The sequence below is a fragment of the Tyto alba genome, unplaced genomic scaffold, assembly GCF_018691265.1.
Source record: "Tyto alba isolate M040663 unplaced genomic scaffold, T.alba_DEE_v4.0 Super-Scaffold_21, whole genome shotgun sequence".
NCBI classification, from domain to species: domain Eukaryota; kingdom Metazoa; phylum Chordata; class Aves; order Strigiformes; family Tytonidae; genus Tyto; species Tyto alba.
This window is the reverse complement of record NW_024881295.1, coordinates 8,700,215-8,812,070: the sequence shown is the minus strand read 5'-3', so window position 1 is coordinate 8,812,070 and position 111,856 is coordinate 8,700,215. Positions and strand designations below refer to the sequence as shown.

General features: G+C 38.8%; 2 protein-coding genes and 1 long non-coding RNA gene across 11 annotated transcripts; 1 reads left to right on the top strand and 2 right to left on the bottom strand.

Annotated features, from left to right (window-relative positions):
• Nucleotides 1-5,101: 5,101 nt before the first annotated feature.
• PACSIN2 (protein kinase C and casein kinase substrate in neurons 2) lies at nt 5,102-67,380 on the bottom strand. Of its 7 annotated transcripts, none has more exons than XM_032986312.2 (12): nt 67,251-67,380; nt 33,960-34,070; nt 20,865-21,021; nt 19,874-20,109; nt 19,037-19,192; nt 17,864-18,039; nt 14,959-15,079; nt 14,022-14,027; nt 12,794-12,918; nt 12,007-12,123; nt 10,862-11,058; nt 5,102-6,931 (listed from the first exon to the last, which is right to left on the bottom strand). In XM_032986312.2, the coding sequence occupies exons 2-12, from the start codon at nt 34,017-34,019 to the stop codon at nt 6,819-6,821; spliced, it is 1,464 nt and encodes a 487-aa protein (XP_032842203.1). In that variant the 5' UTR covers nt 34,020-34,070; nt 67,251-67,380; the 3' UTR covers nt 5,102-6,818. The 7 variants fall into 7 exon arrangements, with proteins under 7 accessions (XP_032842203.1, XP_032842206.1, XP_032842204.1 ...); XM_032986315.2 differs by having other exon boundaries at nt 12,007-12,120; XM_032986313.2 differs by lacking the exon at nt 67,251-67,380 and adding an exon at nt 66,631-66,723.
• Nucleotides 67,381-67,680: 300 nt separating this feature from the next.
• LOC116960006 lies at nt 67,681-76,132 on the top strand. The gene is made up of 2 exons (XR_004406129.2): nt 67,681-68,462; nt 75,660-76,132. It is a non-coding gene; the product is annotated as an uncharacterized LOC116960006 (long non-coding RNA).
• Nucleotides 76,133-76,218: 86 nt separating this feature from the next.
• On the bottom strand, nt 76,219-95,665 carry TTLL1 (tubulin tyrosine ligase like 1). Of its 3 annotated transcripts, none has more exons than XM_042795331.1 (10): nt 95,608-95,665; nt 90,857-90,989; nt 89,009-89,217; nt 87,008-87,188; nt 85,806-85,940; nt 85,532-85,640; nt 82,102-82,245; nt 80,260-80,346; nt 78,916-79,079; nt 76,219-77,395 (listed from the first exon to the last, which is right to left on the bottom strand). In XM_042795331.1, the coding sequence occupies exons 2-10, from the start codon at nt 90,967-90,969 to the stop codon at nt 77,266-77,268; spliced, it is 1,272 nt and encodes a 423-aa protein (XP_042651265.1). In that variant the 5' UTR covers nt 90,970-90,989; nt 95,608-95,665; the 3' UTR covers nt 76,219-77,265. The 3 variants fall into 3 exon arrangements, with proteins under 3 accessions (XP_042651265.1, XP_042651266.1, XP_009974603.2); XM_042795332.1 differs by lacking the exon at nt 95,608-95,665 and adding an exon at nt 91,529-91,586; XM_009976301.3 differs by lacking the exon at nt 95,608-95,665 and adding an exon at nt 91,374-91,498.
• Between the last annotated feature and the right edge of the window lie 16,191 nt (nt 95,666-111,856).

The window sequence follows — 111,856 nt, the reverse complement described above, 5'->3', positions numbered from 1 at the left end:
CTCACGACAGTTGTAGCTCAAGAAGTTTAGGCCAGTCTCCCTCTGCAGAAGATATCCTTAAAGATACAACATAATCCCAGACATGTATGGTTCCAGTACAAATAGTCCACACAGGAAGTCGCTTCTCTCGAACAGAGAGATAAAGCATCCAAATGCCTACTCCCACCATATGGAAATGTAGTTTAGTAACTACATTAAAAACCAGTCGCAACCAGTTCAACACATCAATAATACATTTTATTTAGTACTAATGCATCATTTGTAGTGATACTATCAAGAAGCATAACCACTTCAAACAGGTGAGGTTTCCTGGAGCTTTGCACTCTTGAAAGAGATCTACAGCTCAACAAGATGGCCCAGTACAAAGCCAGAAAGTTACTATACTGTAATTTATAGACAGCCCCTCTGCACATTCAATACTCAGTTGTGCTTAGATAAGCTGTTTGTACTAGCAAGGCAAGGGACTTGCAAAGCTACAGCTAGAAGTAGAATCATATTGCAAAACCCACCTACATTTGCCACACGATAGCATTTCATTTATGCCAGGGCAATCAAGTTTCAGTGTTTTCCGCATAGGTGTTCTAGAAATATCTATCATCATAGTATTTCACAACTGATATGGTCATTTACCTCACAAGGTTGGAGATTTCATGGGTCATGCAGAAAGGTGAAGTAGCTGAGGCAACAGGTGACTTGGATTTTCAAAAAGTTCTTGCTAATGTCCCATGAACACCAAAGTAAAGTGCCATGAAATAAAGGAAATGATCATTTAATAAATCAGTTATTAACTACAGCAATAAAAAGTGGGAGGTTACCAGTGCCTGCCTCTGCCTCCCCGCTCCCCCAGGATTCATGCTTGGACTTGTAGATTTGAGTATCTACAAAAAGGGTGAGTAGAAAGGTGGAAGTTTATTGATATTAAATTACTTATGATCACAGACGTGGAAAACAGCTGCAAAAGGATCTTGTAGAGTACTGACTGATTAAATAAAGCAACAAAGGAATTTCAAATGCAAAATAAAAATACAGTCTGAACCTCTCTATTGGGGTCAGAACTAGCTAACACTAAGAATGAACATTACTGGTTCTCTTTCTGGACTTGATCACAGGTTCTCATTTTTTAACTACTTCATTTAAATCTGTATGAACAACAGTCTGGTGTTCCATTGTTGCCAAAGCAGTGAACTGAATTTTCAAAATTATGAGGAAAGAATTAAGTTTTTCTTATTTCACAGGACCGAAGACACAGATTGTTGAAACCTAAAAATAATATGGTTGAAGTATCACTATATGTTGTCCTGTTCCTACATTCTTCCCAAGGCACCCACTACATACTGCTGGCACAGACCCTCATCTGACCTACTGTGGTCATTCTTACAGATTACACCTTTTGAAATGCGGACAAGTGGGCAGTAAATCTTTCCAATGGATATAGGTATTCTCCCCTGAATGGAAGGTTCAAGAAGCACCTAAAGTGTTTTCGAAATTTTCTTCTAAGGAATTACAGTATCACACACAAATCTGAATTTCTAACAGGAGAAAGCAAGTAAAGCAAGCTGATCATGATACATACTGAGCATTAGCAGGTAAACTGCCAGGTGTCAAACACACTGAAGGTATTGTCTGCTACAGTAGTTAACACACAACCCTTCTTAGGTTCTGAAATTGGTGTTCATGTTTTAGGCTCAAAAAAGCCCCGAGTCAGTATTCCAGTAAAACTGGGATTAATTTGTATTCTCATATTTCAAGAGCAGAATCTGCAGCTCTTTGAATTGACCACTAGATATGCTTTTAGCCACAATTAGCAAGATCTCCGTTGTTTTGAAGTGAATGAACAACCACCAGAAAGGTTGGAGAAAGATGTGTAATCTTAAAGTTATTTTTTAAAATGGATGCAACTCCAGAACAGGAGGTATTGCTGCTTAATATCCAACCTTCAGTATACCATTCTCTATTCTATCTCTTTTCTTCTTTGTTTTACAATAATATACAGCCAACAAACATTATTTTAGAAAATACCTTAATCATATTGGATTAGTACAAAACCATCTCATTTACGGTCTACTCTGATCTCCTACTAGAAGCCTCAGTATTTCTAGTTACCTCCAATTGTGAAGTCTGCCTTAATTTTTGCTTTGCAAGTATTAGGAATAAAGACATAATTGGAAGAAAAAAGATGTTAGAACCACAAAAATCAGCTCAGCCACGGTAAGAATAGTCTTACTACATCAGACGAATTTCACATACATCTCAACAAGAGATAATAGTGATGGTTTATTACACTGAAGGTATAGCTTTATTTTTGGCATCTTGTATGTGTAGAGTAAATATTATATATATGTTCATATTCTAGTTTACAAGTAAATTAAGAGGCAGTTTGGGGAAAGTGTATTCAAAATTCAGTGTCAAGCTTTCAGCCCCAGAAGCAACAACTTAAGAGGAATTTTAATATTACTTTGTATTGTGCATCAGGAACTGCTTACCTCTGCACCTTCTCTATGAAAATAGCCTGTTATTTTCCTGAAAAGATTCTCCTGATATTCTGTCTTAACTAGATGAATTCATCAGTGTTATCAATTACTGGAAATAAATGCCAATTTTACACTAAAAAAGACAAAGCACCTAATTTGTTACGTGATCACTGCAAATATCCAGATTAAAAAGTCAACAGCTTTTGTGAAACAACAAGCTACGTGTTTTCAAAGGATTCAGGAAATGCTTTGCAAATGACAACTATTTTCATGAGGTAAGGTTAAAACATGCTCAAGGTTACAGCAGTGTTCAGGTAGCCCAATCAGTATGAGCAGATACACACCAGTAAGTTTTGAAACATACTATTTCCCTTCAGAATTTTAAAGGAAACAGAAGGGAGAGGATGGGGAAAAATTACATTCTGAGCATCATATTCTCCTTTTCTTGTAAACTTAATCCTGTGGAAGTGAAGTATAGCAGCTTAAACCGAGGATAAATTTACAAGGAAAATTTCCCTACTGTTGCTCAACAGGCTTCATTACTTTTACTAACTGTAGCAAGGCTCTCGTAGTATCCCTACAGCCAAACTGGAGACTAAATAGACTGAATAGAAAATTGGCTGGGCTGTCAGGCTCAAAGGGTTGTGCTCGTGCATACAAAACCCAAATGACACCCTGAGGGATGGATACGAGGGCCAGTATTACTTAATGCCTTTATAACCCGGATAATGGGACAGAAGACACTCTCAACAAGCCTGCAGATGATACCAAATTAGAGAGATTAGAGGGCCATTACTCAGAGGGAGCTCAACTCTTGAGAAACATGCTGACACGAACCTCATGAACACCAAAGGCAAATGCAATGTCTTGTACTTGCACAGAGTTACTCCATCTCAACAGGACAGGTTGGATGCTGACAGGATAAAAAGAAGCTTGACAGAAAAAGGATTGGGGATCCGAGTGAACAGCATGCATCAGCAGCATGTCCTCGCAGCAAAGGCAGCCCACAGCACACCAGGCTATATTGGCAAGATCACGGGCAGCAGGCTAAAGCTACCTAGTGGAAAAAGTGTAGAGAAGATGGTGTCAGACTCTTAAAGCTGCACAAGCAAAGTGCAAGAGGAAGCATGAGAAATTCTGATCCATACGAGGAAAAAAATTCCTCATGGTAAAAGTGGTGAACACTCCAACAGGTTGGTCAGAGAGGTAGTGGACTCTTCATCCTTGGAGATGTTCAACTCAGTTGGACAAGCCCTAAACAACCTGCTCTAACTGGTCTTGCTTTAAGGTCCCCTGGCTGGGCTAGGTAGCCTACAGAAGTCCCTTGCATTCTCATTCTAAATTTGGCTATGATGAGTATATTCAAACTCCGTATACCAGATAATAAGGTCCATGTTCTTAAGGTAATGTGCAAGGTAAACAGTTGTCCATTCAAAGTGAGGATGAAACTAGTCATTTTCATTTGACCAAATCCAAGTTTGCTTCCCAAAGTTCTCATTAAAATGAAATATAATAAGTTTCAAGCACTTCAGATTGCCTATTGTTTACATTTGTTAGCAGTCAAACAACTTCTTAAAAATACTTTATTATTGTTTAAATGTTTGATAAGTTTACCATTAGTTTCTGCTACCCAGTATTACCGAAGACTTTGTCCAGTTTTAGATGCACACACCTCCCTCCCTGCACTCAGTACAAGATCCTGAAACTTGAGCAAGTGCAGTGGAGGGACATCAGAGGGATGGAGCACTTCCTCTGTGAGGAGAGGCTGAGGGAATGGGGCTTGGTTGGCCTGGAGAAGAGATTACTCTGGGGGTTCCAACAGCAGCCTTCCAGCACCTACAAGGAGGCCACCAAAACTACAGAGTCAAGCTCCATCCAAGCACAGCAGAACACACAGTGGTCATAAATTGAAATAGGGCATGTTCTAACTGCAAATAAAAAGGGGAAAAAAATATTATAATTAAGCATTGTAACAGTCTGAACAGGAAGGTTATGAAATCAGTCCTTGGACATTTTCCAGACTAGCTCAAAGGCCTGAGCAACCTGTTCTGAATGCGGAGTTGACTGTGCTTTAAAAATAGGCCACTGGACTAGACACCACCTTTGGTTCCTTCCACTTGGATTCTGTGCTGCCTTCACCAAATTGTAAATCCAGCATAAAGAACTCGTACTTTACTTAGATTAAAAGATGCAGCATTGGTGGGGAAGGCAAGACAAAACTTTCAGCTAGCCGTGACAAATGCTACTACATTAATCATTGCCAGTCAACAAGAAAACTCTCACAAAAGCCAGAAAAGATTCAGATATTAAATACCTTAGCTACTCACCCCATCTGTATCAGACTTGACTACACCACAGAAAGCAGCACAGTAGATTCTGCATACCTGTAAAAGACACTATTTCTGCCTCTTCCAGAGACATTTTGCCAGAACATCTTGCCAAGAACCCCCGTGCACTGCACCTCCCCCATATTTGTTAACAGCACAGTGCTACTGGTGTCTGACACCTCTTTATGGCTCTTCTAGACAATGCAGATTTTGTCACCTTCAACTGCAATGAAACGCACAGATTATTTGCTTCATAAAACTACTTTCTCATACATTGAAATAGTAAGAAGTACATGCCGTGTATTTAAGAGATTAACAGATTTTATTGTTTTCTAAAATATTTTACAATACAGAGACCCAACCAGTAATTCCTGACAATTTTAATAACCATCTTGTGGATAAATAATTATGTTGATAAGTTTTTGTTGACATATAGAACATCCACCTTTTAAGCTTGCACATTTTGGTTCATTGAAAATGATGACTAAATATATCTATAAGCTCAAAAAGCAAACAATTAAGTCCAAGGCTATCAACAGTGTTTTAGAGTTACCTCAAAATAGATTTGTTAGCTTCATTACAGTGTAGCTTCCTAAAATAGCATATCTACTTACCTGAAACTTAGGGGTTTTTTTAAACACAAATCTGCTGTAATTTTACAACCCAGTTTTAAATGTCACAAATTCATACTATTCGACATGGTTACAAATGACCGAGTTGTAACTGCAAACAAATGTAGATTTTACAGTGTTCTGCTACAATAATCGATGTAAGGACTAATGCTAGTTTATATTTTGACCTACAAATTAATCCACAAATACTGATTTTGAGTATGTGAGTGTATTTACTGTACTTCAGAAAATTTAATCACAGAATACTTTGTCTGTGGTACAGTAATGAATATGGCAGGAAAGCAGATTTAAATATACCTATAATTTAAACTCTTAAAACAGTCTAAATCTTACTGACATCAAAAGGCTTGATAACTATAATAGCCATGCTCTTTATATTTTGGAATATCAAATTATATGTACATATACACAACATAGATAGGCTCTCAATAAAAAGCATTTAGTCTATTTTACAGTCTTCTCTGTTCAAAAAATTAGTCTTCACAGATTTAACATTTCAAATTACCCAAAAATCATTAGCAGTTTCAAGATTTTATTTTTTCCCCCTGCAAATGTGTGCTGGAAATAGCTACTATTCTGGGGTTTATGCATAATTTATCTTTCTTTTGAGTGTCATTTAAGATCTAGATGGAAAACTCAGATTAAGTATCAAACCACTAAAACAACATTCATAATGGAATCCCAACACATGACACCTGCAGGTATCTCTGCTACAAATAACCTTCTGTGACAGATATTTATTAAATACAGTATTTGTTTTACAACGTCAAGCCATGCTGACAATATAGGAAGATTACTACAACATGGAAAGAGTTTTCATTCAGTCAACTGGTGACTAAATCTATATCATAATTTAAGTATTAATTGATAAATCCAAGCATACAAAAAGGTGCTTAACTACATAGCATTTAAATAAAAAAATACTGCATCTTTCAGACATTGCTAAGAACCAATAGAAAATTAACTATAATAATCTTTAAAATTCAAGTTGCAAGTTACTGAAGGTCACTTAAAGTAACTGATTAAACAAAAGTGAGCATAAGCCACATACCTAGGGTAGGATGAGGCACAAGCATAGAGAATGCAAAAATATTTAAGAGTCACAATAACAGACCATGGGGGAAGAAAAAGCTTAAAAAGTTTTTTTCTTATCATACTATTTTTTCAACCTAGCCCCTTTCCTTTGCATTGTGCCCAAGTTGTGAAAACAATGACAAATTATTAGTTCTAACTTTTGTCTTTAAATCACCATGATCTCAGTATCAAGCTCTCGCCTTTTCATTAAAATATATACACTCTATACATCATTCAGCTTCCTCTCACTTTAAATATATACTGTACAGGCCTACAGAGCTTTTGTAACACTTCTGTATTAACTTTGTCCTTTGTCACTGGATTGGTTCTACATAGTTTGCTGGGTATAAACCAACTTGTCCGTTGTCCAGACGTCCTTTGCACCATCCCTGCTCGTCTTCATTCTCCATTTTTGTTAACTCATCCCCTGAAAAAAGAAGGAACGTTGTTAACAAACTAACGTTTTAAGTAACACCAGGAAGATAATATGAGAGTTACCCAGGTGACCACTTTTCTCCTCCTGCCCACCCCAGGCCCCAGCAGAAACTGTCCTATCTTTGCTCTTCATGTTTTTGATACTAAGAATACCACTTACAGCTTTATATGTGGGATGAAAGACCCCCAATTTCAAAAAATAGGAATTTTGTTTTTGAAAACAAAATATTACATTGGTTGCACTGCAAAAAGGTCATAGCATTTTTTAAAACAAAAGAATGCAAACTTTTGGAGATATATGTTATTTCACTGCAAGATCAAAGACTCCCTTATATTTACAGGGTGTGAACAGTCAAAGATAGTCGTGGATAGTATCACTACCTCTAAACAAGCGGAATAATCCTAGATTTATGACCTTCAACAAAATGTCACTGCAAGTGAAATAAGTATTTCATTAAGCTTACTGTCAATATATACTCTTCTAATAGTTTGTGGAACGTAAGGAGGAAAATGCTACAAAAAAATTAAGGCATGGCAGCAAAAGTCTCTTGAACTATACTTGCAGCTTTTCAGTATACCACTACTAGGTTGTAATGCAGAAAGACTTAAAAGGAATCCTCTACCTTACACTTTGTTACATATCCCTCTCTCCTTTCCTCACCTTTTTAAGAAAGTATTGGGATTTAACTTCCCCTTTCACTACTCTAGCTTTATACTGTTGGAAGCTGATGTACAGTTGTAGCTCCAGAAAAAGTAATTCCAAATTTGCTTCCTAACTTACCAGCAAAAGCTGACACTAATTATTCATTCAGACACTTATGAACTATAATATAACCTCATTTTGACTCCCATGCGCATCTAGTCTTCTACAGCATCAGGAAATACTTTGTCATTAGAGAATCTGCAGATGCTGTATAGGAGCAAATGAATGTCCACTTCAGCCAGGCAAAAAAGGACACACTGATTAACAAGTATTTCCTCACGTACAACTTATTTGTGTCCAATTATTTCCCTAGATAAAATGATTTGTGTTTCATCTTAGTTAGCAATAGGAAATACATGCTGAAGATATTAGCCACTTAAAACAGTCCCAAATGACTATAAATATACAGTCTTGGTATCATTTAGGAGATGAACTAGCTTAGGGAATATAAATTGTTTGGTAGAAACAGACAAGCTTCATAATAAATCTTCACAAGGTATCTATCTTCTATAGCTCCCCTGTTAGATAAAGCCTTATCTCCTCTAGTTTGTAAGTTTGTAATTTGTTTTCAGCCATGGCAGACACACAGAAGGGTGAGATATACATATGGTAGATGGTTATGTCCCATCCTGTTACATGATTATAAAACCTTTCATAAGGTACGAATAAACAGTTATTTTTCCTCTTTGGAAGCCTCCCACAGTTGTTTGCCAAGAAAAAAAAGAAACACACCAGATGTATAAAGTATTCCACTAATAAAAAGGAGTTTCATGTATTAAAGTACATTTAATGGACACCATGCAGAACATTTATTCTACAGCATATACCTAGAAGTGATCACAAAAGCTTTGTAGGCAAATTCTTTGAATACCCAAGGAAATCCCAGCTGAGAATATCCATGTACATTTAAACTGATCCCTGAATGCATTAATCCTCTCTTGACAGCTGCTTAGGAGTCTAGGTATAGTCTACATAGGAGCACAGGCTTGAGTACATTTTAAATTGGCTCCTGCATGACCTCGTGAATTTTTTCCTTAGTCTTTTATATGTTCAGTGTAAACCTAGTCACACTAATACTTCTGCCTAAAAACTAAGTTTGACGGTAGTCATTCTAGTAAGGGCTTCTGTAAGGGGATTCATAGTCTAGAATATCAACCCCTTCCTATGACTGATACAATCATGTAATTTGGTGTTATATTTTTATGCTCTCCCTTCAAAGGTTTTAAGCTATCTTTAAGTTAAGCCTATGTACATCTCCATTCATACTTCCTGTACTTTATTTCTACAGACCTCACATTGAGAACCATTTGGTTCAAATAGTTTAATGCAGGTTACACAGCTGGTACTACAGTACAGAATACCTAACTTTGCATTTCACCATTACAACTGTGTATATAAACATTGCATAGCTTTGCCACTGAAAGGCTTGTTACTGTAAACCCTTGGAATGCCATCCTGTTGCTTCACAGGCACAATACAGAGATATTTCAAGAGGATTAGCATACTACCATCCCCTGTTGAGAAAAAAGGAGGAGTTAATGTCTAGAAAATGAAGAATAATTTTAACCGCTGTGGATTCCAGAGAAAGTGTCAGATGTTTTGTTACTACTGTCCTCCTGTCAGGGCACAATTCAGCAAGGTTAATGGAAAAAACAACCATTCCTCCTCTCTGGAAGCCTACAATAGTTGTCTACAAAGAAAAGTCAGATGCATACAGTTTCACTACTGAAAAAGCTGGGAGGCAAGTGTAAGGCAGGAACACCACCACCTGAGTTGTGGGGCTTTTTGGTTCAAAAAACACAAAATGCATTTAGAATGTGACCTGGAAATACACTGATCTGAGCACCACCTTTCTCTGTAAGCAGAAGGGAAGTCTAGCAGTTCACTGATTAGCTACATTGATTTGTTTACTATACTAACTTTCAGCCTTAATGTCATCTAAGACCCTTAGTAGACAGTATAGAAGTAGCACACTTAGAAACCCCAGCTGAAAGGGAAGTAGAACCAAAAGTTTTCTTAATCTGCCTTTCAACTCTTGAATCCCATTTTTCCTCCACAACTAAGTCAGTCATTACAGAAGAAGGGAGTAAATGACAAGCAAATGGGAAAAGGGACAAGATCAATGGGATTGCCCATCTCATTTGCACAGTCTGAAGTTGTTTGCTTTTGCTAAACTACTCATGAAATCTTGTTGAATTTTTGGTTAGTAAACCTTATGTGCAATTCTGAGCAAGACAGTAGAAAAATTGGCTGAAATTAGAGCTCGAAAAGCACTGACAGGGTGTGGATTTCACCTTTCATCACTAGAGGGTGCTGCCTCCGGGCTGGTCAGACTGAAAATCTCGAAGTCTATTTCGGGGCTGGGTCTGATGCCCAGGCCGTCAGCACACAGTCAGCACACAACGGCTGGTAGAACTAGCCCAGACAAACTGGAGGCAGCAGCATCCATCGTGTGCAGCTTTCATACCCTTGTGACAACTTCATAGGTGTGGAAACATACTGTGGCATGGGAATCTCCTGTCAGTTGACTCTACTTTGTTCTCTTGACTCCTATAGCAGTGAGTTAAAATGTGAAAACAAGGAAAAAACAGCTCAAGGGAAATACAACATCCTAAGAAGGGAGATGTATAGTCAGTGTACGGTAATATAATGCAAGATGAAAAACTGGGTAAAGACAGTAACTGTGCTTAAACTGAAGGGGGATGGAAAGAGAGAAAGAAATTATCTGTCCATGACTAGGCTTTCAACCTTAACAAGTTAGCACTGTAGGAAAATGAAGGCCAAAAAAGGGATGCTTCCAGTTTAAACAGAAAAAGTATCAATTGATTAGATATAGTTTTAAGATTAGCTGTTGTAGTCTCTTCCTTACCAACTTTGCAGAGTTGGTGTTTCTAGACAGCTAAAAGCTGCAACTGTTACCATCACCATGGAGGAGATGGGATTATCAATTCTGCAGTTCATTTTGTTTAACATAAAACAGTAAGAAAGGAATATCCCAAACAGATGCATCCCTACACATTCCCAACAGATTAGAAGACAGTGCTTCCAAACAGGGGATACTAAGGAATGCTATCAGGAGGGATGAGGGTTAGATTGAATCCTGTAAGTGGAGTTGTACATTCAGAGAAAAAGATGACAAGAAAATAAAAGCTGAAGAGAAAAACTTCTCCCCCCCATTCTCCTTTTGATAAATATTTTAAGGGAATGGTATTAACTTACCAGCTTTAAAGCTGAGCTCATCTTGCTCTTGGCCTTCATAGTCATAGAGTGCACGTACTCTCACCTCCATTGCAGGAGAGGTATCTTCATCAAATGGATTGGTGTCTCCATTTGCATCAGTGGAAGAAAAGGGATTGTTGGACTCTTCATCAGACCAATCTGTAGGGTAGCTTTGGTTTTTTTCATAGCTGCTAACACTGAAAACAGTTTTTAAATTATTCTTTTCTGCATTTAAAATCAGAGACTAGAAATACCATTAAGATCAGTTTCCCAAGCTTAAACTCCACTCTAAGGCCCAATTTTGAAGCTATTTCTAGTATCTTCTCACCTATCTTTAGCTGACAACGCCTCAAAAAAAAAAAAAGCATTCTTGCAATACATTTACAAAGTTTGGAAAAGGCAAGAGGAAAAAAAGATGTCAAATACAAGCTCCCCACAAACTCCAAACACTTCTCTATCAAGTAATCTATATAATCTATGAGATTACTTACTCTAGAAAGGTAAAAGGTATGCAGGTAGTAGATGAGAGGAATTATCTGGTTTAGGATAAGGTAATTAAATTGCTTTGCAGAACCTTCCTCCCAAATCTCTATGCACCTCTACAATAGCTTTCAACATTTTGTATGTTGCAATCCACCAATAAAGAAACTTCATCATACTGCAACAACTTGATCATTTAAAGAAAAGTTCACTGTTGAGCATGCACATGCCATTTAAGAGAGTGGTATGACATCCCTAGATGTGCATACTGAAGCAACAGGCAGCTGTTTGAGAAGGTCCTAAATAAAAAGAAAGCAATCATAAAAGCAGATGTATTTAGCAAGAACACAGAGCATAAAGCTCCAGAAGCAGTTGAACTAGAAAAACTTATCAGTTATAACATTTTATAGGACTGGAAAAGGAAGGGAAAAAGCAACAGCAGTTCTGTCAGCAACTGACAATAACCCCAGTAGTTTAAAACCAAAGATCAAGGCAACAGATATGGCATCTGTTAGGAAAGACAAGTTAGGTGAGAGTGTTGCTTATATAACCGCTCAGAAGGACTTCATGCACTGACCGGCATAGTGGTACAGAAACCAAAAATAGAAATCCCTGGATAGAGAAAGTGCAAGTGTGAAAACAATTAAAAACAACATTTCACCAACTTTTTGATCTTATTGTCCTCCTTTTCACTGACAGTACTCCCAGTATCTTCTTCATCTTCAAAGGGATTGTAACTTGATTGTACTGACTGCACTGTGTTACTCTGGACACTAAGACTGCTAATTTGGAAAAGAAAGAGCATTATGGCGACCCTATCTGTTTAAGAGTAAAACACTGCCATTGGTGTCCCACTAAGTTTCTCAGCAGACCCCTTCTCCAGCCAAAAAAATCCCAAAACAAATCGAACAAAAACCCAAACATCTATCGAGTGCATTGTAAGACCCAAGAAAGTTCGAAGTCTCACATACAATACATTCCTTCAGAAATAGAATATCTTTCGTGACCACAATTTCTGTTTCTTACTGCCTGCAATAAAAGGCAGTGCAATTTTTCTAGCCAGCTTCATTCCTTTCTAAAGCAGCTGATGTTAACAGTTTTGTATTAATCACATCCAGAATTCTGAAGTGACTAAACGTTTTGCAAGCTAAGATTTCAAAGTACAATTGTAATTTCTAGAGATGGGAAGATAGCAACAGACTAACTGCCAAATTAGCTACAGAAAGGTCAGTTTCTCATGATGTTTGGTTTCTTTTCATTCCCAAAGGAAAAAGAACTGTAAAATGGAGAATAATTCCCAAAATATTTTACGAGTTGCAGAAACACATCACTAAAAATGCTCACAGATAATTAACATCTGGTTTGACAGTGACTGTTTGATCCTGTAGAGCTTAGTGTACTTGAAAATAACAATTCTTTCCAATTAGTCTTTTTAGGCATAAAAGAAAATACCTGCTGTGTTTGTTAGGCTGTGAAACTTGATCTCCCGTCTGATTAATACCAGTCAGAGTTACTCCATCAGAAGCCTTCTTCTTTTCTCTTCTACTGAGCGTGCGATTCAGATCTGCAGACCACTCCTATCAATGAATGCAAGATGTGATTAAGAAATTTAATTGAACAAGTAATTATCACATTTGATTTTCAGACTGAGTTATGGAACACACATTTGCACATACAACAGCACAAATAATAATTAAGAAAATAAGTTACTCTAAATGTTTCAGTTATAGTTCTCATCTAGTTCCTACCCTAGCAATGCTACTAGCAAAACCCCAAGATTACCTGTACTTCCCTGATCAGTATTCTGAACACCCTGAAAAGACTTAAAATACCAGATATCCAGCAGACAACTGGAAAAATCAAATGAGTTGGCAAATGCAACTCTAAAAGTTGTACTGAGAGGGCTCACTCTTTCAAATAATGCCAATACACTTAGATTTGAAAGGTAAACCTTTCATTTAGATGAGAATACATTTTTAAACTAAGACAAGGCTTACTTCAAGAAGTGCTCCATGAATGACCTGTGAAGCAGCTCATTTTTAAACTCACCGTATAACATCTCTCCTGTCCCTAAGATTTGAGCCCTTAGGGTAATTCACTCTAGATTTAGTGAAATTCATTGCCCTGAAAAACCATCCATAACAGTTAAGGCTCAGATCAACACAAGACTCATGATGCCATTCGTAACATATCCCCCCTCCTTGATGTTTTGAACCATTCAGATGTTTCAGAATGACAAATGGAAAGGCATGATGAGACCTAAATACAACTTCTACCTATCAAGTCAAACTAAGCTGCATATTGATATAAAGCAGGAAGCAACAGAGAACAAACGGGATGCAAATAAATATTCTATGCTGAGATATGGTTAAACTCAGAAGCCTTAAAAGTTAAAAAAAGTCAGGAGATAGTTTGCTATATAAAAGACAGCATTTGAGATAAGTATTTTTAACAGGAACAGAAGATCTTGTGAGTTCCAATTACTACTGTTTTATACATGTAACACAGTCTTAAGTGATTTCTGGCCAACTTTTCAGAGATACCTCATTATTTTAAATTTGTACAAATACGTATGAATTTCTGAGTTACCATAGTTTAAAGACCACTGACCTAAGCATATTTGCAGTTTATAAAGTTAATTTCATATTCATTTGATCATGACTTTTTTTTTTTTACTTACATCATCCTTGTAGCATGTAAATGAGAAAAAACTTGATTAGAAAAATAGTAACAATTGTATTTAATCTGTTAATTATAATGCTTATGAAAAAAGGTAGTAATTTCCCCACACAGAAGTAACTGTAGTTCAGCATTTCAGGCAAAGAAATTCTGAAGTACTGGTATGAGTTTTCTTCCTCAAACCTTCTAGAGTTACTCAGTATTTTAAAAACAAGTTCCATTTTCCATTGTGATTAATAAGGGAACAGTGAACACTCCACTGTTGACGCTTCCACTCCATTAATTTAATGTTTAGAAATTATTTCAACTAAATCCATTATTCTGGTCAAACTAATCCCAGTTCCAGCTATTTGATACTCCGATAGTATGATCTGCACTGACACATTTTGGTACTTGTTTCTTGTAAGCTAAGTTAGCAGAACACTCCTTAAAAAACTCCTTTCTTTTGAAGATGTCATTCAGCAATAAAATTACCAACTGGTTAAAGATGAGGCTTTTTCGTTAATACTTATAAATACTAAATTTGAGGACTAATTGAAGTATTTAGTTCAAACTTCTTCAAAGTTTTTGCTGCCAAATAAACAGGAAAACATATATAGGTGTCAGAGGTATATCAACTAAACTATGGCTTATTAATGACTTCAGTGATGACTTTAGCTTAAAAATTTAAAAAAATCACTACAGAGTTTTTTGGTTTACTCAAAACCCTTTTCTCTCTTTGAATAGGTGCCTGATACAATCACCTTCAAAAGTTTGGGGGATGTGGAAAGCCCAAAGGAAATCAAGAAAAAAAAAAATTACTATGACTTGTAAAAACAAACAAACAAAATCACTGCTAGAAGCTTGAATTTAAGAGCTATACCAAAAAGAAATATGACAAAAAGCAAGGAGGAAAAAATAGACAAAACAAGTCTGGGCTTTAAGTACTCTGACCTTACCTCAAACTGAGGCCAATTCATTGACATCCCTGGACCCTGATTAGCTCTAAACCACCGCAAGTCTTCAACAGCATCTGCTGTTTTGATATTCTGTTCCAGTTCACGGTAGATATTCTTGTAACTGCAAAACAAATTTATCTTCAAATTTAGTATACCATTTAGAAACATGGCAAGTCCTCTAGTCAGATTTTTTAAAACTTACTATTTCATAGCTCACAATAGTGTTGAGAAAAAACTTACAGCAAGGCAGACTTTTTAAAACTATGACAGACCTATTAACTGCCTGTAAAAAAGGAAGAGTCATCCAACAAGTAAGCTTGCTGAAATTCACAAAAACATAAAAGCTGTATTTGTCAGATTTTATGACTCTTGTGTAAAGTAACTTAATTGGTTGTCATTAAATGTAGGATTTACATAGGAATGTGTTTAAATTACTGAATGACAATCTTGAAGTTTCTTGAATTTAAAAGCTTGTGTACAAGACAGTACAAACTGGTTTTACGATAAATCCATAGCATTCTGTGAAAAATCATGTCTTAATCCAATGAGAACAATAAGTCATTACAAAAATTAAAAAAAAAAAAACTTAAACCTGAAGTGGAGTTAAATGGGTTAAACATTTTCCAATGCAGGTATATCTGCTAACTGCTTTTATTAAGTACTCTAGGATTTTGCTAACTGTGCTATTTATACAAAATACCAAATATTATAAAGAACCACCTTACTACTTTTACTTATCTCTTAGTCTATACTTATGAGAACTCAGCTTTAACGAAAACCAGTTAAAGTATTTTACAGAACTGAAGTCACATTGCAGATACAACTTTGATACCCTGATCCTAGACCATGCACACGGTGTATTTGCTCTACAGACTGTGGCTACAAATACAATCGTTTTATAACAAAAACCAATATGGAGCTTCAGAGTGCAAAGAGGTCTTAATACAACAGCCGCAAGGCTTAAAATAAGAGACATGGACCTACTAAGTCTTTATTCAAGATAGAGACAGTTTGGGGAAATCCTTCCAGATGAAGCCACAAAACCTAAATTAGATTGTCAAGGAGTCAAATTTTCTCAAAATATACTTCTAAATTTCTCAATTTCTATATATTACTTGTCTGCTTTAACATACACGCAGTGTGGGTTTTTTCTACATCAATGATTCTTTGAATGAATTTATGCAATAGAAAGGCATGTATTTTAAGAAAGTGAATAAATTCTGAATAATTTACTAGCCATCAGTTAAATCAGTGATAAACTGGAGGTCTACATCTGTAGAAAACAGGGCAGGGCTGTTTTCTGGACTGTGCGTTTCAGCTTTATTAGTCTTAAGTTAAAAATCAGACTTCCTTTTGAGGGTTTATTCTACTCTTTTTATCTCTGTGTATTCATAGAGGCAGAGATAAGGCAATAGATAAACAGTTACAGTCGCTTTAGCCCTAGTTTTATCCTAGTAGTTCTTTTCTTTGTTTGCACCTTATTAACATACCATAAGATACCAATGCTGAACCCCCTAAGTATCTTAAGAAATTATTGCCTCTCCACTTGGTTTTCTTCTGTAGTCTTTCCCCAACCTTGCCCTTTAAGTCAACTCTTTCTCATTTATTTGTTCTGTTTCTTTCAACCTGATTAAACTGAATTCAAATGGGCAGCAATCCTAACTAGCTATCTATTCAGATTAAAAAGAACCTGTCTTCCACAGCAGTTCCATAAGAACTTTGAAGCAACCCAAAATTATAATGATGCTAAAATAACTGATCTTGCCCTTACCTATTGCTTGCTCTGTATTTGTTCTTGCCCTTATGTCACCCTTCACTTATGCCAGCACTAATGTTCATGTGACTGCACAGCAAGTCAATTTGGAACACTGGTCAGGGTTAAAACAAAACTAGATTCTTCTCGCCCTAGGTCACCTTGATCAGCTCCGTAATTCCACTGGTTTGACTATCATAAGAGTTTTGTCACTAGCAGAAGAGGGAACAGAAACGAGCAGCCAGCCAGGAGCACACTTTTCTCCTTTTAATTGAAGTGCCCACCAGACTGCACGTGAAACTCTGCTGTTACAAGCGGGATGTAAAATTCCACTAGTGTTATAGCATGTGCTGCAAGTGTTCCAGTGTCTGTCTTCTCAAATGCAAGAGAAAACAAAAACACTGATATGTCAGCAAGGCAGTGGTTATAAAGTAGCTTAGTATCAAAATGCCCTGGAGTAGTTGATGACATGCCACACAGTCTGACAAAACAAGCTGTATGAGCTCTGGTTTGAGCTCCCTAGCAGAAGTTTAGGTTTATTGGAATGTAGTCAGCAAGGTTGAGGCAGAAAGAACAAATTACAAAACATGCTTTATACAAACTACAGTATAAAAAGCAGACCTTAAAATTAAGATGGACAAGAGTTCACCAAAAGTCAACCAATGGATCTTTAACATTCATCCCCTAGTTAAGGTAATTCCTTTAGACTGAGCTCTCCTATTTTAACAACAGATGTGTTTATGCTACAAAGTGAATGTTGTCTCACACTAATAAATTCTAGCTTGTTCTCCAATAAACATGCAAGACACGTAATACAGCAAAACCCTCCTTTCCCAGTCTGACCCAGCATTTTTTAATTCTAAGCTCTGAATCCTTCCTAATTGGCACACATTTGATTATAAAAGTACACCAAAAATGAGGGTTTCTTGGTTCATTTAATACTCTGTTAAATAAAAATAGCAAATGTTAGGGATAGATGCTGATCTGATCTTAGACAAAAACAAAGAATTAAGATCTTTTATTTACACTTACAACAAATTGAAACAACACATTAGAAACAAATCAGATTCCAAACTCTGATCTACTTGAAGTATGGATTGCTTTTCACTGAAAAGTGTTCAGCATTCAATTTGAAGTCTTACACAGTTTTACCTTGCAACATTAGACAAGTCAAGGTGTTTTTGAACTTCCAGTAACACTTCTCGAAAGAAACGTAAGCGTTTTTCCTCAAACTGCTGACACTGTTCAAATACCTGCTCCATGTTTTCCATATATTGAGGAGTGGCATTATCTAATTCTTTCAGGGATTTTTCATACTTTTCTTTTGTCTGGGGATGGAAAAACAAACAATCAGCAATATATTTTATTACTACTCTACATAATGCAATAATGGTCAAGATTTATACCAGAAGTTCCCAAACCGCATTCTCTTTCCATGATCACAATACTTATGTTAGGTCATGATGGAAGTTATCTAACAAAGCGAAAGCAGTTACAATCAAGTTCTAAGCCTCTTCTCTGGCTTTTTAACATAAACCATGACAAATTTTGATGTAATACTAAGGATAAAAAACAAAACGAGCCACACTAAATCTGAGCAGGCAGTCTTTCAAGTTACAGGTCTTATTTAAAGATCTCCATATAATTTCAAAGTGTTGTCTTTTCCCCTTCAGTAATTTACACAGTCCACTGTGAATAATGACCAAAAAACCCCAAGCGTTGTATATATCCCTGTGAATGTAAATGGCAGACACTGTGAGCTCAGTTAACAGATAGAACCTCAGACTCCACACTAATTTACAGTAGTCGTCTACAGACAGGAATGGAAGGAAGTCACACAAGCAAAGTCTTTTCATATCAGTCCACTAAAGAGAGAAACCAAACTGGGCAATGGAACGACATTTCCACAATTGTATTTACTTTCACTTAAATGGATTATATAAGTTAATATATTCTGCAGTCAAGAATGACTACAAGTTTAGATGTAGTCAGCAAGCTTTAAGCCCCTATCTCACAGCTTCAAGTGAAATAACACAATCCTCACTACTATATGAGTAGAACTCTGTCCTGTAAGTTTGCTGTCTTATTCTACTCTTTCTGTGCTAAAAGCACTTACATGAAATAGAGGCAATACGTTATCCATTCTTCACAGAACCACCTGGCAATGAAGTATGCTTTGGAGAAAACTAAGTTCTGGTATAGGACCATAACTGAAAGTGAGCTGCACTGCAGTCCACAGCACATTAAGAAAAAAAAAATCTTAAATATGAACAAGCTATAGGTTAAAAATACTGCATATTTACAGTATGCTAGCATACAGTGTACCTTTAGTACATCTTGTTTGCTTCTCTCCACTTTGTCTTGTAATTTCTTAAGTTGTTCAGGATTTAGTGCTGGATCAGCTTTGCTATTTGTTTCTCTGGATATAGCCAGTTTCTCCTCTTTGCAGGCCGCATGGTATGCTTTCTTTGCAGCTTCCACCTACAAAGTAGATTTAAATCTTTGCATCTGGGACAGTTTATACAACCACCATCAACTGAATTGTTTAGCCTTATAATCATGTTGCAATGAAGAAAGTGTCTGGTTTTGTTTCAGGATATTCTTTTTTTGGATTTTTTTTTTTTCTTTTTTATTTAGGCCAAGGAACGGACAATACGCAAGAATCAAAGTAAGGAAATTATTGTAGTACTTATGAATCACCGTTCTCTCACCATTCAAGAATTGTCACTCATACAGCTTAGAGAAGTGTGGGAAAAAAAAGCTTTACAGAAAGTGCCCAATGGAACATTTTTTCCTCATGCCCATGTTCTCCTGCTCCCCTTCTACAAGCCTGTTACTTAAGAATAATGTTGCATGACAAGGAAAAAACCCACACTTTTCCCCCACTCATTTCTTTGAGCAATTCATAACTTTCAAATGCGTGAAATCAGATACTGTTAAAATGATACATTAAATTCCACTTTTTCCAGATTTTCACTTAAGTCATCAAGATTAGTAGAGACTAAGAGAAAAATACTTATTTTCAGAAGAGGACAGAAAGCAAGAGATCTTTTTGAGAAAGGAGGGTCCAGCAGAGAGAATAGGGAGTTTACTCCCATATAGAGCTTTGAGACATTAATATATTGTAACACAGGATATCTAATACATAATCTACTGCTGTACCTCTTTCAGCTTTTTTGCCCAGGGTTTCTGAGCTTTCCTAAATCCATCTTCTGCTTCTTTGGTTTCCTTAAATCCTCCCATCATTTGCTTATGAAAGGCTTCCTTCTGCCAGTTCTTGATTTTTTCAAAGTCTTCATTCATCAGTGAACCTTTTACTTCTAGATGTAGTTCACTCACTTTTTCAGCTTCTGACATAAAAGCACACCAAGCCCTTTCTACTGTTCCATACTGTGGGCCTAAACACAACAGAAAGTGTCATTCTCAGTAACCATCACCCACATGGAACTTATATTCCCAAGAAGCTACCTGAAGCTATTGACTTATATTCACTTGTAAACAGCAATATTGATGCAAACCTAGAAAAGGGAATAGTTTATTTTCAGATAAATTTAGACTATTACAAATTTTTACACCAGAAGAAACAGTACTCATTTAGTCTGGCCTCCTTCTCTCTGTACCATGATTCTCAGTATTCCACCTATTAGCTCCTCTTTGGACTGCCGCCTTCAATTTCTCAGCATATTTTCTGAGACATGGATAACCAGGAAAGGACAGACTATTTCAGAATATATTAAAATGGCATCAGATTAGCCTTCCATTACAGCAACGCCTAGGTCTTCTGTTACTAGTCTTTCCCCCACAACCACTGCCCCTTTAGTATTCAGATACTTACACTTTTCAAACTGTGTTCTATGCCATTAGTTACCTACAGACTGCCAGTTCTAGAAATGAATCGATTTGGATACCTCAACACTGAAGGCAAGATTCATCTGTTTCAGTAAGAAGCAAGCAAACTAGCAAAGGAGCAGGGGTTTGGTTTTAATCACAAAAAGCTTGATCATTTGTTACATTACTGAGCCTTTTGGAAAGACTCCACTACAGACTAAAAAAAGTACAAAATTTCTACTTTGTACTTACCAAAACAAAGATATACAGAAACATTTATTTCCATTTGAGAAAGTTTTCAGAGTTCAAATTCAGAATGCATTACCTTTTTCCACAAGCTGCTTCCACCTTTTTGCCCATTCTGTAAGCTGCTGAGCATAGACCTTCTCTATTCGTGCCCGTTCATGAATACAGTTCATAAGATCATTGCAAAGTCTGTGACCATCGTCGATTCGTTTTACTGTCCTCTTGTAATTTCCAACCTATAGAGAGACAAATACTTAACAATTGCTGTGTGAAAGCTCTGAAAACAAGATAAATCTCTGATTAACACAAATACTGTTACTTAGGAGCAAGATAATCTACTAGCAGGAATTAATTATAGCATGAGGTATTTCTCAATCTTAAAACCTAACTGCAACACTACCACAAAGGCCACAAGTTCTCCTGTAAAAAAATTATTCATTTTAAAAGTGAAAGCTTTATTATATTTTATTAGTCCTGCAATGTAATTATGGGCAGTCATCATAATTGTTCTGCATTATTATTGCTTAATAATGTTTTAGATAATCAAGACATTTAACACAATTACAGTATTTCCCTCTTCTATGCTTATTAAGTACCTAATGCCTTCATTTTATGCTGTGTTTAATCTTTCAGGATTAATAAAATTGCAAAGACGTGCAAAGGAGTATTGCAACATCTCTATCAAGCATAATAATAGTTTTGTTTAAGAATACGGTATGGAAAAAGCACAACCACCCTATATACAGCAGAGGTTGGATGTGCCCTTCGTTACAGCTGTGCTTCACTGCTGACAAACTAGACAGCACCTACTTCAAAAGTACACTGTAGAGTTCCATGTGGGAAGATACTGACAGAAACGACATGGAGTTACCATACCTAGAATTAACTTGGGAATTCTAAAGAAAAAACCCATAGTTGCTCAGTGTACTAGCTACAAAAAGATGAGGATATGAAGAAATAATGCACACTATTAATGAAAATCCATTATATAATTAACACTTCCCTTTCACTTTTGTGTACACACCAACATAGAATCACCAATCTTCATGACCAAAGGGAAAAAAAAAAGCCTGATACCGTTCCCAGAGTAATATTTCCATTTATTTCAAGGTCACTCAGGTTGGCTTTTGTAAACATTAAGACGTATGAACTTGGTTAACAGAATTTGCACAGCCTATTAAATATCACAGTCAGTTTCTTATCTGCCCTAACCACCTGACTGAAAAATAAAGATTAGCAGTAAGGCAGTAGATTAAACATTCACATACTTAAAGCGTGTTTGTAATTTTTACATCTGAATCTTATCCAATTCACATCTTAAATATAGGAAACCATCCAACTTCAAGGTTCACATTTATTCAGAATTTTGTCAGCAGAAGTACATGCAAGCCATCTGCATGAGAAAAATACTCCACAATATATATAGGGAAATACTCTTAAAAGGTGAAAAACCTGTATTAAATGCTGGAAAAATAAGTCACTATGCTGATAAATACAAACATATGTTAGGACTCCTCATCAAAGCTGGGGAAAAAAATTGAAACCAGTGCCGTTCCTCAGGGGTCAGTACTGGGCCCAGCGCTGTTTAACCCCTTTGTCGGTGACACGGACAGGGGGATCGAGCGCACCCTCAGCAAGTTTGCCGACGACACCGAGCTGTGTGGTGCGGTCGACACGCTGGGGGGCAGGGATGGCATCCAGAGGGACCTGGGCAGGCTGGAGAGGGGGGCCCGTGTGAACTGCACGAAGTTCAACAGGGCCAAGTGCAAGGTCCTGCCCACGGGTCGGGGCAATCCCCAGCACAAATCCAGGCTGGGCCATGAGAGGATTGAGAGCAGCCCTGCGGAGAAGGACCTGGGGGTGTTGGTGGGTGGAAAACTGACCGTGAGCCAGCAATGTGCACTCGCAGCTCAGAAAGCCAACTGTGTCCTGGGCTGCATCGAGAGAAGTGTGGCCGGCAGGGCGAGGGAGGGGATTCTCCCCCTCTGCTCTGCTCTCGTGAGACCCCACCTGGAGTACTGTGTCCAACTCTGAGGCCCCCAACATAAGAAGGACATAGACCTGCTCAAGTGGGCCCAGAGGAGGCCACGAAGATGCTCAGGGGGCTGGAGCAGCTCCCGTGTGAGGCCAGGCTGAGAGAGTTGGGGTTGTGCAGCCTGGAGAAGAGCTGAACCATCTCCAGGGAGACCTTACAGAGGCCTTCCAGTGCTTAAAGGGGGCCTGCAGGAAAGATGGAGGGAGACTCTCGTAACAGTTTTAAACTGAAAGAGGGTAGATTCGGATTAGGTATAAGGAAGAAATTATTTATTGTGAGGGCGGTGAGGTGCTGGCCCAGGGTGCCCAGAGCAGCTGTGGCTGCCCCCTCCCTGGCAGGGTTCAAGGCCAGGTTGGACGGGGCTGGGAGCACCCTGGGCTGGGGGAAGGGGGCCCTGCCCAGGGCAGGGGGGTTGGATATAGATGGTCTTTAAGGTCCCTTCCAACCCAAACCATTCTGTGATTCTATGAATAACTGGACAAAACCAATTCCTCTAGGGAGTACCCTCAAAGCATTCATTTGGGCATGTTTTTGGTTTTGGACCAGATCCATTTCAACAGACCAAATAAATTTAGGTAGCAACTAAGAAAAGCATTAGTTAGCAGTCACTGACTCATCTAAATAATGCAAAAGAAAGAAGTACACGAACACTCCCCCTTCCTTTAAACATATGGCACAAAATAACTGAAGATAAGAAGCTACCAACACCACAAAGAAGCTGACTATCAAGATGGTCAATGAATCCATGTCAAAACAGATTTCATCTATTAGCAAGAAAGTATGAAAAAGAACCTCTCACTTTCAAGAGAAATATAAGTCGAGAAGTAGGCACTTTCAAACTAACACTGTACATTAACAAATACAATATACATATGTAACCAAAGCATTAAGAAAAGTACCTTAAAGAATACTTTCTAAAGCCTTTGTAATGGAAGGGCAAACCATTCATCTGCTCAAAATTACTCCAGATGTAGGTTCACAGCCAAGCAGACTGTTAAAACAGGTTATGCTAGCTTGGCACAACTACTGAAGCCTTATATTAGCATCAATTTGTGTCTCCAGTTATGTGCCCAGGGATTTATGTCTCTAGCACGAACATTTCCTTTCATAAATTTTCACTATTAAATTAGCATTTTAAATACTAATATTGAATGGGAGCTGGCTGCCTCATGGTATTTTTAATGCTTTCAATTTTGCGTTGTCTGAGCAAATTCTAACCTCATGGTAATATCTAGCAGTTGCCAAATTTCAGACAAGTATTAAGAGAACTGAATTTAGCTTACCTATTATGGTCCACTCACTATTATCACAGACAGCCACCTTTAAAGAGCCTAATGCTGACCACAGGTGATTCACCCACACTACTTCCTTCTCCACAGGAGGACTGAAGGAACTAGCATCATTGTTTAGAACCAGTTCAAAGAAAAACCAGGCCTACAGTACTAGAAAATAACAACCTTGTATTCTAAATAAAGCCTTTTATACTAATATTATCAAGCAAAAAAGAAGTTGACGTGATTCATGAAACAGCAGTTTAAACAATATTGGACATCACATTCAAATTTCATGCCCTAGGTATGCTAGAATTTTGGAAATACAGCATTGTTCTGTGTTTCATGACACAGAACATAAGTTATATACTTGGCATTTAACATTTTAAAAATCTAGTGGTTTATTTAAAAAAATTGCATTTTAAGTTATGGACACTGCAATGACAAATTTTTCTTGAGACATGGAATGTGCAGCCTGCCACTGTAGGAGGCAGGCTCAGAGGTACGAGAGCACACAAGATATTGAGATCACAAAACCAAATGAAGGGAAAAGAACTCAAGTATTTATGCAGCCAAGGAACTACTAGGTTAACGGTAGATGAAGTTAAAACAATTAAATTAAAAACCTGTAAATACACTAAGACACCCTGAATTCTGGAGAATAAAAACATGACTTAATACATTGTTTTATTCTGGACTATTTTCTCCAATTCCTGAGGTAGACTGCAAACATTCTACTTGACTTCCCCCTTCCACTTCACAAGAAGTATTTGAGCTAAAACACAAATGACAAATTCTTTTATTTGTAGCAACTGACCAGGAAAAAAAAAAAATGTGTTTGTTTCAGTCAGAGCCACATTTACATAATGCCTTGCAATTTTTAGATTTCTCGATTAGCACTGTGCAGTACATGAACATACAATTTTGCTAGTTAGAAAAACTTTCTGATATTTCTGAGCATTGGGCTATTTCCTGTTACACAGACAGCAGACAATGAAGACATGAAGTTATTTGTTTCCTTGTCCGACAAATGAAACATTTGTTTCAGGAAGGTAAATTGTATTATTATAAACTTTCTTACAGTTTCAAGGAGAATAAGGGATATTTAAAAATTATATCCTGCTTTCATTTTAGCATCAACACTTCACCCATCTGAAGGACATTTTAGTACATGATACCAAATTCAGTTGCTGTTTACCCTTAGTTGCCATAAAGACTTCAAAAGGAGATAACTCCAAGAGTTTATTTCTTCAAAATACCACTATAATGGTCACTTTCTTGATGCAATCGGTGAATTCTGTGAAACCTGCAATTCACAGCTTTGTGTCACACCCCTCCCCACCTCTTCCTAAATTGAGTTAGCCACCAGTTTCCCCTCTTCCACTGCAAAAGACTAATAATCCTCAGTTGATCCCATTTGGTCCCATTTATCTCTTACAGACATTATAGACGCCTTCAGCTCTCCACTTTGCTTACTCAAGAAAACACTCCTCCTCATTTTGTTATTTCCTCTCATGCGTGAACACAGCAATGCCACCTCAAACCCTTTGTCAAATCTAAGAGTTAGGGAATCCGTAACAAGCAGAGACAAACCACACAAGCATACTGTGATGAGGCCAATAGTACTGTACAGAGAGCAGCCCAGTCATCTCTCCTTTGTGACCACCAGTGTATTAACACAGCCAAGCACTGCCACTGGTATGATCTTTAGTGGGAATATTTAAAAGCTTACAACCTCGTTATTTTACAATTTCACAGCACTAAACACAAAGGGAGAGTCTTAAATTATCTAAGCTCCTTACCTCAACTAACTGGCTTTTTTTTTAAGCATATTCATACAGCATGATAAAAGTCTATAAAGAGTTAAACATACTTAGCAGGTTTTTCTGGTACACTGAATGAAAAATAAGGGTATTTTAATTTGTTAGCAGCCCAGAAGGTGGCAAATGTTCAGCTATTGCTAAACTCCAGTCAGTTAATTCTAGTGTATCATGATAATTGTTATAACCACAAATATTTCAGAAGTTTCAAAGGCCTGAAGTAGGACTTGACATCAACTCTTTTTCCAAGCTTGCCTTGCTTATTCATAACTAGTCAGCCTTTATGAACTAGAACTATTTGAAAATAAGTCATAGCATACAAGGGGTGTTTTATGGGCAAATATTCATAGCCAGGAAACACAACAATGAGCTCTGAAGGCTCAAAGTCAAACCCACACGTACTGATAGCCAATATGGGGACACGCTATTTCCATCATTCCATTTAACCATGAGTACTATTTCTCTCCAGCTAGGTCAAACAGGAAGTTTCCAAACATTTTAACCAGCATTAACTTCTGTAATACTGTGGATTTTTTGTAAATAAATATCTTGGTGCATAATTAGCACATATACTGTCTAAGTACCTATGAGCACTATCTCTGTGTAAGCTTTTAAGTTTACCCATATAAATTCACCACTGGTAGCAGGAAAAAATTCTGAGGAAGCTCTTATACCCACAAAATCTAAAGCCAAACATACCAGTAAGCAAACACCTGGCAATATAAATGGAGAACATCATGTTGCTCAATGTTAAAAGCAGGAAAAAAAAATGCATATAGGAGATATGACAGGAATCTACTATTGCAGAGTCCAAATATTTTTAAAATGAAAAAGCAAAACAGAACAGTCTGATTCATCAGCAAAAACCATTAATTGACAAGTAACTGAAATCCCTCAACACAGGAACACCTTTTCAATATTCCAGAGTGAGTTTTGGGAGCTTCCCCCTCTTAAATTCCCTGACTCCACCACACATCCTCTCAGCAGTTGCCTCATGTAGATACTGGCTCACAGTAGCAGGCATGAAGCACAAGTATCAGGAGTACCAAATGGGCAGGACCGTGGCCATCTGAGCAGACAGCTTACAATGCAGTTTGTGGGAGGCGTGTCCCACATCAGCTGCCTCTATCCAGAGTGTTGGGTTAGGGCTTTGCTTTGGGGTTTTTTGGTGGTTTTTTTTTTTTTTTGGAAGAATGGGAATGCATATGGTGGCCAAATTTGATTCACCTACCCTACATAGGTGACCAACTTTCCCTTTCTGAATAAGTTGAAAATCTTCTCTTGCTAGTGGATATCTCAGCAGATAGCTCAGAATGCAATGACAGCAATGAGCTCAGCACCTCAAAATGCACACAAGGCTCTGTCCTCCAAGGGAATCAGTCACAGGTCCAAGTTCACAGAGCTAATGCCAGTTACAGGTTTAGCAGCTGTTCAGAATGACTGTTTTTGTTATGATAAGTAGGTGTTTTCACAAGGCAGTTAAACACCTCTGGCATAAATGGAGAGAGTTTCATAATGCTGACGCCAGCAGAAAATAGGGGAGAATAGGGACACACACCTAGGGTATAAGTGCCACACTGCCTGTGAGGGACTTATGGCTCATTAAAAGTAAGTGCTTCCACAGGCAGGGTAGCTATTCATTTTGATGTCTTACCTTACAAGATATGCATACACTTCTACTTTGATCTCTAGGAATGCTTACTCATCGCCTTTCCCTCACAGGTATCTAAGTGAACAATAGCATTGGTCTCAGTTTGCTTAAGGCATTTTTCTTTTAAGATGACCTTAATAGTGATTAGCAAGCATAAGGCCAGAGCTTAATTAGCAAAATGTATCATAAAATAGGCCTTCCATTTATTATTAATATATCAAATTCTTTCATGTGTATTTCGAAACTACTTCACTAGAACAAGGCCAATAGGGACATCCATTTCTTGCGTTTTACTAAAGCAGTACAATGTTAGAACAAATCAATTTTGCCACAGTCTATTTTTGAATGCAAGAAAGTGGCATGAATGATGACAAATTGAGATGTATGTACATCAGTCATGGAAATGCCAAAGAGACAATATGACAGATAAGGAATAAATACAAAGGGTGTCAAATTGCATATCAGGTTCCAAATTTTCCACTTTCCCTTGGAAAAGTTACTGTCATCCTGCTCCAGTCCATCAGCAATAACCTTTGATTACACAATGCATGTCACCCTTGTGAGCTAAGTAACACAGATGAAGGAATTCCTTCTTTGACCATAACAACAGGATTCCTTGGTCTTAAAAAAAAAAAATCTGCACCCAGAAAGAACCGTGAGCTTAACCAGATAATTCAAGGTACACTGGGGCTTGTTAGAAAGATGAGAAATGAAAAAGAAGAAGTTTCCATTTCTTAAGTAAATTAAGGTATTACTAAAACTGCAACTTTGATGAAATCCTCCACCGTTATTGTGGCAATTATCTTTCAGAAAGTCTTTTATTATTTTGCAATTCCTTGCTCTCTAAGCAAGCTTACATGAAAACACATACAAAATTCTTTGTCTCCTGAAGTACTTCTGTTTGATAAACGTCCGGACAGATTAGAGGAAAATAAAAGATTTGTTCTTCTGAAAAGGATTTATCCTCCTAGAAGACAAAACCTTTCAACAGTAGCTTGGGTTAACTAAATACTGAAAAAATCCTCAATATAATTATGAAAGCTGCTATTTCTATTTAATGCTAAAGAAAGATGCATATCTCTGAAAGCCTATTTTTTTTCAGTTGTATCAGCTGTTCTGATACAAGATACTACTTGTGCCTAAACCTTGTTCTACCCACATTTTTTTGACTCATGTATCTACAGTAAGTCAACAGCAAGAACACAAATCCAAACAGCAACTTCTCCAGTTCCCTTTCAACAAGGCAACTATTTCCCAACCACAAATCCGAACCTGATAATATCTATGTAGTAATAAAAAATACGAATCTTTAAAGGAAACAAATTACTATTCATATTGTACTTCAAGCACTGAGCGTGACTCTCAGTGCCAGAACTGGAAGTTTCCATGAACAGTACTGAAATAACAACATCATAAAAAAAGTTTCATAGATTAAGTCGCCTGCATGGAATTGCTCCACAAACAGTCTGAGCATATGCAACCAGATGAGGTTACAGCAATAAACTCAGTACCATGCAACCCTATTCTACAGATTCACATTTTTGAATGTGATGAAACTGCAATTAATTAGCTTTGTAATAAGGAATCCTAGCAAAGGCAGTAACAACTCCAAAAGAAAGCAAATGCTTCTAGAGCCAGAAAACTGATTAAAAGCCAAGTGGTTTATTTCCTAAAGACAACCCTGCATGAAATTTCTGTCAACAGCAATGGCAAAAACTTTGAAGTTGGTTTATCGACATCTTAAGTACAGTTCTTATCAGTTCAACAGAACATCAACATTCAAGAAATAAGTGGTATAGCTTCAAAGATATGCAGTGACCAAAAAACAATTCTCACAAGAAGTTCTTCAGATAGGTCCCACACCCAGACACCTCATTCTTTCCTAGATGTCTTTCAAGAAAGAGATGGGCTTTGCAGCAGTCTCCAAAAGTAAATAAATTGGAAGTATTTTGGAGTATGAGGGAACAAACTCAAAACCTCGCCCTGCCAGACTGTCTCTTCTGTGCCATGGTGAAGTTTAAATAGTTTCACTGCTTTCAGCTGTGTCAGTAAAACATAGCAAGGTGGCTTTTAACAAACTGCAGGCTGTCTTTAAAAACAAAGAAAAAAAAACTATCATGTAAAATATCTTAAAAACCTCTAATGAAAAGGTGCAAATGATAAAGTCTGTGCAAACAATACAACTTCCAAATTATTAAGAGTTCTTTACTTCTTGTTACCTGAGGCATGAAGTACTGAGGCTGGCATTCCAGAGACACCCCATCTTTTCTACTCAAGTCACACAAAACACATTGCTCAGAGCAGCTTAGTTATCCGTTTTGAGAAAGATTAAGACTAGAATTCAAAGTTGCAATCTTCAGTAACAAAATAACCAATTCAGAACATATGGAAAATGGGCAAGATTTAGACTAAAATTGTCAAACTTAGTTTGGAAAGACTGCTCCAAATCGCGAGTACTTAAGAGTTTTGTAAGGAAGTTTGACAGGCTTGCTGTTAGTTTCTGCATTTCACTGAATGCTGAAGAGTTATTCTGAGGTTAAATTTATTAAGACTTACACAGGACTTCCTTTACTTTCCATTCGTGTTCTACCAACAGCAGAAGCCTGGCAAATCTCCCTCTTAACTCTCGATCTGAAGGACAATTCCTGTCTTATTGTTTTGCCAGGCTTTTCTGTAGAAAGGCAAGGTTTAAAGTCAAATGGTACATTCTGCCAAGGCATTACTTGGCCTAAGCAAACTGCTGGATAACTTAATTATTCACTCAAACAAATAATCAGAAGTATATATAAACCAAAATACATTTCAGGCTAGTATCTGCTATGCATGTCAAAATACAGTTACCCTCACAGAAAGGCACAGAAGTAGAGTGCGGAGGTCACAAGAAAACTGTTCCTAGATGAAAGCAATCACTCAGAATATCCTACATAAAGGCTACGCTGCAGTGGGCAGCACAGCTTGAGGTATTTTACCACTTCCCCTCATGGTATGCTTTAGTCAAAGCGTTTTGTTCTGTGTCAGGATAAAACAAAACACCTTCCCTGTCACATAATGATACATGCCAACCAAAACACAAGTTCCACATTCACATTTCTCATTATAATAGGGTATTGCCAAGACTACCAGTCTTTTGAATACTTTAATACACAGTAATAAGGAGTCATCCTATGATAAGTAACAGAGTGCAAAGAAATAGCAATTTCTTTGCTTAATATATTCTCTCAGTTATTTCCACTGAGAGAAAAGTTTATATATGTGTTTTTAAGACAGTTTTGTAAACATGTTTATTCTTTCAAACTACACGGACTCTGTAAATGCACAGCATGCGTGAAGGTCAAAATCTGCTACCATATCAATCCTTCCTGTTAATAGTTCAGTATTACTATAAAATCATTTATCATTTGTGTCCTAGTACTCTTTTTCATGTTTAGTTCAAAGTGTCTTAGTGTATCCATAAAAGCTCTGTCTCTGCAGAATGCCAGGGATGCCATACCACACATTTTTCAACTCTCCATACAGTTACATAAACATTTAGGCATACCTACTACAAACTTTCAGCTATACATACAGCACTTTATGATAACCTGCTATGTCTTTTGAACTCTAGCCTATTCTTTGTTGGTTTTTGTCTTTTCCTTACCCACAACACAAATGTCAGTGGTGACATTAAGCACTGACCAACTATAAAACTTTTACAGCCTCCCCACTGTTTCAATCAAATACCACTTAGTTTCTACATTCTGAAAAATTTCAAGCCTTTAGTCACTCTGCTAATAATGAAGCAGCCTTTATATCTGTAGTAAGAACAAAACCATCTCTAGTAATGTTTTTTTAAAGAATCAGCATTTGTAGCCACAATCCCCCAACTTGCCCATTTGTCTTAAGAATCAAACAGCACATAGCAGAGGAATAGCAAAACAAGTAGCATTTCCTAAATAATTCAATAGTCAAAACTCCAAAATTCAGTGAAATATTCCCTTTTATATTGCTAAACTGCCAAAAGCTTAGTACAAGAAACTACAGATTTCTTCTTTTTAGTATGGTCATCAATTGCATGGAAAGTCCAATTTTGCTTTCAGAAAAACTGTTAATTTAAAGTCACTGCAGTAAAAAAAGCCACTGACTTATCACTGAGATTCATTTTTTACTGCAGCCAAACCTTTGTTTCACTCCCCAAAAAGTGAGTGTGAAGATGGTATCTAGAATTTTTAAACGAACTGAACCCATTTCATGAGAACATAATTCCATCTTCAATTTTGGAGACTACTTTTAACTGATCTAACATACTATTACTTAATATGATCTAAACAATGCTAGTTTTCCCCTCTGAACAACTATTCTAGTCAGTATTTATCAACTCACAGAGCATATTATTTTTCCAGCCTGATATATTAAAAGTTTCAGAAAAAAAATAATTAATCTGAATTTTTTCCTCCTGACCATTTTAACATAACAACCTTTGTGGTTATACATCAAAAAAGAGGAATAGAAGAGAAAATAATTAATCCTATATGGAAAGAACTTGATTGTAACACTGAAGTCTAAGTCTAACTTTTTTATCCAAGGATGAATAAAGATATACTCATGCATTAAATTAGCCCACTGACATTGCTTATGAAACCAACTGCAGTTCTGGCCTTTTAGAAGGAATACATAGAATAGTCCAAAGAAACTGATTAAGAAGTAGTGTTTACAAAATGATATAAAATAAGTCACCAACAGCACAGACACAAAGAACACCTTTAACTCACCTATAATAAGCATCAAATACATATAAGCTATGCTTCATAAGGTCCCAACTTAGGTTAATTGCCATTTCTTATAATTTATCATTCTTAATATTAAATATTTGATTTCACACTTCTCCGAACAATCATATTAGTTTACAAAATTCTCATTCTTATTCATTCATCTTTTATGCTTCCGAACACATTTACTGGATGGAAGACAACAGCTTGGTACAGAATAGCCCCCAGAAGTCACATTCTCCTGCCAAGTATAGGACGCCCAACAAACATCAAAAAAGAGCCACCTTTGGTCCAGGATTCTTTTTTCCTGACTGTCTCCTCATTTTATTTTGAAGCACTTCTACCAAGGAAGCCTGTCCAGAAAATTGCCTCAGCATAAAACGAAAACCAAGGAATAATTGAGGTTGGAAGGAACCTCTAGAGATCATCTAGTCCAAACTGCTACTCAAAGAAGGTCCGATAGATCAAACTGCTCAGGACCACATACAGTTCAGTCTCAGACACCTCAGGTCTCACATCCTCTCTGTGGTCTTACTATGGAGTACCCCTATAACAGAAGAGGTTAAGATTTATAATCCAGTAATTTTAAAACCACCTCTTTATGAATAGGATAGACATATTTAATATAATTGTAAACATGTCCCCTCAAAAATGATAGCTGTCTACTAAACAAGAACCTCACTGGTATTAGGTCTTTTAGATAATGTACTGAAAGATATTGGAGATCTGCATCAAAACGTAGTATGTCCTCATCACCACCACCAATGCAGGTTAGTGGTCTAGAAAAGCTTTCATGTAAAAGGAAGCACAATGTTGGGCCACCAAAACCAGGCTGTCTTACATAGTCTCCGGTAACAGAAATATTCAGACATATTCCCCCTAGCCATTTTCATGTTTGCTACAGTTCAAACTCAAATTATCTCCCAGTCACACTGTAGAAATTTGCCCCACTGAATACAGCTGATCTGGACAGCATACTTACCTCCAACTGGGTCAGTATTACCACTGTCAAACCTTTCTGTTTCTTGCAAGAAACTTTTTTTGTAACATGCTTTCTGCTTTATGAAGTTTGCTCTCTTTAAAGCTTAATCACATTATCATAACATCTGAAAGCCTTCTTCAGATTTGGGCAGCACAAATTACTGATATTACAATGTGCTTTGTATTATCTTTCTGCATGCATGCTCTTACATTGAGATAAGCATAAGATAACTTCTCAAAAAAGTTTGTCAGTATATCTAGACAGAGAGGAAACATGCAATGTGTTCATACATTATCTTATATATGTAATTTATGTACACTTACAGTAGCCTTCAACCAGTTACTTTAGATTTAACATTGATCACTCAATTCCCTCGGTAATTTTAAAAGCTACCCACCCACACACCTCTGACAATAAAAACTGACAAAGGTTCGATTCTGAATTTATTTTCCTATCCAAATGGATGATCCTCAAGTTTGTGTCAGTTGACAGAATTAGGCCAAAAATCTAAAACGTCATTTCTACCCTGAAGGCTATTTCTGCAGATCACAATAACCAAAGGTAACTCTTATTGATGTTCTCTCCACAGTTTACGATGTATAAAAATTAGATTTTCTATAGTAAGAGTAAAAAATAAAATCAAAATATTGTGGTAAAACATTTGAGTTACCTCCCAGAAGCTATCACTAGAAACTTCGACTCCAACGGAATCATCATATGAGCCAGACATTTCTCTGTTTGAAGAGCTTCTAAATATTCAGAGCTTAAATGCCTTCACAATCTGTAAAAAGATAAAAAAAAAAAATATTTATGAGCATTGTTAATGAAAAACCGTTATGAAAAGAGAAATTAAGTTAGGTAGCATCGTTCAATTCTTTGATATCTAGGGATGCCAATTTAAAACAAGAGGTAACCACACATGGCATGTAAATAAGCACATTTCACAACAGAACACTACCACACAAAGTTCTTAGCTCTTATCACTACATTTGTTGACCAGAAAGTGTACAGTCCATCTGCTTATATCAAATTTCACTGAACTCTTGAATTTATTATATCATAAAATTTGCTATTACAACCAAAAGACAAGACTGAGCAGCTTGATGCTTACTCAGTAAGCATTCCACTTCAAAGCATTCCATAAGAGACAATCAACTGACCTTTGTTACTGACACTAACTGTATTGCTTCCTATTCCCTTTTCACTATAAATCTATATTATATAATGAAACCCACTGGAAATATTTAAGGCCAAAAATCACTTGCTGATTTAAAGAAAAATAAATCTTCTCTTCAGAAGGAAAAAGTTTTATTTCTGTAAGAATTTCAGATTTAAATCATCTACTTGAAAGGTAAAAGCACCCACAAATGCAAAACAGAGCTTCCTCAGCAACCATGTAAAGCGAAAGCAACATGAAGAGCATTGCAGCTATGTAAGTCAAAAGCAGGAGACAAGACCAGCCTCCTTCCCAAACATCTTAAAACAGTTTATGGTATTAGGGAAGCTCCAGTTACCTCGCTCAGCCACCTGTGACTAGATCTCTTACAGGGCTAGTAACCACCTGAGCTACTTGCTATTTGCTTGCCACCACTCTTGTGCATTTTAAAGCAGATAATAGATTTTAAATGACGATACGATGCATGTAGCTACTATTCCACATGTACCAAGTAAGAGGTTATAAGCTCCATGACAGAAGGTCTCTTTGAGGCTGACAGTTACTTTCCCTAGAAGTTGAAACTCCCACACCTCGTTTTACCGCACTTTATTTGTAATATGTTACCATACTATTTCATTGTTTTATTTTAGCAAAACAAACAGGAGAGGAAAAAAAAAAAAATCAACTCCAAATTCTGATCTTTATTAGAAGTCAGTCATTACTTTAACAGTTCATGTATTTTCACTTATATAGACACAGCTGCATGGACAAAAAACATGACCTACCCTCATTGAAGGACATGACTGTTTATAAAGCACTGTGTATTAAAAAAAAAAAAAAACAAAAAACAAAAAACAAAACCATCTAGGGTTACCCTAACCTTACATTTAAGATAAGTATCAAAACCAGTACTGAGGCAAAAATTCAGTCACTTACATCCACAAATGCGGTTTTTGGGGTGGAGACCCAGAGGTAGGAGAGGAAGGAAACAACTCCCTCCCACAACACACACATGCAAATGCCCTGCCTAATCTCCACAGATACTTCATCAAGTTCTCCTGTTTAAATTTTTCCTATCAAGTTTGCCTACAACTACTGCCAGGGCTACATACAGATAAACAGATTTTACCACCTCTTCTGGGCTGAATGCCTTTATCAGTAGACTATAAGGTAAAGCTCCCCTTCTCTCTTGCCCGATGAATCTTGCTTCCCTTAATGCAACAGGGCCACTTCCAAAGGCAGAGTAGAAAATGCCTACAAACCTGGCCTACCTTGCAACTTAGTGGTTATGACATGCTGCTGAGAGAAAAGGAATTAAGCCGCCAAGGAGAAGTCAATGCTAAATTCTAATTTCTTGGATACTCTGAAAATAACTGTGCCATAAGGGTAGGCATGCACCACTTGTTTGTAACAAAAACTAGCTGCTGAAACAAAACAGATTTTTTGACAGTTACAGCACAAACAAAACAAAACTGCTCTGGCTCAGAAGACAAGCTGTTTCTCCTGAACAGTTTTTTATCCAATTCATTTCCATAATCCAATTCACAGAAAGCTCAAATAACCTTAACACTGAATAAAGAACTGAAAACTGAAACAGAAGCATCAATTGTTAGATTTTTATTTTAAAAAGATAGCCAAAAATACATGAAGGGTTCTGCAAAATGGCAACAATTACAAAGGAAGATGCTATATTGAGACAAAGTATTTTTACCTGTTAGTGTAAAATTTTCAACTTGCTATGTTATTAGAAATAACCAAAAAACCTGTTTTTCCACCTGTGGTTTTATTAAATCAAGAGGGAAAAAAATTTCACTTTCTTAGCAGAACACCTTTAAAATGGATGTTTTCTTCCCAGATACATTTTGGCCCTTGCAATTCTTACAATACATCAATATAAACAAAGATCAATTTGTAAGGTTTCATATTTTCTGATAGACTTTCTTAGGTAGCCATAAGCAGCACAAGGCAGAAACAAAAGGGCAATAAACTTGCAACTAGTTGGACAAACTCAAAAGAATAGTTTGATATTAAACAGCTTTAAGTGTTTGTTTTAAAGTTTTCACAAAAATATCAGGTTATGCAGTGGTATCTTTAACCGTAATTTCTGGTATTATTTCATCTGATCAAAGGGAGACCTAGAGTTTAAAGACAACTTGTTAGATCAATAAACATTGCTAACTAGATTCTGTTAAACGTTTGTGTCCTCCTCCCTCTTTCCCACTAAGCCAGCACTAACTCCCATCGCTCTGAAACCAAGTAAGCAACTGAAGTAAGCACGTGATCCAGGCATGCCATGCAGAACAAGGGAAGGAGCAAGATTCCAAAGGTTCTCAGGAAGAGTTTAGAGTTGTTTTTCTGTAGTACACCAAGATCTTTCAACCAAAGTGTTTACTGCCATTTGGAAAAGATCACAGACAACTGTAGGGTTCAGCATCTTGGAAAAAGATGCCCTTATGCAAAAGTATAAACCTAAAGAAAAGTTTCAACAAGTCAGCCATCCTACCCCCCCAAACCACACAAGAAGTATTTTTTCCCCTCCAATTACAAAAAGAAGAGACAGTGAAAGTGTTCTGAAGTAATAATACACTGTTTACTTACCTTTAACAAAATAGCCTAAACTATACCAGTGCTGGAAATTCAATCTGAAAAGCTACATGGAAAAACTGGAAAAACTGAAACAGAGGAACATTTTCTTAAATGAGGAAAGAGCTTGTGGGGACTTTTTTTTTTTTTAAATTTTATTCCTCCTCAACTAAAACTACATAATACACAGAGCTGTCCTTTTCCATAAAAGCATGAAAAATGATCAGCACTCAGGAAATTCTGATGGATTTAAGGTTTTTATATGCCAAATACTACGCTGTGAGAAAGTATGAGCAAGCGTATTTAGGGAAATATTATGAAGTCATAGCAACAACTGGCACAGAAAAACACTATTTGTACAGCACTACTTAAAAATAAACTGAATAAAGAGATAGGAACATTAAGTGGTATGAGTCATGCTACCCTCATGAAATAGAATTTTTAGAGCAACCAGTCCTTTAGCACATTTTTTATTGGGGTTTGGTTCTCCTATCCTTCAAGTGAATTTGCAGAGGTTTCACAATGAAAGTTCACTGCACTTCGATTTGCAGGGTCTTCCATTTCACTATAAAAAGTAAACTTACGAACAACTAAGGCTGTCTGTATAAAATCTGAAAAGTTTAGATTAAGACGATGAAAGAGATGAGTTCTTCATAGATTCTCCACAAATGATCACCAGCGACTCACAAAGGCCGGGGTTCTTTGGTCAGCTAGATTGCAGCAGAACCAGTAACTCCCTAGGAAAGCACAGTGTGCACACCCAGTTCCTATATTCCCACAACGGTTTGGCTTCATCCACTCTGGCCTTTATCTTCTCATTCCACAGCTCCAGGCCCAACTCTTTAGGAGCACCTATACTGGCTGCTTCTTGTTTCTCAACTACTTGCTGAGCAAGCAGGGCAGCACAGTGCTCCAGCAGTTTCCACCCACCTTCACACTGGTAAACCAGCTCATCTAGCAGGACAGTTTATTACCAAGCTCACATGAAGATTTTCTTGAGCAGGTACATCAGTTTAGGTTTCCCACATCCAGCTGCCATTTTTCATGAAACTTATAAAAAGATGTGTTTCTTTATTTCTGCTGCTCTTTAACATTTGTCTGAATATGGCCAATTGATTCAAAAGTTATGGAAGAAGGAAGTTAGAGAAGGCAAAGGTGTAAGCCTCATTTTCCTCAGAAGATAGATTAAAGATATTCACCAAATAGAAAGCACCTCTGGGTCACACTGTGTTTTCCTCAACGTGCTCTGGGCCAACACAAATGAAGTCTCATAACTTTCATACTTCCCAGGATATTTTCTTCTCCTGTGTCAAATAACTATGGAATTTCCATTAAAAAACAGTATCTCAGTATTTTATTAATCAAGTCCAAAGGTCTTAAAACAAGTTTTTACCTGTGTCATCACAGGCACGGAAACCACCAAACATGAAGCCTTACCAGTTCAGAGCCCTCTGTCATAAGAAGTCCCAGCACACATTAGCTAAGAGAACTTACATAGGCTAAAAATAAACCACAAAGTCCAACTGAAGAAAGTAACTATATACTAAATAGTGCATACTGTAATAGATACAGAAATACTACAAACAATCAAGGCTCAAGTTTCTTGACTTAGTGATTTTTAAGCAATTCTTGTAAATTAGGATACATTGATCTTAGACATAAGGAAACTGACCAACAAATAAATGAGACTTTTTTTTTAAAGCTTCCTCTTTGGGAACATTCTAGCAATGCCATATGCTAAAGACCTTGAATTTCTTTTCTACTGGTAGTGCCCTACAACATGAAAAGAATTGCTATATATATCCTGAAAGCTTAACACACGAGGATTTTAGAAGATATTAACTAATAATGAGCAGACCTTCAGATACTGCACACAAGAACATCTGAATAGAATATGATGCCTCAGCTCTCAAGAAGTTGGTTTTGATGCTGTTACCTTGAAAGCAATTTACAAAAATTCTTGCTTCATTCATGTTAAAATACTAGATATTTTACTTCCTTTTTCATGTGTCAGGTGGTAGAGATTAGCACAACACGACTTGCAAAAATCGGTACAACAAATGCAGACTGTCAAGATGCTAAAATACTCCAGTGAATTCCAAAGCTTCTTTTAAGGTGTTTTCCAACAGTAAGAGGGGAAAAAAATGTTTAAAGAAACCCTTCAGTTTATTCCCCCAACCCACCAATAACAGATTAATTTGTTTGAATTCTTACTGTGAAACAGGTAGTACTGTTTGTTGAAAGGTAAGATTTTAATGTCCTGAAACCCCTTGGAAGATTGTTTATTTTCATTAGCTACTTCACTATAATTCAAAAAGATGGTATTAAAAAATAATTTTTAAAAATCTAATCAAGGTCTCAGTGCTGCTTACTGAATCCTATAATGAGAAAGAACAGATTCTGAGTCCAATATTCCAACACAAACATTGCCTGGAGACAAAACGCTATTTCATATACTTGAAATCTGAGGGCAATACCACACAGCCTTGGTCCTGCAGACCTTATCAACATTTCCCAAAATGTACAATCCAGATGACAAACAGGAGATATGACTCCTCCTGCCTTACTTCCAGAACTTCACAGTTTCTAGAACAGAAAGAACTGACAGAAGTTCTCAGACACATTTGTCTCTTCCAATTATTCTCTCATGTATGATAGGCTGCTTTGAAGCAAGGAGCAAGGCAATTGCTAATAGTATGGCTCTAGGTGACAAACTGGTCCACAACAGAGAAAACTTCAGAATCACAGAGTGACAGAATCATTCAGCAGGGTCGGCCCAGATTGCTCAGGGCTTTATATAGTCAGTCAGGTCTTTAAAACTTCCAGGGATGGAGACTGCACAACCTATTTCAGTGTATTTTAACTGTCCTCAAGATGAGAAACAGAAGAAATTAATCCATATTTAGAAAACCAAATGGTCTCTTCAGCCATTAATATTCATAGAATCATAGGCCTGGGTTGGAAAGAACCTTAAAGATCATCTAGTTCCAAGCCCCCTGCCATGGGCAGGGACATCTTCCACTAGAGCAGGTTGCTCAAAGCCCCATCCAACCTGGTCTTGAACACTTCCAGGGAGGGGGCATCAACATTATCCTTGTGTTTTTTCTAAGGACTCAACAGAAGACAAAAATAGTCTACCAGCCTCTAAAAGAAAAAAGCACCTGGTCACATTATCTTTCAAACTTATTTTTATAACAACAGGACTTGTCACTACAGACCTGACTTAGCAGGATTCCAAGTTTCATGACTAGGGAATGAAACACTTAAGGACACCACTCAACTTGGATGAGCTGCTCATAAAAACTTTCAGCTATAGTATTTTTCTTCCTTATTACTCACTGAAGTATGAGGTTTTGTTCCACACAGACTAGCAAGAAAATGGGACTGCATTGTACAGAAACAAACATATCCTATGCTTTAAGTGCAAACCATTGTGGCTTGCTACCAAATGTAGCTACCATGAATATGCCGTATCTCATATTTCCTAGTTAAATAAGCAATTTAGCACCTAGACATTCTTCAGTTACCATATAACATGACATTAAATAGTACAGAAGCTACTATTTCATACTTGTCATTCATAGTTTTAAAAGAACAAGAGATTCCTTGCACTTGTGTGGCCCGCAGGTGGCAGGAAAAGGAGCGAGAAGCAGCCAGAAGCTGGTAGGAACTGGGAGGGAGGGCTGCGAGCCACCCAGGGCAAGAGGGACAGCAGCGGGAGTTGCTTGGCTTGAAGACAGAGAGAAGGGGCTTTCGCAGGTGTGCAATTGCTTCTGGGTCATGCCCCCTCCCCACACTCCAGTCAGCAATCAGATCCTGGTGTTAAATGCCAATTAAGTAAAACCCCTGAGCTGAGGCTGCTTGGTTTCCAACAACTTCCTCACTACTGGATTATATTCACCCATACCCATGTTTGTTAAATGCTATATGTGTAACATACAATAGAAACCACTGTAAGTAGCATTAATTCACTGCCTAAATATGCAAGAAATGAATACACATTCAAGCCATAGTTCTAGCACACATCAGATCATCACAAAAGCAGTTAAAATTTCCTTGATATTTACCACATGTAAAAAAAAAAAAAAAAGACACAACTATAGTGAGAACACAGCATCTCAAATTAAACTCTTCAGGCACATCAACACTGTGTGACTGAAATTTTACAACATATAAATTTCACAGTGCATAATATAAGGAATAAAACCAGCTATTTTAATCATTACATTTTATTAAGCACTGTTTATATATTTTATTTAATAAATGAAACTTAAAATTACCGATTAAGTTTGATCATCTTTGAATAATACATAGCACCAAAATGCATCTCTGAAATGCAAGACAATGACTCCAAGATTGTCTAACAGACTCTTCACCTGCACACTGTTTCATACATGTGTACACATAAACTCCAGTGAAGCCTCTGTTTGTGTCTGGTTTTATATTCAAAGGCAATATAACTGAACCCTTCAAGCCTCTTGAGGAATTCTCTCTTGGAATTGTGTGCCTTTATTGCAGGCATGAGCAGCAATGGCAGAGCAATGTAGTTGTCAGAACTAGCTCATCTCTTATCCTTCTTCCCCTTAATTTGCTATTAGACATGATGGTCTTTTGCAGGTTCAAGACCTAGCCATCCTTACAAGCTCCTGCATGCTGCCAGCATAACCTCCCTCTGCATTTTTCCAACTAACCAGGAGGTGCCCTAAATAGCAAAATACTGACTTTGGGGGGAAAATCTTTTGTTCTCTGCCTGACAAGCCACTCTGTGTAGATGTATTATTTTAATTGACCATTTTTTTGTTTTAACCATTGAAGTTATTAATCACCTCCAGAGGCTTTGGAGAGGCTTCTGATTTTAAGTTAAATGGACACTGACCACAGGTAATTATTAACATTGCAAACTACAATCTTTAAATGGCATAGCTATACTAGCTAAGGACACAGAGTTGATACACAGCTGCGTGGAGAGCTTTAAAATATTTTGATAAACTTAAAATAAATCTTAACATACTCAGATTATACTTTTTGCTTAGCTGGAGGAATGAGGGATGATGCAGTAACCAGAGTAAATCATGCAAGGAAAAGAAAATACCCAGTTCTGCAGATACAAACTGGCCTTGCATTTACAACACTGCTCAAAGCTGGATAGCATTGTTAAAATGCTTCTGCTGTATGCCAACCAAATATATGACCTAGGGCATGCCAACACTGAAAGTTTTCCGTTTAATTCGCTAGTACCAAGCTGCATGGAAATTACCTCATCACTAGGTTTTAGTTTTAAAATATCCAAAGCCGATAGGAGATTTAATTGTTTAACATGCTTCTTTTGCATTTAATCAAGAAAGCTTGATTTATTTTTTTTTAATTTACCACCACTACACTACGTTAAGTGGTTACATTTGAAGTTGATTCTCGTGAAAGTGTTATGATACAATTTTCCCTGTGCCTTGAAAGTCAAAGGAAAAAAATCAATTAGAGAAGTTGGAGCAATTATGATTCATATCAAAAAAATGCAAATGGCTGTCTTCAGCTTTATTCAGGAAGATTAGTGAAGATAAAGTTCAGAGCTCTTAAAGGTATTATTTCAGTGATGAAAACAGTATGCACTAGTTTCTATTTTTCGTTAAAACCAGTTTTCAACTCCAGCAGCCTACCACTGAGCAAAACCTCCAGCTTTGCAAATTTAGTTCCACAAGTGGCTAGGTACTGCAGGAGAGATTTCAAACTACAGATTCAACAATATGAGCATTTAATAGAGACTCAAATTTCCCTAAGCCAAAATTTTACCATGCCAGAATTTCTGAAGTAGTGTTTTGGGGTTTTTTTCTTGCATCCCCTCTTCTCTGTAATAACTAATGAACTTTAAATTATGGAGTATTAAGCATCATACAAATTAAAGAAAAGTGCCTGTGAAGATTACATAGAGTGCTAAACAGAGGCAAGGAGTCATCTTTTGTCTTTCCAATCTGGTATTGAAGTATCATTAAAAGGAAATTACGTTGCTACTGAAAGTGATTCAACAAGGACACACTTCCATATGTATTCTTAATTAAAAATTGTGCATTTTCTTTTACTTTTTGGAAGACAGAACTCTTAATTTCAAATAAAAGATACTGTCTGAATACAAAGTGATAGCTACTGTGTCCTTAAGTAGGAAATACATCTCATACTACTTAATACACTGCAAGGTACTTCCTCCTACATGACTTTGTTAAACCTATGCTGAAGGCCAAACAGGGCTGTCAAAATAAATTTTAAATGATGGAAAGGTTAAATATAGTAAGTTTCATCCATGCTATTTCATACACTTCAAAAATGGAGCCTGTAACGTTTTTGAACACCATCCTGTATTAAGAAAGAAATGTAAACAAGGAGTTAATCTCTACTACTTCATGAAGATAAAGGGCATGATAATCTGAGGATTATCATTTGAGGATATCCAATCTCCTCAAATATGCTTCCAAATAAAGATCTCCAGATTGGGGGCTGTCAAAGCAAGAAATATAATTAGAAAAGAAGCTAAATGGACTGACAATAAAATCTGGAAGTCTCTATCAAACACCTCTGATAACTTCCTGTCCTTCAGAATCTACTGTAAAATTTATTTCTCACATTTTGAGCTCTTTTAAAACAAGCAGTGTCAGAGAGCATTCTAACTTTTACAGACTTGAAAATCAGTGTAAACTCAAATGTGTACGCAGTGTTAGCAAAGTGTGACAAATATAACAAAATGATTGTGTGCATAACAGTTGCCACAAATTCTGTCAAAAGTATGAGAAGAATATGTAATACAAAATGAAGGTTCTATGACATGTAGTGTACTCCCAGTACTTCCAAAAACTTCAGATATTCGAGATCAATTTTTTATGTTTTAATTTTTAAATGGTAATGCTTAAGTGTTTCTTCACACACAAAGCAACTCCAGTTTCAACATTTTAAAACATAACATTAGTACTTACATCCAGAGAGACCAAAAGACCACCATAGTTGAGAATTCAAAAACATGTCTGCTAAAAAGCTACTGAAATGTACCTTTTTAAAAAAACATACGCTCAAGTTCTCAAAGGATAGAGATATGATTTTAGAAGTGTTTTTCTGTTGTAGAGGTCAGCTTTAATTTTGTAATAAAAAAAACAAACACCAATGCCAATCTATGACATGCATTTAAATTAACCTGCAAGACAGCCATTATGGGTTCTGAGCAAATTTAACTAGAGCATCTAGCAGCCAAAAAGCTTCATTTTCTTCTATAACTTCCCTCAATAGTGTATGTGATGCATATATGGCATAAAAGGAACTATGCAATTAATACGTATTAGACAGATATTATAATTTGTTTGATAAAGGACCTGATTTAACCCTTATTTGGCACTTGTTTTTTAGACTGAAGTATTCAATGTAGACTTCTAAACTCTTGCATTACCATTACAATTTTAAAAAATTAAGATTAGGAGAAATCTGAACTCACTACAGGAATCAGCTGAAGCCAAAGGCTCAACTATTTCATTCCATCCCACTGGAGGATAAAAACACCTCATCTGTTTGTACGCTACACTCTAAAAATTAGTATATTCAATTTAGAGTAGTTTAATACACTACAGGGTTGTATCTCGTTTCCTGGATCAACAGCACTTCTTGGCAAATTATTTCTCCCTATTGAAATCATTATTAGCAACATTTCCTTCAGGACTCTTCTGGAAAAGAAACAGGCAAAATTAGTAACATATCTGATGCTGAAATCAAAGTGACCTTGATACAAGAAAAAAAAAAAGTAGCTGCTAAATCACATAAGAAGCCCTGAACCATAAGCATTACGTCTTTACTTCTATAAGTTATAATACGTATTTCATCACAAACTCATATATTAATACATAACCATTGGAGACAACTGGTATGCAAATTCTCTCTCCAAATTTTCAGAGTGATTTCTATATTGACTGTTCTTATGAACATAAAAGGAGACATCTAAGGTAAAGGAATTTAATTTAAAGTACTGTAATTAGTCTAAAACCCAATTCTATAAAAAGCACTTCAAGATTGTTTTATAATGAATAAGATGACGACTGTATTACATTGTTTTGCACACAAACTAACTGGCTTTAATCAATATTTTATTTTTGAACCAAACTTTTGAGGTGTGCTATCCTGTTCAGTATTGAGTACTGCCTGCAGATTCCTCAGGTGACAAGGGAAAATACAGGACAAAGTACACTTGAATAGTATCCTTCACTGACATCAGGAACAGAACCCAATCATAAAACATTAAAACAAGTAAAACTTCTCCCCATTTCTGTTGAGATGCACAGAAGAGAAGCAACATAAGAGAACAATTTTGCAGTAGACTTTTTAATCACAGAACACTTGTGGTTTCGATTTTAAACCCTGCAACCCTGTTTTTTATTACAGAAGAAATTTCCCATTCTAAAGACATACTACTTGAGTTTTAGATCCAGGAAAGGACTGTAAGGTACCAACAGCCATAAGACTTAGGTATTATGCTATCTAGTATAATATTAAGTAGTCATTCTTTAAATAAAGAATCTTTAAAACTTGTTTCTTTAAGAGCCTCAGGTCTTTCTGATCAAGGAAAAATCTACATTAACATTTTCTTCAGAAAAAAAAGCCCATCAAAATTGGTTTGAGTAAATTTCGGCAAAACACCACCTGAAGAATTCGGGACCATTTGGCAATTAAAATAACTTGAAAGATTCAAGAGTATTTTCTTTAATCAGAGGTTTCCATTATTTAGGTTTGAGTGATTAAAATGTTAAAGTGCAGGAAAAAACTTCAATTTAATTAGAAGCATTCACCCTTTCCTAATGTTCACTTCTGGAGTGCCTGTCACATCACTCACTAATCTACATGTCCTTTCAAAGTCTCCTAAAATTAAGGTAAATATTTTGGCATCATCCCCAGATAAATAAAATTGAGATAAATATGCCTGTAGGTTCGTTTCAAAGAAGGAAGAAGGGGGCACAAGACTACATGCCTTCAACTTGAAAATTACACTTGGTAAGCATTTAGTTAACAAGAAATCTTTAAAGTGCCCACAGAGACTTTAAAAATAAATAAATAATGATTTAGTTAGTAGAATTAAATGGCTAGTTATACACACTCATACTGAAAACTTATTTTAGCAAAATCTTAAGGTAAAAACCTAAAGCATACATGTTCAATATTTAGTTTAAGTAGAATTTTACAATGGTGCAAAAAGGATAGTGCAGAGGAATGGTACTGATGGCTTCTCCAGCAAAGAAAACATGCAATAGCATTTACAGCTACACTGACAAAGTAGCTGCAGAGAAGTGACATGTATACAACTGTTCCAAAATGCCGTATGATTAAGAAGCAAAACAGAACATTACAAGAAGCATTGCCTCAGACATGAATACTTTCTGAAGATAAAAGGTGCCATGGCACTTACCTGGCCACATAAGTGCCACAGAACATGAGCACTTCAAAATAGCAAACCCCACAGAAGTATATGAATAATAAGTAATGCAATAAGCATTCTAGAAAGAGATGTGTGTTTTAGACAGTGGGCTGTCTGAGCCTAGAACCATCATTACAAACGTGAACAAACACACTCTCTCACGTTCAAACACTGCAAAATACCACATTCATTTGGCCAGAAATACTTTCATAGCAACTATGACACAGTATAGTAAATTTTGGTGGGGAAAAAAAGCAACTATGAGAGTTGTTTGGCAAGTCATTCAATATACTGTTTGCAAAATGCTTACCTTAAAAGACATGCCTCAATTCATTGCATTTTTTCCAAATATGGAGTTCAGCAACATAAGTGCAGTTAGCTGCAGTACCTGCACAGCTTTGCCTGACCTCCATTTCCACAAACAGAATTCTCTCATCAGAGAGTACTTCATAATTTCCTGTGGGCTGACTGAAGTCTTGTGGCTCAAGCTAAGGTAATTTCCCACCCCCCCCCGCCACTGCAGCACTCAAACCAACATAGGGGTTTCAGTCACACACATTTCTAATGTTTCTGTATAGCCATAAAGTTGAATAATCAGGTTTACTATAATCTTTAGTAAGACCACAGGTAGCCCATATTAAAGGAAGGTATTTTTAATCATACAACTGGCTTTGGTGGACAACAGTGTTTTTAAATACCTCAGTAAAACATGTAGGCACATTTTGTCACTTAGGAAGCAGCTGTGTTGTTTTGGTGTTTCACAGTCAAAAATCTGTATTTTTCCATTTCAGGAAATATGGGGCTGTAATAGTAATTAGTGAAATACTGACATGCATTGAATAGAAACATATCTAAACCCTTAAATTAAGGGGAAACAAGCTAGTCTTCCTGAATCTGAAAGTTACATTAAAGAGCTACTGTTCTTTACTTCAGGAGAGAACCAGTTCAGAGCCCTCATTTGAATGAAATCTAGCTCTGAGACTCTAACAGGTATTTGTTTCCAAAGTCCAAAGCACTGTTAGAAACTGTATGTGCACTAACAACGTGCCAGCATACCCTACCTCTGTTATTCTTAGAGAGATATAGATGATTATGCTTGGCAGAAATTAGTAAAACTGACTGGGGCAAGGGAAGATAAGGCATGGATGAACCCAGATGAACCCAGAACACTCTTCAAGTATTAGTTAATTCTTCTGTCACTTTTTTGAAATGTAAATAAAATCAAGAAAAAAAAAATTAAAATGGAAAGTGATGGTTTTCTTACCATGGAGAAAGTAAGATAAAGCACAAACAAAAACAGGCCTTCCTATGTAGTATCTCAGAAGGACATTACAGAAGATGATAGAGGAAGAGACTACAAGACCTAGTAAAATAACTCAGTTTCTCTGACCACAATGCGCTCGTATTATACTTATTTTAAAATAGTGCAGAGGCATCTTATTTCCATGTAGAACAGATTATTCTGTACTAGACAAAAACACCAGCTTTCTAGAATTGCTATTCAACACACAGACAGTAACAGAAACATCTTATCAGAAATGTTTTGCTAGTATAGCTTTTGTTCAAAGGACTGGTGTAAACTACTACAGAACTGTACCCTAGGATCCTTGCTAAAGCAGAAATTAAATAACCACCCCATACTTGTTGGCTTAGTTCAGAGCTGTGAAACAGCTCTAAACGGTTTCAATTATTACCAATTATTTCTGCAGCCATTATCCCCTCACTGTCACAGCCCTGCTGACAAAAATTGAGTCAAACCATCATGCAACGTTCTTCAATTCTCAAAATACATACAAGGGTAGTTCAGTATTTGGGGAAAACATTATCAATGCAAAAACTGGTAATGAAGATAGCCTTACAACCTAAAGGCAGCATTTTCAGCTGTGATCACTGTCAGATAAACTTCAGCAGTATCACTTCTGGAACTGGTACAGAATTTATATACCTCTGCAGAATGCAATTCATAAGTGTAGAAAGAAAACAACAACAGGCACACTTAGCTTCAACTACCCTTCTTTCCAGTAAGCTAAATAACCAATTATTCTTTTAGGAACAATAAAAGATCTGTTCAAGTGTTTCAAAATCATTGCTACACTAACAGTACAAAAGACCATGTAACGGTATTTCATATTTCAGAATAAATAAGATTAAATTCTCCTAACTGTTCTTTAGAAGTTTGATTCAGTTTGATTTAAAATATGAATTAAATTGCTTGCTTGTGTTAGGGTGGGGGAGAAGGTTGCTCAATACTTAGTTTCATTAACATGGCCACTGAAAAAAGAAAGTCTTGAATTCTGTTGAAACAGATTTTCAGCTCAGTGATTCTGAGGTAAACTTTAGCCAGGAGTCCTCATCTTCCCAGGCAATTAATTTTCTGGCCCTTAAATGGAATTTACTGCAACAAGGACAGCAGACCTTTACTTACCACTTCGTAATCTACACAACATGGGCTGCTGACCTAGAATTAAGTATTCCCTAAAAACATTTAATTTTCTTTAAAAATAAATAATGAACTGGCTCTTTACTATGTACTAAATTCATTAGTCTAAGCCAGCTGGAAGTATCACTCTTAAGTATTAAGGTCACAGATCTCATTATGGCCTTCCTTGTAGACATTAATTTAACACGCTATGCTAGCAGTTCATTTTTCATGTGCGGTGGGGTTTTTTTGCTTTTTTAAAAATCACATACAGTACACTTAAACATACTTTAACCCTATCGCAACTGAAAAATCTAAAGTTTTCAGTGTGCAAAACAAGGTGCTGCTTTAAAACAGGCATACGAGATCAAGGTTAGGTAAAAAAAGAAAGTTTTTATTTGGTTCTCAAGATTTCACTAATCTTAAGGGTTTAGGAAAAAAAAAAAAACAGAGTAGCCAGTCTTTCTTACAATTTTCAGAGATCTGGATGTACATTACTTGACCTTATACAGCCTTCAAACACAAAAATCACTCAAATGTAGAATCCCTAAAAGCAATAATGTGAAATGAATGCTTAATTTGGTCAACTAATCTCAGAAAGACTAGCCTTTTCCACCCTTCTCCCTCTTTTCAGGAAAAGGAAAGCTTTTTATGGCATTGTCAGTTAATGCTTGACTGAAGTACAAGTAGGTCAGCCATCTACTCTACAATCTAAATTGGACTAAAGTTCAAGGAAACTGGGACAAGAGGCCCCATTAGCTACCAGTTCTTGCACTTGCAATTACCATTGTGTTTTTTTAATTTAATAAGGCTGTGCCATCACTGACTATAGAGCATTTAAATGGCAGCCTTTAACCTGCATCTCAACAGCTATTAAAAGACAAAAATAAGAGAGGTAAATAATACAAAGTTCAACTTCGTGCTCTCTCAGGATTGGAGTCTAAGAAACCCTAGTGTTGAAAATTCAAGTATGCAAGACTACTTTTTGAAATATGTATGGTCCAGATCCAAAGTAGATCAAAGCATTGAAGCATGGTCTTAGTAAAAGCGCATAATACACAACTCCCTTGTCACACATGCTGCTGAGTAGCTTCAGCATTTTAAACTGTTCCACAATGATTCTCAAAACCAGAATCAATTGCTACCAGAAGTAGAATTATACACCTTTTTTCCTTTATGAACTCAATCTAAATTCATATGTCAGTAACCTCTACGCTCACAAATGAGTGGTACAGTAGTCCTAACATCTGAGAAAAGCAGACACAAATAGCTTCAGAATTAAGTGATCAAATTTCATAAGCTATTTAGTATACTGCAAATCACTCTACACATTGTAATCAAATTGAAAAACTGCATAACATTAGACTCCAGACTTACTGGAGTCACTACATTCAAATGCAACATTCCATTTTAAACTATAATAGCATTCAGTTGGTATTTTTGCATGATAAATAACAACATGAAATAACAGAACAGAAAATGTTAGTATCATGGAATAAAATTATTCTGGAATTAAAGTATCAAACCTGCACACACTCAAAAGGAATGGCTTAAGCCAGATTTCTAAAATGTACTTTGTGCGTGAAGCATATATGTATGGCTTATATGCACACACACATATAACAACAGCCAGGAATGGAAAATAATTCTCCTCAGTACTACAGAGGTTTTGTGCCATTAGCCTAAAGCTATGTTTAACACATTGTAAATTTTCAGCAATCTTATAAGAAGTGCTACCACAGTCCACCTTCAGCTCAAGATTTTACTAACCAATTAGTGATCTTGTGCTTATGAATTCAGCTTGAACATCTGAATAGATTAAACACCGTATTTCCCTGTGAAGTGCTGAATTTGTCCTCTGTTATTTAAATGCACTGTATCCCAGCTGACAGCTAGAATGGTATCACCATGCTTATTTTCAAGTAGATGGGCGGGGGAACAGCGACATGTAGACAGAACTGCACCATAAAGGCAGGGCTATGTCACTGGTCACACTAATATCTCGGCCGATGTTCTAGAATAGTTCGTGGTTAGTGAAATGAGTCACCTGTCTACATATGACTATGGTTACAAAGCCATATCTCCATATGGTTCATTAGTTAAGAGCCTGAGCAGCAAAGGAATAAAAAAAGAAAGACTGAATGGTTCAACAGCTGAAACAGCTGCAAGTTGAAAGCTTCAATTATGCAGAAATGCCTTAAAGGTGTCACTGAAAATAAGATCTCTATTTGACCAAATATTCCCCAAGAATAAGAAAACCAAGCTATGTGCTTACTCAATGAATAACAAACTTCACATTTAACTATCTTTACCATATGGTAGTGGGATGAATAAAAGATATATAAAGCTGCAGAAAAAAATCTTAGACAAATAAAGACAATGAAGAAAGTTGACAAAAATTTATGTACAAAATATATTTTTTATAATATTTACATATATTTTTCATAATCATACTCTTTAATGTCACAGGTCAAGTCAAGAACATTTCAGCTGAGAACACCTGTGAAACTTAAGCACAGGTATTTTCCACTTCTGGTTCTATGGGCTTACAGCCTTAATTTAATCATCTGATATAAACAGCACTAGAAAGAGTATACATGCATCTAGAAAATCTAAAACCTTTCCTGTTTCTCCACACCATTTTTCAAATTTTCATGACTTCAAAATACAGTGGCTTTAGTTCCTAGCATAAGTCAGAGGCAAACTGTGATCTGCCCAAAAAGCAAAACATACCAAATCCAGGAGGCTTTAGACTGACAAAAGCTCAACTAGACTCACAAAGCTAATGTCAGCTCTAGTAATAAACAGTACACATGGTAACTCCTCAGTCATTCATCATAAGGTTTCTTGGGAAGACCACAAGTTTCTCTAACCCACTGGGACAATCCCTCCAGTAACTACAGCTGTGATCTCGGTAACATCTGTTTGCTTTTTAACAAGGGCAGCTCAATAGCTGAAGAGTCATCATCACCAGTAACCTTCACACAGTCAAGCCAGGTCTCAGACACTGTTGTTTTAAAGAGCAATCAACTGCCCTTACTCTTAGCTTGACGGTACAAAGCACTCAAAAGAACGAAGTAATTAAAAATATTTTTTTAGAAATCTATTTTGGGGGGGGTGTACACTTTGATTTACTAAGGTTATTTCAGAACATGCGAAGAAATGTTTCAGACCTATTCATAATTAAAAAAGAATACTAAAAGCATGAAACAGATGGTGATTATAGCTGTAAGGTTCCTCTTGCCATTGAGTATTATTAACCTCTGGTACAACTGTCTGAAGGGTCCACACACATTCTCCTGTAGCAAAGTTCCTTTCTTTCCTTTTGTAACATGTAGGATCTCCTCACAGTACAAGGAGGAATACTAGTATTTTGGTATAAACTGAATTTCAAGTTAAGCAGAAAGAACTTGTGCAACTGTCTATACCTGAAAGATAAAATAACTGCTTCACTGAGGCAAAAGATCTGTATATTTGATGCATCAGAGCCACCCAAAAGAGAAAAAACAGGCATTATACTTAAAACATAATTGTATTTTACCACATCTAAAAAAACAGCATTAGTAAAGAATGTGCTATATAGAGTATTCAAGAGCTTAATAACCTTAAATTGATTCCTTAGACAATATGTATTTGTTCTGCAATTTATTAAACTGAAAATTAAATTACGTCCAACAAATTGCCTACCTTTCCCCCTCATAATTGCTACAAAGAGTTTTAATATTCAGTGCGTTTCATAGGAAGAGAAACAGTCTTATTATCTAGTTCAAATTTGCCACGCTATCTTAATAAGCCTGTAGCCATAATTCCAACCCCAAATGCCCATTCAAAAACAATGCAAGCTAATGTTTATTGATCCTCTCACAAACTGGTAACACTTTAACACTGAATACACTTTGCTCCATTTGACTCCAACAATGAATGAGATAGTTAACTGTGAGAGAGGACAGTCTACCAGAATTTGTCTTGAACAAGAAAGAAATCCCCTTCCTTTATTTTCTAGGAAGCTGAAAGAAAAGATCAATTCACATTTTTAATACTAGATTTTATGGGAAGTCAATGCAATAACTGATTAGATTGACAAAAGACGAGGATAATAGTGAGGGTCACAGGGATCCTGAAAATCACATCAAGTCCTTGGAGTTGATGAGGCTGGGTTACTCAATGTCAAGTAGGTCTTCAAAGAGTGTTCAATAGCCACACTTTGCTACAGTAATCAGAACCTGTAAGAAATACCTCAGCTGAGTATTTGTCAATTTATAACAATCACAGAATCACAGAATAGCCCAGGCTGGAGGGGACCTCAAAAGATCGTCTAGTCCAACATTTTGTGGGAAAGGGAACCTAGGTGTGACCATCTACCACCCTGTCCAGCTGCATCTTGAAAACGTCCAGTGATGGGGACTCTACAATTAGTACCTATAAATTCACAAGACATCTTCAATCATTCAACTTCTGAAAGACAAGAACTAGATCACAATCACAAGATTACCACTCTCAAACAGTTACATTTTATTTGCTTGTTTACCTCCTGCACATACACAATTGTACTCTATTTTTCCTCTTTTCTCATGCTAAAGCAGGCTACACAGTTGAATCTTGCATCCAAAGCCATTAATTAATCCTTTAACTACGCATGCTAATACCTGAAGAAAAACGTCATGGTAAAATAACATTTTTCTGGTACAACATAGGTTTTCCATTATAGTCCATTTTGCATAATGTAAATTGAAAATACACAAGTAACTAACAGCTTGAAAGAACACTCATTTGGTAAACACATACTCAAAATAATCTTTGTCCTGGGCTTGTTACTACCTATTTGTTATCAAATTAATACACTTTCATTGTAACATCCATTGGCATGAGGTTTGTTCTCTTTATTACACTCCCCACCCCAATTTGCATTGTTATCTCATATTACCCTCACACAACTGTTATATATTCAATTATCTGATCTTGTGCTTAATGCTGTTGAGAGCATTCTCAATGCAACTGACCAATGTCACTGACACACAGTAACCAGAATACTACTCTACGGAAAGGGTTCTTCCAGCTATGTGAAAAACTTCTGGCTCAGGATCCAAGATACACAAGTCCAGAACTTTTGCCTATAAGATAAAGGCACTGAAAGCTTATCCAAATTCTGAAAATCTCTAAACTCATATTTTACAGTCCTCTAGTTAGGGTATTTCAATAGTAGTATTAATTCAACAATTTCAGGATCTGAATGCAAGCTACCATCTAAATTCATTCAGCTTAACACAGATAACTAGTAATTCTATATAAGGTTTTAAGTTCTAGACAAAATCAGAAGAAATCCAGTAACAAAATAAATGGATTTTCAAGTAGGTAACTTCTCCCTTGCTTTACTATTTAAGTTTCAGACGGCTAGCTTTAGACAAAATTTTAAGTTGTTCCATTTTCATTTTATGCATTTGACATATATATGCCAAATCCCTACTTGTACTTGTCTTCCACTCAGAATAATGATTTTTTTCCCCCCCTCATAAAACATTCATAAAGAGAGTTAGCCAACTGGGAAACAAGATTTTTAAATGTCTTTTTAAGCTTATGTACTTAGATTTGCAGCATCCCTTTTAGTATGCACAGCTACAAAAAGCAGTTATCCACTTGAAATTGGGTGATGGTGAAATACATGGAAGACATGACTTGAATTTCTTCCTCTTTTGGGGCAGATACTATAGCCAGATTGATATTTTTCACAGTACTCCAAATTTAAACATGCACGCTGATGTAAATGCCTAGGTGCATTATGCTACTCTTTGCACATTCCAATAATTCTCATGAGCCACCACAGCTGCATAACTAGAGAAAGTATCTCAAATTAATTCTGGAAGACAGACCCATGCTCTGAAGAGCAATACAGAGATTCCGGGAGGATGATAACTATTTTAAGATACATGCATCCTCTTATTTATTATATAAATTAATAGGACAGGCAGCAACTAAACCTCGATAGGTATAGTTCTCCCTGTTCAGAAATCTTAGGCTACTGGTAAATCCTGGATACTTAATACTGCTTATATTGGAGTGGGGGCACACCACACACACAAGGGAAGAGTCAACCACAACCTCATTCACAAGCACACACACACACCCCCAAAACCATCAGGAGCCCCACATGAATTGTCTAATATTTAAAAAAAAAAAAAAAAAACAAAAAACAAAAAACAAAAAAAAAAAACAAACCCCAGAACTGGGAGGGCCATAACAACAGTGACAAAGCAATTTAACAATAGCTGTAAGTTTTACATTGCTTATTTCCCCCCATTTGCAGAGCTAAACACTGCCCAAGTCAATTGCTGTTACATTATAAAGAATGTTTCAGAAGATTTTTTAAAAGCTTTTTTTCCTGAAATGAGATTATATAACTTTGTTCTCTAACTGTTCACTGCAATAAAAATTGGAAGATTCATGTGATACTTATTTCTTTGACAAATTCAAAGCACATTTCTAGAGAAGCATGTTTATAAAACCTTCAGTTTTAAAGAGCCAATTTGTACAACAGCTTTTCATGTTATTTTTCTGACCTAATAAATTCTGTTCCAGTGAGTATACTAGCCAAATTAGATACTTTACACGGCCTTGAAAATTATGTCTCATATAAACTTTAGAAACTTCACAGTTGAACTACTAACATCATTCACAACAATGTATTTTAGCCATACGTATGAAATGTGAAAAACTGCAAATGCAAAAAAATACATAAAATGTGCACAATGAAAATATCTTTAGATGTACTTGAAAACATGAAAACGTGCTCAACTTCTTCCATGTTTCCTTGCTATTTAGTAAGATTTCTTGGAAACTGTATAAAACCTGATAAAATTCTTACTGTAAAATTAGTAATTTTCACCAATACCTTGGTAGGTATTACATTCTAAATTTAGCAATTTGTCCTTAACTACACATAAGAAAGTGTTTCTGCAATACCTAATAAACATGCAGGAGCAAAGGTGCCTCTGATCTACCCTCTTTTACAAGAAAGGGGAAGAGGGGAAAAACGCAGAAATATCAGAGATCTCCAATTGTAGTTTTAGCTTCTCTACAGGGCTAGTGAAAAACCCCTAGCTAACTGGATGGAGGAAGTGAGACCACATCATATTTTATCAGACTAATCAAAAATCTACAGCAAGTAAGCTATAGGTTGTCTTGCATAACCTAAAATAAATCCAGAATTAATGAAATTTGGTTTATCTATTTGCACGTATCAGTCACTGAACTGCTTGCTACTGACTTGACAATAATTAAAATTGCACAGCATGATTTTACTCATGATACCCATACAACTCCCAGGATTTACATTCTACCTTCTACCAGAAACTACATAATAGCCTGATCTAAACCAAGCGCTAAAAATACAGTAATTAGATACAGACTAGACCCACACATTGTTCTCTAATACAGGGATACTACAAACCAAAGCAAAAGCAGCTGCTTATGTGCTACTTTGGACAGATGATTTCTTAGCCAAATTCAAACAAATTTTAAGATCAAATCTCATTTTAAATCAAATTTAAGGTTCATCTACAGATCCTTTAAAACTATATGGATTGTCCTTTAATCTCCTCAAATTTGTATTTAGGAACATAAATAATGGGTTTGGTCCTGTCTCAATGAACAGACAAGACATTCATGATATCCAGTGAATGAACTTTCACATTTCCCAGTGCAGAGAACAATTAAACAAAGAAAAGCACTAAGTGTTCTGCAATACAGTCCACTTTCTTGGAAAGATGCTCTCTGCTAGTCGATCTGTACCGCTGCTTCAAAAAAAACACCAGGTGGAACCACACTTTGCTGAGAATAGCCAAGAAAGCAGACCAGACAGTATCACAGAACAAAAAAGGAGGATTCAACTAATTATATTAAATTACTTTTGTGGGCGGAAAAAAAAAAAAAAAAAATCACAAACAGGTTACAATAAGGTAGGGAAGCAGTTTTTCCAATCTAGGAAATAAGAGAGCTGGCATGGTTTTTGTGTATACCTAGATTTTTCCCTCTTAAGAAAAAAACAACCTGACATTCTAAAATACCACCTGATTCTTTCCACAAGACTGACTCAATTTTGGAAATTAAATATTGAGTTGGAATTCAAAGCTAGTTCTTCAAAACCTGGTATATCAATTAAATGTTAACAGATTAATTTAAATCTTCTGTTAGAAGTTTCAAAAAATTATTTAGCATTCACTTTAAAAAAAAAAAAAAAAACAAACAACACAACAGTATTTCATTACATGAGAATATATATCAGCATTACACATCAGAAACATTTAAGTTACCAGTGAGTATTCTAGAAGTTAAAAAGGTAAAGACTTTTAGCTCATTTCTATTTGGAACTTGTTCAACTTTTAAAAGTATTTTAATTCCATCTTCTGGTCCTTCCACACTAAAATATTTTAAGCAAAAAATTAAAAAAAAAAATCCCAGCAAGTTCACCTTTAAATTTATGAATTCAAGATCATTCAATACTTGTTACCTATTCAGCCATGCATTTAAAATTGGTAAAAATCAAGAAACATAAGTTTTAAGCACATCTTCAATTCCCTTAACTATAAATAGCTTAAGCATACAGCCTCTAGGCAATAAGTGTTAAATCTCTCAGTTGTATTTCAGCAGCTCACATAACAGTTTCAGCTGCTAGGATGAGCAACACCACTGCATTTATATACACTCCATTCTCCTTACTTTACTGCATCCTGACCATCTTTGGCATACGTGCGGTTATAAAAGCACTTATACAAAGACCTGTTTATATCCAATATTCACTTTACAGCTCAACTTTATAGAAATTATTCATTGTACTGCTTATCTCAATACTCAGCCTGATCACTTTATTACGGTATAAATTTGTTCCTCTGACAGCTTGATCTGGTGTTCTCCCACGTCCCCAGTTGCTCCTCCTGACCCATCCCTACGCCATCGATTCTATTTGGGAAGCCAGGTGCTTCACGCACCTGAAAATTACTCTGCCAAAAATAAGAAGTTTCTTGCTGGACCAGGGAACCAATGCTGGGCACAGCACAGCTACATAAACAGAGCCAACATAGAGCACGTAGCAAGAACAAATTGCTGGGCACTGAGGAAAGAACCTCATTTCTCATTTTAGTAGCAACACAGACTGTCACTGGTTTTGAAGTTATTTGCCTTATCACTGTAAGTAGAAGCAGCAACAAGCTTCTGAGCTAGTTTAACAAGTCACAAGATGTTATGCCAACAAAACAAACAAGCAAGTACACATACAACATAAAAGATACTCTTCAGAAAGTCTGAGACATGAAAAACAGGCAAAAAGATATTTTCATTGTTTATGTGGAAGTGGTAGGCACAGAAGTAACAGATTAGATTTTTGCATTTGGAAACATAAATGAAGACCATTAATATCACTGAAACCTCACTGTACAAGTCACATGACTGAACAGTTTGTAAGTGGTTCTAATTAGGTAGAAAGAATTAAGTGGTCAAGAAAGGAGAGGTGACACTTCTGCAATAATATTCATTAATCATTTGAATTATTAACTACTTTAAAGAACACTAACGCTTCACAAACATTCTGGAACATCTTCCAATTACAGTGCCCATGTGGTGCATGAGCTAACTGCTATCTACCAGAGACCACTAAAGCACACGAAACTCAGCAGAGCCAGCTCCTGCAGCAAGCTGCTGTGTGAAGGAGAACACTGCATTACTGCGAAGCCCTACGGTCCCACTGACATATGCTCCATGTTTCACTTTCCCAATTCTAAAGTTGGCATGGAATTTAACATACATTATAGGTGACAATGCCCTAACCCAAAGAGTATGATGCATTCAATACAAAGGAACCCCACATATAACATACCTCAAAAGAGAATGGATGACAGAACTAGAAGTGACTACCTGCATAACTGTCCTGAGTAGACTCAGATCATTTCCAGCTTCCACTGAGAAGACTCAGATTTGTCAATCTGATAAAATAACACTACTTTATACCACAAGAATCACACAAGATTTTTTTAATAGCTGTCCCCAAAGACACATTAGAAGAAGAAAACAAAGTAGCTACAGAAATAGATACACATGAAGTAGAAAACAGGGGAAGTACACGGTAACAAATGTAACAAAAGCTAGGAATGATGAAAGCAGAAAGAACACAGAAGTAGTTGTAATGGTAGACCTCAAATATACTTAAAGCTCCTTTACTGTTTAACAACCTGAGCAACAATGCTATCATTCATAAGGTATCCACATTTTAATGTGGTAACAGAGGCAGAGGATCTATGAATGCTGACAAATAATCATCTGAGAGATATGAATATTAGCCTTCAAATTAGAAATCAAAAAGGCTTAGGACTCCAAACAAGCATGTGCAAATTAGCTTTTGTTCAAGAATTTTAAAATGTCATTTGGGAGGCTCTAAGTACTGAACTTTTAACAAGTTCTGAATAGTGGGGAAGTTCCAGAAGACTAGAGAAAAGCTGACGTCACATAAGTGTTTTAAAAGGGACATGGTTAGTCTACTAAAAACACATCAGTCAAAATGGAACAAGTAATATTCCATTTGAACATAACAAGTTGATAAATATTATTACATAGGTAAAAAGAAAAATCAATACAACCAGCTTCTTAACATCCTCTTTTTATGAGGTCACCATCCTGAATGATAATGACTATGCCGAGGACATTAAGTTTCAACACAGCATTCAACTTGCTATCACAAGGTATTCAGATTAAGATTCAGAACAATACAGGCTCAGTCTGATATTACATTTACTAATTTTAAGAGCAGCAGCAATTAAAATGCTTATATGAAATATCATCTTTTAAAATGTTTACAGAATATCAGTGTATGATCCACAGATTAAAACGTGTCTATTCACATTAAAACCATCTCCAAAACATGCTCCTGAGGATATATCCAAAATTGCAATAAAAGAAGATCGGGAAGAAACAGAAGTATAGGAAGTTAATTCTGTGAGAAGCTGCTAGAAGCTTCCCCTCTGCCGGACAGAGCCAATGCAGCCGGCTCCAAGATGGACCCACCACTGGACAAGGCTGAGCTCATCAGCAACATTGGTAGTGCCTCTGGGATAGCATATTTAAGAAGCATGGGGGGTGGGGGTGTGTGTAAAACCTGCACAACTGCAGCCAGAGAGAAGAGTGAGAATACATGAGAGAAACAGCCCTGCAGACCCCAAGGTCAGTGCAGAAGGAGAGGAGGTGCTGCAGGTGCCGGAGCAGAGATTCCCCGGCAGCCCCTGGTGCAGCCCCTGGTGAGGCAGGCTGTGCCCTGCAGCCCAGGGAGGGCCATGGTGGGGCAGATCTCCACCTGCACCTCGTGGAGGACCCCACGCTGGAGCAGGTGGGTGCCCAAAGGAGGCTGTGACCCTGTGGGAAGCCCACGCTGCAGCAGGTTTGCTGCCAGAACTTGTGACCGTGTGGGGGGGCCCACGCTGGAACAGTCTGCTCCTGAAAAGCTGCACCCCATGGGAGGGACTCACACTGCAGCAGTTTGTGAAGAGCTACAGCCCACGGGCAGGACTGTCTCCTGTGGGAGGGACCCCACACTGGAGCAGGGGAAGAGTGTGATGAGTCCTCCCCCTGAGGAGGAAGGAGCAACAGAAACAACAAGTGATGAACTGACCACAGCCCCCATCCCCTGCCCTCTGCACTGCTCAGGGCAAAGAGGTAGAGAAAAATCGGGAGTGAAGTTGAGCCCGGGAAGAAGGGAGGGGCAGGGGGAAGGTGGTTTAAGATTTGGTTTTATTTCTCATTACTCCCATGGCTCTGATTTGATTGGCAATAAATTAATTTCCCTGAGTCAAATCTGTTTTGTCAGTGACTGTAATTGGTGAGTGATCTCCATGTCCTCATCTTGATCCATGAGCCTTTTGCTGTATTTTCTCTCCTCTGTCCAGCTGAGGAGGGGGAGTGACACAGCAGCTTTGGTGGGCACCTGGCATCCAACCACCACAGTGATACAGGAACAGTATACAACTTGTTTCACTTATCTTTCCATTTAGGACTCTGTTCACTTAAGACAGCATGCAAGTTTGCTTTGGGAAGTGGCACTACGAAAAAGCATGATCAACCAATAACCCATTTATCAATATGTGCCAGTTGTTTCTACTTTCCATTGAACTAGCTTTCAAAAAAATATAAAAACCTCAACTCAAAGCAAGAATGACTCACAACCCTAAAAGTTCCCTGGGCCAAAAAACCCCTACTAGTAGAAAGCAGAATGGCAGTAAAACACACTCAACTTGGTGTAAACCAATGGAAACACTAGTGGCCTACCATAATAGCAGACCAATACAAATAATCAATGAGATGGCAATACTCTCAGCTGTGGTCATAACAGTTTCTAGGAAATGTAATTGCCCAAAAAAAAAAAAAACAGCTAACCATCCCATTAACTTCTCACTGTATTTGAATGACACAAGACTGACAGCATGCTTTATATGAAGTTCTCTCCTAAAATTAAAGAAAAGTTGTTGAAAGGAAATGGTTAGCAGTTTCAGTTCTCATACGTAAAACAGAGTGCTCACATTGTGGAATGGAACCATTACTTCAACCCATCAAGAACTTGGGAACAGTTCCCATCAATTAAGTTCACCCTAGAGTTTAACCAAACTGTTCAATGGCTCCTTCAAGTTAAGCACAATTGTATGTTGATCAGATATTAGATTGGTTAGATTATTTCAGTTAAATGACAAAGCAGTAAAAGTTTTGAAGCTTTTATCTGTAACTACTAAGGGACAGAGAAAAGCTGGAGACTTCTGGAAAAAAAAAAAAAAAAAAGCTTTAAAAAATGTTATTCAAGAACTGTGGAAGTAAGCATGCCTACAAGTTGATGTTGTATTCATGTGGTTCCATTAAATACAAAAGCTTGCTTTAACATACCTAGACCTGTTTGTTATAAATTTATCATTTGTCCTGACAAGAAAGCAGCATTGTTCCATGCAGCAGTGATCCAGGTATCTGTCAATTTGCCAAGAAAGCCTCTATTAAGGGAGAGGATTAGAGGCATAAATCAAACTAAAGATGTCCCGTTTGTCCTATGACTCATATCAGATTATTTATTGAAATCTGTACTTTGCATTACCCCTTTTAAGAAGGGTATATTAAGCATATTCACCCCACACCCTTTATTTGACCTATTAAGTCAGAAATTAAAAAAAAAACAAAAAAACAAAAAAACAAAAACCACCCCAACACACACAAACTTAAAAGAACAGTAAAGTATGGCTGTGCATCTGCTATTAAGAAAAAAATAAAAATACTAAGAATATTTCAATATTCCCCTACCATTACTATGCTAAGTAAAAAGTTCTATGCAAGTTGGTTTTGGAACCTGGAATCCTTGGCCATGCTCAGAAAGAGTTTGAGATGTCAGGTACAAGAACTCTGATAGCCCTGTCAGAGGTCAGTCAACATACACCTTTTGTTGTTACAGTCACCAGCTGGCAACACGTCAGCCTAATATGTATAAGTTAATCTCTTCCACATAAATCAGATTTACCAGTCCTATTTATGCTACTCATGTACAAAGACACAATAATAAGACAAAGAATACTACACTTTTGCAAAAAGACATTTCATAATAAAGATTACAGGAACACCAGTCATCCAGTTTTAATATTAGTAAACAACCCACTACTTTATAATCAAAAGCTAGGAGTTTGCAAGTATATCATGATTCTATGATACATAAATCACAACAGGCATGAGAAGATACTTAAAATGCATACTTGTGAACTCTGAGTTCACAGTGTCACTTAAAACCTGCGTGGCAACCATTCTCAGGGCATCTACTATGTTGCATCTATGAGTTTATCTCAAATGATTACATAAAATCCAGCCTTTTTGGTGTCAGTAAAACTGTTTGAAACAAATATTTAATAATATGATTTGACAGACTGTTCTTATCGCCGTTTTTGCTGTTATATCGTAGTCTGGTTTGTTATTCACTGGCCTAGAGTACATGATATAAGGCAAATAAGCTTGTTTAAAATTTTTGGTCTGTAGATGCATTGGAATTAATTCTTAACATAAAGCAGAGTCCTACACAAGCAAAAAGGGTTAATAACATGCATTGGCCCAAAAACAAACAATGCAAGATACAGGTCTTCAACACTGTCAAAATATTTACAACATGTTGTGTAAGCCAGAACCATTTTTAAATATTTGCATATTCTAAAAAGTTGAACCAAACCACATCACTTAAAGCCTTTGAGACATTTTCTTTTTGCTTCAGAGCTCATTACTGTGCAGTTTTAAAATATCCATGCTAGTTCTATCCCTATTTACTAATTAGGGCTGGGTACCTTCTCAAATATTGACACATCCTGTCCACCAAGGTTCACAGGACTCTACCAATGCACACCAGTCCACAGTGGCTCAAGCAGAATCACTCATGCTCCAAGGAACACACATCAAGGCAGATTCTAGATCAACACCATTAGAGAAATTTTGACTGTTCCCTTCCGCCAAGCAAGGTACCTTGCAGGATAGCACATAAAGGAATGACATTCAAGTCTTGTTACAAATTTGATTATGACTGTAGACTGGGAACCAACCCCAGGATACAACAGCCTTCTTACTATCAACTTCAGGTTATCCTTCCCAACCCCAGAGCACCAACTACGCAGGTAACATTCACATTAAGTACACCATTTTATTCAACCACAGACTCAGAATACTTAGCTCAATTTAGCTCAGTACAGTTACATCACTTATTTCCTGCTTTCTTCCTTTCCATGTCCTTGAGAACAATTCATCATTACATTAAGTCAAGCCAAAAATCACTAGGTTTAGTTGAAAGGAACAACACCACTTCTTGAAGTTTTATGGATTAAGACAGAATTTGAATTAAATAATCTGTTACAAAAAAGTTGTCTCACAGACCAGTCTTCAATTCAAGCATTAGAGACTTCATTCTAGGTCTCAGGCACCAAGTCATTAAATCTTACAATTTATTTTAAAGAGCAGAGGTTCCAAGAACCAACAAAACACAACTCCGATGTATTGGTTTACATGCATGTTTAAACAAATCTATTAAAAACCCCTTCGATCTGCATCTGCTGTTTTCCCTGGCTTGTTGTATGAGAAAATGAAACTTTTTTCAGGACCTGTAACTCCCACATTGAGAAAACCACGCACCATCTCAGAAGCAGAAAGCTACCTTTTAACTAATTTGTGTTACTCCCACAGATTCATACAAGCACAGGTAGTTATTGACTAGCAGAACCACTAAGCATTTTATCCTTTGCCATTCCTGTGACAAGCACAGAAATGTCTTGTCCTGCATTCACAGGCTACCAATTTGTGTCTCAGCAACCTTTACGTTCATTTTAACCACAGTCAGGGAAGCACAGAATTGATATAAGGACATCTTTAACCAAGTAGCTCACTCAGCTCTAGAGAAGGAAAAGGTACCCACACGCTGTATAAACAGACCATGAGAACAAAACTCCTCATGCTTAACACTATATCATCCAAACATGTCGCCTGGTAAAACTAACAGGTTCACAGTACTGGTTTTCAAACCAACATTCAAATGCCCCGATACAAGAAAAGCAAGCAGACATCTACCCATTAGAAAAATATATCATCTAGGTATTTTCTGAAAGTATTACTTATACATATTCATAGATCAAAATGTTGCCTCATAATATCACTGCAGTCAGAAAACCATGTTACTATAATAGTATTTCAAATACTAAAGGAATAGAAAAGAAAAATTAGAAAAATACAATTAAATACACACTACAAAGTAAAAATGAAGTTTTAGTAACAGAGATGACTTGTGGAATATAGGCTTATGACAGTTTCTATGAAAGTTAAAAAAAAAAGTTGAAGAACACTTAAGACCATCCACAAAGACTCATAGAGCTAACACCAAGCCCAGCAATCATAAATGCCACCTGTCAGTCTGATATTAACTACCGCATCCACTTGCAGCACACCCTCCCCAAAATGAGGGGAAAAAACGTTGAGTAAAAAAAAAAAACCCAAACAGTTTTGCCTGACAACTATTAATAAACTGTTTAATTGCTAACTACAATTATGCTATGTAGCTTCCTTTTAACACTGATATTGTTGCTTGATGTGTGGTATGCAGTTTAGCCCCCAGAGCAGTTTTAAATGTTTATTCTAGTATGGCACTGTACAACACATAGACCCCAAGCCAAAGAAACAGACTCTAGAACTGTAAACTATGCACCAAGGGGAGTTTGGAGCACCTGAACACTGAACAGCCATGCCAAGGTTAACACTAAAGAGGATGAGGTAGCACCTGAACTGCTCTCCTACTTACCATGCCTAAGTTGTGGTATAGTGTGATCAGAGATCTCTAAAATGATGCTGCATTGTACTAATTAGACACACCCCATGCTCTAAACACATGCTACTGTTTAAGCTGATTCAGTCATAATTGTCAGAATATAACTCTACAATCTTTGAAGGCAAATTGCAAGTTTAACAAAATATAATTTCAGGTAGATACAGGTATGAAAGAGCAAGCACATTAGCTCTCGGTGCTAATAAACTTAATAGTTAAAAATACAATTAAGAAGTTTTTCCCCCATCTGAAATACAGCTGGCAAACTGTTTTAGTTACCTCTCACCTTTAAGCAGCAATACAAGTCTTCTCCTCCCCCCCCACCCAAGAAAGCAATGAAGCAATGTTTTCCTATTAGTCTCATCACAGACATACGAGAATGATCTTTTTGTTGCACTAAAACCAGAACGAAAACTCAGTTGCTTACATAATGCACTCTTCATTATGACTGACAACAACACACTGTTAATGTTTTTACATTTTCAAAGTATTGGAAAGATTTTCTTTAGAGAAGGGCTGAACAAACTCTGGAATTAAATCCAAATTAGCAGAAAATCCCCCTTGTAGCAAGAGAAAACAGTCTTATGGCAACCTTTCAAGCAGTCTGTTATGAGATGAGGGAGTGCGACAAAAAAACAAGTGTCTAGCATATCCAAAGACTCATTTTTTATCCCAGTCTGAGTCATGTACAAATGATCAAACTTACTGAAACAGGTAGAGGATATGTGAGCAGTGGTGTACATGTTTTAAATTATTTTAACCAATCTACAGTTTTAATCAAGAATGGCTACCAAGAAAACTGAACATTTAAAACCACAAGATTACATTTAGTTTTCAAACAGCGTACAAAGGACAGGATATGTCACTCGCACCTTTCTGGCTTCCCTTACTGTTAGGGCAAAAGGATGAAGGCTTAGAAGGCTGAGTCTATCAGCTTCTGAGTCACTCCAAGCAGAGACAGCCAGGCAGCTGGGAAAGATGAATACAGCAAGCCAAGCAGACACTGTAGATACCCAATCTTTCTCTAACCAGGTAGCCTCGATGCACATAAAGAGACTCTGGTCTCTCACACAGATGTTTCGGTTTTGGGAGATGCAGAGATTCTTTCCGCTAGCCAAAAAAGGGAAAGTCAAGAGAGAAGAAGGCAAAGGCAAGACCGAGAAGCCTGACTTAGCTGGGTCAACACCGGTACTCAGCAGGCTGCAAGCCGTTTAAAACCTCACTCTCTCCCGTAGAAACACCTCCTCCCACCAAATCGGCATCGTTACCTGCCACAATCCAGGACGCCGGGATTTCAAATCCGACAGGACAAAAACAAAAAAAAAACAACTGAACAAACGCCAATCGCTCACACCCAGGTCTCCTACCTCGTCCTCCTCCCCTCCCCAACCCAAAGCCCCGTCACCTCCACGGAGCGGGTCACCAAACTTCCCCGAGCAGCGAGTTCTTCCCTCCTCCAGGAACCGAGCCTCCCCACCGCCGGTGTCGTCATCCCCCGCAAGCCCCAGCCCTGCCCTTCCCCGCCAGCCGCCCTGCAAGGAGAGCTTCACCTTCCCCGCGCCCGCGGGAGAAGCGGCGCCGGCACCCCGCCACTCCCACGCCACCCACCCCCCCACACCCCACCGCCGCCCCCTCCCCACGGCGCGCGCTCCTCTCCTCTCCGCGCCGCCCCCGCGCCCCGGCACCCTCACACCCCCCCACACCCCCCCCCTCCCCTCCCGCCTCACCGCCGCGACCCCGCCGGCACCCAGCGGGGCCTTCCCGGCACGCCGCCCGCCCCGCGCGGCCTGACCCCCCGCCACGGGCGGCGCCGGCCCAGGCACGGCGGCTGAAACAGCCGCTCTCCCGCTAGTGGGACCCCGCCGCCCGCCATTCCGCACACACACACACCCATACACACACCCCCCCAAAAAAAAAAAAAAAAAAAAAAAAAAAAAAGGCTCCGACGAGGATCTAAATCCCGGCCTCCGCTCCCAAACCTCTCCCTGAGGGTAGGGCCCGAGACAACGACGGCGCCGCCCTCACCTGAAGGGCCGGGAACTGTCCGTCTCCCGTGCCCGCCGGCAGCGAAGGAGGGAAGGGGCTGGCGAGAGAGCGCGGAGGAAGGCGAGAGAAGCCCCAGCGCCCCGCGCCCCGCCACACCGACTGCCCTCCGCCCGCCTCCCCCGCCCCTCCGATTGGCGGACGCCCAGCCGCCTCCCGATTGGGCGAGGGCGAAGGAGATGCTCCCGCCCCGCCACCGCCCATTTGCGCTCCGCGACTGCCAGTTAACCTCCCCTTCCTAGGGGAGGGGCTGCGAAGTTTGGGCGGGGGGAGGGGGAGAGAGGCAAAGGTAGCTGGCGGGGCGCGCGGGCAGGCGGCGCGGGCTCGCCAACGGCCGCCGGGGGGCCGTTAGCGCCGCGCGGGGGGCGCCTCCTGAGGGGGCTCCGGCCGCGGCTGCCGGGCAGCCTTGCCCGCCCCCGCCGGCTCGCCGGGAGGGCAGCTGCGGCGTTACGGGTAGGTAGGTAGGGAGGTACGTGGTCGGAAACCGCCGACGGGAACGCTGCGGAACGCGGCAGGGCGCGACGCGATTAAAAACATTGCGTCTGTGTGCCGTTCCCGCGGCGGGGGGGGATCGCGAACGAGCAGGTTTTGTTTCCCGAATCGGTATTTGACCGAGCCGATAGATTCCCGAAAAGTGACAGGGACTTCTTAACGCCCGAAAGCGGTGAAGCCTTTCCTTTCCCTCCCGATCCCGCGGCGATCCCGCCGTGTAACGCAGTGCCCTCTAACACCACAATGCGGCAATGACGGTGCTGCATTTACCGCGCTTCTCTGGCTCCTGCCCGTCAGCTGGAGCCGCGTCTCGCTGGGGGGGACCGGGCAGGGCTCGGCGGGCTTGTCTATCAGCGGCAAGGGAGACAGGGGTGGCTCAAGGGCAGAGTTGCCTTTGAAATAACATTGGCGATGTGGTTAAACCTCTGTGCGCGGAGGTGCGCGGTAGTTGAGTGATATCACAGGCAGAACTGTTATTCCAGCCCTTGCCTATCTTTCAGACTTATTTGTTTTAGACAGAGGGTTATTTAAGTTCCAAGCAGCAGCCATCACGGTAACCTTATGTCGTCCCATCAGCCTTTGCCTGCTCCTCCACTAATTTCAGCATTTCCCTCCCATCTGCCCTTCTCATCACTGATCTGCCTCCAGCCTTCTCCCAGAGGACAGCCTGGTTTGAGGACATCGAGAGCTCTGGATCATTGGGTAGGACTGCAAAACAGTCCTAAGAGTACTTTCCTCTTGGCCATGTTTTCTTATGCAAGTCTGCATATAATCAGCATAGACGCCAAGTCTTCCTGTACTCTTTCACTGAGTGACTCATTAACTTAAGGAGTTTTAAAATCACTGGGAATTTGGATTAGCTCAGTAGGACTGTGAGACCATTGCACTGGGGTAGATTTTACCTTCTGAAGAAACGTCCTTTAAAAAATGATTGGAATTAATTGCAATTACCATTACTGTAAAATTTTGTCAGGTTGGTAAACTTTCTAAGATTTAATATGATTTGTCCCTTCCCTAATCTACTTCTCTTCTCTCCTGTTTTGAAAGTTATAAGTTCATATTTGAGAGGAGGAATCTTGAAATTTATCATTTCTTCTCTCGCTTATCATCACAATTTTACATGCAGTCTGTCTCATTTGATAGGAGATGAAGCTTTGCATAAACCAGCTTTCTTTACAGGAGATTACATGTGATATATATAATTGTAAATACAGCTCTTTCTGTATGGACACAAATCAAACTTCCGTTTTGCCTAGAGCATTGTCAAAGCTGGAAATCCTCCTTGCCAGAACACTTAGACTTTTTTCAACCTCAACATCAAAACAGTCATTCATCTCTTTGTATGGTCAAATAATGCTCAAATTTGTTCAAAGATTGAAGAAACAGAACAGGAATTCAGCGTAAACTGTAGCACTCCCTGGTAGAACTAAGTTCATACTGTGATGAAAGGGAATGCCATTTCAGTGGTGTACAGAAGTTCAACCTGCAGCTGGCGGTGGACTGACACAAAAAAACCCCAACTATTCCACACAGAGTTGATTTAATATCCCCTTGTGCCCCCCAAATCACTTCACTGAGCACAAACCCAGTGCCAATCACATATATGCTACCAACTGTGAAAGCCAGGGCTCACATTCTTATATTAAGCCAGCACAGGGGTATTGACTGTAAATAGAGCAAGAGATGTATATTCAGGCCCCCGGTCTGGTTGTGAAAACTAAGAGTCTTTTAACAAGAAGGAAAACAGTGCCTTATTTTTCAAATCAGCTATTCCCATGCATGGCCTTTGCTAGGCTACTGTACCGTTTATACATTTTATCTATATATTCACTATTATTATTATATATGTTATAGACATTATAATGTGTGTATAGTGTATATATTAGTTTATATGTTCTATGCATTATAATATGTGCATATTTATATTATATTTATTTTGTTACTATATTTACATATTTACTGTATTCACATATATATTTTCGATATTATATTTTTTTAAAAATATATATATACACATATAGGTACAGTAAATTTAGCCCTCATGTCATAGTGCAAAGGCATTGTTTTGGGAGTCCTCCTCAAACGGAACTTGAACTGCTTCTGCCTTCTGAGGGAATGAAGGGTGATCAGTAATTAGTATTTTACACAGTATCTTTGTACTAACAAGTAGATTCAGATTTTAATACAACTTGAGACATAAGAATCATGTTTTCCAACTTTTCACTTACAAAGATGTTTAAATCTGTTAGCATCATTATAAATGCTACAAAATTATAATTTTAAAGATGAAAAAGTAGAGGCAGGAGTATTAAATAGAAAAGTTAATGAAAAGACAATTTATGTGAACATTTTAATTTAATATATGGAAGTTTCTTGAGGCACCACTTTAGGGAATAGTTTTTTCAAGCTGCTGTATATTCTCTTCTGGTTGCAAGATGTTTCCTATGCTTTTAGATACATTTAGATCAAAAATGGTTAGCTACCTTTGAACGCCAATAAGACAACAACAGCTATCAGAATTTTTAAAATACGTTTTTAATTGTAAAGTTTTTGTCCCCTTTCCAAATGCATAATTTGAAACAATTCAGAAGCAACATTATTAGAGTTGTCTTAGTCTACTTCTTGGATCAACACTATTGATCTTCTTGTGATTTACCTCTATATACAAAAGCAGAACTTGTCTGCATTGGGGTTAATACACATTCTGGTGCAGTAATTTGACTTCATTACTTACAGTAACAGTTTAATGTATGTATAAATATATAGAGGCTTGAGGCCACATGCACTGAATAAATACATGCACTTGAAAAACTGCTTGGGGAAATACACCTTAGTGGTTAATAAAGTACTATTTTTTTAAATTTATAAAATGTAAATTATCTTTATGCATATTTAAACACTAAGTTTTTCTTGTAGTGAATTAAGAGAGATTAGTGGTCTAATTATACCTATTATCAGTCATACAACCTCCCAGAGTGATGACACTATTATGATGCCATAAATAATTTACTGATATGGTAAAACATACTTTGACATATTCGTCTTTTTTTTTTTTTTTTTTCCCTAAATAATAAAATTCCGTTGTTCTCTGAACATTTCCAGTTATATTCAGAATGTGTCATTCTGGGAATGATTATCTTAATATTTTTTCTTAAAAGAAAGGCTAACAGTCTATGCAGCCCTGCTGCTGAACATTTGATTTAGACTGTTAGGAACAGGACAGGAAGTTTCTGAAAAAAAAAAAAAAATTCCTCTCTCATTTTAGATAAGTATCCCACGGTTATTTTTACTTTTAATAAAATCTATTTTTAAATATGCTTCTTGTGTCTTCTGCTGTCCTCAGAAATTCCATGTGTCCTTTTAAGCGCTAATACTTTCTCTGTAAAAAAATTCTGTCTCTTGGCTTCACTCTGCAAATTTTATTGGTGTTTCTTGACTCCTGCAATAACATTTCAGCATACTTTTCAGATCATGTCTCTCTAGCTAAGAAAGCCCAGGTGTTATATATACTTATTTATTTATACTTTAAATCTAAATTTAAATCATGAACCATATTTTGATTGCAAATGTAGTGCCATTAGTGATTATATATGCCAACCAATGACAGAATTTCAGAAGATTAAATTTAATTAAATTCAAATCAATCAATTTCACCATTTCACTGCCCAACTTTCACTGGGAAAGAACTCTTTGCATATAAGACATGCTCTTGTCTGAAATATTATCTCCTTGTTTTCACATTAACGTGTTTAATGTTTTATACTGTCTAAACTTTTCTATTTCACAACTGTCTATGATTATCTCAGACGTCAGTGATATGCTTTTAATGGGTACAAAACTTGAGAATAATTATGGTATAGAAGACTGTCAATGGAAAAGATATCTCTATGTCATCATAACAATTGCAAAAGTTCTGGTTATGGACTGTTTCAAGTATGGAGGGTTTCTTTAAGCTTGCCTAAGCCTTGATGGCAACTTAAAAGAAGTGGAAAAAAATACAGTCTAACACAAACAACTTCCTACTATTCAGTAAAAACAATCAGCCTTTCCAAGATACTCATTTATGTTCCTATTTCCTTTGAATAATTAAAGTTTTAACAAAACTGTGGTTAAAGTCAGCCTTTCCCAGCTATACACACTTATTTTCTGCAGAGAATATAGGAATAAAGTTTTTGTTTGTTTTTGTTACAGAACCCTACAGGTTAGCACAACTAGCTATGGACACCAGTGTTATATTTTGATACCTACGCACCAGATGGCACGGAATCCTTCCCACTGACTTGAAGGCTTGAGTGAGCTATTTTAATAAAGCAGGCACGAAATTAAGTTGACTTCTGTTTTTTCCACCTAAGTAAACTGAACAGTGACTAGTTCAGAAACAGCACTAGTTTATAATGAGTGTAAAGCCCTTCCTTTACTACAGATAAATGAGCTCTGCCTGACATGTTCTGCTGCTGAAATGCAGGGCTATATATCTTCTGTGAAATGTCTATTGTTTTGCCAAGTTTATAGCAGGAAGTGAATCAGGAGACAGGGACATTTTAGGCAGAAGTTCTATTGTAAAGCCAACGGCAACAAAGTAGCTTTAGGGATAATACTGTTTCTTTTATTCTAATTAAGTTCCTAAAGACATATAAAGAAGCTATTCTGTGTGAATCTTATTAATTCCTTCCATGTCAAAGAATTAACAGGGAGAAAGGTTAGTGCCCAGGAAGCAAGCCCAACTATTCAACTCTAGCAATAAGCTCCCTCCACACTGATGTCATTATAACAATTCCCATAGCTGTTTAGAGCTTGTCTATTTAATTCTTCATACAATACTGTCGTTATGCCAGTGGTCACTTGAGCATATGAAGAACAGTATTTTAGGACTGAGACACACATTTATTTAGCTCTGCCTGGCAAGTTATTACACTAGTTGAAGTCAGAACTTTTGAGAACTGTTATTTCTGATTTATATTGCTCCACTGAAAGCCGAAATAGTTTCTTTATCCTACAGTTAGATACGTTTGGAGGATGATTGGCCTAGGGCCATGGTTAGTTACTCAGACCTGAGAGCTTGTCTGCTTGCAGTCACTCACATTTAAACCTACTTAAACCCTCTCAGTCAGAGGTAAAACAGTCTTTAATCTTTTGGAGAATGAGGCTCCCACAAAAAGAGCTACTACCTTACCTTTGAATGAGAGCATCCACACAGGGTTTAACATCTTTTATTACACGTTAGGTTTGGTCAATTGATGTGTTTGGTCGATTCCCCTTAAGGTCTATAGTTGATGCATGCCCCATGTGGCGTGCACATCTCCCTAATCCCTTCAGTTCCAGCTGATAGCAGAGCATGCCCCAGGCTGTTATCAGTTTGCACACCACTTTGTACCAGTAGTTCTGTCCTATGGCAGCAATAGATTTAGTTAAGAACAAAGGAGTGAAAAGTTTAAGATTTTACCCCTGAGTAGGCAATTAAAGTTTTAATTTACAGTTTGTCTTCCTCCTTACCAGATTTTCACCTTTACCTTTCAAGGCCATGTACAAACAAGCTTCTCACAGGGTGATATCCACATACCACCCTCCTCCTTCTCATCCAGAACTATTAGCTATGACTACTTTTGTCTTCTTGTCATCCTCCTGTTTCTGAGTCTGCAAACAAGCACAGAGCAAACTATCATTCCAGCTGACACGGAACATGACCCTTTCATTATTCAAATTCTTTCAGAGAACCATCATATTTCTCAACAGCTCTTATGCAGAAAAAATAGATATTACGTAGCAATGGAGGTTTGTAATTTTGAGCTTCTTAACATTTCACTTATGTGAATGAGGCCTTAAATTTTTCATAGAAAAGGAAGACCTCTTGCTTGCTTGCAGGGTTTTTTGGGTTTGTTTGTTACTGATAATCAGAAAGCCAATCTTAGGCATCTAAAATGTCATGTTAGTTCAGTTTTGTTCCTTAAAACTCCCTTTACATACATAGGTAGGTTTTTCATGTATTAGAAGTGAAAATATAGTTAGGCCTTCAAACTTCAGCCTTTGCAAAAAGTCTGTTGGAAAAGGAAATGAGGAGAAAGCAGTCTGATGTATCTAATCACGAGTCTATTGTTTTTAAAAGAAAGTAGAATGAGATCAGGAAGAGAGGGTCACTGTATCTGCAGTCTCTTTGACTTCTTGCTCTTTAAAGAACATTGCATTACTGATTTCGTGTTTGGGTCAGCAGGATAAATTACTAGCAGTACATTGGTTGGAGATATAACTGTGAAATTTGTGACATCAACATTTGAAATCTAAATTCTAGTTTTGAGATTAGGTACTACATAGTTAAAGATGCCTATGAGAGCTTTTTTTTTTTCTCCCGCCAATTAGTAATGCTTTAACATTTTGATTCTGAGGTAGTAATGATAATTTACTAAATATTTTGCAGAGACATTTCATCCTCAAGTGTTTGAAATATGCTTTCCCAATACTACAGTGGCCAGACAGAAGGATTTGCTGTTCCAAATTGATAGCTCTGCTACAAAAATATTTTCCATATAAAATACTGCTCTGTAAATACTACATGTGAATGAAATATATCTGCTACACACTGGGAGAGAAATCCTTATTCTTTGAAAGCGATAGTAAGACTTCCACTGATTTAATGATGACAATTTTTCTGAAGTCAGGAATGGAAGAGATGCATTATTATATTGAGTAAGAAGAGTACAAGCTCAAATGAGTTGACCTTTTCCAAGCCACTAGAAAACCCCTCAACAGTTAAATAAGGATATTTAATATTAGTAATATTACAGGTGGTGCCATTCCTATTCTGTCTGGTCCATGTCTGTGTTCTGGAGGCCCTGATTCAACTCGCTGCCTAGCCATAAAGACACCATTGCTAACACAGAGTGCTACCCACAAACAAGTTTGAAATAACAAGTTTATTTAGATGCTACCATCAGTTTTTATTCATTGTGAAATTACATCTAAAAGGTATCCCCTGAATTAAGTCTCCAAAGCCTTCTTCAGCAACAAATCCTAATAACCCAGACCAGGGTTTGCTTTCTCATTAAGCTTTTGCAAAAGGGAGACTGAAAGTCACTGCAGCTGAGTTTGTATGTTACGACTTCTACATATGCAAAATGTAACAGTGTGAAGTTGACTTTTTCACCAGAATCTGCATTTCCCAATATACCTCTTCCCTATAAAGTCCAGCCAGTGTAGGCCACACAGACAAGAAAGAAGATAAAAGGAAGGAGCAATCATTCTATTGTAGCCATCCTTGCTAGTGCCACTGTTACAATAGAACAAGACTACAACAACGTCCTTTGTCTAAGCTAATAAAGAAATTAATTAAAAGCAGTTGAAATTAACATGAGAGAAAGCTCCATTTTCCTTCTACCAGAGTATCCTTGTTGTGTTGCCTGTCTGTAAGAAATATAACCATACTACAAAATACTATTTACTACAGTCTCATGGTTCCTAAAACTGTCACTACTTCCTGTTTTACCCCCAATAGGCAGTTGGGGGTAAAGCTGAAAACATCTGCCCACTAAATATCACATCATTAAACCAACACTTAATATCTCACCACACATTTACTTCAGAGTAGCTTATATGTCAAGGTTCAAATATATAAGATTCACACTTAGGAACTAAAAAGAAAAACAACAAACCAAACACAAAAACCCAACCCCAAAAACTATGAGACCTGGAATTTAGATCATCCTGCAGTAATCATCTGTTCTTAGTCTTATTTCCAGACCCAGCTTGAATATGCTTTTGTAGAGGCCACTGAGAAGACTGAAGTCTGATGACCACAGAATCTGTTGGATTTTGGTCCTTATTTTAATGGCATATACAAGATTAATCAAGATGAGGATCACACTTGGAGTGACTCATTCAGGCTACGTATTTCGTTCTATATTGCAGGGATGAATCCCAGATCCTATGTAAGGATACTGGCCAGCCCAGCCAACATCTGCCCTCCCTCCACAGCCCAAAACGCTCTTGCCAGATGGTGTTCAGACTGAGAGTCATCAGCATCAACTGTCCCAAAGACTGCAGTTTGCAAGCAGCTGCCTTCTTCTAGGAGGCCCTTCAAAAGCAGGAAAAGGACTGACATTTTCTGTGATGCTGGTGGTCTGTTTTACATGTTCAGGTAATTCAAAACTTTTGGGAGACGTTAGGTTTACATCGCACACACTTCACTGGCCTGCCACGTAGGAGGGCAAAGCACGTGGCCTCTGCGGCAGGCAGGCTGAGTATCACTGCACTAGTGGCATCCAGATTAGGGTGTATTATGATTACGTGGACATTTGCAACTCCCAGCCCCCTTCATCTTTTTCTCCACAATACTTCACCATCAAAAAAAAAAAAAAAAAAAACAGGGAGGAAGGGGAAGGAGAATAAAGACAACCAGAACTATACATTGACACTTATAAATAACTGCCCAATAACTGGTGGAAATGCAAGTGGAAGCAACAGCCAATCACAGACCAAACTAGTTTATTTATATGCCATGTTGTTAGAAGACTGAAATACCTATTTTTAACTTTTGCTCTGTACATTTTGGTAGCTAATCATCACAACTTTTGTTATCAAAGCTACCAGAAATAGCTCACCACACGCAGTAATATTTTTGTTATAGTGCACATAAAATTTAAAAAAATATACAGATAATGTAGTTATATACATGCATAAATACAGAAAGAGATTCTGATGCAACTAAGGATTTATCATCGGCTTCAAGCAATGAGATTTATTACAGTATGTAGTTGTCCTATCTGTTTTTCCACAGACATGCATTATCTTGAAATAAAAACTAACGGCTAGTGAAATAATGCATCAATATACTACTTGAAACACTCCCTCATTCCATGAAACTTTCTTCCTTTAAAGTGTGAGCAGCTCAAAAACCTTAAAGGAAATAAAAAACCCCAACAATCTCAGCATATAAAGAGCTGATTTTCAATTTCTTAATACTAGTCACAAATCATTAGCTGCATTAACTGACAGCCTGAAGTCTATGTATTGCTATTTTTTCTAGTTGCTCTTCTCTTACTAGCAAGAATCCAAAGCATCATTGTGACAATATGAACACTCAGCACTACCACCCTTTTACAGAATACACAGCTCATTTATTACAGGGAGCTAGGGACAGACTACTATAGGAAATAAATTCTATCCAGAACAGCAAGGGGCTTCTTTCAGAATGCATAATTTGAATTGTCATCTTTATAAAGGAAGTTCTTAATCATTACTGAGAGAATATCAGCTTATACAAAGTGTATATATATATAATAATTATATGTACATACATACTATATATATGTATATTATTGTAATAATCATCAATTCAGTGTATGTCTAGTACAGTTCCTAGTTTTTGAGTGTTTGTTTCACATCTTTTCAAAGGCTGTATTGTCCTCTTTTAATATTTCCCACATGCAACATAGCAAATTAGAGGAATCAGTTCAAAACCAGCATTTTTGTTCGTGATACCTTCCTACCAAGAGTGCAGCTGTTTTTTCTGTTATCACTTCCAGGTGGTTAGTACAGGTTTCCCTGAATCTCTTGCACGATTTCCTTTTAATCCAGTGGATTGCCCAGAACGACTTCGCAAGTCACGATCAGACCCATCACTTTGCGCCATCTCCTCATCATATCTGAAAATAAGATAACCTGTTCAATGCCTTGTCCTGCTATTCACTATACAAACAAGAGTGGGTCCTCTGTATTCCAATTTGCTTAATATTTAGCACTGGAATCCAATATAAGCTGTTCTACACACAGGTTTACACATGCATAGTTTGATATGCAGCTATTATTCAAGGAAACATACCACCACATAATGTTACAATACAGATCAACTGAAATACCTTCAGCTACTTTTTGAAAGAAACAAACCATCTGGCAGTTTTGGTTAAAATCCTAAGTTTGTGAAATTTTATTCTTGTGAAATTTGCCATGTACTTCTGTATTTCTCCTTACTACATAGGTCTGTGGTTAAGCAGAAACATCAGGCTGCTGGCAATTTAACAGAGTCTTAAGCTATTGCTTCAAACAGGGGATTCTTAGCTTCAGTATTAAAAACTCCACTGTTGAATCAGAGAGTGAGTAAGGAAAGAACAAGCTGGACAAACAACAGTATGCTTCAATTAAATGCATTTGATGACATGTATTTTGTAACGCTTAACCACAGTGACAAGTAGTAGTTCTTTAAATATTTAAGCCCATTATGGCCTCAGATAACCTCAGTATATACTTACCTCTCAGCTGCTACGCAAATTCTAAGCAGAGATTAGCTACAGATGCATAATTATAATTATCAAAATATTATAGTACAATATTTTCTAGAACAGTCATATACTTAATTACACTATTGTATAGGTATTTGCAGCTACCATGTATATAAAATTCATTAAAACTTAAATCAACACTTACATTTAACTGTCTTTACTAGTATATAGGAAGAGTATTTAAGATCAGTGTGATCTAGTGGATCAACTGTGTACAATAACCGTGTTCCTGACATACTGAACAATTGTACCACTAGTGCTAGAGAACCTATCTGAACATTTTCTCAAAAATGACAAGAAACTGTATCACTGATATGGAATTTAAATCAATGTTCCTCTGCATAAGGCAAATCAATCCTAGATAAATCCTTCAGACAGTCCAATATAAAGATCTCTACATCTCCTTCATCTCTGTCATACAGATCAGGGAATTTAAAAAATATCTGACAAATCATTATTACATCCATGAATTACAGGAGTAAAGAGGCATTATTTCTATGAACTAAGAGAAAATTTGTATCAAATAACTATTTTGTCTATGTAACTACCATCTATATATTGCACTCAATACAATTAAAGTTCTACACACATAGATGAAAGTCTCTTTGCCTCTATCCCTCAAAGCTAACTGTTGGAAGCTCAGAAGGTGCAGGCAGGGGCCTAGCAGACAAGTAACATTCCCTCTGGAGATGAGTCAAGGCAACTCTGCTTTAATGCACTGCCACCTCCAACACTTCTATAGCAGCTCCAAAAAAATAAGTGGTACTTTGTGCCCATTTTGCACATCAGAAGGAAGTTCACCTTATCTCTGTGGTCTACATTACATGTTAAAAAAGTGAAGTAACTGAAAAACTTTTGTATTTATACAGAACATTGATAAAACTCACAAGACTTCATAATTGCCAAGAACCTCTTTTGGTGGAGATTTATTCCATTTACAGTCTGGAATCTCCCCATTAGGCACAGCAATGTTAAGTGTGTCATTAATAAGGTTATACTTCAAGATGCGGTCATTAGCAGTACTGGAGGTAAGAGAAGGAGAAGCATTAACCTACAAAAGAAAAAAAAAATGTCAGCATCAGGTTTTTTGAGTGGTATATAGTTCTCCAAACCGCATGTGTGATGACTATATGTACTATTTGGGAAATTAAGACTCAGCGTCTCAAAGCACATCTTTCAGTTCCTCAGACACTGGAAGGAATCCCCCACTGGGCATTTTTCTTTTTATTTAAAAAAACAAACAAAAAAAAAAAAGCACCACACCACTAAGTGTCTGCAGTGTCAGCCTGAAGATTTTTGTTGAGACTAGATCCACCAGGGTGAATCAGACAAGACACAGATTTTTGTTCAATTTTCTAAGCTTATGCAGATACAAACTCCATAAATTTCAGTGCTTACAATTTGCCTGGTTCACTCCAACAACTGTTATATACACAATCTGTGGGTTTCTTCTAGGTAAAGAGTTTTTATTTATGTTCTTAATCTGAGTTGTCCCCTGTTAAACTGTGAGCTGGAGAAACACATGTGATCTCTCTTCAAAGCACTACATTGCACCTTGTTTTAATTAAAAATGGGGTTCGTTTAACATATCTTGTGTTTCACATTTATTATGGAGAAGTAATATCAGAACAGTAAACAGATTTTTTTTTTTTTCCCTAAAGTCCATTTGCCTTTGATCTTTCACTTTTGATTAGATTGAGAAGGAAGAGGACTGGATAAAATTTATGTTGAACATACAGATCCAAAGTTAATACACCAAAGAGAAAATTATGGGGAAAAAAAAAAAGCCTTCCAAATACCCCAATTATCCTTTGTGTGCCCCTTTTCTTTCCTCTCAACCTGCAACATTAAGGCCATGACATCATTTAAAACTTAAGTTTGATGTTATGCTCCGTGAAGCCAATACCAATTTTCCAGCTACTGATACAGTATCTAATAGGTCTGCTAACATTCAGACTGCCTTTGAAGTCCAATTGTATGGATGCACTAAATTTAAAAAACAAAAGAGAAAGCTACAAACAAATAGAAACACCAAACAAATAGGAAATGAAAGCACATGGTAGCTTGGTCATCACATGGCCTATATTACTTTCCAACATTTTTCTTAATCCACTTACCTGAGAAACAAAATATATTACTTCAAAAGAGGAAAGGCGACATTGAAATCTACTTAGTTTTATGCTGTGAAATGAGAAGGAAGGTTTTTTTTCCTGTATTTTATGTAATTTTACCTCAATTAGCCATGGTTTAAGCTTGTCATCAATGATAATGTCATATCCATAACACTCAAAGCAGTGTTTATCATTATTCATTACAGGCTAAAAAAGAGACAACAACATGTATTAAAATCAACAATTCAGTAAATAACTTGATTACACACTTTGTTTGCTAGAAATCACGTGCAACTACATTATGACTCTTCTACAACAGTTTTCACTGTTGTAACGCTAATATAAGCTTACTACCTAGTAAGTTCAGGCTTGCCACTTTTTTCCATGCTGAAATATCTCAATATTAATGATTGCATTAACGCCAAGTACTAAGTTACATTAATTTTCCATTATATTTCCAGCATGAAGATAAAAGTGTCTTCATATTTTGCAAAAGTAGTAACAATATTTAAAGCCTGCATGCATCAGGAGAAATCAGGAAGTTTTAAAATTTAGGTAACACAGCTCCACATAATCATGAATCCTTTAATCAGAAAAAGAAGACTTACTCAAGACATTTGTTTTATTACACTGCTGTAACTATGCGGAAATTTGAGGTCAAACAATTACCAGATACCTTTTAAAATTATAATTAGCTCAAGACAACTGTGATCCCAAAAGCCAAGACCCAAAAGCCAAGGACCAAGTTGAGCTTAGAAGCACATCCTCTAGGGAATCAGTAGTTTTCTAGCATCTGCTCAACATTTGCAGTATGCATGGTAAGACTTTCCTTCTATGCAGATCTCATCAGATCTTTTAAAGAAACCTTTGTAACAGGTTAGTGAGATGTTTTCCCCTAGACTTATAACGAAAGCTTTTCAGTTCTTCAGAGTGAAAGGGGGAAGGAGGAACAAATATCTCCCATTACATTTGCCATTGTCAGAAAGATGGAAAACCAAAACATTTAACACTCAATAAGTCTCAACACTTCTTCTCTTTTAAAGTTCTGCTAACATTTGGATTAAATCCCTTCTCACATCTGGTTCCAAAAATGATTGCACAGCAGAGGCTGAGTTGAGCCACGCTTCCCCACCTCTCAGTGATATCAGCCTCACGACCTTGTCCCTCCTTCTCCTGCTGCTTCTGGTGTTCATCCGGTCAGTGAGGTGATTCAGCTTATTACACTGGCAGAATACTAACCCATCAATAAAGCAAGACAGTAATTGTCAGTTGGGTGAATGAGCTGATTCAACTCATGAGAGTGCCAGGAGCAAGCCAAAAGCAATGACAGGACTGTGCACTTAGGAACAGTACAGTCCTTGGCACCGGTGAGCCCTTCAGTTACCCCAGCTGACCAACAGAGTGATACCAGCTCTCTAATGTAATCATGGGATATTACCCAAACACTAGAAAGTCACTCAAGCAGAGGATTGGTTACTACTTTTTCTTTTTTTTTTTAATACGAGTTCACGATAGCTATGTGACTCATGTATAAAGGAGGTGAAAGTAAGTTATGTAACTGCTGAACTAATCGCCTTACATTTTCTTTGATAAATTGTCCTCCAGAGATATTTTTTCTTTGACACATTTGTTATTGCTGAAATGACGTCACACACCTTGGCAGAGCTTAATACTATTCACAAGGGCAGTTTCAAGTCATATCAAATAGTTCAGAGCTCTTAAGGAAAGAGACTCATTCACATCTTCAATATGCACAGATAGCTCACTTACCCACCCAAGATTCAAGTTCACTCAGCTCAGAGAAATCAAGAGATAATAGAACTGGAGAAATCAGTATCAACACCATCACTCAAATAGCAGGAAAGAGATTTTAGGGGTTTTGATGGCAAACTCACTTTCATGGTTCTGAGAAGCCTGCAGCCGTAATGCTGTCGCTGGCAGCATTCCAGGAACAGTACTCACCGCAACAGCCTTCAGTGACTGCACAATTATCCAGTGAATTTCATCAAATAATTTGTTTGTGACTTCCTTTCCACGGGTGCTCTCCAGATACAGGCGTAAGTTACTCACTGTCCATTTGCCTCCATGGATATGATTGTAATCATCCTGAGGAGTTAAGGAGTTAATTCAGTCTAAGATTTTGAAACTGTTCAGCAGTTTTGATTCATTCACATAAAAAGCCCACTTACACTTACATACAAGTATTGCTCTAAAAACAAACTCAGCAAATTGTTCTTACTGTATTTTACAGCTTTATGAAGACTTCAGCTTTACTTTGAACTGCCCTCTATATAAACAACTGTTTTTATTATAGCTGTGTATGTTTATATCACACATTGCAAATCAAGTAATAAATCTTTCTTAGAAGAAAAAAACCCAACTGGTAGTTTGACAGTTTTATAGTAAAACATAATTTATGATTTGAAATATAAGTTTTAAAATGTGAAAGGAAAGAATTGAACTTTTTCCTCCTCTGGGAATAAGGCAGAAATAATTAAGTGAGCAATAGTTAAATTTCACTGAAGTTAGCTTTTTTAAAATGCAGCACTTGAAAATGCTTGTCTGTGTTTATTCATTTAAAATGCAACTTGTCTGTTTCCCAAAAGGCAAACACAGTATCTTTTTAGTGGTCCTACTGACAACAGTTACGTTCAGGAAGACAGTGAAATGACACCTGAATTATTTTTGCAGTAATCCTGTATTTCAATATAGAAAAAACACTAACGGCTACTGAAACAGAACAGAAGAAAAAAGGGGGTTACCTTATATTTGTCTTCTCAGGGGCTGTCAAGGATCTGCACTATATTCTCTTTAAATGCAAAGACAAGCAAACTGAGAGTATTCATACTGATGGAAAGACACAGATTCTGCCATTGAATAACTCTCAGGACAAATGTTTTGTCCCGTTATAAAGGTTCTCCTCAGAGCATTTCTAAGAATTAATGATTGTATGCCTGCTAAATTATAAAACATAGAATGCACAGAGCAGAAAAAAGTTCTCAAAGGAATGAAATCTGTCATCCTCTAAAACAAGGCCAGAGGAGCCACTACCTATTTTTAGGCTTTTTCTATAGCTCCCCCCTTAGTAAATATGGAAAACTGGATTGTACAAATAAAGATCTGAAACATGGTTTTCAGGACTTGCTGCATGAAGAAATGTCTTGAGACCAGATTCCAGAAAGGGAACAGAGATCAAAGTATCAACCCTCTTTGCATTTCAGAACAAGTACTCGAATCAAAATAGATTGCAACTGGGTAGAGCTTTATGCAATCACAGCTGTTTAATTAAAAAATATTACAACAAAGTAGAATATTGCAGGCTACATAGAAGATTACTAACTGAAAATAATTAAGTACAAGAATTACTGTTGTTTTGTTTGTATTACATATGCTGTGAATAATGACTTAGAACAGTACTTTCTAGCACAAACATTACGTTGGGTATACTGACTTATCCTCCTTTCTTCATTTTACCCTTTCCCTCTCCCCAGTATTGACTTGTACACTTTTCAAATTAGGGATGTTTTTCCATGAGCTTGTAGGATACAAACACACTGGAACTCTACATTTCATGTAGGGCTTAGAGTAGAGATTAACAGCTAGAACTTAAAGAGTTTTTCCAGGCCTAAGCATAATTTTGATAAATTACCTGACAGTTCAAATTGGGTTCTTCTAAAACTGTACAGCCTAAGTGCCTCCAAAATTACAGACATGTTTAAAACAGGACAGAGAGGATGGATAGAGTGGCTTTACATTAAACTTCTCTCACTTCTTTCTGCAAAACTCAATGGATATTAGTGGCTCAGAATTTATAAAAAGTTTTTCAAATTCTTTAGTAATGGCCCCATATTTTTAAGCTGCTACTTCTATACCCATTTCTATTGTCCTTTCTTCTCTCAGTGTGACCTCACCACTACTTTCACTTCTACTTTTATTTGGAAGAAATCTTGAAGGCCATTATTCAACTGGTAGAGAAGATGAAGGGATGCACAATAACGGGATAGGCAACATACCACATGCATCACCCCTTCACTGCTACTGGCAACAGCACCATGATTTATGCTCTAAGTTGTATGGGATCTCCTTTCACCACAGCTAATTCTCAGTGTGACCTGTCAAACCATACTGTGTTTGGAGCACTTCACAAATCAGCACCTGTGCCAAAAAATGTGTGTAGTACTGAGAAATGCCACATTTTGACACTTACCCTGGTTTATAACTACCACCGTGACATTTATAATTCACATTGTTGTTACAGGAATATCCAGATAAAAACAGTTCTGCCATGCTCCACATCTTACAGAGCAATAAATAGACAAGGGCACATTTAGCAAGGTTGCAGTTTAAGATACATTATATGTAACTTGTGTGTGAGTGTATGTGTATATAAGTATGAATATATATGCATGAGTGTATGCATGCAAGTACTTACACACACATTTATTTTCCATACTCTTAAAACAAAACCTATGAAATTAGGAAGTGCGACAATAGAGTTTTAATTACTGTAACAGAGGCATGGTTCATAAATCACAGACATCTGCTAAAAACGCAAAAATCATCATAATCAAGTGGATTCCCTGGAGAAACAAGGCTTGGGTAGTGATAGTGTATGCCCATCTGTTTATGTCACCCCTGACCCACTAGCCTTTCCTCCCACTGGTGAATTTCAGCCTAATTTGACACAGGGAAGCACTGTTGAAGCTATCAGGTTCCCACATGTTTTACGAATGTCAATGGCAAATTACAGCACAGAACTGTTTTGCAGGCAGCACTCTGTCCGTTCAAGAGGAAGCCACCAGCTGGCCAGGCAGCAAACATTTATCTCCAAGCGTGCAACTGCACGTTCCCTTCCTTACCCAGAGAAGGAAGGTGGGGACGAAACCGGGGGAAACATAGAAAAAAGTTGGAAAGTACTCTGATGAATAAGTGCTGGAAATAGGAAAGCTAAATTAACTATGCAGGAGAGATGGAAGGGGAGATCAGGAAGGCGAGATTAGAGTGCTATTATAAAATACAAATCCACAGGAACCAGGCTTCATTAATTCTGCTGCTCACAGAATCAATTACTAAGTGAGCATATTAGCATTTAAATGACGGGAGACTTGAAGAAAACTCCTGCTTTCAGCTACAGCAAGTCAATACTGAAGCTATCACAGTCTATTACAGAGCTGCAACTTATTACCTTGCATACTTTTGATCTGCAGTCTTCTAAAATGTATTTATTTGTAAGTTCAAGTTGGAGTATTTTAATTACAAGATGACCAAGAATATGATACATAAAACCTTTGTTATTCCAAGTTTTTGGAATTTAAGAAAATTCCAAGAATTTGAGAAATTTAAGAAAATCAGTCTTGCTACAAAAGAGCATCTAAGAACTCAGTACACTTACCCCATGTTTCTGAATGGCAACATTTGTAAGATGTACAAACATGTTATCCAATTCACTTGTACTTGGTGTATATTTTACTGTGCAAAATCGGCAAAATCCAAGTTTATACCTTAAATGGAAAAAGTCATTAAAATATGTTAAACCCCAATAAGAAATAAGGAAAAGAGCATCCTAGGATACCATGTACATGTTAAACTTCTTCGTGCAAGCACAATATTATTTTGACTACATTAAACATTATCTCAAAGCAAAATACAAACACATGCAATCTTACATGTAACATCTCAGTGGACGATACGTAGATACTAAAACATACAGACGAAGATCAAATTTCTTTCCACCAATAAGTAATGGATTGTTGATATAGAGAGAAATCACATAGGCTTCTTTGGAAGACTGAGATACAAACCTGGAAAACACAAATCATGTTTCAGAAAGTGTCAACTGCAAAAATATCATCTGATAAGACTTTTTCTTCTTTAAAAGCAGTCTATAAATTTTGGATTGACTGAAACCTTGCACCTTTTGCCAAGACAATATATAAAGTTGTAGTGGTTAATAATACACGCTTGGCATCAGGCATTACACACCAAAAATAGTTAAAAATACTAAACAAATGATCAAGATCCATTAACCATTTAAACTCGGTTTTGAAGTTAACAGGGTAGCTGACTTAGCCTTTCAGAATGCAGCTCTACAAGTCAGTCTTTTCCTTGGAGAGCATTCAGAGCTTGGCATGGTTCAGAGAAACAAAGAGTACATATTACATTACCTTCATTAGTCAAGGTCTTATATTCCTAGAATATTTGTATTTATTTTTGGCGTGCAATTGCAAACCACTGTGAAAAGCTAACTTTCAGACTGTGGCATTCTTCAGATTCTAAGTCAGAAGGGAAAAAAAAAAAAAAAAAAGACTCACATGATATTCAACCAGTCACTTTATAACAGGAAAAAATTTGTCATTAGTTGTGTGATCAAAACTTTTACTAGTCAGAGAAAAACGTAGATTGCTAACCTGTTTCATCCATTTGGAAGTAGATCACCAACATGAGGTGTATTATTTTGTGCTCCAAATAGATAATGTATTTACTTCATATAAATGCATTCTGACTTTGTACTAATTTTAAAAGTGATCTAGTAGATATTAAATAATTATTGAAACTGCTTCCTGTTATTTAATAGTATGAAACAGAACAATTTATTTTTGTGCAATTTTTCCCCAACAACACTGAAAACATTTTTATAAAGAATAGTTAATTGAACAGTTCTTTGTACCTCCTTGTACCAAAACAAATCATATTAAAACCTGCTTGAAGGAGGAAGTCAGACAACAGCTGAGATTAAATGCAAAACTAACTATATAATGACAAAGCAATAACAATGGAATACTTTTCCCAAGCATCAGACAATTAACATATTGATGAATTCATCTGATTACAGAAAGTACAATAAAGGGTTTGGGTTTTAAGAACTTACGAAGATGTTTTGCTATCTCGAGACCATTTTTTAATTTGGGAGAGTTTATTGATCAGAAATATTCCTTTTCCTTGAGCTTTGCCACAAGGTTTCATAATCCAAGTGCTGGAGGGATTTTTTCTGAATTCTTCAACAAAGAGATTATAATCGGCAGGAAGCATAAAAGTAACAGGAACAAAATCTGAATTAAGGAGGTAAAAAAAAAAGGTACACAATTAAGGACACTATATCTGATAAGGCTATTGACACATATAGACTAAAAAAAAAAAATGTTGTCCTTTCAGTTTTCCAGTCTGGCATGATCCAGCTTCATTAAGACTCACGTTGCTTTTTATCTCGTTTAAATTCTAATTTTTACTTTTTACTTGAACAAACAATTGCAAAATATTGCATGCTGCTAGCTTCAGATTAATAGATTGTCATTCATTTGGACCAATTTTCTTTTTCTGTTTATATGCTGTGAAATTAGAGTATTATATACATACCATTCCAACTTAATCAAACTTTCTCAATTTCCTGTGTTGGCTTTTACCACTCCACTAACTACCTTATCACCCTCTGTGCATGCAAAAATGTAAATGTTGATGTTGCTTCCCCTTTGGATGTGGCAATTCTTATTTCCATGTAACTCCCATTGGTCATTCTTATTTGCTCCCACAATCGGTATTAGCATGCTTACTGAAATCTAAAGAAAAGCATTTCTCCCTTTTTGCTATCAGGTTATCTTCACTTCCATCCACACAGAACTGCTTCTTTCTTACACGGATGAACAGTGCTTTTATTTCACTTTCTCAAAATGTAAATCAACTCAACACATCCCCATCTCTGTTTCACTCCAATGCTTTCTGACCTCCAAAACAACTTTACTCTCCTCATTCCTCATCTATTACTAGTTTGGTTTTGATTTGGGGGGTTTTTTTGTTTGCTTGTTTGTTTTATTTTCTAGCAGCCATTACTTGTTCTCCAACTTCCAACAAATCTCTCCTCTGAAGACTTTGTTCATTCACTTCTGTCCAGAACCTTTCTGTAGAAGTTTATTTTAGTTTTTGCTCCAGTATAAGATCTTCAGATAATGTTTTTTCACTTTTGAATTAAAGAAACTCCAACCCTGTCTTGCATGCAGTCCCAGAGCCCTTTGATTTTACCACTAATCTTATTGCAAAGTACCTTAATCTCACAATTTTCCCTCTTCAAAATAATTTAAAATGAAATAAAACCAACAAAAACCTAACCAACCAACCCCCCGCTCCGACTCCCCTCCAACCACAAAAAGCCTAGTTACAAATCTATTTCTGTATCCTTACATTTAAAAATAATAATTTCATTATCACTTCATCCAACATTGCTTCAGCTAATGCTGCACTGTTAAATTCAGTTTTCTTTAAGGACCTTACTACTTGCAAAACTAAGTCTAAATACAACTTAAATGCACACAAACTGGATTTGTTCTCCCTGAATACTAGCAAGTACACAGTGTAGGAATTGGACCCAAGTGCTGTGGTAATATGACAGAAAAACAGAAATGTTCAATCCTATATTCCTGCTTTCTCTCTAATTTCAACAAAGATCCTGAATGAGTGGCATCCCCTCTATTCTTCTCGATTTGTAAGATATTAGCCATTATCCTTCAAAGCAAGGTTTTTGAAAAGCTCTGAAAATACAGTATTGCATATGAAGTATTCACTACTGCTGTTTTTATCACTTCCCTTATTCTTGTGTTTCCTTTTACTCTAATGGCAGATTTGAGGGGAGGGAAAAGGAGGAGAAGACAGAGAGAGAAGGCTGTTAAGTTTGCAGAATGCAGCTAACAATTTTAGAATAAACTGTATTTTATTTAATTGACAGGGACACAGCATTTCAAGATAGTCACTTTAATGTTCTAACACTTCAGAGGTTCAGTGCTTTATGCACAGAAAAGCTAGGTTCTTGACTACATGGGAAAAACCCAGGTTACGGACTACATAGGAAAAAAGACTAATGCTGATAATGAGAACCACATACCCAAATAAATATATTTCCCATTTTCATCCTTTTCTGCAAGAGGACTTCCTTCTTTCTCAAGTTCTTTCCTGTATCGCTTGATATTCTTTACCATCAAATCTTTTCTGGTCAGCTCATAGTGGTTTGGGAAATGATTGACAATTTGGTCATCAGAGAGGCGGTAACCAGTTTCTACACTGAAAACATTTCTGATTGTTTGTACACTCATCCTGAAAGCAAAGACAGACACCAAATGACTTCTTCCAAGAAACATGATTCACAAGGACAAAGTTGAAATTTTTTTGTTACATTCACTTCATCTTTTCTCTCTCTCATTCCTCTTTATAGTATAATATTTTGCTGCAGTGACAATCCAACATATCCTGAGCTCCTAGTAGCAAAACCAGTGAAATCCCACTGGAGGTTTAAGCAATCCCTCTACTACTACTGAAACTGGCACAGAAAGTGAGGAAAGGAAGATGACAACTTGGCCCTACTGGACTCTGGCTTGTTGATAGTCAGGTGAACCCTCAGCAGGGCCTAAAAATGACTGATGCGCCCCCAAGTGCTACAGAAGCGTCTTTCTAAATCTGTTATTTCACCCTCTGAGGAAACTCAGCTTTCTTCTTAAGCCACAGAAACAACCTCTTACTGACTACCTTGCTATTTGGATTGTAAAGAACTTCAAGCATATATCTTGCTAAAAACACCCATAAACATCAGATCAGAGGGCTACAGTGACAAAATCGTCAAATCAGTTATCTACTTCATTTTTCACAGAAGAGCAAGGCCATAGATATGAAACATTTTCTGTATTAGATGTCTCACATTGGAAATTTAAGAATATTTTTTGAATGCACCAATCTGATAAGTTATCATTTCAGGAAGAAAAAAAAACCCAAACCAAAACAAAACAACCAGTCACACAACAGGTTCCCCAAGTGCCCCGTTCCCTGACTCCCCCCAACCGCATTCCAAAAGCATGAGCAGATTACTAGATTCCTACCCATTTAAATAAGTGGTTCACAAAGGGTACTTCTGGCAGCATAAACCGCCATTCTGCAGTATTTGAAAGGGACAATATAAATTGTTCAGTTTACTTAAAGAGTATTGTTTCTGCCAATTAACAGAGTACTGCATTCTAGGACAGCATTTCACAGTTTTATATTAGACAAATGCCAAATAAGCAACTAGATTTCTTGCTCTCCTCCTTTCACCATTACCTTGATTTAATTTCACATTCACTCTCAGTATTGAAATGCTGAATAAATTGGCATGTAAATCATTATCATGAAGGAGAAGGGAAGTACAGTTCTCAAGGTTTTTATAACAGGAGCCTGGACTCCAGTAACAGGGTAGGGTTACAAAATTCTGCTTACTGCATATCAAAAAAAAAAAAAAATCAAATAAAATCAGGTTTCACATTTCAAAACAAAAACCACTGAGCACAGCCTTTCCCCTGGGCTTTTTACAATTGCTATTCCCAGAAGTGATCAATATCTTGCTAGGTCACTGACTTTCTACTCCCTGACAAAACCTTTGGCGAACTTCAAAGATACATGAGATCAGTAGCATGGGAATGGATCCGTGCAGATGGGATCTTCTACCCTGAGGAACCCCAATGACTTTAGCAGACCTGCACAGATACAGGAATCTACCAATGCAAATCCAAAGAGAAGACCAGCAACAGCCTAAGAAATTACAGAAGCAATGAAATAATGTTACACTCTTAGGAGCACTGCAGTAAATCAATTATTACTTCTGCATCTTTCATTTTTCAGTATGCATTTTGTTATATTATTAATGGTATTAACAGAAGATATTAAAATGCTTCACAAATTCAGAAAATGGTATTTTTAATGTTCTTACCAATAAAAATTCCAGTCTTCATTTTCTGCCACCTGAATCCAGCCTCTTTTTTCAAAGTTGTTTATTAGAACAGATTTTTCTATGTCAGTTACCCATTTTACTTTTCCTGCCATTATCCTAGAGCAGAACCAACCTGTTAGTAAAGATTAAAGATGTGAAGTTGAAGACAGGGGAGACTACAAATCAGGGAAGTCAAAGCAGAAGAAAACTGGCATCTAGAAAACACTTTAGCATAAGTAAGATAGAAGTAGTAAATTAATTTCAAAATCAAGGAACATAACGTCTTAGGTTCAGACTGAAACCTGGCATTTGTCAGCGGGACAACTGCAAAGAAGGACACTAGTTACAAGGACCTTTCACACCCCCCCAACCAATCCACCTTTTATGAATGAGCACACAACTCATGTCTCCCCTTAAATAAGCTAATGACAGAAATCAGTACCGTACACTTACTGGGTAAAGTTTACAGAACCGAGCATAGAGCACAGACATTTAATTATTTCTAACCAAGACTTACACGTATATACTTTTTCGCTTTGGCTTGAAGCAGGAGGGTTCATATGGATCACTTAGTGACTGTAGAAGAACACAATTTCAAGAGAAATCCCTTACACGCTCTATCAAGAATCACGATTTGCTATACTGTGAGGAAGGGAAACAAAATCACGTTACCAGTTTTGTGCTGTCTTCTCTGTATTTCATGCAGCCATGGTTTTGCCTTCTGCTCTAGCTGGGGGGGATATGGATAAGCTGATATCATTAAAACCTTGACAGCAGGATTTCCCCAAACCTCAGGTTGTTAGAGCAGTGCTTACAAGCTGCATTTCAATTCATGGCACCTAGGTGTCACTTTCTACATTAGATCTCCCACTTGTCCAGATCAGCCTTCTTTATTAGGATCACTGATCACCCTGGCTGGAAGGCACCTCAGGAGGTCCTGCATCCAGCCTTCTGCTCAATGCAGGGTTGTCTACGAGGTCTCCAAAGATGGAGACAGCACAACTTCACTGGGCATCCCATCTTACTGCTTGACTGGCCTCATGGGGAAAAGGGTTTTTTTACCATATATTCTTGAACTTCTCTTCTTTCAACTTATGCCTGTTGTGTCTCATCTTCCCACCCCTCATTATGCTAAAGAGCTTGGGTCTGTCTTTTTGATAACCTCCTCATAGGTACAGGCAGGCTGATACTAGGTGACCTCAGAGCCACACCTTCTCCAGGCTAAAGAAACATAGTTGCCCCAGCTTTTCTTCACCAGACAAGTGCTTCAACTCCCTGACCATCCCGATAACCCTCTGCTCAATGCACTCCAGTTTACTGATGTCTTGTTCTGGGGGGCTCAAGTTACTTTTGTCAATCCTCTGACACACTGTGTTTCATCCTTACCCTTTTTGTTTGAGAAAGGCAGCCAAAACTAGCAAACTGGGAATGCACAACAAATGTACTGAAGGAGGAGTGAGGACAAGCCCAGCACCCACAATTACTACCCCTCTGAAGAGCAGGCTGAAGCTCTCTGACAGCAGCAGGCACTCAACTGCTGGCACTCCCCTTTACAAGGGCTGTTTGGTGAGATCCCCTTCACACAGCGTCTCATATCATGCATTAACGTAATACCAATGAAGATGGGGGCAAATAAACATGAATTGAAGCCCAACTTCCTTTGTGCATACGTAGTCTAGAGCCAAAAGCCCACAGCCCAGTTGATGTGGACAGAATACCATACTACAACGAACAACATATTCACCCTGTCTCTAAGCAAGCGGTGAAGACTAGCCTCCCAGGATCAAGGCCTGATTAATATACAACTATTAAGCAAGCTATCATATATTCATGAGCGAACGATAATAACTGATAAAGTCAAGGGTAGACAGCTCTCATAAGCAGTTTCAACTTCGCTGTTTAGTCTTTCTGCAGTTCAATTCACAAATCAGTTTTACAATTGCAGCCTAGGGAATTTTCATAGTTATGTTTCACAGAAATCAGCTGCAGAGAAGTGCTAATTCAGAAGAAAATCTCTCTGAGCCAAAATCAGATTATTTGGCACATGCCTCTCCCAAGAACAAAAACCGCCATGCAAAGGAGTAGGAAAGCAGAGTTATACACACACACATACCACCATCTACTGCTCCCTCTACATATAATTTTCCATTGAAAAGTCAATTAAAACTTCAAATCACCTTTACTAATGTGGTACTGTAATTAATGCAAATAAATAATGAATGTAGTTAATACAATTTCTGCAACAATGATATTGGACTGGAATTCAAGAAGTCTTCAATTTCCGGGACTAGATATGGAGATGTACCTTTGCCAGCGAGCTAACACCCCTACAGTTGCTCTCTTCCTGGGAAGCATAGCCCACTACATAGTGCTCCCACCTTTTCCTTCCTAGCTTATTTAAACTGCCAATTTCCACAAGGCAGAAATGTTTACTATTAGACTTCAACTTTAAAGAGTTTTAGACACATTTATTTATATTCACGTTGGTAAAACAAGTTGAAATCAAGCTTAACTGGACAGGTAGAATATATAAAGGCTCAGACTCTGTCTTCTTGCGTGTGCTTATACAACACCTAGTTCTACAAGGTCATGATCTTTCTGTGGGCCTTCCAGATACTACCAAAACAAAAATAAATGAAACAAAGGGATTCATTTATTTGTGCTGAAGTATGTATGATTCACAGTCAGTGACTCACTAGTACCACACATCATCTTGTTGTGGTTTTAAAAGTTCAGGGATTAGTCAGCTTGGAAGGGAATTGTCCCTTCAAAAGGAAGTGTGTTAAATGCAACAATAGCATTAACGGAACACAATATAAACTTTGCAAGAGCCCTTAAAACGTGTCCTCCACATCTCCAAGCTACCCCATTAGGTTTATCAACATCCAAGCCCAAGGCTATACCCCTTTCTCTGTTACCTGACTCCCTGATCTCTCTTCCTACTTCCCAAGTGTGTCTCACTCCAGCATCATTAGTACCTAAGCTACAAACTGCCCTCAGGGCTTGTTCTTTCAGAAACACTGCACCAAACAAATGCAGCTGCCTCTGCCTCCACCCTTACAGAAGCACGTAGCTGCAGCCCAGCAAAGATTAAGAGACCGGGTGCATTGCCACAAGCAGGGCTACTTTGCCAACATTTCTAATGCTGCAACTTCATTTCTACCCTGGGATGCAACAGCTGTCACAACATCCCTTCTATATGATTTTTTATGAAGAGATTTCGACACATGCTACACATCCTATGGCAAGGAACCCTGAAAGATTGCCTGTACTTATCCAGCAAGTGGATTCTGTGGTAGCAAGTGGGACTGCTCCATGACTCGTGCTGTCTTACTCCCAGAGGCTGCACTGCCTGACTGCAGAAGCCAGAGACAATTCAGCAGAAGACTCACCCGCAGGAATGCAAGTTAAAACTAAACCAAAGCTAAAAACTGAAGATAAGTTCTACCACAAATAAAAAGAAAAATTACAAGAGTGTTATTCTTTTCCTGTTTTGGGAACTTGAGGCCTTGTAGATCCATCCCATTACAAGAGGATTAAAGGATAGCGTAACAATACCAGACTGAAAACCAGTTCTTGGTTTATGCAGACAGTTTGATCATTTCAGATTATGTTTAACTGGCCTGTAAATAAAATCATCTGATTTTGTGTAATTTGATTACTGAAACCCACAAACAAAGACTCATAAAAAATAACATATTAAGCTGTATCAAAACCTCTGTCATTTTCAATAGTACTATTTGAACGCAATGTAATTTTCTACAGGAATCCTCTGATCTGCAATTAGGTATTCTATATAACCTGATGAGATTGCACGAGATAACCACGAATTCGAACTTTGCGTCAGCTGAGATCCTTAGCTTTGGTAAACATCAAAGAAGAGTGGCCTAACACAGCCCTAGCCTGCATACAGTAGGGTAAACAGTACAGTAAGTCAAATCTTTCTAAGAGCACCAGACCTCTTATTTGGGAGACAAGAAGTATACAAAATAGGCACAGGCGGCCTGATGCTTCCCCAAAACGCTGCCTTTACTGCCCAGACTGGTCCCAGGGGCAGAAAATAAATACAAGGAAGCCCAGCAGCAGCCTAATCCAAGGCGAGGGCCTCCTGTGCTAGCACAAACTCACGAGGCGATGGCGAGATCCAAAAGCATCCCAGCCATCATCGCCGCTGCTACAGAAGTGACTCACGCTAAACGGCAGGCCATCTTTCCACACTGTAACACAAGCGTTAAGTGGTGCTGGTGTCTGGCAATATCTGTTTGCTCCTAGCAGTTGAAAACGTAATTGTGGCTCGTTATTAAGTTTATTACTGGAAAACCCAGCTGGGCCGGCGCGGTTGTGCCACCAGCGGAGCCGGGGAGGGCCCGCCACGGCGCGCCCCCGAACGCCCGGGAGACAGGAGCCGCAGAGCGAACCAGGCAGGCTGCCCCGCGGGAAACGGCTGCGGGGACGCCCCACCCGCCGCGCGTCGCGCCCTGTCGCGACAGCCGCCCGACGCGGCTGGCGTTGCCCCCGGCCCTTCCAGGCGCCCTCCGAGAGCGGGCCTGCACGGGGAGCCTGGCCCAGACCGTCGTCTTCCCACCCCCCATCTCCCAAGAGAGGCAGCGATCGATCCCACAGGGATCTCCAGCTGTCGCGATAGCCCGGGGGGGGTGGGGGGGAAGTCCACGCGCCTCCTCCCGACGGAGGGCGGTTGGAGCTCGGCGCGCGCCCTTGCGTCACGACACAACCCGCGCCCCCACGCTCACCTGCCACGGGAGGGGCTCCGCGCCCCGCCCAGACACCCAATTTCCGGCGCCGCTCCCTAGCAACCGCGACGCGCCGGGGGCGGGACTTCCGCAGCGGCGGCGAGCCCTGTTGCCAGGGAGACGCGCGGGGGCCCGCTCAGCGCCGCGCGGCCGCCATCTTGTCTGCGCAGCTGGGAGGGCGGCGGGGCCCGGCGCTGCTTCTCGGTCGCGGCGCTGCGGGGGCGGAGGGGTGCGGAGGTGCCTGGCTAGGCCGGGGCCCGGCGCAGGCCCTGAAGGGAAGGGACGCGTGCCCTTTGGCGCCTGTTGCGGGTCCCGGCCTCGTCCGCCCTTTTCTGTCACGTGCTGCAAGGCTGAGCCCCGAAACCTGCCCGACCCCCTCGCCATCATCCACTGTACCTGGGGCCGTTTTGATCTTAGGCCCCTGTGGCCTGTCCCATTCTCAAAAAAAAAAAAAAAAGGGTCCCCAGCATCACGAGTGAATGGAGGTTTACAGAAGGTCATAGCATGACAACGCATGCTGGGACATTCCCAGAACACATAAAACAACTCAGGTAGCTCGGATGCCAAAGCTCAAGTCCCCTTTGGAGGGTGAAGAGGGAAGAATTCTCAGCTTCAAGGGCGTCAGGTGCTAAGAGGTTCATCACCGTACGGCTGTAGGAGTATCTTTTTTCATATTGAGACTGTCCAGAGGAACTGTGGAAATTTTCCCCAAAACGACCAGCAACTGTAATTTGTTGTGAAAACCGGGTGGCAGAAATAGTACCTAAGAAGTTACAGCACTAGTGCCTGTGTAGGAGACTCCTGATTTACGCATACGAAATTCCTTCTAAAATGAGAGGTTAAGACACCTGACATACATTAAGGTTACTGACATTTTGTGATAAGCTCAATGCGAAACAATATGGTATTACACAGTGAACTCTATAGATTTGAAGAGTCTCTGAGGAAAAAATAAAGATGAAATAAATTATTCATTCTGTAAGACAAATTACTCATTAAAAAATGGATCCACCAAGACATTAGCTGAAATAAGCAGTCTGCAGTGTGTTGGGCATACAGCAAATAACTCCGATACAAATCTGTATTCCCTAAGAGCCTTGATTCCCCAAATAAACTGAATATAGTAAATACGCTTTATAATTTACCAGATCATTCTCTGGTAATAGGCTCAGTTTCAAGGATGTGACTACAGAGAAACAGTTAAATTTAATAATTTTAAATGCTATTATCTATTTATAATAATTATATATTATAAAAAATATATTTATACATTAATAATATATCAATTATTACTATACCTGGAGCTATTAAATATTCTCTAGTTTAACTATGAAAGCAGCCGCAAAATGCAGAGTATCTTCCTTCAATCACGTGCAGTGGAAATTTCCTGGCACTGCAATACCTCTGGCGGCAGACGAGAGCGTGGAGCAGCCCTCACAGACTTCTTTCAACCAAGAAGGTACGTCTGCTGTGACAGCTGGCAGCAGGAAAAGTGAACCTGAATCTTCTTGCTATCAATCCTTTTTTTGTCCCTGCGTCCACCATACCTCAGGGGAAAGATGAAAAAGTACCACTTTTAAAATGTATTGAATAATTAATTAAGGACAGAAACAGTTGGTTGTTTTTTTGTTTTTTGTTTTTTTTTTTTTTTACCTAAGAGTCTTAGCTTAATTTAGCAGTCCTTAATTGAAGTGATAGTTCCATGGTATAAAAAGCTGTTGTTTTGCCGTCTCTCTGAAAATTACATTGATGTTATTACATCGCAGTTAATAATAGGTGCTCTAGTTTTTAATATTAATGTATCTCCACTTTGTAACGTAATTGTTCCAACAAGGGAAGTTGGGGAAAATTTGACAGCAGCTCAATAATGCTTACTATTACTGTATCAGGAAATGCTGTAGCAGCATCGGCGTGCTATCTTTGTGACAGAAATCACTCCCATGATGACATTTGCATATTTTATTTTAAGCTTGAGTCAACTCGCTGAATTAAGCAAGATTACCTGTATGTGCAAAATTAAGTCTGGTTTCAGGAGGGGAACTATTACTGATTTGAAGCAAAGTAAATATGAAAATTGAAGTATCAGGACTGGTACATAGGACAAAGTCTTGGCAAGAAGTGATATTACTGGGGTTAATTTCCCTTTTATTGTATTGTACTTTCGAGGCAATTTTCATCTAGCCTATTGTAAATGTAAACACTGTCCTCAAAACACCTCCTTGGCGTGAGTTGGAAGGTAAGCATTGTCTCGTTCGTTTTACAGATGAGTAAACCTCACGTACGCAGCTCAGAAGGTGAGAAAAAAACAGCCATGTTACAAGGAGGATCATTATGCCTGGTGCAAAAAGAAGTGGTTTGCGTAAGTGTACTACGTATACACACACACGCACACAGAAGGGCTTTTCTCCATTAAAAAACTTAGCCGCGAGAGTCTGCCGGACATCCCGGCTTCGGGGGGAGTGCTGTAGCTGTCCCGCTGTTCCGCTTCTCCCGGTGTTTACCTTCACTCACACAGAGATGAAATCATACTATAAATAGAGGACAAAGTCCACTCTCAAGCATTACCGGGTGAAGTCTCCTGTTTGACATGACAATAAAGTGTGGAGCAACAGGGGGGGTTTGGTTCTTTAAGGCTCTTCTGCAGCAAACTGTGCTCTCTGGGGGTGGTGATACCGATCCAGTCCCTCACCGCACTGTTTTCCCCAGCACAAAAGAAAAACGCTGGAAGTCCCATGACCTCGCTAAACCTTTTGGGCAGGAGGTCAGCAGGGTTTCAGTGGATGTCTCTCTCTTTAACCCCTCCGTGGCTGTGCTGCCAGGGCTCCTGCTTTCTGCCCCACACTCTCCTTCCTCAGGGCCCCCCGGGGCAGTTGAGGATGCATGCCTGTCTCTGCCGCTCAGCTGAACACACGAAGAGGAAAACCTGCTCCCCCCCTTCTCGAAAGTGCACAACGCCACATTTCCAACATTTTAAAGACTATCTTTAAATTACAGAAGACGCATCGAAGCCCAAAGGGATTCTCGAGCAGCACCGATCTCTGCCCCCAAAACTAAGAGCACGCTGAAGCCCGCAACCAGCGTGGGCTCCCTGGATGCTGCTGAAAATCCCCCCGTGGGCCCACTTAGAGGCGGGGACCCCCCGGCAGAAGGGGACTGCGGGGCCTGCTGGTGCCACTCGGCACCGCCACCCGTGCGAGCCCAAAGCTGGTGGCCAGCGTCCCGTCCCGTTCCCGTGGGCCACCCCACCCCCGTGCCGGGTGTCCCACCGCGGGGCCATCCCGGCCCCGCCGGCTCCACCTCGGCGCGGACGGCGGCGCCAGCCCGGCCCGGGGGGGGGTGTGTGTGGGGGGGTGGGTGTCCCCGAGGCCGCCCGGGCCACCGGACCCGAGGCGGCGTGGGCGGCGGGTGTCCCCGGCGGGGCGGTGAGGGGCGCGGGGCGGGGCGGGGCGGCGGGCGGACAATAGGGGCAGTCCACGAGTGACGGCGCCGTGAGTGGCCGGCGCGGTGGCGCGGCGGGGCCGGGGGCGTGGCGTGGCGCGGCGCGGAGTGTCCCGTCCCCGTCCCCCAACTCCTGTCGCCGGCCTCTGTGCCCGCGGGGCGGCGGCGGCTCCCAGCGCCGAGGTGAGCGGCGGGGTCCCGGCGGGGTCCCGGCGGGAGAGGGGCGGCGCGGGGGCGCCTTGCCTTCGGGGTGGCGGGGAGCAGCGGGGTGGGGGGGGTGGGGGGTTTGGGAACCGGCCGGGGGTCTCCCGGACAGACCCCGAGTGCGGTGCCGGCGCGGGGCGGAGCGGCCCGGGACCCCACCGCCTCACCTGCGCGCCCGGCCCCGGCGGGGGGAATGTCCCGGCACGTTTCCACAGGCAGCCCGCCCCCCCACGCAGCTCCGACGGGTCTGGCGCCGCAGCACCCCTGGCCTCGGGGCGGGGGGGTGAGGGGGGGTGTGTGTGGGGGAAATCGATGTCGTTTAAAAAACACGCCGGGCGGGGGGTGAACACCGGGAGCGGAGCGAGCGGCCGGAGCCGCCGGTTGCAGGCAGCGCCGTGCCCGCGGGCGGGGGGCACGGCCGGGGCCCGTGGGTGGGGGCACGGCCGGGGCCCGTGGGTGGGGGCACGGCCGGGGCCCGTGGGTGGGGGCACGGCCGGGGCCCGTGGGTGGGGGCACGGCCGGGGCCCGTGGGTGGGGGCACGGCGGCGCTGAGCCGCTCCTCGGCGAGGAGCGACCCGTCCCGGCTGCTCAGCCTGCGGGAGGGACGTGTGTGCCCTTCCAAATGATGCCGCGGGGACCCGTGCGCTTTGTACTCATCTGCTATCTTCTAAGCAAATGAGGAGAGGAGTACGTGTACTTTCACTCTTAGCAAAGCAGGAAATAAGCCCTCAAAATAAGTCTGAGATGTATAGCAAAATGTGCCACCCATAAACATTTCTAAATGTTCCCGAAGAACTTTTCTGTATTTGTATACGTTTACAACAGTGCTACTGATAACAGGAACGATGTGTGACAGCAGAGATGGGTAAAGAAATCTGTACGGCAGTAAATCCTCAGCAATATTTAAGTCATTTCACAAGGAGCGTGATGAGTTTTGTGATAAAGCAGATTTCTAGGTGTTGAAATTGCAAAGTGAGTATTAGTCTGAGTCCGCTTCTCTAGGCTGTATCAGAAAGATGTATGTATAACAATAAGATGGAATGGTCTCCATTATAATGTTCTCTCACAGGTACACGGACAAAGTTATTTTGAGTTAACATATTGTTGGTATGTGATTTTTTTCTTTTAATGCATGCCAGTTGAGTGGGAGTTAGGACTAAGTATAATGAAGAAGAAAACCAATGTTTCTTCAAGATATATGATCTCTTCTGATGTCAAAATGTCACCGCTGTAGAGAGACTGTCTCTCTGAAAGGAGAAATTCTAGGAAATTGCCTCCTTCACCTGGTCAGTATGTGTCTGTGGTAGCTCTTTTTAAGGATTTTTGTTTCCATAGGCCATTGACCATAAGGCGATTTAGAGAGGACTAAGAAAAATTGAAGGCACTAAGCTTCTGCACGGTAACAGCCTGCTAGCCAAAGCAAGAGCTGGTGGGAGTAGGATACCGTTTGCTTGATCCCACAGTTACGGAAGGGAGTAATAAAATCCCTCCTAATGCACTATGGATCTGAAATGAAACCAGGAAGCCAAATGCTGAAATCAAAATTTGTATGAGTAAGGGCTACAAATCTACAAAAAGCAAATGAGTGAAAAACACATTGTGTTTGAAGAAATACAGTCCTGTATTGGGGCAAGGTGACTCCTGTGCGTAAAACCTTCTTCATTTGCTCTTCTCGGTTGGTTTCATACATTTGATCTTTTTAATAAGACACCCTATTTTTATTGTTGGTTACACTGTCTGCAAGATATGTGAAATATAACTCACCACTGGTAACTCTGTAATTCTATTATATAAAAATACCACTAAAATACTGTTGTTGGACTAGATTTTAAGTTGTAGTCATTTTATTGCAGTGTTTGTAACACTGTTACTATCAGCATTTTACTGATACAGGAAGCCTAAGTAAAACTGAGAACGGCATGGCATTTTAATACTTTATACTGACGTGCAGAACAAGCAAGACAGCGTAAACAGGGAGTTAAATTTGAGTTCTTGGACTTACACCCTGCAGATCAGCAGTTTCTCTCACCTTCCCAATCCGGCAGCAGTGAGTGGGATCTCAGAGGCACCTGTAGGAGAGGACCACCAAAGGTCTCGCAAGATGCTGGGTTTGCTGACCACAAGTCCGACGAGGTGTCCCTGTTGTTAGACGGGCCGGGATGCAGGTGTGAGGCGGCGAGATGTGACAGCGCGTGTGCCCTGCGGTGCAGCGCGGGGGGCGGCCGGGCGAGGGACAGCGGCAGCCCATCGCCATCCCAAACGTGCCACCTTCTTAAGGAGACAAATGATCGTATTTAAATTAACAATATTATTTGGTCCATTGAAGCAAAGCATCTGCCTAAGTATTTTAATAGATTATGACCTTGGTGATCAGCATCTTTTAATCCTGAATTTAATATCAAAGCATGAATTCCGTAATCTGCTTGCTGAGGATGCCAGCAGGCTCATAGCAGGTACTTCACCCTTCAAGTGATGGAATGGTAGAACAAGGTCTCTTAAGTATATCAGATTTCTTTTTTTTTTAATTTGATTGAACATATGTTATATTCAAATTTTATTATGTTTTAATAATTATGAGCATTGCATGAACTTTTCTGTCTGCCAGTAACTTTTCTACCTGCATCACTTATTTTAGGAGAGCCTTCAAAATTAAAAAAAGCTAAGATACAAAATTTTAGAATAAATGTGAAAAAATAAATATTTTCTATAGATTTATGGATCATTCATGGATTATTGAACTATATATAATGTCATACTTACCTCCTACAACTTGGCCATGCAATTCAAGTAAGAATTTTAAACAAATTCTTATTTACTATAAAAGAATCTTCACCTTTTGGTGAGACTGAGAAGTGCAAAGGGCAGGAGATGTTTTGAAAAGGAAATGTAAATGTTAGAGCAGAAGCTTTCTGACCTAATCTAAACCTTAACTCTTTGTGAACAAGTAGAACAAAGGCAGCATCCCCAAGATACATGATGCTGTCACAAAACAAAAATCTGAGTGTGGCAGAAAAAATGTTGTGGGGTTTGTTTGTTTGGGTTTGTTTTTTGGTTTTGTTTTTTTTTTTTTTTTTAATAGAAATGCTTAGTTTCAGTTTGGTATCAATATATTTTTCTCTTCAATGTTCTTAGTTCTTCCCATAAAACTTATTGGGAGGTTAATGTTTTCCTTTTAATAAAAGCAGACCTCCCTCCTTTCTTTGAGTTCTTAGAAGACATTGAAATAGGCCTGTGAGCACTGAAGGAATTGGTAGACTCTTCAAGGAAAATGATACTTTGTAGGCTTATCAAATCATGGTTTTTTAATGTGGACATAACTGTACTATCTACTTTTTAAGGTGGAAATCTCTTGTTGTTCTCTACAGTCATATATTAAGTGCCACAGTGAGGACCGGTGCTTTCTGAGTGCTCTAACAGACAACATGCAAATGCTGATGATGCCTGAAAATCTTGAGAGATTCTTGAAGCCTTGACTCAGAATTTCAATCAGGGCCTCTTGAACCTTTTCAGCAGAGACTGAAATAGAGAATACTTGTGCAAGCTCTTTACGTCAAAAGGTTTTCTCCATTTAAAGTCTGCTGTAGGCATTTCTTTCACTGCTGAGGTCACAGACCTTGCTTAAAGAATACATTTATTATTTTAAAATATAATCAGAAGGTTAATTCCTGTCCTGTTTTGAGGTAAGAGATCCTGTGTTAAATTCCCAGTGAAGGCATGTTCTCATGCTGACTTGTTGAGCATAAACACATAAATGAAATAAAATGTAAGAAGTAGAGCGTGCATTTTGTAGGTTTACAGAAGTGTGCCTTTAATAGCTGTTTGAGGCAATATTAAGAAGTGTTTATGTGTAAACAGTCTCCAAGGTCATTGATGTTAAACTGACTGGGAACACAGTATGAGACAAAGAATTAATTTATCTTTGCTCCTTGACCTGATACTGCTTTAAGAGTTAAGCCAGCAACCTGGGTTAACTAACCCGCACTGTTCAAAATCGCGTAATGATGACTTAACCTCTCATCTTTCTAAGAGAAGCTGAGGTTGCCGGCGGCTGCCTGGCGGTGCTTTGCCACGAGCCGTGGAGGTCTGGCGGGCAGGCTGGTGGAAGCCAGGGTGTCTCTCCACAAGGGAAGGGGCAGAGATGTCCCGTAGCCACGGCTGCCGGTCCCACCGCCCCTGCGCTGCCCGTGGCTTACGGCTCCGACTTGCAAGGGAGGAGGGTCCACAGCCGAGGGCAACTGCTGCTAATCTGACAGGGGTCACAGCAGAGCCCAGAATTTAAAGAAAACAAAACAAAAAAACGCCTGGGATTTTAAAGAGTGTATTCTTCCTTGCTACGGCACCATGAGTGTCCAATATTCCCGTTTCCCTGAAACCCTACCTAGCTCTTAATCTTCAGTCATTTTATCAAAGATTTGTCCTTGTAAAATGGCATAGAGATTTGTATTTGCAACAGTGAGGATGATGTCATGTTTTGAAAGAGTTGGCTATGGACTGGAGGTATATATGCAAACAACCAAGCCTCTATTTGTTTTTCATTTAAATTTAGTTTGCATGGGCAGCTGGCAAAATCTGTAACAGTTTGAGATATGCTTTGATACCTCAGGGGTAAAGGATGAGGGTCCTATCCGGCAATCCATATTTATGTAGGTAGGTGCTGGGAATTTTGAGCCTGAACATTGGAATTAGATTATCAGTAGTAGTTTTCTGTTTTCATAACCAGCTTTAAAACATACTAAAATCACAAATTTTAATTACGGATAGCTTTTCTGTGTCATGTCTGCATAAAATACATAAGACTGTATGCATAAGACATAAAGTGCCCAAATTATATTATAGATAAATCATAAAATACATAAGGATAACGCATGAACTATAATTAATGCATTCAGTGCATTATACAGAAGCATCATTGTGCCTGTCTTAAAAGATATTCCCACAGCGAACCTAATTGAACTGACTACAAGTAAATTTCAGGACCTTTTGTCTTCCCCAACTCACCAGCCAGCGAACTTGGTTTAGCAACATGTTCCTTTTCCAAGAAGATTTTCTGTTCTCTTTTGCTAGGTAAAAAAAGACACAAACAGAAAAAACTGACTATGCACAGTAAAGAGAGCATCAACATACTCTTTCTATCAAAGAGGCTTCATTATGCAATCATAAATGTGTTCATAAAAAGCTGTAATTTCCACCATATAATTAGGCACTTGGAGGGCTGTTTTTTAAAAATTTGGACCTAAGCCTCTGTTCAGCAAAACATGAAGTACGTATCTAACTTGAAATACATTATTTATTCTGCTGAAGGCATTTCACCATTGAAACTGAGCTTGTAGCTTGCTCAGTCAAAGCCTCACAGAGAAGCAGGAGCTTTTTGATCTGGTTGCTAGTTTGGAAGCGATCTCTGTCGCTGGCATGGGATCCTGCTGCAACCTCCTCCGAGGTGTGCTGAGGTCTCGGTCGTGGTCACTTGCTCGCTAAGGACAAGCCATTGCTGATGCACACGTACGACCTCTTGGTTTCTGTAAACCAAAATTAGTTTGCATTTTCTTTTTGTATAAAGGAGAGAAAGAAAGCAAGCAGGAGGTGGGTGGTAGAAGATTAACACAGCCTGCTCTGGAGAACAGGAAGGGCCTGTGGAGTGGGACACATGCTCCTCTGGCCCAGCTCTGCACGGGTCCAAACGTGAGGAACAGAACAGGTCCATATTAATGCAGCTTTCACGTGCATTTCTATACATACCTATATACCTAGATTTAAAAAAAGATGACAGAAATGAGTAAATAGCCTCAGTTTGTTCCTTCCTTGCCAAGAAGGCAATTGCTGAGCTTTGCTTTGAAACTAAATTAGACCCGTCTTGTACATCTTCAAGACAGCAGCCCTACCAGGCTGCCTTTGCCCCAACACTGTCTGTCCCATAAAATACATTATAAATCCCCTCTTTGTGGGATTGCCCTTGCATTGAGACAAACTGGTGGGCAAAGCCAGCATACCAGGCTGCAGCTGAGTTGTGGAGAGCATGACCCAACAGCTATGACAGTTTCTTTTTTAGCCTGTGGGAGGAAGGTATTATCATAACAGGTGTGAGGTAGCATATGTTGTGCTTTGGGCTTTTGTCATGGTATTGTATGGTTTGTTTACATGTCTGAGTTCTGTAGTGCATTGACTTATTATAGGTCTTTTTCAGAACACAGTTTTCATCTCTCACAGATATAGACATTCCCATTGTGTGACCCCGTGAATGTGAAACTAGCATCTAGTCTAGAAATGGAAAAAAAAGAAAAAACAACAACAAAAAAAAAACAAGACAGAAAAAGAAAATGGCTTTTTTCAGTTGTTTTTTTGTTTTGTTTTGTTTTGTTTTTTTCACAATGCATATCGTTGTAACAGCTAAGAAAAGTCAGTATACATGTGCAATAGACAGCTGACCTTTTATACTGGGTCTTAATACGTTTTATCCGCTATAGCACTTGTTTTACCAGAAACCTTTAACGACTTTATAAGCTCTGAAGAAACACAATTAACACATTTCCCTTTGTTTGAATCTCCCTGTGGTGCCCACAGGCTACAGGGATACATCGCTACATATGTAGATGTTTACTTTGTACGTGTGAGCATACAGTTGGGTTGTTTAACCTCGAAAAGTCCAACACTGCGTGCTGTGATGGTTTCTCCATGCAGTCCGCTGAGGCTAACTGCATCCAGAGAACCGACACTTTGGATGTCCAAGCGAGTAGTGCTCCAGCATTTCTGGGATCCTCCAAACCTTGCTCGACTGTTCCCAGCCTCTCAGTGGTGGATCTCCAGGACCCCGGGAGCTCCTGCCTGAGCTCTGGTGGAGATCTCAAGCCAGGAGCTGCCCTGGGCCATCCAGGCCGTACTGCGACAGCGCACGTGTCGCATCGGACCCCGCACAGAAAATGGACAGCGATGTGCTTGTGGCAATGTGATCAGCTGTTGACCACCACTACACCCAGTAACACACTGGTCTAGATGTTCTCCTGAGAAATAGAAGAGTCAGTTCAAGTACCTGCTCCAGTGAATACAGATTTATCTGAAGTGATACAGCTTCACTGTGAGTTTTGTGTGGAGCCTTGGCACCCGATTCAGAGCTACAAAGTCCTTGGGGTGACTGGGCATCTGGAAATCAGGTATGGTGCTGGAATGCCCAAAGTCCCTCTATGGACATTACCTTTTTTTTTTTTTTTTTGTGGTTCTTGTTTGGACTGGGGAGAGAGCAATGCATAAAAGAAGTCTTTAAAACAGGACAGGGCATCTCTGGAAGCAAATTCAGCACCTGACACTACTCTTTCTTTTAAAAAAGATCTTATTTAATGAAGCCTTTTATCTCAGCTGTAAAGTATGTTCAGACTCTGCTGCTCTTGCGTACAAACCCATAGGTGCCCCCTTGGAAGAAAGGACTGTGGCATTTCCCCTCAGGAACAGAGTCGGGTCACACAACTCCCTCATAGCGGTGGCAATAAAATACAGAAGGTCTGACCCCAGCTCCTCTGTGCCACTGCTAAACTACACAGCTCTTCAGAAATCTGGATATATTTAAAATCCTAGATTATAAACATCTATACGAGTAAACCAGAAATGCTACAAATAGAAGGAAAAAAACAGAATATGAAACTACAAACTGTATGACACATGATAATATCTACCCAGCAGAAACTAGTCCATAGCATGCTTTTCTCCAGCCACATTAAAGATTGGAAAGAGAAGACCCCTTCTGTAGAACCGAGTGTATTTTAATTTATTTAGTATCACATTTCTGCGTGTTTGCTTATGCAATAATATATACACATTAATTATTAATAATTTTGCTTTGTGGAAAATGTAAATTTCATCTAAATATTGAAAGAAGACCAAGGCTCCCTTGGGGCATAAAGGCCCTGACCTCATCCCAAGTGTAAAACGTACAGAGTTTACAGGACTGCAGAAACGTGGCAAACCAAATCCCTTTATGACATTATGACAGATACGTTTTGCTTGGTTCACCTCCATCTCTGAGAATATTTTACGTGCGTTGTATTCATTTGACCGGCAGAGACCGTGCTTAAAAGGAGAAAGGAATCCAGCCAGGGGGAAATTCCCTTCGTTGCTGTCCAAGATCACTCCATCAACAAAGGGGGGTCAGTTCTGCAATGGTGGAGCTGGGAAGCAAAGAGATCGTAAAAGACGTGGCCAAAAACATGCCAGATACAAACAGAGCACCTCCAGAAGACTGTCATTAAGTTCATCATCAGGCACCCTCAAGGCAACGGGCAGAGCCTTCCCCCACAGCAACTGTCTGAGGGGCAGAAGGACTGTTACCTGCCCAAGGGCACACGTGTAGTTTGAAATAATCCCCGTCCACAGCTCTGACATCATTTCTCTTTGTAAGCCAAATAAAACAATCCTGATGACTAGAAAAACACCAGCTCCTCTACAAGCTCTGCTGCTGGTGAACCGAATTTCTTTAGTGCTTTCAGGGAAGTGTTATCCAAATATTGGCACTATTAGAGATGTTCCACTTATGCTGGAACCTGTTAGGTTTTGCCATTTATTTTGCTGAGAAGAGGAGCACCTCCTATGAGGGGCTTACTGGCCACTGGTTGTAGATAACCTTCCCATGGTACACGCAGGCAGCTCCACTGATTTTAGTGCTTCTTACTGACCACTCCTTCATGTGGAGATTTAAACAGCTATTAATCTGTTTAAATCTTTGTTACATTCTATTTTTATGGTGAGCTGCTTGTAATTTCCATGGTGGCAGCCTCCAGCCAAAGAAGATGTGTAAACGCAGACCTAAATTAAAGATTTAGGAAAACCTGTTCAAGTTGTCTGGTTTAGGTACTTTGCTGCCTGGGGATCTCCACCAGCTGGAGTGATTTAATGCCAGGCAGGTCATTGTAAACAGCACAGAAAAGCATCTTGTACTAAGTGAAACTACTGAGAAACTATACTTATCTATACTAGCTATATTTATCTAGATTTTCCAATTTCTGGGCTGTTTTGAGCCTATAGGAAGCAGCAGCCACCTAAATGCTGCATGTTTGAATTGCTGTACATCTGTTGGGTCACTGAAACTTTCCTTTGACTACTCTCAAAATAGGTATCTTAGCAACACTCGCGTTCTGATTGGAGAAGTAAAAAGGGTAACTTTAAGAGTGCTTTAAACAATTTCCATCTAAACCGAAGAGACCTTGAGTTACAAGAAGCCACGGGGCTGTCTTTCATGACTCGTTGCAGAATAAGATGTCTCAAACGAGGAGAATCCCCCAGCACTTTGTCCTCTCCAGCTATCCCAATGGAGCACCAGAAGAGGAAACCTATAGTAACCTCCGAACAATTCCAGACACCACAGAGCAAATGGAGTTTAATATCAGGTATCATGCTGCATTAATACTCCTTCTGTCCTCCCTGTCCTCCTCCCTCCCCTCCCCCTATACAAGCCCCCCCGACTTTCCAGAAGACTTTGCTAAGCCAAATAATCATAGTGGATACTACTGGAAATGGGATAGGTACAAGTGTAGATAACCTGTAGTGCTTAACACTGACCATGCAAGATTATGCTGCATTAAACGTCTGTAAGTTTTTATCCTGCACAGAGACACAGATGTGGCTCTTCATTAGAAACCCACCTGTTATAGCAAGCAGCTGAGGAAACCATTTTTACATAATTCTCCAGGCGCCTCTCACAACAAACTGATAGTGCTGCTTTGGGTTTTTCGTAATCTCATACATACATTTTTTCCAGTTCAAGAGTCAGGGGCTGCCTTTCCCTCCGTCTGTGAAAATTCCTTTCGTTTTTTTTTGTTTTGTTTTGTTTTGTTGTTGGACTGACCAAACCAAGCCCAAGTTTTTTTAAGCAGATCTCTAGAATTAAGCTCTTAAACCCACTTACTATTCAGCAGATCTCATAAACAGATCTCAGCAAAAATACAAGTTAAAATAAAAATGTATTGTCATATTATTTTTCCACAAAAAAACCCGAAACAAAAAAAAAGGACAAATGTCTAAGAGAAGCTAAATCTAATCGGAAATTTTCATCAGGAAAGCGTAACCAGTTTTTGGCATCAACATGTGTCACAGACATTGCAGAGCAAGGTTCTGCACGCCCTAGGACCTCCCTAAGAGCCTTTAGGTTTTGGTCAGTTCATACCCTGGCATCACCTGTGAGCTGGAGACCTGCACTTCACTGTGAAAATCACTGGAGTAAACCTGTTGGATGACAAAGCCAGCAGATATGTAAGATGAAATATTTTGAAAGGTCCAATGTGAAGGCTATTTCAATGTTTTGACTTAGGGGAAAAAAACCCCAAACCAAACCCAAACCGGAATTCCATTGCCTTGTATAAAGAAATGAGACACCCAAACCCCCATGTTTAGAAACAAGTGCCAAATATGCAGCTTTGTATGAAATCAGAGCACTTCTGCAAGCATATAAATACAGGCGTAAGATGCCTAATAAATAGAACCTTAAATAATAGGAAAAAAACTCCAACCCTTAACATTTCGCTTTTACATGCCCAGCTTAGTCCTGCTGTTAGGAGAGTACTCGTGCCCGACCTCCGCAGCGTGCTTTTTAGAGAACTGCTGTTGCAGTATTTTGCTCTAACGTGCACATCCCGAACGCCTTACAGCTCAGCTACCCAGGTTGGCCATCAGCTGGCCCAGATCGGGGATGAATTTAACAGGACCTACCACAGGAAGTTTGGAGACACACTGCTTCAGCTGGCGCATGGGTAAGTTGCCTGAGTGGCCCTGTCAGTCTTCAGATCCTTTTAAAATTCATGTTAGCTGGATAAGTGGTAATTTTTTATTAGATAAACATTTCTGTACACAAAGTAAAAAATTTCACTTCTACTACTGCTGCTTCATACAGAAAGCAAAATACCAAAACAGATACTGCAGCTTGTTTGCAAGGAAAAGGCTTATGATGGAAATTGTTTCCACAGACTACAGCCATTTACAGTCAAAATACTTAAATAGTTTATTGGTATTTAAAATTTCACAGTAGCACCGTAGTTTTCTAGGTTAGATAGCGTCTTCAAGCACAACCGAGCGATGAGAGGTCTGCAGCCTGGTGTGATGCACCAGGGGTTAACATGTTACTGCATGTCAGATAACCCACCCATGCACATACAAGAAAACGTGGCTAGACTAGTTTGAATTGCCTTTTATCTGCTGCGAGCTGACAGGGCTGTCATGGGTAGCTATTAACTGCAGATTAACTGACAGGCAGCGACGTCCTGGCCCGAGATACACGACCTGTGTCTGAACCCCCGAGTACTCGCGTGCGGTTCTACCTCTTCCCTCCGCGCTTCAGGGAGAGGGCAGTCACTCCAGACTCACAGAGAATGCAGTTTCATACATCTGCGTCCCTGGACATAGCGGGTGGTTGTGGAACTTCTACCTCGGTGAAGCTGGACTCGGAGAGACCCCGTGGGGCTGCTGTGTCAGCCCTGCCCGGCGGCCCCGGAGGCCGATCCCTTAGCGGTCAGGAGCTCTCGCCGGGCTGCGCTGCTCTGGGTTTGAAACAGGAGCGGAGGCACAGGACGGCTGTTCAGCAGCTCTGCTGCGCGTTTCCTTGTGTGATGGTAGGGATCAGCTAATCTGAAATCAAATTATCTTTAGCTTTCGAAGCCCTGCTAAGCTGCCAGATCTTCTTCCTAAATATTTAGAGAAACGCATGTACCCATAGACTTTCAGGAAGGAACATACTGGAGTTTTGAGTTTCTTTTTGGAGTTTTCTAAACCTTGGTACTTTATTTGCTGATTTTTTGAATAAATTTTCTATCCCCGTGCCTTTGTTTGTTTGCTTAAATCATCAGGGTTGCCATCAGTGTTTTCCAGATGTGGAATATTATTAAAAGTGTTATAAGAAACTTTGGAAATATTTTGAACAAGAACTGGACAAAGAGGATCATTGGTTATGGAAGCTGGGTATGCTCTCTCCCTTTTCTCCCTCCTTTTTGTTGACAAGTAGGCAACAGCAACACCCAACTCCCATGTAAGTGTCGATTAGTAAAGTGTACAATGCGCTTCTCGCTTTGGGTTTAACTCCGTAGTTTGCCGGTGTCCCCCCACTGCCCCTTTTGTTCTTTTTAGGCTGTAATTTCTCATTTATAGACAGAGCATGCCAAACGCCTGCCGACAGCTGCCCAAGTCCCACACAACTCACGGGGGCTCCGTCCCCCACCGTAAGCAGCTGTAAGGCTCTGCTCTAGGGGCGACAGGCGGGCCTGCTCTGCTACCGGCCGTGTCGCGCCCTGGGCTTACCCCGGAGCAGAGAGAATCCTTTAGGATCCTTTCAAAGGAGGATCCCGTGGAGGCTGGATGTGACCCTGCCACCGCAGCAGCGGCCGCAGCTGCCAGCCAGACTACGCCCCGCCGCGCGTTTCCACAGGAGCACGGGACTGCGCTCGCCCTCTCGCACTGACCTCGCAGGCAGGCGTTCTTGTCAGCATTCCTGCACTGTCTTTTTGCTGCTTGTTGTTTCTACTTACCTTCTCTTTTCTCCCCGCAGATTTGCAGGCTTCCTTTCAGGTGCGTCTGCCAGAAGCTGGTGCCTGCAGCCTTGCTTGTTGTCGCCTTTTGGTGGGCTGTGAGTTACGGACTGCAG

What these genes read in the sequence shown, in the direction of transcription:
- TTLL1 (XM_009976301.3), bottom strand. Translation starts at nt 91,416, where the DNA reads ATGAACCCTCCTGCTTCAAGCCAAAGCGAAAAAGTATATACGT. An exon ending in GAAGACTGGAATTTTTATTG is followed by an intron (nt 89,218 to 90,856) that starts GTAAGAACATTA and finishes CTTTGCTTTCAG; the next exon opens with GATGAGTGTACAAACAATCA. An exon ending in AGTCACTGAAGGCTGTTGCG is followed by an intron (nt 80,347 to 82,101) that starts GTGAGTACTGTT and finishes TCTCTTTTTTAG; the next exon opens with CCTGTAATGAATAATGATAA.
- PACSIN2 (XM_032986312.2), bottom strand. Translation starts at nt 34,019, where the DNA reads ATGTCTGGCTCATATGATGATTCCGTTGGAGTCGAAGTTTCTAGTGAT. An exon ending in GGGCAAAAAAGCTGAAAGAG is followed by an intron (nt 19,193 to 19,873) that starts GTACAGCAGTAG and finishes TCTACTTTGTAG; the next exon opens with GTGGAAGCTGCAAAGAAAGC. An exon ending in GCAAACAAGATGTACTAAAG is followed by an intron (nt 18,040 to 19,036) that starts GTACACTGTATG and finishes TTCCATCCCCAG; the next exon opens with ACAAAAGAAAAGTATGAAAA.